General features: G+C 35.7%; 2 protein-coding genes across 2 annotated transcripts; both read left to right on the top strand.

Annotated features, from left to right (window-relative positions):
* Positions 1 to 22,722: 22,722 nt before the first annotated feature.
* On the top strand, positions 22,723 to 36,526 carry rad21a (RAD21 cohesin complex component a). The gene is made up of 14 exons (XM_067412391.1): positions 22,723 to 22,841; positions 23,530 to 23,716; positions 23,801 to 23,930; positions 24,012 to 24,111; positions 28,060 to 28,166; positions 28,249 to 28,446; positions 28,529 to 28,651; positions 32,680 to 32,811; positions 32,909 to 33,132; positions 33,214 to 33,367; positions 33,548 to 33,693; positions 33,770 to 33,952; positions 35,671 to 35,754; positions 35,834 to 36,526. Exons 2-14 carry the CDS (start codon positions 23,573 to 23,575, stop codon positions 36,023 to 36,025), a joined length of 1,917 nt encoding a protein of 638 aa, XP_067268492.1. The 5' UTR covers positions 22,723 to 22,841; positions 23,530 to 23,572; the 3' UTR covers positions 36,026 to 36,526.
* Positions 36,527 to 38,611: 2,085 nt separating this feature from the next.
* On the top strand, positions 38,612 to 104,265 carry eif3ha (eukaryotic translation initiation factor 3, subunit H, a). The gene is made up of 8 exons (XM_067398074.1): positions 38,612 to 38,740; positions 52,014 to 52,170; positions 79,496 to 79,663; positions 87,537 to 87,636; positions 90,843 to 90,992; positions 96,403 to 96,523; positions 102,207 to 102,339; positions 104,061 to 104,265. The coding sequence occupies exons 1-8, from the start codon at positions 38,660 to 38,662 to the stop codon at positions 104,156 to 104,158; spliced, it is 1,008 nt and encodes a 335-aa protein (XP_067254175.1). The 5' UTR covers positions 38,612 to 38,659; the 3' UTR covers positions 104,159 to 104,265.
* The last annotated feature ends 7,722 nt before the right edge of the window (positions 104,266 to 111,987 follow it).

The following is a 111,987-nucleotide window of genomic DNA, read 5'->3' as shown; positions in this document are numbered from 1 at the left end:
TTGCCAAAAACATTTATATTTGGCACAGTTTGATATGAACATAGCTGACAACTTTATAACATTAATTATGACAACATTCATTTTTGGGTGCAGTATTCCTTTAAAGACACTCTTTTATTGCATGGGAGAATTATGAGTTATTATAGTTCTTTTAAAAGCTGCATTCAGTCCCTTGCAATATAATAAATCACAGAGTGTATTTGGCAAACAAGGATGACAGTCCGTTTCAACAGCACAATGATGTCATTTTAAATAAGTTAGAGCACTCTGTATTATTTACTTATTTGTGAGAAACGATGCTTTATAATTGAATGCAATGGTTTTCTGTTAGTTATTTGTCCAGCTGTGAGGGTCTGAGAGGAGAGGACAGGAGCAAAGGAGGTATTCGAAACCACATTCCTCGGAAGTTGTGGAGCCGTGTCCGTATTCGGGAGCTGCTACGGGCCAGTGATCAAAGCGGAGGTCTTGCCTCCTCTCCTTTCTGTCTAGCATTCCTTCCATCCTCTCATTCTTTCCTTTGGAGCTAATATTGCAAGTCACATTTTTATTTACACGCCGTCTTTTTTCAGCTGCATGTGAATGTGTTTGATGGCCACAGGTGGAATCTTTGTTTTCTTTAATTTTGTGTGCTGATTTTTTATTGTGGTAAAATGTGTTTAAAGGGTTAGTTCACCCCCCCCCCCCCCCCCCCAAAAAAAAAAAAATTCTGCCAATAATTAGGCCTTCCTCATATCTAGAAGCTTGTTTCTGCCACTGAATAAAAAAAAAGGTAATTACAACTTTTTATCACACAATTCTAACTTTATAATTCGCAATTTTAACTTTATATCTCGCAAGTCTGACTTTATAACTTGCAATTCTGACTTTATATCATACAATTCCCACTTTATATCTCAGAATTCCGACTTTATATCTCACAATTCCAATTTTATAACTCGCAATTCCGACTTTATATCTTGCAATTCCAACTTTATAACTCGCAATTCCAACTTTATATCTCGCAATTCCGATTTTATAACTTGCAATTCCAACTTTATATCTCACAATTCCAACTTTATATCTCGCAATTCCGATTTTATAACTTGCAATTCCAACTTTATATCTCACAATTCCAACTTTATATCTCGCAATTCCGATTTTATAACTTGCAATTCCGACCTTATAACTTGCAATTCTGACTTTATAACTGGCAATTCCGACCTTATAACTCGCAATTCCGACTTTATATCTTGCAATTCCAACTTTATAACTCACAAATCCGACTTTATGTCTCGCAATTCCGATTTTATAACTTGCAATTCCAACTTTATATCTCGCAATTCCGATTTTATAACTTGCAATTCCGACCTTATAACTCGCAATTCTGACTTTATAACTGGCAATTCCGACCTTATAACTCACAATTCTGACTTTATAACTCACAAATCCGACTTTATATCTCGCAATTCCGATTTTATAACTTGCAATTCCAACTTTATATCTCACAATTCCGATTTTATAACTCACAATTCCGACTTTATAACTTGCAATTCTGACTTTATATCATGCAATTCCGACTTTATAACTCCCAATTCCGACTTTATATCTCGCAATTCCGATTTTATAACTCACAATTCCGACTTTATAACTTGCAATTCTGACTTTATATCATGCAATTCCGACTTTATAACTCCCAATTCCGACTTTATAACTCACAATTCTGACTTTATTACTCGCAATTCCGACTTTATAACTCGCAATTCCGACTTTGCATCTCGCAATTCTGAATATATAACTCGCAATTCCGACTTTATATCTCCCAATTTCGATTTTATAACTCCCAATTCCGACTTTATAACTCACAATTCTGACTTTATTACTCGCAATTCCAACTTTATAACTTGCAATTCCGACTTTGCATCTCGCAATTCTGAATATATAACTCCCAATTCCGACTTTATATCTCACAATTCCGATTTTATAACTCACAATTCCGACTTGATAACTTGCAATTCTGACTTTATATCATGCAATTCCGACTTTATAACTCCCAATTCCGACTTTATAACTCACAATTCTGACTTTATTACTTGCAATTCCGACTTTATAACTCGCAATTCTGACTTTATAATTTGTAATTTCAACTTTATATCTCGCACGTCTGACTTTATAACTTGCATTTCCAACTTTATATCATGCAATTCCGACTTTATATCTCGCAATTCCGATTTTATAACTCACAATTCCAACTTTATATCTCACAATTACGACTTTATAACTCGCAATTACGACTTTATAACTCGCAATTCTGACTTTATATCATGCAATTCCGACTTTATAACTCCCAATTCCGACTTTATATCTCGCAATTCCGATTTTATAACTCACAATTCTGACTTTATTACTCGCAATTCCAACTTTATAACTCGCAATTCCGACTTTGTATCTCGCAATTCTGAATATATAACTCGCAATTCCGACTTTATTACTCACAATTCCAACTTTATTACTTGCAATTCCGACTTTATAACTCGCAATTCTGACTTTATAATTTGCAATTTCAACTTTATGTCTCGCACATCTGACTTTATAACTTGCATTTCCAACTTTATAACTTGCAATTCTGACTTTATATCATGCAATTCCGACTTTATAACTCCCAATTCCGACTTTATAACTCACAATTCTGACTTTATTACTCGCAATTCCAACTTTATAACTCGCAATTCTGACTTTGCATCTCGCAATTCTGAATATATAACTCGCAATTCCGACTTTATATCTCCCAATTCCGATTTTATAACTCCCAATTCCGACTTTATAACTCCCAATTCCAACTTTATTACTTGCAATTCCGACTTTATAACTCGCAATTCTGACTTTATAATTTGCAATTTCAACTTTATATCTCGCACGTCTGACTTTATAACTTGCATTTCCAACTTTATATCATGCAATTCCGACTTTATATCTCGTAATTCCGATTTTATAACTCACAATTCCAACTTTATATCTCACAATTACGACTTTATAACTCGCAATTCCGACTTTATAACTTGCAATTCTGACTTTATATCATGCAATTCCGACTTTATAACTCGCAATTCTGACTTTATATCATGCAATTCCGACTTTATAACTCCCAATTCCGACTTTATATCTCGCAATTCCGATTTTATAACTCACAATTCTGACTTTATTACTCGCAATTCCAACTTTATAACTCGCAATTCCGACTTTGTATCTCGCAATTCTGAATATATAACTCGCAATTCCGACTTTATTACTCACAAGTCCAACTTTATTACTTGCAATTCCGACTTTATAACTCGCAATTCTGACTTTATAATTTGCAATTTCAACTTTATGTCTCGCACGTCTGACTTTATAACTTGCATTTCCAACTTTATAACTTGCAATTCTGACTTTATATCATGCAATTCCGACTTTATAACTCCCAATTCCGACTTTATAACTCACAATTCTGACTTTATTACTCGCAATTCCAACTTTATAACTCGCAATTCCGACTTTGCATCTCGCAATTCTGAATATATAACTCCCAATTCCGACTTTATATCTCCCAATTCCGATTTTATAACTCCCAATTCCGACTTTATAACTCCCAATTCTGACTTTATTACTCGCAATTCCAACTTTATAACTCGCAATTCCGACTTTGCATCTCGCAATTCTGAATATATAACTCGCAATTCCGACTTTATTAATCACAATTCCAACTTTATTACTTGCAATTCCGACTTTATAACTCGCAATTCTGACTTTATAATTTGCAATTTCAACTTTATATCTCGCACGTCTGACTTTATAACTTGCATTTCCAACTTTATATCATGCAATTCCGACTTTATATCTCGCAATTCCGATTTTATAACTCACAATTCCAACTTTATATTTCACAATTACGACTTTATAACTCGCAATTCCGACTTTATAACTTGCAATTCTGACTTTATATCATGCAATTCCGACTTTATAACTCGCAATTCTGACTTTATATCATGCAATTCCGACTTTATAACTCCCAATTCCGACTTTATATCTGGCAATTCCGATTTTATAACTCACAATTCTGACTTTATTACTCGCAATTCCAACTTTATAACTCGCAATTCCGACTTTGTATCTCGCAATTCTGAATATATAACTCGCAATTCCGACTTTATTACTCACAATTCCAACTTTATTACTTGCAATTCCGACTTTATAACTCGCAATTCTGACTTTATAATTTGCAATTTCAACTTTATGTCTCGCACGTCTGACTTTATAACTTGCATTTCCAACTTTATATCATGCAATTCTGACTTTATATCATGCAATTCCGACTTTATAACTCCCAATTCCGACTTTATATCTCGCAATTCCGATTTTATAACTCACAATTCTGACTTTATTACTCACAATTCCAACTTTATAACTCGCAATTCCGACTTTGTATCTCGCAATTCTGAATATATAACTCGCAATTCTGACTTTATTACTCACAATTTCAACTTTATTACTTGCAATTCCGACTTTATAACTCGCAATTCTGACTTTATAATTTGCAATTTCAACTTTATATCTCGCACATCTGACTTTATAACTTGCATTTCCAACTTTATATCATGCAATTCCGACGTTATATCTCGCAATTCCAATTTTATAACACGCAATTCTGACTTTATATCTCGCAATTCCAACTTTATAACTCGCAATTCCGACTTTATATCTTGCAATTTGGATTTTATAACTCGCAATTTCGACTTTATATCTCGCAATTCCGACTTTATATCTTACAAATCTGACTTTATATCTCACAAATCTGACTTTATATCTCACAATTCTGACTTTGTCTCATAATTCTGAGAAAAAAGTCAGAAGTGCTAGATACAAAGTCACAAAGACCTTTTTTATAATTTTTTTATTCAGTAGCAGAAACAAGCTTCCATACCCTGATGTCTTTCCAAAATCCGTAACACTTTCATTCATCTTCGGAACACAAATGAAGATCTTTTTGATGAAATCTGTCCCTCCAGAGGCACATAACTACCACTTTCAAGCATCAGAAAGGTAGTAAAGACATCATTAAAGTAATCCATGTGACTCAGACTGTCAATGGAGGGACAGAAAGCTCTCAGATTTCAATGAAAAGATCTTAGTTTGTGTTCTGAAGATGAACAAATGGAACGACATGAGGGAGAGTAATTAATGACAGAATTTTCATTTTTGGGTGAAATAACTCATTAAGTCTACTGATATGACATGTTTAATGAAATTATAATAACACCAGACTTGTGAACTCGATAATGTCAATCCATATATATATATATATATATATATATATATATATATATATATATATATATATATATATATATATTTAAGATAAACGTGCCCCTACCAATGCGTTTCTGCTGATAAAAATCTTTATCTTTTTCAGATAAAAATGCAGGTCAGTGTAACAAAGCAAACGCAAGGTCTAGAGACGCATTTTTAAAAAACTGAAAGTATTAAAGTGCAGTTTTTTTATAACATTGATTAATGAGTGAGACGCGAGATGCAGGACGCAACGGTCAAATGAGTCCATCTAGTTTGTGTTTAAATAGAAAAACTATGGAAAAATATAGCACCTTGGACAAAGGCACCGCATGCCAGTTTTCAAGTCAATCACACTGAGTGTTGCGTAGCTGTAGCTGTTTTCATTGTTTGTTTTTTTCATTTTAAGCGCCACCAAGTGGCCAGTCGCTGCATCCTGTTTCACACAAACACAGACTGAGGCTGTACATACATGTACCAATTTTGGTGAAATTATCTCATTCTGTTTTAGTAAAAGTGGCCATGCCCACTTCAAACAGTTTGGACTCCCGTCATGGACGTGAATCAAAATTTTACTTTTTTTTTTGATAATTATTGTCAATCAGACTCCAGAGAATGTTTTTGCACTGGTTTGGTTCCGATTGGACAAAAAAACCTAGAACTTTGGTTTTTCAAAAAATCCCAAATACCCAGAAAATTTCACCAGGGCGACAATCAAATCTGAGACACTTTTAGAGCAGAATGCTGATCTTTGAAAATCCTAACGATTACGATAGGGATTCAGCGCTTGAACCCATAATTATCTAGAGGAACCGTGAGTGGAACGGCCCATAATGAGACAATTCTAGAAAAATTAGAAATAATTAGAAATAAGACTTTATTCAGATAGTCAAAACTGTCTTCATGTAACTAATTTTAGCTCCACATTTTAAATAGTCTGATTATGTGATGATGACAAGCCTAGAAGCAGCTAAATGATATCTCTGCTATCTATACAAACACAAACACAAGAAAATCTTGCTCAAGTTGAAACGCTTTCACACAGTTTCCCCTCTGGGAATATTAAGCAGTTCATTGAGTTAATTTCCATTTGCTAACTGAGAACAGTCAATTGGCATAGAGTTTATGGTAAATTGAGTATTAATGTGAACCATAAAAGTTTCATGTCAGCTTTACTTTAATTTATACTTTCCTGGATCAATTATCAAGCCGAAACATGCAGCGCTCTGATCTCCAGCAGATATATGGAGAAACCGCAGGAGCAATGAAACAAACAGCTCATCGGTTGACAAGTTGCTTAAGGTCTGATAATATCGCTGGAGGAGCACAGCTGACAACTACTTCATCAAATATTCTTTGACTTGCAGTGAAAGAAAATGTTATTAATAATACAACAAATGAGCCAGAACAAAAATAAATGTCAGATTCATGGGATGGTTGCTATGATTCAACATGAGTAAACATTACATCATGTACTACACCTGATTGTTCAGACAAGGAGTGAAACAGGCTACTGGAATATATAATAAAAGTTGATGCAACCTACATCTTTTATTCTCCCACGAATCTCCAATGAAGTTTTTTATGCTTAATTTTTTCATCTATTAGGGGTGTAGTACATGTTTTTGTCCCGAACCATCACAGGTACGGACGTCACAGTTCGGTGCATGCAGTCAGATGACGAATACAGTCAGTCACAGTCGATCCATACTCCAATCCAGAAGGGGGCGCATGCGGTAATGCAATGTTGTTTGCTAACCGCCACAACAGTGAAAAGCACAGAAGAAGAAGAACAGATGATTTATGCATAGATATGTTTACATGTAATCTCACAAACCAGCGTTTCAACCATGGAAAGACATCAATAAAACAGCTTGAGAATAATATAGCATTACACATTACACTCACGTAGCATTACATTTACCTCAGGTCAGTCATTTAGTGTCCACAGCATGTTAGTTCTCTAGAGAAATGAACTCTAGAGGGGAATATATGCACTATATTAGTTTATATATTCATTATATTTACTTTACCTGTTAGTAATGTCTTAATTATTTAATATATGCTTAAATAAATGTCTCATGAAAACAAGTTATGACAGTAACAGTATGCATATTTGTTATGTAAAATATTTGATTTGAACTTGATTGAACTCACTGCATGCAATTCATTCTGGGATTGCATTTAATGCTTTAAAATGCTGTTTACATAGTCAGCTCACTCAGTTTGGTGACAGGACAAAAAGGAAATACATCAACATTGAAGAAAATGGGCTTGTGAAAGCGTGAAACAGTTACTGATATTTATGGAGTGATGAAGAGTTTGCATTGATGTTCCAACTGCTTGATAAAGACAAATCTGATGTGAAAATCTGCCAAAACACTTCGCTTGAGTTGACGTTCATATTCAGCGGTTGTTGAACTAGGGATGTTTACATTTCGTTTTCAACCCAATGTTCAACCCATTGCGAAAGTGCATTACATGCTGCCATGAGCACATCAAAACACTGAAACGAGATACAATTAACAAGCAACCACCTGCAACGATATATACTGCGCTGTGTGAACAGTCCGGCCTAGATATGAACGACTACATAAGCATATGGACAGATGTAAAGACAACGTGCCTTTGTGTTATAATCCTCGGAGATCTGGTATGGTGTAGATCTTTCTGTAGATAAAATCTGTGGCAGATTCATTTGCGAAGCCATCCGTCAGTACGGAGGTTTAATTGATGCAGAAATAATCTGACTGTCAAAGGCATGTTAATACCATCTTATATGACAGTGTTGGGAGAATAGCATCATATCAACAGTGCTGGATTCCTAAAGGCTTCGTCTAATCTCTCTGTACTGAGGTCGCAGAATGAACAGGCTGATACACGTACGACTCCATCTGATAGGATCTGAATTTATTGTCTGTTAGACGTGGTAAAAACTGTCAGCTTTGAAGCATGGGAGAAACCCTTTTCAATTGTTGCCTATAAACATTAGCTCTATAAAGGCATTTCTAGGGCTCTGAAAAACCCGTCTCACACAATCTACTATCCATCGCCTGATTGATAGTTTAGACTTTTTAGTAAGCTTTAATAGCCTTTTTGTATAATTGTACAAACAGCTTGTGTCTTTTTGCTATGAAATCTTGATTATTATAAAGTAAGAATGTAAGAATAACTTTTGTATATTGTTAGTTATACACATTTGTTTTTGTTTAGATTTTGGCTAAAGGTTCAATGAACAGTAAATAAAGGTTCAAAATGATGTAAAATCATGTAAAATTTTGTGGGCCTGAAAAAGCAAACTTTTGAAAACAATACCGTTATCATTTCCATGTAAACTACAAAAATGCGCACTCATATTATATGTTAAATCTACAGGTGTGTAGTGTTTCTTTACAAAGTGACATCGCCATCTACTGGCTTGGCAGTAGAATACAGCATTTTTACCCGTTTTCGAGGATCTGTGTAAATGGGGATCGTTTTGACAATGTTGTCGTCTGTACACGAAAAGCCTTTCCATGTTTATTACATTGTTGCCGTGTAAAAGTACCCGTTTATTTACAAAAACAAAGGCCTGTTCACACCGATAACAAAAACTATAAAGATAACTATAAAGATATAGTTCTAAAAAGCGTTGTAAAGTGTCCACACAACAGCTATAAAGATAATGGTATAGATAAAGGGCCAGATTTACTAAATGGTGCAAATTAGCGTGAGAGCGCAATTCCACAAATGCGCCGATGGGAGTGGTAAGTTTTGTGCGTGATCTATTGCTGACGCGCAAATTAAAGAACACAGACGCAGTCAAATCATTTACATAATGACCTAATATCATTTGCCAAGCCATGTTGGCCTGTATATATATAGGCTAACATGGCTTGGCAAATGATATGTTCAGATAACGTCTTCCTCTGGCATTCCAACGAAATTAATATGAGTGGAAAATATTTTCTCCCTTCTGCCACATGCTCTCTGTGCCATGCAGCCATGTCGCAAAATTAGTTAAGACATGCTTTTGCAAGTAAATTGACGAGCGCAAAGATTAGTAAATCACGTTGTGTGATTCATTTAAATACTCTCCTCCCATAAATTTTGCATCTGAAAGGGAAACGCCTACAAATGCATATGCAATAAGGTCAGCCGCAAAAACAACTCAGACCAGCGCTAATTTTGCACTGCGTGTCTTTAGTACATCCCAGTAGTAGTTTTTTAACGCCAAAAGAGGGCTTGTGTCGGCGCAAGCTGTTAGTAAATCTGACCCATAGTTGGAATCACTTTCAGAATGATTTTTTCCATCTGTTGAACAATGAAACACAGACAGCCAATCAGAATCCATTCTAATTGAAGTGTTCGCGCATTTAAAATGGCGGACGACTTTGCAGAGAAGTTAATCTGAGGTCCAGAAAAAGGCATCACTTTTTGACAAGTCAAACCCCCTTTTCAAGGATATTTTAAAGAAAATGGATATATGGAAAACAATCGGTCATACCCTCGGAATAAATGGTGAGAAGTTTTAACGATGAGATCATTAAGCCAGGCTAGCAAACAGTGTAAAATAAAATGACCTCAGATATCCAACGTTAGTTTCGACAACATTGTCTAACTTCCTTTGAAGTTGCAGTGAAGAAGACTAAGCATTGTTTCTATTCCACTATATTGACTTCGTTAGCTAAATTCACTGATAGATTAGATTGATTACATGCAAAACAGACCGTTATCGTTTGTTGGTGTGGACACAGATATAGTTATCGTTATAGTTATCTTTATAGTTATCGTTCTTGGTGTGAACGGGTCTTAAGAAGGCAATCCAGAATGCAGGAATCAACATAACAGCTTCATTAAAGCAAAGACAACACAAAACAGTGAGGAGAACTAAAGCGAGGGCTTAAATACACAGGTGAAAACAAACTGAACAAGAAACAGGTGCACAAAACAATGAGTAACCATAGCAACAAACAAGGGCATAATCAGTAGGGCTGCGTTTAACTCCACAATCCCCGCCGCGTTTTTGAAGTGTGTTCAACTTCGTCAAGTGGGCGAGGGAAGTGCTTCTGGACAAAAGCTCAACCCCTCAATTTTGACTGAGGGAGCGAGTCGACTTAATATCAAGCATGCGTAGACCACAATGCAACATGATTGTGACGTCACAACAGATCGCTCTTAATTCCATTGTGGATTCCAGTGATAAAGGGTTCAGTGCGTAACAATCAAACACATTTTTTTTTAAATGTTCCATCCCTAAAAATAGAAAAGAACTGTTTTCAGGCCTGTGGTCTGATGGCAGGCCATGGAGACCATTTATATGCAAATACATCTGCCAGTTTCAATGTGTTCACATAATAAAAGACCGACGTTTGATCAAGGCGGATTTCAGATCAGAGTGTTGAGGTCTTTTCATCTGACACTCACCTATAAATGCTCAGAACCTCCTTTCTGCATTTTGGTCGGGTTTCTTACGCTTTGAGCTTCATTTTGAGCTTGCTGAGATTCACACATTTATCTGCATCTGCGAGGCGTGCGGCTGCATCTTTACACATGGAAATACATCATGTTGATGCATGATGTTTACAAGGTTTAATGAGCTCTCTTTAATCTCTCAGTGTTTCTCATGGAGCAAATGGACTTTTGCTTAAGTTTCCTACATCTTATATTTCTCCTCATCAGAGGTCTCCTCAAATTCTCCTGTGACCAAATGATCTGAGCTGCAATCCACATTTATCACATGCTCTCTGAAATACGGTCAGATATTTACAGATATCCTAATATTCATTCCTGGCAACACAGTACGGGCAAAGAAAACAAATTATAATCCACAATTCCACAAGAACTCCATCAAATGTCTTGCAATGGCCATTTGTGGAGAAATGTGATTCTTAGCAAAAACCTTGCATGTTTATTGTCAGTTTTGATAATGTGACGTTTCAGGTTATAAATCATGTCAGTTTTATTCAAACATTAAATGTTGCTTTGATGATATTTAATGTGGTGTATCAGATCACTGAATCATGGAAGCAAGAATCTATGGAAGCACATTTACACCACAAAAAAAAAAAAAAAAAATCTCTGATAAGTCATAATTACATCATAATAACTGAGGTGAAAATTCAAAATTGTGAGAGTAAAAAGTCAAAATTATGACTTTAAAAGTCACTTATGAGATAAAAAGTCGAAATACCAAGATTAAAAATCAAAATTGTGATTTAAAAAGTCAAAAAGTAGAAATTATGACATACTAAGTCATAAATAAGAGATGAAAAGTCGAAATTGTGACTTTAAAAGTCAGTTATGAGATAAGTCAAAATGCCGAAATTATGGCAAAAATTTAAAACCAAGACTTAAAAGTTGTAATTATGAGATAAAAAGTGAAAATGATTGGATTAAAAAGTCAAAATATTGACTGAAAAAGTCGAAATTATGACATACTAAGTCATAATTATGGAATAAAAAGTCAAAATTCTGAGATTAAAAAATCAAAATCATGGTTTAAAAGTCATAATCATAGGATAAAAAGTCAAAATATTGACTTATAAACTCAAAGATGAAAAGTCTTTAAAAGTATGAGATAAATCAAAATTCTGAGATTAAAAAGAGATTCGAAATTATGACTTAAAAAGTTGAAATTATGACATAAAAAGTTTAAATGATTGGATTAAAACCTCTTTGATAAAAAAAGAAGATTGTTAAATATATGAACTAAATAATAAATGCATTATATTTTTTTTCTTAACCTAATTTAATTTATTTTTAATAGATCTCATAAATAAAATTTTTATATATTATTTGTTTGTTTTTGTTTTTGTTACAGCCACCATTTAAATAATTTGCTTAAACACACACACACACACACACACACACACACACACACACACACACACACACACACACACACACACACACACACACACACACTAATAATAATAATAATAATAATAAAAAAAAACAGATAATTAAAAAGTAAGAGGCCTTCATTTATTATTCATAAAAGTCAAAATGTGTTTCTGATTCAGATGATTCAGAATCATGGATCAGTTCACAAACAGATTCAGGCCGTTTGAAAAATGTTCAACAGAGATTTTACATGTAAGTGCTGGAAAGGCAGGCCGCATGTCACGGTGATATCTTCCACCTTTTTAAATATGAGATTGTGAACCCTAGGTGGCTCGCACATTTTTCAATTGAACCTGAGCATGTGTGGAATATCAATTGGATAAAAGGAATCAATTCACTGGGAGGTTTAATTTGCACATTTTGATTAGTCCCATTTCTCAGAGCTGCTCCCAATGAATACAAACTGTGTCTGATATGCTATGCAATGCCATCACCTTTTCTCATTACCATGCCAAACAGACATTAGAGAAGGGCAAGTGGATCGTACATGCAGAGCTGAGGGTTTTGTTAATGCTGAGACACGCCAAAGGCCCTTTTGGGCAGGCCACTTCACACTGTGGCCATCTTGGTCCGACTCAGCTGTGTCCCAAAAACACTCATTTCTTAAAGCATGTTTCTAAGCTCACATACACTGTCTCAAGGCATGTAAATTTACGTTTACGACTATGCCATGTCACATTTACAGTATTATTTCAATAAAGCATTGCATTTCTAATGTGACACAGTGCCTTCCATGGTGAAATCTAAAAATGTTTCCATCATGCCTCAGCGAGATCTAAATTCATTTAGTCTCTGTATCAAAGGCGCAATAGATCAATGGCAGAGAATAGCTTCAGGTCTGTGCGGCAAACGCCCCTTAATCACCTCTCGCAGTTTAAATCAACTTGCCACTATGAAAGAGTCTCAGGCCTTTAATGACTAGCCTTTGGTAACTGAGTCAACTCCTTCTTAATAGAAACCAATCAAAGCCTGCGGCAAAATACAGGCAAGGAGTGAAATCAATTATTCTTGACTGCACATCGATCAGGTGAAATATAGTTTGAGGGTCATGTTTATATGTTGATGATGAGAATAGACTAATGATACTCCGCCAGACGCATTAAAAAGCATAATATTTCAATTTGATCCATCCAACAACAGTGTAAAGTCTTAAATTATTTAATAATGGTGATCAGTATAGGAGCTAAGTGAACATTTTTCTTTCTTGGGTTATTATGAATAGTCAAATTCCTAAATTCCTTAATTCTCTACCCTCCTTTTTAATATTAAACATATATAACCAATGTGATTAGGTAAATCAGACATGATATCATGTATTTCAGTTGATGCTTTAATATTTTAACACAATGAACTGAAAAAAGAATAAGACATTTCTTTCAAAATCAACAAAAACCTTCACCTTATGGTGTTAAATACTGATGGAGTTGACAAATAGTGACGGAGCTGACAAATACTGACAGAATTGACACATAATGATGGAGTTGACAAATACTGACACATACTGATGGAATTGACACATATATAATGACGGAGTTGACAAATACTGTCGAAGCTGACAAATACTGACAGAGTTAACACATAATGATGGAGTTGACGAATACTGACAGAATTGACAAATACTGACGGAGTTGACAAAAACTGATGGAGTTGACAAATACTGACGGAGTTGACAAATACTGACGGAGTTGACAAAAACTGACGGAGTTGACAAATATTGACGGTTTTGACAAATACTGACACATACTGACGGAGTTGACACATATATAATGATGGAGTTGACAAATACTGACGGAGTTGACAAAAACTGACAGAGTTGACAAAAACTGACGGAGTTGACACATAATGATGGAGTTGACAAATACTGACAGAATTGACAAATACTGATAGAGTTGACAAAAACTGACAGTGTTGACAAAAACTGACGGAGTTGACAAAAACTGACAGTGTTGACAAAAACTGACGGAGTTGACAAAAACTGACGGAGTTGACAAATACTGACGGAGTTGACAAATATTGATGGTGTTGACAAATACTGATAGAGTTGACAAATACTGACGGAGTTGACAAATACTGACGGAGTTGACAAAAACTGACGGAGTTGACAAATACTGACGGAGTTGACAAAAACTGACGGAGTTGACAAATACTGATAGAGTTGACAAAAACTGACAGTGTTGACACATACTGACAGTGTTGACAAAAACTGACGGAGTTGACAAAAACTGACAGTGTTGACACATACTGACAGTGTTGACAAAAACTGACGGAGTTGACAAATACTGACGGAGTTGACAAAAACTGACGGAGTTGACAAATACTGATAGAGTTGACAAAAACTGACAGTGTTGACACATACTGACAGTGTTGACAAAAACTGACGGAGTTGACAAAAACTGACAGTGTTGACACATACTGACAGTGTTGACAAAAACTGACGGAGTTGACAAAAACTGACAGTGTTGACACATACTGACAGTGTTGACACATACTGACAGTGTTGACAAAAACTGACGGAGTTGACAAAAACTGACAGTGTTGACACATACTGACAGTGTTGACAAAAACTGATGGAGTTGACAAAAACTGATGGAGTTGACAAATATTGACGGTGTTGACAAAAACTGACGGAGTTGACAAAAACTGACGGAGTTGACAAAAACTGACGGAGTTGACAAATACTGACGGAGCTGACAAAAACTGACGGAGTTGACAAATACTGACGGAGTTGACAAAAACTGATGGAGTTGACAAATATTGACGGTGTTGACAAATACTGATAGAGTTGACAAATACTGACGGAGTTGACAAAAACTGACGGAGTTGACAAATACTGACAGAGTTGACACATAATGATGGAGTTGACAAATACTGACAGAATTGACACATAATGATGGAGTTGACAAATACTGACAGAATTGACAAATACTGATAGAGTTGACAAATACTGACGGAGTTGACAAAAACTGACGGAGTTGACAAATACTGACGGAGTTGACAAAAACTGATGGAGTTGACAAATATTGACGGTGTTGACAAATACTGACACATACTGATGGAGTTGACACATATATAATGAAGAAGTTGACAAATACTGACAGAGTTGACACATAATGATGGAGTTGACGAATACTGACAGAATTGACAAATACTGACAGAGTTGACAAAAACTGACGGAGTTGACAAATACTGACGGAGTTGACACATAATGATGGAGTTGACACATAATGATGGAGTTGACAAATACTGACAGAATTGACAAATACTGATAGAGTTGACAAATACTGACTGAGTTGACAAAAACTGACGGAGTTGACAAATATTGATGGTGTTGACAAATACTGACACATACTGATGGAGTTGACACATATATAATGAAGAAGTTGACAAATACTGACAGAGTTGACACATAATGATGGAGTTGACGAATACTGACAGAATTGACAAATACTGACAGAGTTGACAAAAACTGACGGAGTTGACAAATACTGACAGTGTTGACAAAAACTGATGGAGTTGACACATAATGATGGAGTTGACAAATACTGACAGAATTGACAAATACTGATAGAGTTGACAAATACTGACGGAGTTGACAAAAACTGACGGAGTTGACAAATACTGACGGAGTTGACACATAATAATGGAGTTGACAAATACTGACGGAGTTGACAAAAACTGACGGAGTTGACAAATACTGACGGAGTTGACAAAAACTGATGGAGTTGACAAATATTGACGGTGTTGACAAATACTGACACATACTGATGGAGTTGACACATATATAATGAAGAAGTTGACAAATACTGACAGGGTTGACAAATACTGACAGTGTTGACAAAAACTGATGGAGTTGACACATAATGATGGAGTTGACAAATACTGACAGAATTGACAAATACTGATAGAGTTGACAAATACTGACACATACTGATGGAGTTGACACATATATAAAGAAGAAGTTGACAAATACTGACAGAGTTGACACATAATGATGGAGTTGACGAATACTGACAGAATTGACAAATACTGACAGTTGACAAAAACTGACGGAGTTGACAAATACTGACAGTGTTGACAAAAACTGATGGAGTTGACACATAATGATGGAGTTGACAAATACTGATAGAGTTGACAAATACTGACGGAGTTGACAAAAACTGACGGAGTTGACAAAAACTGACGGAGTTGACAAATACTGACGGAGTTGACACATAATGATGGAGTTGACAAATACTGACAGAATTGACAAATACTGATAGAGTTGACAAAAACTGACAGTGTTGACACATACTGACAGTGTTGACAAAAACTGACGGAGTTGACAAAAACTGACAGTGTTGACAAAAACTGACGGAGTTGACAAAAACTGACGGAGTTGACAAAAACTGACGGAGTTGACAAATACTGACGGAGTTGACAAAAACTGACGGAGTTGACAAATATTGATGGTGTTGACAAATACTGATAGAGTTGACAAATACTGACGGAGTTGACAAATACTGACGGAGTTGACAAATATTGACGGTGTTGACAAAAACTGACGGAGTTGACAAAAACTGACGGAGTTGACAAAAACTGACGGAGTTGACAAATACTGACGGAGCTGACAAAAACTGACGGAGTTGACAAATACTGACGGAGTTGACAAAAACTGATGGAGTTGACAAATATTGATGGTGTTGACAAATACTGATAGAGTTGACAAATACTGACGGAGTTGACAAAAACTGATGGAGTTGACAAATATTGACGGTGTTGACAAAAACTGACGGAGTTGACAAAAACTGACGGAGTTGACAAAAACTGACGGAGTTGACAAAAACTGACGGAGTTGACAAAAACTGACGGAGTTGACAAATACTGACGGAGCTGACAAAAACTGACGGAGTTGACAAATACTGACGGAGTTGACAAAAACTGACGGAGTTGACAAATATTGATGGTGTTGACAAATACTGATAGAGTTGACAAATACTGACGGAGTTGACAAAAACTGATGGAGTTGACAAATATTGACGGTGTTGACAAAAACTGACGGAGTTGACAAATAATGACGGAGTTGACAAAAACTGACGGAGTTGACAAATACTGACGGAGCTGACAAAAACTGACGGAGTTGACAAATACTGACGGAGTTGACAAAAACTGATGGAGTTGACAAATATTGACGGTGTTGACAAATACTGATAGAGTTGACAAATACTGACGGAGTTGACAAAAACTGACGGAGTTGACAAATACTGACAGAGTTGACACATAATGATGGAGTTGACAAATACTGACAGAATTGACACATAATGATGGAGTTGACAAATACTGACAGAATTGACAAATACTGATAGAGTTGACAAATACTGACGGAGTTGACAAAAACTGACGGAGTTGACAAATACTGACGGAGTTGACAAAAACTGATGGAGTTGACAAATATTGACGGTGTTGACAAATACTGACACATACTGATGGAGTTGACACATATATAATGAAGAAGTTGACAAATACTGACAGAGTTGACACATAATGATGGAGTTGACGAATACTGACAGAATTGACAAATACTGACAGAGTTGACAAAAACTGACGGAGTTGACAAATACTGACGGAGTTGACACATAATGATGGAGTTGACACATAATGATGGAGTTGACAAATACTGACAGAATTGACAAATACTGATAGAGTTGACAAATACTGACTGAGTTGACAAAAACTGACGGAGTTGACAAATATTGATGGTGTTGACAAATACTGACACATACTGATGGAGTTGACACATATATAATGAAGAAGTTGACAAATACTGACAGAGTTGACACATAATGATGGAGTTGACGAATACTGACAGAATTGACAAATACTGACAGAGTTGACAAAAACTGACGGAGTTGACAAATACTGACAGTGTTGACAAAAACTGATGGAGTTGACACATAATGATGGAGTTGACAAATACTGACAGAATTGACAAATACTGATAGAGTTGACAAATACTGACGGAGTTGACAAAAACTGACGGAGTTGACAAATACTGACGGAGTTGACACATAATAATGGAGTTGACAAAAACTGACGGATTTGACAAAAACTGATGGATTTGACAAAAACTGATGGAGTTGACAAATATTGATGGTGTTGACAAATACTGATAGAGTTGACAAATACTGACGGAGTTGACAAATACTGACGGAGTTGACAAAAACTGACAGAGTTGACAAATACTGACGGAGTTGACACATAATGATGGAGTTGACAAATACTGACAGAATTGACAAATACTGATAGAGTTGACAAAAACTGACAGTGTTGACACATACTGACAGTGTTGACAAAAACTGACGGAGTTGACAAAAACTGACAGTGTTGACAAAAACTGACGGAGTTGACAAAAACTGACGGAGTTGACAAAAACTGACGGAGTTGACAAATACTGACGGAGTTGACAAAAACTGACGGAGTTGACAAATATTGATGGTGTTGACAAATACTGATAGAGTTGACAAATACTGACGGAGTTGACAAATACTGACGGAGTTGACAAAAACTGACGGAGTTGACAAATACTGACGGAGTTGACAAAAACTGACGGAGTTGACAAACACTGATAGAGTTGACAAAAACTGACGGAGTTGACAAAAACTGACAGAGTTGACAAATACTGACGGAGTTGACAAAAACTGACGGAGTTGACAAATACTGATAGAGTTGACAAAAACTGACGGAGTTGACAAATACTGACGGAGTTGACAAAAACTGACGGAGTTGACAAATACTGACGGAGTTGACAAAAACTGATGGAGTTGACAAATATTGACGGTGTTGACAAATACTGACGGAGTTGACAAAAACTGACGGAGTTGACAAATACTGACAGAATTGACAAATACTGATAGAGTTGACAAAAACTGACGGAGTTGACAAAAACTGACGGAGTTGACAAATACTGACGGAGTTGACAAATACTGACGGAGTTGACAAATACTGACGGAGTTGACAAAAACTGACGGAGTTGACAAATACTGACGGAGTTGACAAAAACTGATGGAGTTGACAAATATTGACGGTGTTGACAAATACTGACACATACTGATGGAGTTGACACATATATAATGAAGAAGTTGACAAATACTGACAGAGTTGACACATAATGATGGAGTTGACGAATACTGACAGAATTGACAAATACTGACAGAGTTGACAAAAACTGACGGAGTTGACAAATACTGACGGAGTTGACACATAATGATGGAGTTGACGAATACTGACAGAATTGACAAATACTGACAGAATTGACAAATACTGACAGAGTTGACAAAAACTGACGGAGTTGACAAATACTGACGGAGTTGACACATAATGATGGAGTTGACGAATACTGACAGAATTGACAAATACTGACAGAGTTGACAAATACTGACGGAGTTGACAAATACTGACAGAGTTGACACATAATGACGGAGTTGACAAATACTGACGGAGTTGACAAATACTGACAGTGTTGACAAAAACTGATGGAGTTGACACATAATGATGGAGTTGACAAATACTGATAGAGTTGACAAATACTGACGGAGTTGACAAAAACTGACGGAGTTGACAAAAACTGACGGAGTTGACAAATACTGACGGAGTTGACACATAATGATGGAGTTGACAAATACTGACAGAATTGACAAATACTGATAGAGTTGACAAAAACTGACAGTGTTGACACATACTGACAGTGTTGACAAAAACTGACGGAGTTGACAAAAACTGACAGTGTTGACAAAAACTGACGGAGTTGACAAAAACTGACGGAGTTGACAAAAACTGACGGAGTTGACAAATACTGACGGAGTTGACAAAAACTGACGGAGTTGACAAATATTGATGGTGTTGACAAATACTGATAGAGTTGACAAATACTGACGGAGTTGACAAATACTGACGGAGTTGACAAAAACTGACGGAGTTGACAAATACTGACGGAGTTGACAAAAACTGACGGAGTTGACAAATACTGATAGAGTTGACAAAAACTGACGGAGTTGACAAATACTGATAGAGTTGACAAATACTGACGGAGTTGACAAAAACTGACGGAGTTGACAAATACTGATAGAGTTGACAAAAACTGACGGAGTTGACAAATACTGATAGAGTTGACAAAAACTGACGGAGTTGACAAATACTGACGGAGTTGACAAAAACTGACGGAGTTGACAAATACTGACGGAGTTGACAAAAACTGATGGAGTTGACAAATATTGACGGTGTTGACAAATACTGATAGAGTTGACAAAAACTGACAGTGTTGACACATACTGACAGTGTTGACAAAAACTGACGGAGTTGACAAAAACTGACAGTGTTGACACATACTGATGGAGTTGACAAAAACTGACAGTGTTGACACATACTGACAGTGTTGACAAAAACTGATGGATTTGACAAAAACTGATGGAGTTGACAAAAACTGATGGAGTTGACAAATATTGATGGTGTTGACAAATACTGATAGAGTTGACAAATACTGACGGAGTTGACAAATACTGACGGAGTTGACAAATACTGACGGAGTTGACAAAAACTGACGGAGTTGACAAATACTGATAGAGTTGACAAAAACTGACGGAGTTGACAAATACTGACGGAGTTGACAAAAACTGACTGAGTTGACAAATACTGACGGAGTTGACAAAAACTGATGGAGTTGACAAATATTGACGGTGTTGACAAATACTGACGGAGTTGACAAAAACTGACGGAGTTGACAAATACTGACAGAGTTGACACATAATGATGGAGTTGACAAATACTGACAGAATTGACAAATACTGATAGAGTTGACAAAAACTGACGGAGTTGACAAAAACTGACGGAGTTGACAAATACTGACGGAGTTGACAAATACTGACGGAGTTGACAAATACTGACGGAGTTGACAAAAACTGACGGAGTTGACAAATACTGACGGAGTTGACAAAAACTGATGGAGTTGACAAATATTGACGGTGTTGACAAATACTGACACATACTGATGGAGTTGACACATATATAATGAAGAAGTTGACAAATACTGACAGAGTTGACACATAATGATGGAGTTGACGAATACTGACAGAATTGACAAATACTGACAGAGTTGACAAAAACTGACGGAGTTGACAAATACTGACGGAGTTGACACATAATGATGGAGTTGACGAATACTGACAGAATTGACAAATACTGACAGAGTTGACAAATACTGACGGAGTTGACAAATACTGACAGAGTTGACACATAATGACGGAGTTGACAAATACTGACGGAGTTGACAAATACTGACAGAGTTGACACATAATGACGGAGTTGACAAATACTGACGGAGTTGACAAATACTGACGGAGTTGACAAAAACTGACGGAGTTGACAAATACTGACGGTGTTGACAAATATTGACGGTGTTGACAAATACTGACACATACTGATGGAGTTGACAAATACTGAGGGAGTTGACACATAATGATGGAGTTGACAAATACTGAGGGAGTTGACAAATATTGACGGTGTTGACACAATGATGGAGTGGACAAATACTGATGGAGGTGACACATATATAATGAAGGAGTTGTGAGTACAGTGGTTCAATATTAATATTATAAAGCCACGAGAATATTTTTGGTGTGCCAAAAAAACAAAATAACAACTTATTTAGTGATGGCCGATTTCAAAACACTGCTTCAGGAAGCTTCGGAGCGTTATGAATCTTTTATGTCGAATCATGATTCGGATCGCGTGTCAAACTACTGAAATCATGTGACTTTGGCGATCCGAACCGCTGATTCGACACAAAAGATTCATAACGCTCCGAAGCTTCCTGAAGCAGTGTTTTGAAATCGGCCATCACTAAATAAGTCGTTATTTTGTTTTTTTGGAGCACCAAAAATATTCTTGTTGCTTTATAATATTAATATTGAACCACTGTACTCACATGAACTGATTTAAATATGTTTTTAGTACATTAATGAATCTTGAGAGAGGAAATGTCATTGCTGGCTATGTCTCACTGAGCCATCGGATTTCATCAAAAATATCTTAATTTGTGTTCTGAAGATGAACGAAGGTCTTACGGGTGAGTAATAAATAACAGAATTTTCATTTTTGGGTGAACTAACCCTTTAAAACGAATGTCCTGAGTATCTTTAGATGTAACTTTTTAAGTATTTTATTTTGATTAATTTATTTATTTTTAACATTTGTGTGTAGGACATGTTTTGTCCCTTATCTCATCCTCTGTTCATTCACATTTAAGTATTTTGCAGACGCTCCAAAGCATTCAACTGCAGTGCACTCACATTCACACAAAGAGAGACTGACTTCCTGCAGCTCATTGTCATTTAGTAACACAACACCGCCCCCTGCCAACCGCACAGCGCGCTGTCATTGGGCTCCACGACAGCCTCTTCCTGCCAATCACCACCCAATCCCCTCCCACCGGCATCCTCCCCGCAGCCCCTTCCTGTCAATCACCAGCCAAGCCCCTCCCACCTCCAAATTTTGACTGTAAACATCCCGCCGAGAGCGCGCGCCATCTTTGTCGGATTCAATGAGAGGAAACGGTTGCTAACTTCTCTCCGCAGGAGGGAGAGAACAGCGTAGCCGCGATCAACACGGATAAAATATTTTGAATGGTAACGTTATGTTCTTAAAAACGTGTATTATCGCGGATTAATGTGCGTGTGGAGTCTAATATACGAGCGGGAGAATTTAATTTGACGCTTGCGCGCTGTTGCTAATCAACAGTTGGCTAATGCTAATGGCTAACGATAGCTTGAGAATAACTAGGCTTTGCAAGCTTTATGAAATTATAAATACAGTCGATTTGTAACGTCTAATCATTGTATGTGAGCAAGAAAAATACGATGTATCATTTGGAATTTAAAATCGATTTATGTATGGGTTATTTTAAAGCTAAGTAGCTCAGCTTGCTAATCAACAACTTAGCCGAACGCTTGTGTGGAAATTTGCGCAACTTTTGCATCGTAAATAAACGCATTTTTCTGTGTTTTTCGTGTATTAGAGCTTTTTTGAATACTTGAATGGGATTATGCGGCGTTTTGGTGTTGTGTTTTAGCTAGCTTTCTTCATGTTTTAATGTTGGTGTAAAGGCGGGCAATGCTTCAAATGCTATTTATTCAATAACTCAGACTAAGTGTGCAATACTTACAGCAAATATAAAGCTCTGTTATGTTATCTTGCCTAAGATTGGCTGGTTGTAGATTAATCTGCATAAGAAATCATTCTGGTTACCTTTTAGATGTTCACTTACATGACTTTATCATAGTCTGGTTTTGAATGAATATTCTTGTCTCCTTCCAGGTGTAGCAGAAAGCTCTCAGAGCTTTGACCAGACACCAGGGCAATGTTTTACGCCCACTTCGTCCTCAGTAAACGTGGGCCGCTGGCCAAGATCTGGCTGGCGGCCCATTGGGACAAAAAACTGACCAAAGCGCATGTCTTTGAATGCAACCTGGAAAGCAGCGTGGAAAGCATCATTTCACCAAAGGTTCGTCTTTAGCCCTGCGTGTTGTTTGCTTTTGAATGGTGTGTGTTCGTGCATATGGTAATTCTGTTTTTGTTACTCTGTTAGGTGAAAATGGCTCTGCGTACGTCTGGCCATCTTCTCCTGGGCGTGGTGAGGATCTACCACAGAAAAGCCAAATATCTCCTGGCTGATTGTAATGAAGCCTTCATCAAGATCAAAATGGCTTTCCGCCCAGGTATTGAATCTGGAATCATTCGTTTCGAAGCCACCTTGGTTTGCCTGTCTGTATTTACCATAATGCACTGTGTGTTTGCAGGTGTCGTTGATCTGCCAGAAGACAACCGTGAGGCGGCGTACAACGCCATCACTTTACCAGAGGAGTTCCATGATTTTGACCAGCCTCTTCCTGATCTGGAGTAAGAGACACTTGTTGTTATCTTGTTGTGCACATTAATCTATCGCTCCATTGCATTATCAACATACAGTGAATTACTCAAAACACTTATTACAACTAAGTTAACAAATACATACGGATCTTATGCCTTTTCGGGGGATGCTTAATGAATGGACAGACTTTAAATCTGCAGAATAACTCTGAAGAACTGCGTGCTCTCATTACCTGTATTAACGCTCCATAGACTAGAACACCCGTCAAAATAAGAGTCCCACCTAGAGATCTCATACATATTTAAGTTTGCAAAAAACATCAAAATGTATACAAAGACAAATTAGAAGTATAATGTCTATTACAATAAAGGATTAATATGCATGTAATTTATACAGTGAAGAATATGCGGTGCTATTTTACATGTTTACTTTATTTCTGTACCTGAAAACCTTTAAATCAACCTATAAATCACTGTTTCATAGGTATCTTTGTTTTGTTGTCTTTATGTAGGCCTGCTGAATGCTAAATGGATCCAATCCATGTTCATTAAAAATTATTTGATGATGCAGCAATAAACCTGCTAGTATATTTTAATGCAGGTGTTTTGAACTTTGCTTATTTAAAACATGATCAAAATACTATCTATTTTGATGACAACATTTCAAATAAGAGAGGAAAGTGACATATCTGTATAGGCCAATAAATGTTTAATACAGGGGTGATAGCGTTCCGGCACCACGCCGGATTTCCGGCGTAGGCTACTGTGGCTGCGGGAAAGAAAAAAAAAAATGATCTGGTTATATTGGTCTACTGCGGCGTTTTAGTGCCATGTTAAAAAAATAATAAAAATAATAATAATAATAAAAAAGATTGTCTAATGTTTATTTGATGTCTGTTTTTAAAAGCACGGAAGAGAATATGTGCTGTTCTGTTAGACATCGTTTCAGCTATTAAAATAGTTCCGTTTTGTATGTATGGCAGTGATTTCGTTTCTGTTTTTATTAATTAAGTTGTAATGGGAAGATTTTTTATTCGTCAGATATAAATAAGGTATAGGCGCATATCCATTGGTTTGTGCGGAGAGTGGAAGCTTGCACAATGCAATACAGAGGCGCCAGAGCCGTCACTTGCACTTTTTTTATCCAGTGGAAACGAATTATCCTCAAAACAATACATGCCTTACCGACATCAAATAGATGGAGAGATTTAAATTATTGCTTAACGAAATAAAACAAATCAAACCAAAAACTCTTTCATTATATCTGTAAAGATGCATTTCTCGCGTCAAAGTGGAGATTTCTATTAAGGATCTTGCGTCACTGATTTAGAATACACTAGTTTATTCATAAATAATTCAAATATCCCCTTACCCTCCGACACATTCATTATGTACAAGGAATACAAGTTGATGTAGAGTAATATAAATTTAAAATACATCGTTTTAATAAATACAAATCAGCAAAACTGTTTCAAGTGATAGGCATTATTCAATTAAAAGTATCAATGAATAAAACATTATGTTGACCAGGTGGATTATTCATTGAAATCATGGAGAATGACATTTAGTTTTATTTTCATCATGAATGACAGCGCACCGTGTATTTACAGACAAACGAAATCTGCAGAAGTCTCTTTACTGCGGAACTGAACTTAATAAAACAGAAACGAAATCAATGTGTCATACATACAAAACGGAACTGTTTTAATAGCTGAAACGATATCTAAACGTTTTGCTATGTTCTGTCTATGCAAACAGAACAGCAGTAGGCTACATAGGCTAATAAATCAAGCGCGTCATCGTCACAACCATAGCCTTGTTTCCACACGGAATAAAGTATTTTATTCTCGGAACATTTCGACTTTATTCTCCGACTTAATTTTTATTAATATTATTATTATTTTTTGCAGAGGTTAGATATTTCGACTTTATTCTCTGAATATTCCGACTTTAATCTCGGAGTTTCGACTTTAATCTCGGAAACTTAGATTTTTTTTTATTAATTTTTTTTTTTTTAACATGGCACTATATGTCGTCGTATTGATCTGTCATTTAGATCTGAGATGCGCAGGTCAGAGAGCAGCTTTAACGCTCAACGACTCATGAGCCAATCAGAAGTAGTTAAGGGGCGAGCCTCGTGTCTTTGTCAAATAGATTGATACAGGTTAAGGCAATGCTCCATGCGCGAAGGTGTTTACAATTGTGTCTCATATTTCTCAACTCAAAACGTAAGTCATGGCTATGTTTATGAAGCCAGGGGAAGACATTAAAGACATTGATAAAAGCATAAAGAATAAATGGCGCTGGGCTTGGATTGAGGATGTGGGTAGCGACGGAAAGCCCTATTATTGCCACTTACTGACCTGTCTTGGTATGACTGTAGCATCTGCAGCATTTACTTCCAGTGATTGTACTAAGATGGGCTAATAAGGTCAATGTAGGCACTGAACATATTGAGAAGAAAATGCTGTGTTTTCTTGAATAATACCGAGGGCATAATGCAAATATGAAAATATCTAAAAAAGAGCCACTTGTCAATAATGATGATCAGGGTTATACATACTTAGGCTGTTTATATATTTGGGCCCAGGGGCCAACAAGTTGTGTTAAAAGTGCGTCGCATACATAGTACCCTCTCGGGGGGCAAGGAAAAAAAGTTCAGGCTCAGGAATTTTTTTCACTATCAGCCCTGTTAATATCAGCCCCCAAAAATCATATTGGTACATCTTTAATTGTTAGTTATATTTAGTGCTGTCAAAAATCGCATGCGATAAATGTTTTTTTAGTTTAACACAGTATCCGTTTTTTCCATCATAATTTGGCTAGCGTTACCTTATATGATTACTCTTATTCACGCAAATGCTTTTAAACCATTCAAGCGCCACAAGACTGTCTGTGAATGTCGTGTCATGAAAGACACGCCCCAGTGTCGAGTTCTCTTTCGCACTTGAACAAACAATAACACACAGAATTATGCAAAAATGCCCGTTTTGTTGAGTATCCTCATACAAGCGGTCTTAAATTAGTTAAATAACATCTTAAATGAACTTGTGAGAAAATGAGACGCGCATCAATGTAATGTTCATTGAAGCACAAAGGAAATCTGTAGCTTTTATAAGGATGCATCTATATTAAATGTATCATTTATGCAGTGAAGACTGTTTGAAAACTGTATTCAGTTTCTGTATATTTCCTACATGTTAGACAGGTAAATGTCATTTATTATAATGGGTTTATGTGAAGATTTTTATAATATTTTTTATAAGCCTAATTGTAAATTGGTAGCTTTTAGTTATACTGTAATATTTAATGTAGATTATTAATTATAATTATATAATAAATATAATTAATGCAGACGTCAATATCGGTGATACTGACCTTCATTCATAAAAAGATGCCATTAACAAATATTTAAGATATACTGTCTTTAAGTTGTTTCTACGTTAATTTGGAGAGTAACTGTGAAATTATTACAATGTAAAAATATTAACTTATGATGTTTTCAATCACAATTACAGAAAAAATGTGCACTTAATTAGTTAATTTTTTAAAAATCGATTGACAGCACTTGTTCTATTAAATAATATCCTGGCTCTTCCAAGCTTTTTAATGGGATTGACCCCCTGGAGCCGTATGGATTACTTTTATTATGGATGGATGCACTTTTTAGAGCTTCAAAAACTCGGGCACTATTCACTCCCATTATAAACCTGGGAAGAACCAGACTATTATTTAATAACTCCATATTGTGTTCGGCTGAAAGAAGAAAGTCATATACACCTATGATGGCTTGAGGGAGAGTAATAATGATGGGATCATTTTCATGTTTGTGTGAACTGTCCATCAATGTGATAATTTTGCTTGATATAAAACTACACAACTCTTCTGGATTTTTAGTTAAGCTTCAGCGATAAATTACTCCTCCTGGATGTGACTTTTTGCATTTGTGATTTATAAACTTAATTTTTTTTCCCTCAGTGATATAGATGTAGCGCAGCAGTTCACCCTGAACCAGAGTCGTGTTGAGGAGATCACCATGAGGGAGGAAGTAGGAAACATCAGCCTCATGACCGACAATGACTTTGGTAAAAACTCATATGCTGTTGTTCACATTTGAGTCACGAGTTCTATGTACTCCATAACTTAATGCTCGCAATGTCATACCAGGTGACTTTGGCATGGATGATCGTGAGATGATGAGGGAGGAGAATGCTTTTGAGGTGGACATCATCCATGGATCCTCTACCACCACCCTGCTTCTGGAACCTGAGCCTGGTCCCGCTCACCTCCCGGACAAACCCACTAACCTCGACTACGACGACTTTGGGGACACCAACCTGGAGAACAGCGATGGAGGAATTCTGAGTGAGCTCTAGTTGATTTGACCTGTGTGATGGTCATGTGATGATACCGTGATGCTGAACTCTGTGTTTGTGCTCAATTTCAGTGGATAAGATTCTGAGCAATGAAGATGGTGGTGGTATATTTGATGATCCTCCAGCTATCACTGACAGCGTGATGATGCCTCAAGACCATGGCGACGATGAAGACGACTTTGATAATTTTTCTCGTGAGTAAATCCTAGAAAAATTGCCTCGATTAACCTTATTTTGCAACTCAGAAGATGTTTTCTGTGAATGTGTGTGAATTTCTGATTCATTATTTGCTATAGTAAATAACAAAATGCAGTAAATGTTTAAATAATGCAGCATTAGCATAACGGACAGTTTTTGTACAGATAAAATGACTGGAAGCGGATGAGACGCATTCAAGTCACAAATGAGCACGTTGCTATATTTAAAAATAAGGTGAATAAAATAACTATAACAAATGTGGAAAATTGAGACCTATTTGAATTTTCCCAGAAATGTATAAATTTATAATTTTTGTTTTACCCAGGGCATAAAAATGGTCTATACATGTGACAAACAACAAATGTGTGATTTTCAAGTAATTTTTATTTATTGAAATTCATTGTAATTACAAAGGCTACCATAAAATTTAATTACATAATAATATTATGCATTATTATGCATTGTAAATTATGCACAATTACAGCGTTTAAATGGTAAAATTCTCTTTGTTTTGTCATATAGTGTTTCTCAGTGAATGGGACACAAATTTTACTGATACTAGTAAAATCTATATATTGAATAATGTCAAATAATTTTCCTGTGGGAGTATCCCAGCCATAGACTACAATAATTTACTATGAATTATAGGGCCCTATGAAATACGTTTTATTTTTTCCCAAATTCTGTTTTTTTTTCCGTTTTAATTTTTCTTGATTTTTGTTTTTCCTTTTTTTTTTTTTTTTTTCATTTTAATGGTTAAATTAAATTTTAGTAATCAAAAAGCATGTCTAATTAATTGAAATAATGAATATTGTCCAATTTACCAACAATTTATTAAATGTTTAACAAACAAATTCAAACATTTTTTAGGGCCCTATATGTTTTATTTTTTTCCCCTCAAATTGTATTTTCTGGATTCCATTTTAATGGTTTAAGTACATTTTAAAAATTAAAAAGCATGTCTAATCAATGTAGTTCTTAAAAACAACAATATTTATGAATTACAAATATATTTTTATGAAATGTTTTTTTTTTTTTTTTTCATAAATTCTGGAATCAAATGAACTGCTTTTAATTCATTCAAAATTTGACAAATTCCGTGACATTCTGCATTATATACTAAATTCTATTTTTATTACTGGTTTCCGCGATTCCGTCCTTAGAATTAAATAGAAATCAAATTACAAACAATTTGTGTAACCAAAATACCAATAATGCCCAGAAGGAAAGAAATAACTTGGCGTGCAACTTTTTTTTTTTAATAATTTTATAATTATTACAGTTTTTTCCAATTGCTAACACACAATTTTTCAAACTAGTCTGGTTTTATCAAAACACTTAACACAATTCACAAAACCACACACCCAAACTGCAAAATACCTCATATATCCTGCAAAATGAAGCACTGCAACCGAAACTACACATAACATTATCAAAATCAAACTTTTGCATGAAATGGCACACACTTCATTCATATTACCAGATTTTTGCCTAACCACCTACACACTGTTGGGCAGAATGAAAAGCACCCCCATCTTTAGTATGCTTTGCCATAATACTAAAATATGTATCAGATTGTTCACATGCACAGAAATATTTGCAGATACACACACATGCTGTTGCAACATTTTTATTTTTTTTCCTTCACTACAGTAAACAAGTCAGTACAACATAAGCACAGCATATATATTTATATATAATATATATATATATTTATCCCTCATGTAAATGGGACTGAACAAAAATATTCTTACAAAAAAAGTAAACTGAAAAAGAAAATTTCTGGAAAAAAAAATATTACAGTAAAAAAAACAAAAAACAAAAAAAGGCAAGAAAAATAATTAGGCAGCATCTTGCCGCACAGCCGGGTCTGGCCACAACGCCTCGTCAACATCACAGGCAATATCTTCCCTTGCCAGACATCGAGGGAAGAAGCGCCTTGTGTGCCTTATCCATCCCTGAATTGCACCCACATCAATCTCATCACATGCCTCTTCCATGGCCTGCACAAGAGGCATGCGCACAAAGGGCTGCCGGTCGTATACCTTCCACCGCCATGCCGAAAAGAATTCTTCTATGGGGTTCAGAAATGGTGAGTATGGTGGGAGGTATTGCACGAGAAATGTTGGGTGGTCAGCAAACCAGTTTTGGACTGGGGCTGCACGATGAAAGCTCACGTTGTCCCATACTACAACGTACCGGTTTCTTTGATGGTCTGCATCATTCATACGCTCTGGTGGTATGAGAATGTTGTGAAGTCTGTCCAGAAATGTGAGAATATGGGCTGTGTTGTATGGTCCAAGTTTGGCATGACGGTGGAGGACACCATGCATATTGGAGATGGCAGCGCATATTGTGATGTTCCCACCACGTTGGCCAGGAACATCTATAATGGCTCTGTGGCCAATGAGGTTTCTCCCTCTTCTTCTGGTCTTTGCTAGGTTGAACCCAGCCTCATCTATAAAGATGAACTCATGTGGGATTGCATGAGCATCCATTTCCAGTACTCCCTGAAAACAAAGAACAAAAATCACTCAATATGGTGTTATCCAGTACACTGGGAAACAATGTTGTGTGTAGTGTACTGCAGTCAATATAGTACTTACATCCACATATGCTCGTCTGAACTCTTTGTTTCTTTGAGAGTTTCTCTCAAACGGCACCTTATAAAGTTGTTTCATTCTGATTTGGTTTCGCTTGAGAATGCGAGCCAATGTGGACAGACTAACTCGTTGAATGTTGTTGAATAAGGTGTTGTCTTGGATGATGTGGCTTTGAATTTCTCGTAATCTGATTCATTATTTTCCAAAACCAAGTTTACAATGACAGCTTCCTGTACCCCGGTGAACATTTGGCACCTTCCTCCACCATGGTGTCGTCTCTCAGTCCTTTAGAAAAAATAAAATAAAAATATATATAGGGCTTGGACAATGCAGCCTAAATATTTTCCCCCACAGTAGAGTACATTGTACAGGAAACTTGTACAGTTCATGAATGGCTGATGTCATACACTAAGTAAACAGGTGTCACCCAACTGATACACTATGACATGGGGTATACTACATGTGTACTACATGAAATTTTGGTTACATACCTGTTCTCCAGTCTAAAGGTCCGGATGACAGAGGCGACAGTAAAACGGCTCAAGTTTGGCTGCACTCTCTGTCCAGCCTCATGCATTGTCAACCCATGGTTGATGACATGATCTACTAAGGTTGCTCTGATTTCATTTGAAAGTGTTTGTCTTCTTTGGCCATGAACTCCTCTACCTGCTCTACCCCTACCTCTCACTCTTCCTCCCCCTCTTATTCTCAACCTCCCTCTTCCTCTTCCTCTTCCTCTCTCTGCAATGTCTTCCATTGTTGTTGTAAAAAAAAAAAGGTTCTCACCTGTGGTCTTTTCATAGTGCTTACATCCTGATTGAAGTGTTAACAATTAACCACTGAGGTGTTTGGCCAGGTGGCACATGTAATTGGCCAATTAGCTCATGTAGTGTCATTTTGAATGGCAGTGTTTTGAAATGGCAAACATGTGACTTTATGTCAGATTGTTGTGTCTTATGCAGAGAACTGTATTTAGTGAATTTAAAAAGTGCTATTTTGAAATGCAAAATGTGTGTAAAACAGAAAAGGTGTTTAGACTTTTGGAGACTTGAGAAGAAGTTTTGCTCTCTGTGTGTCAGTTTAAATAATTGTGCTGTGCATGTCATTTTAGTGTGTTAGCAATTGGAAAAAACTGTAACAAGCCCAAAACGAAATGTCTATACTATTGTGGGCCGAGGCTTCAGATGAGAGGGAGAGAATATGCATTCCTTCAACCGTCTCTAAAACATTATATGAAGGCCATACAGTAGACATTATCATAATTAATCAACTCTAGTTAATTAGCAATGTAAAACTTGATCTTTTCTATGATGTGATATTTCTTGTTTCAAATGTCAAGTCAAAATCGGTAGGAATTGCATTTTTAAACAATGTATGAGCACAAAGCCATTGACCCTCATGACACTTCTGCATTATTTCAGCTCCTGGCGGTCCTGACAGTCCAGAATCTGGCCCAGTGGAGCCTCTTCCCAACACCACAGACCAGACAGAGCAGACCACTCTGGTGCCCAATGAAGACGAAGCTTTCGCTCTCGAGCCCATCGACATTACTGGTACAAGATGAACGATAAATTCACACTTAAATCTCAGCCTCATGGCTTGTTTACACAATCAATATTAATTGTGAATGTTGTGCCTGAATGTCCTCAGTGAAAGAAACCAAGGCTAAGAGAAAGAGGAAGCTCATCGTCGACAGCCTGAAGGAGTTGGACAGCAAGACTATCCGTGCCCAGTTGAGCGATTACTCCGATATCGTCACCACACTGGATTTGGCTCCTCCTACTAAGAAGCTGATGATGTGGAAGGAGACTGGAGGCGTGGAGAAGCTGTTCTCATTGCCTGCTCAGCCCCTCTGGAATGGACGTCTGCTGAAGGTGATGGCTTGATCTTGTGTCGCTTTAACATCAGTATGCTAAAGCCCAGGGCTGAAATCATAGGAAATGTGTCTGTTGTAGATGTTTACTCGCTGCTTGACTCCACTGGTGCCTGATGAGCTGAGGAAAAGGAGGAAGGGCGGAGAGGCTGACAGCCTGGAGGACTTCCTGAAGGAGCTGGAGAACCCAGAAGTGCCCAGAGAGGAGGCGCTGGGTCACAGGAGTGATGTGATTGGTAAGCATGGCTACAAAAACACAACTACTGTAAAAAAGAACTGGAAATTAAAATATATAGCTTCCTTTTAAATTTTATGATGGGGTGCTCTCGCACCAGCACGATCGTATTTGGGAGGCGGTGGCATCTGAAAGGATAGGTGTAATAGTCATTTAAAAGCATTGAATTTGTGCCCTACAGATCAGACCATCATGGAGGAGCCCAGTATGCTGCAGGCGTCCTCTGTGGAGGGCAGCAGAACCGCTCTTGACGAGTCCATGATGCCGCCTCCGTCTCGCCAGCGTGGAATGAAGCGCAAATCGCTCGAGAAAGATGCAGTGCTGCCTGTAAGTCAACCAGATAATCATGTCTGCTGGTAAAGGTTTTGAAAGTGAGTGTAAATGTGCACAATTGTCATTCCAGCAAATGGGAGTGTTGGATCAGACGCTTCAGCCCGTGGATCAGTCGGTCCTTTCCCATCAGCTCGACATGCCCCAGGTGGATCTTCCTCCTGAGGACATCACCAACCTCTCTAGACTGGTGCCAGAGTTTGACCTGTTAGATGACAAGAACAAGGAGAAGGACAAGGACGACAGTGACGAAGAGGTGAGGCATTCGCCATTTATTTTGACTGCGATTAGAGCTGTATGATTCTGGGTAAATTAAGAATTAGGATTTTTTTTGTTTGTTTAAAATAGAGATCACGATTCTGAACTAAACAAAATAACATCTAAATATGATTTTTTTTATTTTAAGTGAATGATTCAATGACTCACTCATAAAGACTTCCCTTGAATCAGCATTTTTGAACAAATCTTTTGAATAAATGATTCAATGACTCTCATTAAAGGCTTGTTCGAAATGCAACAGCGCTGCGCAGACCGATCATCATATGACATCAAAGTACCGTGAGAGTGATTGGAGAGCATATGACTCTTTATGCTTTTGAATCGCTCTCGCGGTACTTTGATGTCATATGATGATCGGTCTTGCGCAGCGCTGATGCATCTTGAACAAGCCTATTGAAACAAGTGAGGTCTTTACGAGTGAGTCATTGAATCATTCATTCAAGAGATTTGTTCAAAAACGCTGATTCATCCAGTAATGAAACAAGTGAGGTCTTTATGAGTGAGTCATTGAATCATTCATTCAAGAGATTTGTTCAAAAACGCTGATTCATCCAGTAATGAAACAAGTGAAGTCTTTGAGTGAGTCATTGAATCATTCATTCAAGAGATTTGTTCAAAAACGCTAATTCATCCAGTAATGAAACAAGTGAAGTCTTTACGAGAGAGTCATTGAATCATTCATTCAAGAGATTTGTTCAAAAACACTGATTCATCCAGTAATGAAACTAGTGAAGTCTTTAAGAGTGAGTCATTGAATCATTCATTCAAGAGATTTGTTCAAAAATGCTGATTCATCCAGTAATGAAACAAGTGAAGTCTTTATGAGTGAGTCATTGAATCATTCATTCAAGAGATTCGTTCAAAAACATTGATTCACCCAGTAATGAAACAAGTGAAGTCTTTACGAGTGAGTCATTGAATCATTCATTCAAGAGATTTGTTCAAAAACACTGATTCATCCAGTAATGAAACAAGTGAGGTCTTTATGAGTGAGTCATTGAATCATTCATTCAAGAGATTTGTTCAAAAATGCTGATTCATCCAGTAATGAAACAAGTATTTATGAGTGAGTCATTGAATCATTCTTTCAAGTGATTTGTTCAAAAACGCTGATTCATACAGAAATGAAATGAGTCTTTGAGTGAATCATTGAATCATTCTTTCAAGTGATTTGTTCAAAAACGCTGATTCATCCAGAAATGAAACAAGTCTTTACGAGTGAGTCATTGAATCATTAATTCAAAAGATTTGTTCAAAAATGCTGATTCATCCTGTAATGAAACAAGTGAAGTCTTTATGAGTGAGTCATTGAATCATTCATTCAAGAGATTTGTTCATAAACACTGATTCATCCAGTAATGAAACAAGTGAAGTCTTTACAAGTGAGTCATTGAATCATTCATTCAAGAGATTTGTTCAAAAATGCTGATTCATCCAGTAATGAAACAAGTGAAGTCTTTACAAGTGAGTCATTGAATCATTCATTCAAGAGATTTGTTCAAAAATGCTGATTCATCCAGTAATGAAACAAGTGAAGTCTTTACAAGTGAGTCATTGAATCATTCATTCAAGAGATTTGTTCATAAACACTGATTCATCCAGTAATGAAACAAGTCTTTATGAGTGATCGCCATCTTTAACCGATGCACCACCAATGTTCATTTTACTGATAATTGTTCAATTTGTTTTAAACAGGGTGAAGAGGGACAAGGAGGAGACCAGGATCAAGAGGAGAGAAGGTGGAACAAGAGAACTCAGCAGATGCTTCATGGCCTTCAGGTTTGTATTTGCACCATATATGTTCACACCTGACCTGAGAAAGACGTTCAAAACATAATTTTGTTCTGTGCTTTGACAGCGTGTGGTGGCTAAAACCGGAGCCCAGTCCATCAGCCTGCTCGAGCTGTGCAGAAACAACAACAAGAAACAGGCTGCGGCCAAGTTTTACAGCTTCCTGGTGCTGAAGAAACAGCAGGCCATCGAGCTGACGCAGACAGAGCCGTACAGTGACATCGTCGCCACACCCGGACCGCGGTTCCACATTGTATAGAAGCATACCCTCTATTTTTTTTTTTTTTTTTTTTTAGTAGTTGTATTTAACAGTTTTGTTTTGCTACTGTTGCTTTTGTATCTGTTTGTGTCCTTTGGGGCCAATTTAAAGGTTTCGAGTCAAACCCAATAGATCATGAAGACATTGTACCCTCATAGTAAGGTGTTATATGCTAGTGCATGTTGGACCTCCATCTTGTCAAACCATTGGGATCTTTCAGTTTCACTACTTGTTTTCCCATCGTTCTGTTTTAATTTTCCTCCATAAGCTTTATCTCAGTAAGTTTTACATTTGTAGTAGAGTTAGTTAAGTGTACATTTTAACTTTTTAATAATGTCACAATTGAGAGACAAAGGTTTATTTTTGGAAACCCAAGTGGATTTAATGACACAACAGTTCAATGTTTTGTATCTCTCTTTTAATGGCAATTATGATTATTAAAGGTTTCTTAAACTCCTACATACAATTGGAATTTTTATGCACTTGTGATTAAATTTTGATATGGATTGAAAAAAAAATTCTCCTAAGTTCCTCTCATTTTACCTGGTTATTTAATTAATGGATGTGTGGTGCCATTATTATATATTTTATATATATACACTAAAATTATGTATTATATTTTTAGTTTATCTTTTATATATATATATATATATATATATATATATATATATATATATATATATATATATATATATATATATATATATATATATATATATATATACACACACGTATATCTACATATATACTCATACACACTACCAGTCAAAAGTTTGGAAACATAACCATTTTTAATGTTTTGAAAGAAATCTCTTCTGCTTATCAAAAATACAGACAAAAAAACTAAATATTGTGAAATATTATTATAATTTAAAATTATGGTTTTCTATTTTAATATACTTTTAAAATATAATTTATTTCTGTGATCAAAGCTGAATTTTCAGCATCATTACTCCAGTCTTCAGTGTCACATGATCCTTCAGAAATCATTCTGATATGCTGATTTGATGCTCAATTATTATCAAAGTTGGAAACAGTTGTGCTGCTGAATATTTTTTTGGAAACTGATACTGTTTTTCAGGATTCATTGATGAATAAAGGGTTAAAAAGAACAGCATTTATTCAAAATGGAAATATTTTCCAACAAAAATCACTTCTTTTTTAAATTTTCTATCACTTTTTATCAATTTTACACATCCTTGCTGAAAAAAATTATTAATTTCTTCCAAAAAAACAAACAAAAAACAAACTTTTGAACGGTAGTGTATGTTGTTACAAAATATTTAATTTAAATGCTGCTCTTTTTTTAAACTTTTTTTATTCATCAAAGAATCCTGAAAAAAAGTATCAAGCTATAAAAAAATATTAAGCAGCACAACATTTGTAATAAATCATATCAGAATGATTTCTGAAGGATCATGTGACACTGAAGACTGGAGTATCGATGCTGAAAATTCAGCTTTGATCACAGGAATAAATTACATTTTAAAGTATATTAAAATAGAAATCGATTATTTTCAATTGTAATAATATTTCACAATATAACTGTTTTTATTTTCAGTATTTTTGATCAAATAAATGCAGCCTTGGTGAGCAGAAGAGACTTCTTTCCAAAACATTAAAAATAGTAATGCTTTCAAACTCCATATATATATATATATATATATATATATATATATATATATATATATATATATATATATATATATATATACACACATTTTCATGTAATATATTTAAGTAAAAAATATTTATATATTATATAAATATTTATTTATTTATACATACATGAATATATTTATTAAATATATAAAAAATATATACATGTATGTGTGTGTATATCTATCTATCTATCTATATTATCATATATATATATATATATATATATATATATATATATATATATATATATATATATATATATATATATATATATATATATATATATATATATATATATATATATAATACCAGTACAAGACTCATAAGATCGAATTTGCGTCATGGGTAAAATAATGTCAGTGATTTTGCCATTTTAGCATTTTTAAAGGGACAGTAACCTTTTAATTTTGAAAAACAGTATGCTAATTTTGTATGAATTTAGAGTACCAGGACAACCTCCAGACATTCTGCATACAGCAGATCATACTGTGTGGAATAATACTATATCCCATAATGCAATGTTCTACTAAAATAATTATTTGACCAGACTTTTCTTACACATGCAAAAAACAAACAAACAAACAAACAAACAAACAAACAAAAACACTAAAAACATTTTTAATTTTTAATGATGATAACTGGTTTGACATCAATGTAACATACTACCATTTCAAACGTGTATTGTTGCGTAGTGTAGTGTTTCACATACTAATAAAAATAGTAGTATGCCTAGTACTCGTTAACATTGTGAACAGAGCCATTGCGCTGTGTGTGTTCAGTCAACTTCTTGCTTAAAATAATCACAATGCAGTATTTTTGAGAATGAAATGATGAGAATCGTACATATAGGCCGATAAATCGCGACTCTTATTTTGACGAGGCTTTTGTTGTGAAGTCTTCGCACAGGAAGTGGTCGGATCTTTCCGGAAGAACCTTCTTACACGTGTGCGCCCGCTTCCTCTTCATCTGAAAATGGCCAGCCGCAAAGAATCAGTCGTTTCGGCGTCCAGTCCGCTGGATTCCCCCGTGAAACAGATCCAGATCGACGGACTGGTGAGTGAACTGAGCCGCGGAGAGATTCCTGTGTGTGTGTGTGTGTGTGTGTGTGTGTGTGTGTGTGTGTGTGTGTGTGTGTGTGTGTGTGTGTGTGTGTGTGTGTGTGTGTGTGTGTGTGTGTAGCTCAGCTTCATCAGGAGGAAGTACCATAGTAAAACTGTGTTATTAGTTTTGTACACATGCACTATGGCACACCAGGGTTTTCAACATGATATTACCCGAAATAGTGGTTGTTCCTGTTACCGTCACTATACCATGGTAGTTTGAGATATACTATGGTACTGAAGTTAATATGGTCTCTCTGGCCTTATAAAGACTACTATGGGTGCTTTACAGTAAATTAATATAAGTAAGTTACCATGGTATATTTCAAAGTATACATCTCTTATGTAGTTTGATGTTTTTGTCTTTGTAAATCATGACAATACTACTGTTGAAAAGTTTTGGGTTTGTAAGATATGTTATATAATAGCCTATGTAATATTTTATTATAATTCTCTTTTATATACAACAACCCAAAATACAATTAAAGGGTTAGTTCACCCAAAAATGAAAATTTCTGTCATCAATTACTTACTCTCATGCCGTTCCACATCCTAGTTCATCGTCAGAACACAAATTAAGATATTTTTGATGAAATCCGATGGCTCAGTGAGGCCTGCATAGCCAGCAATGACTTTTCCTTTCTTAAGATCCATTAATGTACTAAAACATATTTAAATCAGGTCATGTGAGTACAGTGGTTCAATATTAATATTATAAAGCCACGAGAATATTTTTGGTGCGCCAAAAAAACAAAATAACGACTTATTTAGTGATGGCCGATTTCAAAACACTGCTTCAGGAAGCTTCGGAGCGTTATGAATCAGTGTGTCGAATCCGTAGTTCGGAGCGCCAAAGTCACGTGATTTCAGCCGTTTGACACGCGATCTGAATCATGATTCGACACACTGATTCATAACGCTCCGAAGCTTCCTGAAGCAGTGTTTTGAAATCGGCCATCACTATATAAGTCGTTATTTTGTTTTTTTGGCGCACCAAAAATATTCTCATCGCTTTATAATATTAATATTGAACCACTGTACTCACATGAACTGATTTAAATATGTTTTTAGTGCATTAATGGATCTTGAGAGAGGAAATGTCATTGCTGGCTATGCAGAGCCATCGGATTTCATAAAAAACATCTTAATTTGTGTTCTGAAGATGAATGAAGGTCTTACGGGTGTAGAACGACATGAGGGAGAGTAATAAATGACATTATTTTCATTTTTGGGTGAACTAACCCTTTAAAACTAAAATAAATAAATAAATAAACATCGGTAATAAATTAATAATCATAATGAATAATTTTTTAAAAATTTAAAAGAATATTTTTCTTTTATGTAATACGTATACTAAGATTGTTTTAAAAAATAATTTCTATTTTTATTAACAACACAAAATACAGCGTTCCCTTCCCAACACACAATAAAGGGGAATATATATTTTTTAATTTATCTTATTAATTTTTATATATATCATACTATCATTCAAAAGTTTGGGGTCAATAAGATATATTTATTTTAAGTCTCTTCTGCTCATCAAGGCTGCATTTATTTGATCCAGAAGACAGTAAAAATTGTGAAATATTATTATAATGTAAATCAGCTGTTTTCTATGTGAATATATAGTAAAGTGTAATTTATTCCTGTGATCAAAACTGAATTTTCAGCATCATTACTCCAGTCTTCAGTGTCACATGATCCTTCAGAAATCATTCTAATATGATTTGATGCTCAAGAAACATTTATGATTATTATCAATGTTAAAAACAGTTTATATTTTTGTGAAAACCGTGATATATTTTATTTTTCAGGATTCTTTGATGAATAGAAAGTTCAAAATAACAGCATTTATTTAAAATAGAAATGTTTTGACTTATAATTGCTTGAAATGTTCTGATGATGAATATGATCAGCTCTAATGTGAATGAAAACTAACATGAGTCAGAACCGCTGAAGCTTCTTTACAGTGCGAAGGTTGTTTAATGCACTTTTCCAGCGTCCTTCATCGGTTTTCTCTTGTTATTTCTGCCACTGCTGGTCTCGTTTTCTTCATCTTTAGGTGTTGTTCAGTATTTCCTGCAGTGTTTTTCCGAATCATTCAGCACTATTAGCTTGCGTTTCTTTATACGGACCAGTGATTTCTGTCAGATAAGAGCTGGAGTTTGTAGTTCAGCATTTGTTCGTCTGAAGAGCTCGTCTGTGTCTGTGGATGATGCAGTGCATTCTACATCGCTGCCAAAAGAGGGCGAAGTCGTCTCAAGAAAAAGCGCTTTCTGTCATTATATGGTTGCTGTTACTGCATTTCGGACATTGGTTGACCTTCATAGGACAGTACTTTCATCTTTCCAATTAGCATTTATCTAATGTTACAGTTGTGTCTCAGTATTGTTCTTCCATGAGCACAAACAAAGATATTAGGAAGACGGTTAGAGCTGCTCTTTTACATTTAATAAGCATAAGCATGTTCTCCAAAAAAGCATGTATTTGATCTGATCTGCTGTATTTGAAGTCTTCTGAAGACATGAATTCCCTCTGTGAGGGAACGGACTGAAATTCATTATCCAAATTGCTCTTTTTCAATCTCAACCGGAGTTCTTAAATCTAATATTTGCACTTGTTAAATTAAAAAAAAACAATATGACTGTGTTATCGACACCCTGTGCCATTGGTTCTTGTGTCACATGACATGCAAATGAGATCATCTGCACATAATGTCAGGGAGTTTTGGTAGTAATAAAACGTTATTTGTAATGCACCTTTCTCATACTCAGTCAATATTGATGATAATTTTAATTTTGAGTGAACTTTTCCTTTAATGTTTGCTCAGAATTATGGTCATGTCTTTATCCTATTTTAATCTAAATTTAGCAGTTTTGATAATGTTATATTAACATTTCAGTTGTTGTTTTTGGGTTAAGGTTTTTATTAACAACGACACAAAATACAATTAGCCTACAACTTTCCCTCCCCAACATATTTATTTATTTATTTATTTATTTATTTACATGTTGGTAGGCTAATTGTATTTGTTTATATTATTAATTATTTTTTATATTTTTTTTTTATATTTTATTGTTTTATTATATTATGATAATTATTAATAAGTTATTTTTTATTAAATATTTGTAATGTATTACTTATTTTTGTTATAATGTTGACATTGTCATCCTGGAGAAAAATAAAAAAGAGAAATATATATAATATATATATATATATATATATATATATATATATATATATATATATATATATATATATATAAAACATATTAATTAATAATAATTATGATTAATAAATGTTATTTTTAGTGTATGTATATATATGTATATATATATATATGTGTAAATAAATAATAATAACATATATAATAACATATTAATTAATAATTGTTAATGTTATTTTTAGTGTGTATATATATATATATATATATATATAAATTAATAATAATTATTATATAATAAAATAACATAAAAATAAGTTAGTTTATTTATTTATTACTACTTTTTATGTTATTTTATTATTTTTATTATTATATAATAATAATAATAATAATAATTATTAATTAATGTTATTTTTAGTATATATATATATATATATATATATATATATATATATATATATATATATATATATATTAATTTTTGTTTTTTAAACAAAAATAATACATAATTAAAAAAAACAGAATAAATGTTTGAAATCTAATTGTTTGACTTTTTTTTTAAATCAAAACTGGGACTTGATAGGAATGGGAATCGATAAGCAGAATCTGAATTGGAATCGCTAAAAGTGAAATGATACCCATCTCTAGGGGGCGGGGCACTTGAGATTCTAGAGAGCATTTGATTGGATAGAAAATCTGATGAGAAGATGAAGTGAGAGTCTATATGTTTTTGAACACTTCTATCTTCTGAATGTGAATTGTCATTGTTTTGGATCGCAATATTCACACTAAAAGCCACAATTTTGATTTCACCGGGACTTTATTTAATTGAACTATTTAGCCTTATTTTTGCAGCCTCGCGTAGAGATTCCTTGAAGTCACGAGCTGTGCAGTTACGACGCTGTCGAACGCTGTTCATTTTGAGAGCAGGCTGTTAGAGATCTTGTTTCGTCATTGTTTTATTAAGATGAATCACGGGCCTCGGCGTACCAGAGCGATAGTCATCAGGCTACGGCTGCGTGTCCTTCCTCCGCTAACTGAGAGGGACAGACGTTCACGTCGGCGTGATCCGCGGGGAGCGTGTTAGCGCCTTTACCTGATTGCCTCCGGCGTGCGGATTGTGTCACCCCTCAGCTGAGGCAAGTTTGAAAGCTAGAAAGCCCAGGATCGTTCGCAGTACGCCGCAGAGAGAGTGCTAGTCATTGCAAAACGAAAGCGCCTATCAAAAATAGAACTGGCAAGCGTGCAATTCTCCCGAGTTCACGGGGGATCATTAGATGGAGTGTTGAGGCTGTGTTGAGCTGCTTTGATGGGTCTGTGTAGTCTGAGTCGAAGCGTGCCGCATGCCCTCATCAAGTATTCTGTTATTGTCACCCAGCTGATGGAGGAGAACGGGAGGGTGTGGGCGGCACTTTGAACCTGCGGTAAAAAAATCCAGCCCCCTTCGGCCCGCGCTGACAGCTCGTCTGACGGATGGGCTTCGGGGGAAGTCAGTGGTGGATCTGAGCGATTGAGCGTCGCTGATGCTTGTTTTCAGACGGTTTTGCATAAAACTGACATGGACTTTTAACCTGCATCAAAATGTAACGACTAACTCCACCTTAAAGAACTTCCATGTATTAATCGGCTTGTAATGAAACTTAAACAAGACCTTCCCTGACTTCGTTTATGAAAGCCTGTAGACTGATTTTTATGTGAAGGACTCGGAAAAATCAAATGAAGTGACGTTTACGCTCCTGAGAGACTCTCTTCCGTTCAGTGACACATTAAACGAACAAATGCTTATACAATGTTCAGGATAAAAGCTGAAAGAGCCGTTCTGTACTGTAATGTCAATGTGTCATGCAAAGAAAAGGGATTAATTCAAACTATATAGCCTAGTTTTGATTATACTATATATTCAAACTATTAGGGCTGGATAAAAAAAATATTGATTTCTCGATTTTTAATCGATTCTTATTTTTATGAACCGATATTGACTGTTAAATCCCAAGAATCGATTAGCCTAGTCTGTTTTCAGTTGAGCAGAATATGTAGCTCCTCCCATCCAATAAATCACAATAATCTTTGTTTCTTTTGAATATGAAGCAAAGTCTCAGATTTGAAATGACGTCCATCTTATTATGAGATTTAAAAATTAAATACCGTTTTGGCGCTGTTTAATGTGGCGTGACGGATCACTTTAGCGCCTCAGTTAAAGAGAAGCATGTGATCATCCTCTCCTCCGCTTTAATACCAGTTACAGCGAAATAAACATGAACATCTGAAGGTATGTTAAAATATACAGTACAACTTACTGAGATCCGTATCATGTCGTAAACTCATTAGTCAGCTAGAAAAGTGCTCTAGAAAGCAGCATTCTGATAAATATAGCTATGCACCGTTACATATTCATTACAATTTATGTTCTTCAATATTTAATGCATGTTTGAATAAATCAGCTGTGATTTAAATGTTTATATTTCCAAAAAAAAATGAATTGGAGTAGAAATATGATGTAATTCTAAACTTTATTCATAATAAAAACATCATTGAGAGTAATTTAAGTGTTTGTATATAAATAAGTTAATTTAATCTTCAATATTATTATAGTAATACCAGCTGACTCTCATGTGTAGTTTACAGCATTAGTTGAGAGATTTTTTTTTTCCTCTAGAAAAATTGCCATGTACTGTAACTGAAATACTACATCCAAAATAATCGATATCGAATCAAATTGAATCATAATCAAATCGAAAGCATGTGAATCGTAATCGAATCAAATTGTACCTATCATAACTGTGTAATTTTGATGACCTCATCTGTTGACATGATGTCGGTGAATCTCAGAGCTGGAAACATCCACATCACTACGATTAGATGATTTCTGAACTGCTGTTTTCTCATTTTAGTTTATTTTATTGAGAGGAAAGCGTGCAGCACATTTACATATTCATCGAAACGTCACGATCAGCAGCGTCTCGATGTTAAATATAATCGTTGCAAAGATATTTCTAACATCTTTTTACTTCTAAGTGAAGAACGAAAAAACTTCGCCAGGCATTGAATCACGTTCAGTCTCTTGTACGTTACGTGTGCACGAGCAATAAGTCGCTTGATGCAGTTCACTTAACAGCCACCGGTGTCGCTAATAACAAGGGTTTCTGAAATCTACATGCAGCCTTTTAAACGACTTTTTCAGCTGATGTCAGCAAGGTCGCACACGCAATTTAATGTTAACTAATAGCTATTTAGCCATTGCTTCCTTTTTAATAATGATCCCTTTATTATTAGCTCATTTTTAACTTGGTTTTGGCTCACGTGACTGAAATTGTGTATTTACTATTTAATATGCACTGGATATTCAGGAACTTTAACCAACATAACCATTTGTGGTAATAGCTTAGTTTAATATTTTTAAATATTAAATATTTTTTATTTATATTTTTAAATTTAAAATAAAATTAATCATATTTTAACGGAAATTGTATATTTAAATAAATTGGAGATTCAGGGACTTTGACTTTAGTTAATAAGTAATAGTTTAGCTGTGATAGTATAGTATTTAGTTCACTTATAAATTTATTAGATTTTTTTAATATAAAATAATTTCAAATCAAACTGTACAGTTAATATATTAATTATAGATATTTGTGAATTTAGAGTAACTGTTAGCATTGTCATGTACTTAAAAAAATATACACACATATAATACATATGCATTTATGCTTCTATCAGATTTAAAATGTATTTTTATTAATATATAATTTTGTTTTGTTTTTAACTCAAATGTTTCATAATGTGATGCTGTTTTTGCACAGCCAAATTTTTTAATTTATAATGAAAAATCATTTGGTTTGTGTCCAAGTTGTATAAAAAAAATAATAAATTTGATAGATGCATTTTAATTAAATAAAAAATGATCATTTAATTTCCATTAATTTTAATTAAAACAACTATGTTTTAATTTTATGCTCTATATAATTCCTTCTCTGTTTTTGGTCATGCCGCTCAACATGTAATATAAAATGTCATTACAGAAGTAAAATGGGTCTCTTTAAATTGAAAAGTCTTTTTGTTTTGAAATGTAAAGCATTTTTCTTTCTTCTTGAGCGCTGCATTGACAGAGAGAGGTGAAGAACTGCAAGACACAAACACTACTAAAACAATTAACATCAATGAGGAGTGGAGCCGTTTAAAACAGCATGCTTATTCGTTTAATCAGCCATTAATTGCTTTGAATCGAATGAGTGATGATTCAAACCCTGTGTTTGGAGCAACAGGAAATTGGATGCTGCTGTTTCCTGTTCTTTTATACGTTACAACTGCTCAGGCAATTAGTGTCATTCGCATTTCCTCACGACTCTCCGCCGCATCGAGCGTTTCACCGTGCTTCTGTTTGCGCCGTTGGCTTTGTGGTGTTTTGTCGCGGCGGGCGCTGACTGTATTGCCCAACCAAGCACAGCTCCATTCATTGGAGGAAGCAGGTGTGTGACTTCCCTTCTGAATGATTTAGGGGAACGGGCTTTTTCACAATTCTTCCAGCACGACACACCGACTTGAAATGATCAGATTGGCAGCACTCAGCTCAGAGAATATTGACTTTACTTCTTTTTTTTCATTCTGACCTTAAAGCCCATTACAGTCCCTCAAAGAGGCAACAATAAGCTTTGGAAAACAACATATAGAGCCTCTAGCTCATGTGGAAATAAGGTGCCATGGACGCCCACCATATGTCTGACCACCATCTGTGTGGAGTTTTTAAAGCGAGATGAAGGTTGTAACTTTGTTTACTGGGAGTCCATCCATAATTAATTCAACACGCCTCTGTGAAATGCTTCATATATCTTTACAGCTGGGTTGTGGTGAGCTCTGTCAGGTCATTTGGGCTTGACATGTTACGTGCGCCCAGAGAATTGTGTGTAATATTGCCTCCAGCACACTGTTTTATGAATGTTGTGGTAAATGATGGCAGATTTGTTCCGTGTGGCTTCAGGCTACAGGAGGGTAGCGATGGGAATCGTAAGGAATTTAATGATTCAGATTTCGCTTAATGGTTTCGGTGGCTTTGCGATTCCTTTAATGGCTCCTAGTGCAAGAAATAATTGATCTAAACTATATTACAGTTTATTATAAGGCTCTCTGGAATACTCACTTTAAGATTTATTTTTGCCGATTTTTGCCTTTTTATTGTGATAGGATAGTATAGAGTGGACAGGAAGCGAGGCGAGGGAGAGAGGGGGATGGGTTTGTGAAAGATCGACCCAGCGGTTGGGGTTTGTTGGTTTTGACCCAGCGATTGGGTTGGGATTTGGTTGGATTTCACCCAGCGGTTGGGTTGGGATTTGGTTGGATTTCACCCAGCGGTTGGGTTGGGATTGGTTGGTTTTGACCCAGCGATTGGGTTGGAATTGGTTGGTTTTGACCCAGCGATTGGGTTGGGATTTGGCTGGTTTTGACCCAGTGATTGGGTTGGGTTTTGTTGGGTTTTGACCCAGCGATAGGGTTGGAATTGGTTGGTTTTGACCCAGCGATTGGGTTGGGATTTGGTTGGTTTTGACCCAGTGATTGGGTTGGGTTTTGTTGGGTTTTGTCCCAGTGATTGGGTTGGGTTTTGTTGGGTTTTGTCGAGCGATTGGGTTGGGATTTGGTTGGATTTCACCCATCGGTTGGGTTGGGATTTGGTTGGTTTTGACCCAGCGTTAGGGTTGGGATTGGTTGGTTTTGACCCAGCGATTGGGTTGGGATTTGGTTGGTTTTGTCCCAGCGATTGGGTTGGGATTTGAAAAACCCCAGTGGATTGGCATTCAGAGAGGCTGTTCAGACAGCGTAATTAGACAGTGAGTGTATTTGTTCTTCCATTAACCCCAGGTCTTTCTCCATGTTTACCGCTCTGAGTGGTCGCAAAGTACCATGTTAAGATGGAGGAGCAATCTTGCTTTTACCCAACCCAATCACTGGGTCAAAACCAACCAAAACCCAACCCAATCACTGGGTCAAAACCAACCAAATCCCAACTGCTGGGACAAAACCCAACCCAATCGCTTGAGCAAAACCAACAAACCCCAACCCAACCGCTGGGTCAAAACCAACCAAATCCCAACCCAATCACTGGGTTAAAACCAACCAAATCCCAACCCAATCACTGGGTCAAAACCAACCAAATCCCAACCCAACCGCTGGGCCAAAACCAAACAAACCCCAACCCAACCGCTGGGTCGATCTTTCACAAACCCATCCCCCTCTCTCCCTCGCCTTGCTTCCTGTCCGATTGGGTTGGGTTTCATTTTGTCGGATTTTGACCCAGTGATTTCGTTTCATTTCGTTGGGTTTTGACCCAGTGATTGGTTTGGGATTTTTGGTTTTTGACCCAGCGATTTGGGTTGTTTTATTTTACTCCTTATTGAATTGCTTGCTTAAAATGAAGCCAAAATATGTTGGAAATTAACATTTAAGTTTAATGAATTAAACAATTAACATTTATTAAATTGCTTATTAATAAATGTTCAACTTTTTATTATTATTGTTGCCTCTAGTAATTGTATGATTTTTAATTTCCAACCTATTTTGGGTTCATTTTAAGCCAGACATATAGTCATTTTTAAACAATAGTTGGTCAAACATTTAACCCAAACACTGGGTTGGTCCATTTTCAACCCAACTTGGGTTGTTTTTAACCCAGAATTGTTTAGTGTATGAACACAATTTTCATGACATTTGAGTTAAGGATCTAGGCGTTATATTCCATACTGTTAATCACCATAAAGATGTCGTATTTGTAAATTATTGGTTGTTTTAATATCTTTTGAGGCTCACATTTTATTGTCGTTCAACATGAGACATTTACACAGCAGACATAAGTGTGTAATCAGCTGTTGAATTAACGAATCCTTCTTATTGTGAACTTTTTTTTTTCTTATGAGGAAGTGTTTATTAATCTACTGGACTGGACACTTTCTCAGTGTCACCAGTCAACGTCTACGTGACAGAAATTAAACTTTAATGTCAGGTGGTACATGAAACAGGGTTCTTGAAGCGCATTTAAAAGATTCAGCTGAATAATTTTCCACATTTGCATGCCGTTATTTTCACTTTCTAATACAAGAGTGATATTTTGGTACAGGTTGTCCATTTTCAGAGGTTCAAGAACCGTTAATGGAACGAAATCCTTCGCAGAACCCTGTAGGAGTGATTTGAGGTTGGAATTGTATTGGCCGCTCTTATCTGCTGAAGTAACAGTAAATATGTGACTTCCGTCTCGCCTGTGCAGCATCCGAACGCTCTAAATGCTGCTTCTCCGTATGAAATTACAGATGTACTGATGCACTTTAGTTCCCCATCAGATATTGGCGATACGAAATGCTGTGTCCCTTCTGAGAAACACGACCGTATCCCATCATGCCTTGGGCGAGTGTGCTGGCTCTCTCAACGGGATTGAAGATGTGTTCTTGCTTCTGTAGAAATGAAAAACCCCAGTGGATTGGCATTCAGAGAGGCTGTTCAGACAGCGTAATTAGACAGTGAGTGTATTTGTTCTTCCATTAACCCCAGGTCTTTCTCCATGTTTACCGCTCTGAGTGGTCGCAAAGTACCATGTTAAGATGGAGGAGCAATCTTGCTTTTAGCCTTCAAACTTGTGTTTTAAAGCACTGGGAATGCAGACAGATTGATATTTTCCATCTCTGCCAATCTGGAGATTGAAGTTTGCACATATAATGTTCTCCTGAGACTCGTCTAAAGCACATGGGTGAATGTAAGCCTGCTATTAACGTCCGATAGAGATGGATCACTGTTTACTGCATCTTAATTATGTGCAAAAGTCTGAATATTGTTTTTAGGAATATGTCTGGTCAGGACACTACAGCTTTTTTTGATTTCACGCACAGACCAGTTGAGATTTTGCTCTTTTTTTACTTTCATAACATGTCGTCTTTCAGACAGTTTTAAGTAAACATCCAAAACACGCTGTATTACATTTGATCTGTTTGCGTCTGTAGATTTCAATTGCAAGGCAAGGCCGTTTCTCAAAATGAGTTTGAGGAATTTGTTTATTCTTGTCAATATTCTGAAGGTTTGTTCATTCTCCTGTTTTATTGAACATTTATTCCTTAAAACATGCAGTTTTTGCCCTGCTGTTGACAGTATTTTCTGATTTCCCTCTGTAAAATCCTTTAACTCTAATATGTAGGGATGCACTGATGCATCAGCCAGTAATTCGTATCGGCAGATAAGTCATTATTTTCACTATTGGCCGGTTGTTTAAAAACATGTGGTGATCAGGCACAATTATATTTTGTCTATCCAAAGAGGGCAGAAAAACAGCAACTCATACTGTGTGTGAAGAAAATGTCTTGTTGAATTTTAGGGCTGTCAAAGTTAACTCGACTATAACGCATTATTGTCACACATGTGGGTGTTTGTGGTCAAAAGTGACCGAACACCTGAAATGTAATTTTTTTTTTTTCCTCAGTAAAATCAATGTGTGTATTATACTTTTGTATTTTATTTTTATTTTTTTATTATTATTTTGTATTTTGAGAATTTCATGGTACTAATTAATATTTATGCAGTATTTATGATACATTTTTTCCCCCATTTTTTTGTATACTTTTTTTTTTAATGTTACTTTGGTATTTTTCTTAAAGCTGTATTTCATGTTAAAATTGAGACATTTGTGGTTCTGGATATATATTTAGACATTCTCAAAGACTACTTTTTTTGGGTCAAGGTTTAGATTTTTATTTATTATTTTTTTTAATTGAAGTGTCAGTTTTTGCATTAATTTTACTACAGTCAAACCCAGAGAAAGACATTTTGTTACACAGAACATCAAAATTCAACAAAAATGTAACGAAACTGCCATATTGTTCTATTCTAATTTTTTAAAATATTTTTTTATTCAAATTTATATATAATATAATATAATATAATATAATATAATATAATATAATATAATATAATATAATATAATATAATATAATATAATATAATATAATATAATATAATATAATATAATGAATATAATAATAATATAATATATATTTTAACAATATAACCAGAGCTTTTCAAATTGGGGCTTCAAGTGTTACTTGGGGGTTTGAGGTTTTTATATTTTATTTTTTATTTTATTTTACTTTGTTTCAAATGTATTTTATATTTTATATATATTTTTTCAATAATATTCATTATTTATTATTAAGCATTTTATTTAATGTCATTTTATTTTATTCAATATTATTTTTATTCAATATTAAATATCTATTATAGATACATGTATTTACAATATCTATCACAATATATACCATATATTTTTCTATCTAATCATCTATTTTTAAATAATATTATTCATATTCAATATTCAATATTTTATTCAGTATGTTTTCATTTTATTCAATATTTTTTAATTCAACATTAAATATTTATTATAGATTAATGTATTTATTTACAATAATTATCACAATATATACAATAAATATTTACAATAATATTTAACAATATATCAACCAGATTTCAACCTTTTATTTGAGTCTTCTGGTTCAATTTTGCCATATTGTTACAGCCACACCAATTAATTTGTGTTTATAATAGTGTGTTTTTCCCAACTTTATTTTATTTCTGGTCTAAAATGACTAAACAACACCAGAGGGTTAAACACAAAAAATAGTGACATTAAAGCCGGCTCTATTTGACTCTATGAATCACCATACAGTATGTGAAACATGTTTTTGAACATTAAAGCATGTAAATCTATTCTGCTACACCCAATAAACTAAATAATGAACTTTTAAAATTGCATCATATGACTAGTCGTCCATTAGATTTTGAAATGTGCTGTTTGACGCGCCTAGTTGAATGCTAACCACTTTACGCAGGTGTGTGTGCATGTGTATCTAATCTTTCTGCAATAAATGTATATAAATGTTATTTCTCCTCGCTGTCGCTCCTGCAAAGGTGACACAAAGACACTTCAAATGCCTTTAGGGGAAAAAAATTGCATCAGATATTATTCAATTTGCTTCACCAGGCCCAAACTTGGTTTCGCAAGAAATGTTTCCTGACAGGCGGTGTGTTTGTGCGTCTGCAGGTGGTGTTGAAGATCATTAAGCACTACCAGGAGGAGGGCCAGGGCAGTGAGGTGGTTCAGGGTGTTCTGCTCGGCCTGGTGGTTGAAGACCGGCTGGAGATCACCAACTGCTTCCCCTTCCCCCAGCACACCGAAGATGATGTCGACTTCGATGAAGGTGAGGTGCGCCGCAATCTCCAGAGCTCCATTCTCTGGACGGTTAATCATTGATGATTGTGCTCTGCGCTCTGGGAAGCGGCGAGAGAGGGATTATTTGGGTTTCAGGGCGAGAGCTGTGCAAAGGGGGATTGCTTTTCGCTTGTGTTTTATTATTATAACCACGATTCATTTTGATTAATAGAATTTGCATTAAAATACCTACTTTGTTTGGGGCGACTGTATTTTATGTCGCCACGCATCCGAAACAAGCCGCGAATGGGGTTCCTGAATTAATCAATTGCTGTTTTATACATCATTACATCAAGACAGTGACTAAACGGTCAACTCTGAGCTTCTCAGCAGCATGAAGAACAAAACTCTTCTTGTTTTGGAGAAATTATAAAGAAAGCAATCCACACAGCATTACGAGAGCACTGTTGTAATCAGTGAAGCTGTCACTGCACATGTACTGTTTGATTCTCTCCAACACTCCCGTTGTAATACATGAAGCTGTCTAAAACCTGGGCTTCTCAAACCGGAGTGGGTGCTTGGGTTTGAGTAATATTTATTTGTAATAAATTTATTTTATTTTTCAGTATTTTATTCAATACTACTTTTTTTTTTATTCAATATTAAATATTTATTATAGATAAGTGTATTTATTTACAATATTTATCACAATATATACAATTTATATTTACAATAATATTTAACAATAACTGTATTTATAATAAATGAAGCTGCATAAACCAGGGCTTCTCAAACTGGGGCTACAACTGGTGCTTAGGGGTTTGAGTAATTTTATTTTATTTTATTTTCCATATTTTATTCAATTTAATACAATATTATAATATTTATTAGATTAACATATTTATTTATAATAATATTTATCAGAATATATACAATAAATATTTATAATAACATTTAACAATAAATGTATTTATATTAAATGAAGCTGCATAAACCAAGGCTTCTCAAACTGGGGCTACAACTGGTGCTTAGGGGTTTGAGTATTTTATTTTATTATTTTATTTTATTTTATTTATTTTTTTTTTTTATATATTTTTTTATTTTATTTTATTATTTTATTTTATTTTTTTCATATTTTTATTCCATTTGTTTCACACATCATATTCAGTATTTTTTTTTTATTCAATATTTATTTTATTCAATTTAATAAAATGTTAAATATTTATTATAGCTGAATGTATTTATTTACAATTTATCACAATATATATACAATAAATATTTACAATAATATTTAACAAATGTATTTATAATAAATGAAGCTGTCTAAACCAGGGCTTCTCAAACTGGGGTCAATTTTTTTTTTTTTTTTATTAATTTTATTTTATTCAGTATTTATTTTATTTATTATGATTTGACATTCAATATTAAATATTATAGATAAATGTAATATTTACAATAATATTTATCACAGTATATACAATAAATATGTATGTTTTATTAAAACACAATTACTTATTTCTAAATGTATAAAAGATAAAAAAAATTATAAAAAATTAAGTCTTTTTATTTTGCTTTTTGGTTATCAATCATGATTGCAATCATTTTATTCAGTCGACAGTCCTAGTTTTCATCAGTAAGTGCATGAAGAAAATATATGCTAAATAAATCTTTCTCAGAGAATGTTTTAATAATTTTCTTTGGCTTTAATAATACAAGAACATCAAACCCATTTATTTAATTCTGGAGTAATTTGGATTTTTAGGAAGAGGGGATATTTGATCCCTTGCAAAGAGAATCCTTAGGATAAAAATGTTTGAAAACCCATTGTCAATATACATACTGTCTACTTCATGCTCAGTATAATGTGCATTCTAGTTTCGTTTCATTGCTTTCATTACATACTATGTTGCATTTGGCACAACAAATCGGTAAACTAAAATCAAATCTATGCATATATATCGAATCGAAATTTGGTTCAAAATCGAGAATTAATCAAATCCTGACCAAGAATTGATTCACACCTCTATTAGTTAATCACAGCTGCTGCAGCATTGTAATTAATTGCGCATCTGCCTTTACTGTGATTTTGGTTTCATACAATAAGGCGGAGGGAAACTTGCAATTATTTCCGGCTCGACTTGCACTTAGCCATAGCGTTGCGCCATTGTGTCCATCCACGAGAGGAAGTGTTTATTAGTTTTCCGCGCTGGCCTGGTCCAGTGGTGGTTGTGTAATTATCTCCTGGACCTTTAACGGCTTGGCGTCAGGCGTCATGGAGAGGTCAGCCCCCATCCTTGCCACAATGACTGAGTGGATGACCTTGCTATTAGATGCTGCTTGTTAGTGCAGTTGAACCGTTTGTCTGAGCTGAGCACTAACAAGCTGCAGGACCAGAGACCAGACCGGTGCTGGTGTCCAAGGACGGCTGCTTCAACTCTCCAGCCGGAGCACGAAATATCGCTCCCTAATGCTGCCAAGGCTTCAATCAATACAGCACTGCCTGTTATGTGGAGACGGAGATACACTTGCCATGATAAGAGCAGGCCTGAACTCAGGTACTGTATATTTACCGCAGGGATGCGCTCTGTTATTTCAAAGCGGAGAACAGATCAAGAGGATGGGCTCTCACTGCTAACTCTCAGCAGTGCATGAAAGTACATCAGTATTTTAAGTAGCCACCACCAGTGAAACTTCACTCTTATGCACACTAATTATGATATTGCAACAAATTTTGCTAGTAAGCCCACTCATTTAACAATTAAATTAAAGCTGTTGCGTAGCCTGAAGGAACTTAACAGGCTGAAATCATTTAATACACGAGTTCAAAAGTTTGGGGTCGGTATGATTTATTAATGTTTTTGAAAGAAGTCTCTTCTGCTCACCAGAATCAAAAATACAGTAAAAATTGTGAAATATTTTTACTATTTAAAATAACTTTTTACTATGTGAATATATTGTAAAAAATAATTTATTTCTGTGATCAAAGCTGGATTTTCAGCATCATTACTCCAGTCTTCAGTGTCACATGATCCTTCAGAAATCATTCTGATATGATGATTTGATGCTCAAGAAACATTTATCAATTAAACAAAACAGTTTCATATTTTTGTGGAAATAAAGTACAACAAAATATAAACAAATACATTTAATAAATTCTATTTATTTGTTCTGAATTTTTGTTTTTCTTTTGATTTCATGATATATTGATTTACTTTGTCCACTGTTGTATTTCAAGGTGTTTTATTTTGTATTTTTTTTAGGCTCATTTAATTTTAAGAAGTATTTCAAATCCTTTTTTTAACTTTGCATGAAAAATAATGTATTTCACACATTGTTTATAATTGCATTTCATTGCACGTTTATATAATATTGCAGCATTCATGACGTATTTAAAAATGTTTATATTTAAATGATTTAATCTGCTAAATCCCTAGTTAATCCCAAGTTTTTTCAATAAAAATAAACATTACGTGAAGTTTTTATTCAAGCAAACAGTCAACAAACTAAAATCAAGTCCAAAGAACAGATGACAAGCATGATCAGATGTTTGGAACCGTTCGACTACAACTCGTTGCGTTTATCATCATACGCTGTCATTCAAAAGTTCACAAATTATACATTTTGCATTTCCGGGCATAAATGCATCAAAGTAACTTGCAATTGTCGTTTGTTTTGCTTACATCATGGCAGTAAATACACTGCTGTCAGACATGCTTGTTTTGCAGCTGTGATGCTTGATTACCAGATTAAATTTCTGTTTTGATTGCTGATTCAGAGCTTTACTGCTTGATTGCCAATTAAGATTAGTACATATTAAATCATGCCAATTACTAACAGACCAATTAAAACACACTTTAGAGATGATTTATTAATAGCTCTAGTATTTTTCTGTTCTCAATTGTTTTCATAATTTTTTTTGTCATAAATCAATCACAAAATCAAATGTTGTCCTTCGCTTGGACTGCTTCTAAACTTTACTTACACTGAGATAACCTCAAAAGGTAAAGGTTGTTAGAAGAGGTGCAACTCCACACCTCCATAAATGGTTTTTGGGTTGGATTTAGAGCTGCACGATTCTGGATAAATTGAAAGTCACAAATTGTTTTTTTTTTTTTTTTGGTTTGTTTCAAACCGAGATCACGATTCTAAACGGATAACTAAACAAAATAATAGTTTACTATTGGTTCTGACGAAATATGAATTGCTGCAGTCTATTTAAAAATGTTTAATGAATCTGAATGAATTATTTAAAAAAACAAACAACAAAAAAAAAAACTATTGGATTGAGTGAATGATTCAATGACTCACTCATAAAGACTTCATTTGTTTCTTTACTGGATGAATCAACATTATTTTTGAACGAATCTTTTGAATTAATGATTCAATGACAAATAAATTTTTTAACTTCGCCACCTACTGGTGTAATGATGTAATTGATACAAATGTCATTTGCTGCTTTCAAAAGGTGATTTGCTCTATTTTGATTGCTACCGTAGACATCAGTGTTTATATCTGAACTATAAACATTTATGCCAGTACTCATGTGATAATCTGAATTATCGTAAGGCAGAAATAATGTGTTTAAAAACAGTGTTTGTGAAGCTGTTTCATACCTGTACATGACAACTGTTCTCTCTGGTCAGCTGTTTGGAATATCGTTCTTCTGATTTGACCCATATTTCAGTTATATATCAGGGCTCAACGCTAAGGATTTTTTCCCGGTCGGGCCCCACAACAAAACATTTATAAAAATAAAAGACAAGAAAATGGGCATATAAAATAAGTATAATTATTGTTTTTGATGTCTTTGTTATATTTAACCTCAATAAATAGGGTTATGACACCAAAAGCTACTAGATTAACTCGCTTATATTTTAAATATTGCTAGACAAATAAACAGTAAGTAATAAAATATAAACAAATAATCAAATTACGAGTAATAGCACAAATAAATACAACAGAACAAACATATACATGAAATAAATGGTGCTTTTCAAGTTTTTCATGTAGGTTTAAACAGGAGATTTTCAGGTACAGAAATTGAGTACAGAAACTATAGAGTAGATTAAACTTTATTAAAGTTAATCAGTCAAGAGCAGTTAATAAAAATGTTGAAAATAAAAAATGTTAAATACTGTTATTTGAAATTATTTAAAAAATGAAGACTTTAAATGTAAAATTAAACCTGCCAGTAGGTGGCAGCGAATCACTGTTAATCAGCGAGTCATTGAGATTCAACCGATTCATTCAAACGGCTGATTCATTCAGGAAGTGTTGCTTAGAGACGCAAAACAATTCTGTGGACTTTGGAACTATTTTCATTGACGAAATACAGTGAAACTGATGATTTGGTGTCTTAAATGTAAGTCACTTGATGTTCTTGTTCATTAAACTGTACGCTGAATAAAATCAGTATCACATTTGTACTTATGCTGATATTTGGAGAAAAACAGCACTCCTTGTGTAATATTGATTAACTACTATATTAAATGATATAAATATTTACAGGGGCATTTTTGCCCCTTACCTTGAATTCTGGGTCATTCTAAATGCATTTTAATTGACTAAATCACGCAGTGAAAGCATGCAATCTAAATATACACACATACTAGTCTAACCTACTAGATGTGTAGTGCCGACTGCATGCTGGGATTTTACAGCAGCTCTCCGTCATTCAGGACTCAGTGCTTTGTTGTAGTGATGCTGTAGAAAGACTAGTGGCTTTGCATTGTTTTTGTTGTTGTCATTTTAGTATTGATCCTGAAGTACAGGTCCTTTTTGACTTCTCTACATGAAAGAGAAATGTTGCCTGCGTTATGTAGTGTGGTTCAAAGTGAGCTGCCTGTTAAGGTGTTCTTCATGGACCACACTTGCAGCTCATCAGTCATTCAATCCTATCAAGCACACGGTGTGTTTTTCCTGTCTGTCCGTGCATGATGAGTAATGGGATGTGGATAAGCGAAGCTCAAATCGCAGAGGTTGCCCGTCTATAGGACGCCGGAGGAAAGTTTCTTATGTCTCCTCCTGATCTTCTGTTGGTTATTCCCTGAAGTTTAATAGATGACATTTATTTGGTTTCCCTCACTCTAAAAAAAAAAATTGCTGGGTTAAAAACAACCCAAGTTGGGTTGAAAACAGACAAACCATTGATTGGGGTTTTAACCCAGTTTTATTTAACTCAGCTATTAAGTACTGCTTGCTTAAAATGGACCCAAAATATATTGGAAATTAACATGTATTAATGTTTTAATTAATGAACATTAATAAGTTTAATGAATAATAAACAAACATTTTATGAAATTGCCCATACATAAATGTTTACCTTTTGATTTATTGTTGCCTTTAGTAATTATGTGTGATTTTTAATTTCCAACCTATTTTGGGTTCGTTTTAAGTCAGTAGTTGAGTTAAATAAAACTACCCAGCAAACATTTAACCCAACCGCTGAGTTTGTTTTTAACCCAACATTTTTTAGTGTTGTGTTGTGGTCGTCTTAATATAAGGTGAACGGCTGAGGGGTTTTTGGAAATATTTACCTTTCTACAGCATGGTGTGCCGTTATCTACCAAAAAATATGTATTTTTGTATTCCACTTTTTCTCCAGCGAATCTAGTTTTCTAGCATTTGTCATCTGGATAAATGAATAGCTGTGATGTAAATGTAAACAAGAAAAAGTTTTCTGCGGTTTTCCACATCGTCGTGTTGACGTTATTTGTCAAGCTCAAACATTCAACCATTTTACCAAGTTATTTCAAGCAAAAATGATCAGATCTTTTTCTTAAATTTATTTGCCATAAGTTTATCAAGTACAAATCAAACATTTTGACTCAAACCCCTACTGAGTGACCGCTTCATTTGAATTTGCAACCATTTTGACAGATAATTTTGACATTTACTTAATTGAAAATGAGTTTTTAAACTTTTAGACCCACATTTTGATTACAGGCTTTTAAACATCAGAATAAAGAGAATTCAACCACTTGTACATTAACATTCAAAAAATTGTTTTTGAAACATACCAAGGCTGCATTCATGGGATCAAAAATACAGTAATATTGTGAAAATTATTACAATTTAAAGTAACTTTTTCTATTTAACTGTTTGTGTGTATGTATATATTTTTCATATTCTTAGGGTTCTTTCATTAATAAAATGTTCAGAAGAACAGCATCCATTTGAAAAACATTTAAGTGGCAGTGTTTCCACAAAAATAATCAAATGTTTCTCGAGCATCAAATCATCATATTAGAATGATTTCTGAAGGATCATGTGACACTGAAGACTGGTGCTGAAAATTCAGCTTTGATCACAGGAATAAATTACTTTACTATATATTCACATAGAAAACATATATTATAAATTGCAATAATATTTCCCAATTTTTACTGTATTTTCAATCAAATAAATGGTGAGCAGGACCCCAGACTTTTCAGCCGTAGTGTATATGATTTAGTTTGACTTCCTGAGGTGGATGAGCAGCTTTTTTCTGAAGGTATAGCTTCACATTTCACTGACTTAATTTTCCAGAGTTTTACACCCTGTTTTGTACCCCGTTCGTCTGGTGGGCTGACGTGGAAACAGTCAGAGAGCAGATTGATTATGGTGGAGCTCATCCCAGCACCAGCGTGAGTGCTGGGAAGAAAAGATGCATTATCGGCTGAATATCTGCACGCATCAATGAAAGCGGCGACCCTGAACTCGATTCAAGTTTCCAGGGCTCTTCTGACATCTGCTGATTCATTGAGCTCATGCGAAGGGAGGTGAGAGATGACAGAGGGGCGTCACGACGAGGGAGCCGGGCGAGACGTAGACGCTTCAGGTGTGCGGCGGTTATCGATTAAGCGGACCCTACAGGGACAGGCACTGCCAGCCATGTGCGCTGCTCTAAGATTAGACCCACATTGTGGCCCTTAGATAAGCTTATCTAGCCCTCTGCATTGAATCAAACAAACTTTCCATTTGGCTTGTGCTGTTCACATGTACGGCGGGGCAGGCGGGTGTTTTCACCCCTTTGTAATCAACTTGACCAACTAAAGTCCAACTCGTGATGAGCTGTTCTGTCAGGTCACCTGAACTCCTCTGATGCTGAATTATTTGCTTGAAGCATCTCCTGAGATTTCAAATAGTGGTTACCATATTCTAAGACACCTTTTTTTTTAAATCTCAAGGCTAGTGCTGTCAAAAATATCTATTTCGATATGTAACCGTTCCAATACTACTCCTTTTTCTGCAGTATTGATACACCAATACCTCTCAAACAGACTGCAAGTACCAAACTGAGTTCTTTTTCATGGCATATTGCGCTTAAATGGTCAAATGCATACACAATTGTTTAAATGCCCCTTTTGCTGAGTATTCAGGTAAACGTAGTCAGTTTTGGAATGTAAATAGTTGAGAAAATGCATGTTGTGTATCAGTATATTGGATCCGTGCATTCGCTCTTAAAGTGACAGCAGCCTAATAAACCTGCTGTCGTTTGTCATGTTAATCAAAGAAAAAATGACAATCACTTGCTTTTCTTGACTGAGTAACTTTAATTGTAAGCATTAATCTGTATTTAATTTTTATAATGTAAACTATTCAGTGTTATTTTACTTAACTTTAATACTAAGGTTAGACCCACCTGAAAAACTTAACTTAAACTGTCTCTTCATATCCTTTGCAATTTGTTTTATTTGTTCTTTTATTACTGACTGTTTACTTGCATTTTTTTGTAAATGTAGTTAAACGACTCAAAGCCTCCCTGTGCTGTGTAAGCTATTATAACAATATTACCCAAATTATCAAAAAATTATGAGATAACAAATGATATGTATGCCGGTTAGGGCTGGGCGATGTATCGAATGCTTTTGTCACGGGCATTTCTTCAGTAAAGCCGGTTCCCTGATTGCCGCTAAATCGCCATCACCTGCTTTCAAATGAAGCGGCATTTAATAGACAGAGCCGTAGATCACTGATAAGACACGCAATATCGCGTTCAATATCGATATGTATCGCCGTCGATACATCGCCCAGCCCTAATGCCGGTGTATATATGGCAGTTTTCCCCGTGCTAATATCGAATATTGATATTTTTCAAGGTATCGTATCGAAGTTGGAAATTCCGGTATCATGTCAACACTAAAGACATTTTCTTAATTCTCTTTCTTTCTTCAAGGGGTTTAAACTGTCATTCCTATTTCAGAAGAGTCACTCAAGTATCTGTTAAGAAATAAATGTTGTACAATTTGTTCCAACCAGGGTTATTTTAGAATTATTTATTTTCAGGTCACACTCCTAGTCCTTCATATTGAGCCATGAAATAAAAAAAAAACACATTTCTTAATGCTTTCTTGCGTAGAAACCGCCCAAAACTGTAATTTGTCATTCAAAAGAGTCGCTCAAGCTTCTTTTACCAATTCTAATGATTTGCTGCTGGAATATTTTAAACTTAATATATATTTATATAACTGTATAACTCAAGTTAAATGTAGCAAAACACTAGTTGCTGTTTATCTATTTGGCATTTAAATGAAACAGTCGGTTGTGAAATTAAGTTTCACTCCTAGTCCACCATATTAAGTCATGTCTCTCACATTATGACTTTTTTATTAAATTCCATCACATTTTACTAATTGCATCGAATTTGACTTTGGTCAAATTCCGTGATCTGAAGAAACTCCTGCAGTTTCATTGTAAACCCCTAGAGGTTTCACGAACCAGCGTCTAGGAAACCTTGAGATCCGTCAGACACCTGAACCCCGACTCTAATGTGCACCTTAAGGGTAAGTTAATCAGTGAGGAATCACGATCCATTTCCCGTTTGGATTCTCAGGGGACGTGGCCCGCCATCATGACCCTGGCAGTGTTCCCATCTTCTACTTAAATGGCCTGATTTATTAATGGTCCCTGATGCCACCACTGAATGTGTCCTGTCCAGGGTTTTAGTAGATTGCTCTGCACCTCTCTCAAGGCATAATTAATCACAAGTGCTGGAAGATCAGCCACAGTGACTAGCACGTATCTTCTGGGAATCACGCCACCGTGACTCCTGAGTCAGATGAAGAGAAGCGTTTGAAGGTATGAAGTCACGTCCCAGGTGCCACTGATGTCTATGTTTTTCAATCACCCTTAAGTCGCTCTGCACAGACAGCAGTTGTAGCAGTTTATTTGGGGGCCTGGAAGAGTCCTGGAAACTTCTGTGAATCCATATATATATAGTTTTGCTCCGGTCTAAACTTGTCAGGTAGAAACTGCTTTTGTAAGGACGTATAATACTAGAGGAATCGTTCACCCTAAATTAAAATTTATCTCATGATTTACTCACCCTCAAGCCACCCTAGGTGTATCTGACTTTCTTCTTTCAGCCAAACACAATCTGAATTATATTAAATAATATCCTGGCCAAGTTTTATAATGGCATTGAATAGTGCCCAAGTTTTCCATACGACTCCAATGGGCTAATAAATGCCTTCTAAAGAGAAGCGATGGGTTTTTGTAAGAAAAATATCCCTGTTTAAAACTTTATAATCATTGCCTTCTGGTAACATGCTTTTCTTGATCCAATCAATTCCCAGAGAGGGAAAAACGAGCCACACCCTCTCTTTTTCTTATTCAATATTTTGTTTTACTCAGAATATACTGAAGTCGGTCGCAACTTCCGGTTCACGCAGACTAGACATGTGGCGATATTCGGTAATGCGATACATCACGATAATGAATATGCACAATATTGTTATCGTGGGCACTTCAAAATATCGTAAATAATTTTAATAATTGGTAATTATTTTTATAATGCATTTAAGAATACTTTCTAAATCAACGTATAAAATGCACAACACCGCTGTATTCTGCATCAAAGAGACACACACTCAGATATAAACAAGCCTAACGTGCACAAGAAGCACTTGACGGAACGAGAAGGAGACGCGTTGAATGAAAGTGCACGTTCAATCTCTGACAGCAGAGGGTGCTGATGGAACAGCAGAAATGCAGCGGTTACCCCGGAAACCCCGCAAACAATGCAACTGCGCAAAGTTTTTAAAATGCTTCAAACAGCCATTCATTTTTTTTTTTTTTTTTTTTGTAATCTCAATGTTGTTCATCACCAAATACTGAATACTTAAAGACTTAATAGGCTATTTATTTTCAAACTTAAATATTTTAATATTTTAATCTGGACTACAACATGCCCTAATGATTATAAATGTTCTGATTATTTGTTATTGTTCAGTAAAACTTTGAGACACATGGCTTCCTTAGTTAACATGTTAATTCATTATCACTAAACTGAAAATTAAAAATACTTATAAAGCATGAATTATTCTTGGTTAATATTAATTTCTTAGTTACTGTTTAATAACATTACTAAAATCAAAAGAACTTATTTAATGGAGCTGAGATAAAACTAACAATGATCAGCTGTATTTCTTAACTAACATTAACAAAAAATAATACTTACTGTAATAAATGTTGCTCAATCTTAGTTAATGCATTAAATAATGAGATCTTATTGTAAAGTGTTTCCTGTTGTTCTTTATAGCCTAATTCTTTTGCACTTTAATCTGTTAGCAAATTTTACTCTGTATTGTTTGTGTATTGTATTATTGTATTTAAACATTTATTACAAAAAGTTCTTAAACCTGTCATACTATGACAACTTTTTTTGCAACTTCTTTCAATATCGTGATAATACCATATACCGTGATAAAAGCTTCAGCAATTAATCGCAGCATGAAAATGTAATGGTCACATGCATAACGCAGATTTATGCTCATCTAGTCATCCCAAATGACTGTATAAGCATTTTGAACTTTATCATGAGTTTGAGAAGATGTAGCAAAATACATTCGTTTTGATACGAATTCAGATACATGCAATAAAGCTTAAGGTTATGTTTCCTCTTCATGCTCAATGATTATTTATAAACAAATAAATTTACTCTAGTATTCATTTCACTCAACTGACAAGGATCTCTTAGAAGGTATAAATCAAATGACGACTAATGAACAATTTAATTGCATTTTTGCAAGAAGCTTGATAGTTAAAATTTGACTGGAAATCCAGTCATTTAAACCAAAGAACCAATTGCTCTCGTCTCCACATTGAGAAGTTGCATTGAACAGTTGTGATTGAGAGATGCAAACGAGCATTTCAATGCTTTCTTCAATTGGATCATTGCAGACTGAAAGATTGATTGTAAATGGTGGACGAGAAAGTGGTGACGGGCAGAGTAGTTTCCAAATTAGCCTTGCAGCTGAACATCAGCAGAGCACTTGAAGTTGCACTTTTGGCAGCACGTCGACAGAATTAAGCACCATCTGTCAGATTATGAAAGGCTGTGAAGACACGTCACAATCGTATCACATTGGATAATTAATCTACAAACAAGATTTGCATTTCCAGAATGATGAGGCAGTGCTTGCAAGACAGCAGAAGAGCAGTGTTAATGATTAGGTCAATTTGGGTTTTAGACTTTAGTTCTGACCTAAATAATTGCTGCTGGTCATTGGGAGAAGAGAACTTAAATTTCTAAATTAATATGGTTAAATTAGGGCTGGACGATATGGCCAAAATTTATATCACGATATAATTCTAAATTTCGGTCGATACGATATAATTCCGATATCGATATGAACTATATAATAGCCTCAGAAAAACTGCCAAGAACGGCCACAATGGATGTCTGTACCGCACCGAAACCGTGACCCTAAAAATAGGACTACTGTCAAATAAAAATAAAGAAAATAAGAACAAACAATCAAACTACAAGCAACATCACAAATAAGTACAATAAAGCAAATATTCAAATAAAATAAACAGTGCTTTTCAGGTTTTTCAGGTATGTAACAGTAGTTTTCAGGTACAGAAAATGGATAAAGTAATCAAATATAAAATAACACTGCATATTATCTTTACTGTATATAAGATGAATCATTATTGAAGTTACAAAAACTATTCAGTCAAGAGCAGTGAGTGATTTCTTTGTTATTTGATTTAACATTAAAAACAGGCAGCAGGAATAGTTTTTTTTCCCTTTAAGACAACCAGTACATATACTGTTACACATGCGCTGTCTTTCTCGACTGTTATACATTCACTTAAGACATAACTGACTATGTTTGCTAGGATACTCGACAAGACGGGCATGTTGACATCATTTTTTGTATGAATGTGGCCGTCGAAGCGCAAGACTTGAAAGAGAACTCAGTATTTGCGCGCTGTCTGAAATAAGCGTGTGCGCGCTTCGGATGAGCGCACACAAATCTTCTCATAGCGCGTGCGAGTTCTCTCTCTTTCGTGACTTGTTCTTGAAGGTTTAAATCAGCAAGGCTTAAATGAGTTTAGTTTAAACACAGATAGCAATGTGTGCTGTTCAGGTCTCACCTGCGCTCGCGCGCTATCAACACCCGGGTGATGACGGCGTAAATGACTGGACATTACAGCATACGGCACTAACGTTAGCTGTTAACAGTTTACAAAGAGTTACTGTTTTGTCCACGCTTTTTGATTATCATTGTTGTAACGTTTTGCGCATCCATCGACTGAAACATACATTATCTGAACTCTGTCTGTTTTCCACGTTGCTATTTTAAACAAACCATATTAACCAATAGATACGCTGATGGCAGCGTGTCTCTGTGGTGTACGTCATCACGCAAATAGCCAATCGTGTTCTGCTCTTTCTAACCGCTGCGCCTCAAGTCAGTGAGAAATGCTGTAATGTATATCGAAATACCGGAAATGTGTTTAAAAATCATATCACCGTTATCGAAAAGAATTATATCGCGATATATATTGATATTAAATTATTGTCCAGCCCTAGGTTAAATGGAAGATTACACTTTATTTCGATAGTCCACTTTAGACATTCTACTGTAAGTAACTTTGCACCTACATGTCAACTAACTCTCATTAGAGTATTGGTAGACTGTTAGGGTTATAATATACATGAAGTTACAAAAAAATGGTATGAATAACCTTTTAAATGTGTTGTTCATTGATACCTAATGCATGTTAATGAATAGAACCTTGTTAATTGTTTGAAACATCCAAGCTGCCAATCATCCAAGTCAGATTATCTGGTTAAATCCAGTCTTTGTTTTGCATGTTGTTATTTTTATGTTTGGCTTCTTCAACAAAAGAAAAACAATGACAGTAGCTCTTGTGTTTGGCTGTTGGGTAATGCTTGTTATGATCTGCTTCTCCGGAGGGACATATTTCATCCAGCGGGCTGCCGTAAGGCACTACTGCGTAAAATAGTTGTTTTTCCTCCCTAGAGGGTTCCCCCCTAATTGACTGCTTGAAATATGAAGTTCATGGTGAACCATGTGGTTCATTGTTGCATTTGTCCTCTTATAGAGATAAGATATAGTCCTGATGCACATGTGAGAAGACCTTGTTGTGCCTGTTGGTGCATCATACAGTGAGGGATGAGCAAATCCCTTTCCATTCTGGCGAGCCATCCAGGCTCCGAGCGCTCTCGCCTCTTATGTCCTTGTTATTCTGATGTTGTTCCAGTGTAAGTCATATTGAATGTTCCTACAGGTAATTAGAGGCTCGCCAGGCATGCTTTCTGCAGAACAAGTGTGAAATATGAAATCATCTGCCGTTTGCAGATGTGCACAAGGGCAGCTTTTGGAGGGAGGAAACAAGCATTTCCTTCTGTTCTCTTTTCTCGGCCAGCCAGCAATGGGGATTGTGTGAAATGCAGAGGGAGTGTCATTGTGACACGCTGGCGCACGTGTTTTCTCGCCGTCTTATTGACAGATGCATGTGTGACTGGAAGCGAACAACATATCGAGCTCCCCCGTCTCGTCCGTCGTCAGCAAGGCAAGCTAGCTAATTTTCTCCTCGCAAGCAGCTGCATAATAGGATCTGAGGCTCGCTTTGTTCTGTGTTCCACCGGGCATCACAGATTAGCTGCAATTAATCTTAGTTAAGAGAGCCCTGTGTGTGCCTGACACCCTTTTACGCCGGGAGGGATGCAGCGCTGCCACTGCTGCAGAAAAGCAGAGGGGAAAATAAACATCAGGCTGCTTTATACGAGTCAATATCTTGTGCCTCTAATGGGACAAGATTCGACCAAAGCAACCCTTCATTTGACAAATACATCCCATCATTCAAGCTGTTGTTTCACCCCTCCTTTTACTTCTCTTCCTTTGCCGTGCTTCTCGTCAGTCCCATGGGATTCTCCTCACAGACTGTCTTCATGCTCAGGCACCGGCCCTTTCTTTCAGAGATGCCTTCTTGCTGGCGTCTCATTGAAGAATGTGCTTTTAAATCTTTCCCACCGAATGTTGAATCCGTGCCACAACTATTGGGGTGGACACCAAATTCCTCAAATCTTGGTTATGGACACGTAAAATTACTTTTCAAATTCTACTAATTGGTTTTTAGGCTGATTGCGGGTTAATCTGATCCCGAGCGGACAACCGTTTTTTTTTTTTTTTTTGACTATATGCAAAAAATAAATGGAATGGAACCAAGTGTCTTAAATGAATAGTTCACACAAAAATGAAAATTATCCAATGATTTACTCACCCTCATGGCTCCAGGGGTTAATAAAAGCCTTCTGAAGTGAAACGATGGGTTTTTGTAAGAAAAATATCCATATTTAAAATTTTATAAACTATAATACTTAGTTTCCGGCAAACGGCCATACATATCTAGTAGGGGTGTAACGATACGCTCAGGTCACTATACGGTACGTATCTCGATACGGAGTCCACGATACGATACGCATCACGATATTTTGAACAAAATGAAACTGAAATTCAAACAAGATTTTATTAAAAAAACATTAACAAATTTCAATAATTTTCCTTGTTGTACATACAAGATCACATTTCAAGGTTTAATAAAAACCTTCTGTATTCAAATTAACAGTTGAATAGGGCTGTCTGTCACTGAAAAAAAATGTTAAATTTAACATGAACTTAGAATTATGAATAGGGGCCGTTCACGTATCGCGTCTAAACGCGTGGAAGGCGCGGCCGCACCGCTTCTCCTTCTTTCCAAAGCGCTTGCGCTCCCGTGGCGTCGGTCGTTGCTATGCAACCATGAACTGAGCTCTCCAAGAGGATCAGGATGTTTCTGCAAAGGATAAATGATTTCTAGCCCTTGCATTAGTTTTACTACGAGATATATTGATGGAGATAAAATATAAAAACCACCATGTACAGCTATGATCAGCTGTTCGGCTGAGCTTTTGATGTTTTGTTAGGGAAAGGCCATAGCTGATCGGTTGATTCTTGTCACACGACCTGCGGTGCGCTTGCGGCATTCTGAGAAGTTGAGAATTGCATGCACGTCGATCCCAATATGAGCGCGCCTGCCGCTTCATATCGCATATCGTTACAGCCCTAATATCTAGTTAGGGCGAAAGAGTGACCTCTGACCTGATGCATGACGTAGGATAGATGGCTCTCGCGGTTCATACAAATAGGGCTGGGCAACAAACTCAAGCTCCTCTTCTCTATATCGAAATTCTCTGACATTTCTCTTTAAAAATGTTAGTTTTATACTTCTAATTTGTGACCGGTGCTCTATCCTCTGTGCTTCCGCATTCGTTAATTCATCATTTGTCACGTCAGAGGTAAATCTTCCAGTTCGTAACTCGATGCGTATGGCTGTTTGATGGAAGCTAAATAATATTATAGCTTATATATGGATATTTTTCTTACAAAAACCCATCGCTTCGCTTCAGAAGGCCTTTAATAACCCCCTGGAGCTGTATGGATTGCTTTTATGATGGATGGATGCATTTTTTTTGGGCTTCACAATCTGTAGTCCCATTCACTCCCATTATAAAGCTTGGAAGAGCCAGGATATTTTTTAATGTAACTCTAAAGAAGATAGTCACACACCTAGGATGGCTTGAGGGGGAGTAAATCATGGGATAATTTTCATTTTTGGGTGAACTTTACCTTTTAAGATTCGTATTCATACTTTATTGACTCAAATGCTTGTGGTGTGGAATTTAAAAACTGAGGAATGGCACAGGATTGTGTGTAGGGCTTATTTTCGACCCCCTAATAGTCGACCTAACCATTGGTCGACTAGAGGCTTAGTTGACCAAAATTGTATTAGTTGGTTAGTCGCAGAAAAAAACAACCTTGTTGGAAAGTCATACAGTCAATGAGGAACAGATCGTTAACGGTGGTAATTACAGTATGCTGGAAAGCCAAAAGTTCGCCTATCCATCGACCTCAAATATGGCTTATCATTTGAAACATGTAACATGTAAGTTCTTGCTCTAACATTAACCTAGACAAAAGTGTGCTGCTATTAGGTGCATATCCAAGTGTTTGTGTGGAAGCTGATGTATAGCGTACTTTACTGCATGGAGGCGCCGGTGTGATCACTTGCACAGCGGAAACAACTTTAAAATTAAAAATTTGTCTTTCAGATAAGAGTAATACATCATTCGAAGCTGGGTCTACTTTTGTGTAAACTTGCAATAATAAGAAAATGTTGTGCTTTTCTAAAATAAACAAACAGGATGCGCTTTCTGCCGTATCGGTCTCTTTGGACTGGAGCATGTCACAAAAATGAGCTGAAACTCAGCATATAATTGCCTCACAAACATGAGAAAAATATCTATAGAAAGCGTGAAATGCATACAAACCAATGCAAATCGAAAATAAATATTCTCTGCATCTGTAATCCGTATGAAAGTTACGTTCACTAAACTGCGGCGAAGGCGAGTGAGCATTGTCAACTTCATCTTTGCAGCCGACAGACTCAGAAAACACTAGTTTATTAATAATGTCTCCTTTTATGTTTTTTTCTCAATGCATTCATATCATTACTTTTGCCTGTGCTTTGTGGTGAGTTTTACGTGTGCGCATTATAGTTCAGTATTTTCCTCCGTATATAAGAAATTAAATTAATATAAATGAGCAATTAGTCAACTAAAGGTTTAAATGAACAACTAATAGTCAACTAGAACAAGCTTTAGTTGGGGGCAGCCCTAGTTGTGCATTCATGTTTTACAAATGTTCATTTTAATTCTATTTTATGACATTTAAACTAAATTCAAATACACGCTGCTAACTCAACACAAAAATTCATGGATTGAAACAGAATTTAAATGTCAATCAGAATAAAGCAGAATTAAAATGAACATTTGTAACCCTGTTTTGAACTAGAAAAGCCAAGACTTTGAATGTCATCTTTAAAAGTTTTGAAAGACGTTTGAAAAGTCTTGACGGTTTATAGGCCATTTCTTGTTCAATTCTGAATCGTGCACAATCCTGAATACAACACTTTTTTTTTTTTTTGGTCATCTGAATAGTTGACACCAAAGCCTGTCCCTCACAGCCTTTTCATTTGCGTTAAATTAAACATGGCGTTTACCCTGACTAATGCCCACAATGCTCTAGAGTGAGGTAATGCTGTTGGCCTGCTGTCTCTGTATTAATTCTCGCCATGGTTTGTGCTTAATGAACCAGGATCCCGTTCTCCGTACTGCAGCTTCATCCGGTATTGGCAGACCTTGCCGGGTGGAAGCAGTGGCGCAGTAGATTGCCACGACGGGAGGCATCTTGTTATTCCAAATGGAAGACTGGTGGGTGTCAGAGGGCCCAGTGTTGACCTTTGTTGGTTGAACGTGCACAGTGGTGGTTTCAAATCATCTGATTTAATCTTTTTTTTGGGATTAAGCTGCCGTTTTGGATTGGCCATTTTGCAGTACCATCACGCAGGCTGCACAGCCGTATCAAATTAGAGAATTGCAGCTTTGGAAGGCTGAGACGCATGCATAATGCAGATCTCTATCCGTTTGATTGTCACTGCTGCGGCCTGAAGGAGCCGTGGCATTGTCTTTCGGTATGGCTGTGGCTCTCTTTCAGGGTTCATTGGGAGGAAAAATGAAGCTGGAATCCATGATGATTATCCTTAGAGGTTCTGGTTTGGCTTGTCGAGGTGAATATGGTTGTAATTTGTCTAATCGTTGCTGTGGCCCATGGTTATTTGAGGCATGAATCTTAAGCTATGTCATTCAGAGGCGTAGATGAAGCTATTCGTAGTGGTTGTTAGTCTTGTGTGCACCATCATGAATGGATAACTTTCTTGCATTACAATTTGCAGCAACGTCAGACTTTCTTACAATGCGACACCATTTTAAAGGGGACCTATAATACAAGATACAATAGACACGTTCTGGGGAGACCTGAGACTTATGGGAAGTTTCAGCTCAAAATCCCCCACAGATCCTTTATTAGAGCTTGTCAAATTTGCCTCTATTTGGGTGTGAGCAAAGACACGCCTTTTTGTGTGTGTCCCTTTAAATGCAAATGAGCTGCTTCTCCCCGCCCCCTTTCCAGAAAAGGGCGGAGCTTTAACAACTCAACAACAACAAAGCTGGAGAATCTCACGCAGCCAAAATGAGGAAAGTGTTCAGCCTTACATTGTTCAAACCGGAGTCGACACTGATGGAGAGACTCAGGAAGAAGTTACAACTTTTAGACGTTTCTGAATGGTTAGTGGATAAATTGATGTAGTTGCTGTGGAGTTGATTCAACTCATCCACTAGCATGTGCCGTCATGTTCATCTTTTGTGTTGAATTGACCCTCGTTTGTGAAGCAGTCCGGCGTAAAATGACGGCATGACAACAACACTCTACTACAACAACTCTTCCTCTTCTCTAAAGCAGCCCAACATGGCCCCGCCCCCTTTGTTGTGTGTTCTCAGGGGCGGGGTTTATGTAAATTTTAGCGTTAGTGATGTCATTAACCCGGGAAAAAGCTTGTTGTAGTTCCTACCAGCCATTTAAACAGCGATTTCTGTAAAAGAAAATACCTCTCTTTGCATTGAACTTTGAGCGTCATAACTTTGCAGATGTTGTTTATGATCAAACAGCAACATTACACACTAACTGAAGTTAAAAAAGTGAAATAATCACCCCTTTAAATGATTTATCATAATCTCTGCATTTTATTTCTTTCTCGATTAGAACTAAATTTCTGAAGCCGTTTGATTTAAAAGAAAATCTGATGTACTCAAAATGCATTGATATGTAAAAGAAAATTAAATCCCCCAGAAGTGGTTTTGATGAAGCCATTTATTTTATTCACTTTTCTTAAGTCATATATTTTCCATTTAAGCCAACCTTGGATCAATATTATTGAACACAAACGGGTTAGTGCCTGCAATCGATAATCTATGCAAATTCTCCAAGGATTCGAAAGTTCTCCTATCTGACATGATCAGGAGCATCTTTCCTCGCTGTGGCTCCTCGGCTGGTTCTTGCACTACGGTGAATTGGTTGTAAATCAGATGCATGTCGTGAGCATTTGGAAGCGTGAAAGAACACATTACAGATGGACCTGCAGTGCAAAACATGCCCTTGATGTTTGATTTCGTATGCTGCTTCTGTTTGGTAGCACCATGCTGTTAATGGACGTGCGGAAAAGAGAGTCGAATGAAATTGCGCTGGCATTATACTTCATGTCTTCTAGCCTGTGGCTCAAGTCTATCAGCCCTGGCCAATAATAAGCAATCCATTTGCAACTCCAAGCCTTGATGAATTACAATGTGTGCCTGAGCGGTACATGACCCGAGAAGTGGTGGATGTGAAAGCGTGCAATTCCAGACGCCAGTTATTGCTCTCATGTTTGACGGGCCTGTTTGCCAAACGGATTCATGGTTGCCCTGACACTAAGAAATCAGGCCCCACGAAAGGCAATAAATTATTCTCCCGTCTGACACGAGCTCTTATTACCTGTGTCACTCTACATAGAAGGGACGTGTTGGCCTAATGGCGGATTTCGTCGGGGAGGAATTTTCCAGCACAGTCACTGACAAATCAAATGTCACTGCTCGTCCAGGTAATGACGTCTTTGCCTCCCACTCGGCTTGTGTTTCACACTCGAGGCTTGACAGCAGAACCCAGTGTTTCATGAAATTAATGCTCCTTTCTTTGGTGGAGTAACACAGTCTAAGTAATTCGGGTCGGGTGGGGTTTGACCCACAAGTGCCAGTTGCACACAAAAGCCTTTGAATTATACAGAACCCTTAGTCGTCACAACAATAGGGCGCAATGCTCTGCAATCCCAGCTTTCCGCGCTTGCCCAGCTTAAATGAGACTTCAGCTTTCTGTGAAGATCAAGGGAGCGAGTTATCGCCCTGAAATACCCGTGTTCAAAAGCCATTTATGCAAAAGGAGCACCTTTGCTTCGTTTTGTTTTGTAACCGACGTCTGATATTCAGGTTTTGACATGAGCTTTTTTTTGCTCACCAGCCACTGTGGCTAGTGGTTTTCCAAAGTTACTAGTCACTCGGCATTTTCACTGGCCATCATTTTGACATCGAAACCATGGGGAAAAACTGCAATACAGATATTTTTAAAGACCCGTGTGGTGAAAATCAGGTTTTTAATGTTGTTTATATGTCTGTGGTGTTTTTAATATGCTTTAAGACCAACTTAACTGCTGTGAAAAAAGACACACAAAATCGCTGGTGTCTGTGATGTCACAAACTACCTTGTAACCAATCATGTCAATGTGCTGGCGGGTTTTAGCATATCATTAACAGCGAACTAGCAGGGCAGTCTTGAGAATTATCCTGGTATATTTTTCTGTTGATATGAAAAATTGTTGATTTTAGCAGTATATGGCGGGTGTATGATGTACATTACGATATTATGATTAACTTTATAACTATTATAACTTTATATTTTTACGGGAACATGGTTTGTGTAACATTTATTAGCTGTTTGATAACGTGGTCAAGCAAAAGGCTAATTATCGTATGTGTCCGATGTTGTAAAAAGTGATTGTGCAGCATTTACCTCAGTAAGTAAAGCGAGTTCATCTCTGAGCTGGCGTGGGTGGAGGCGGGGCTAATTTGCATATTCTTTGATCCGCGTATACTAAAAATTTAAATGTCATTTTGGTGATTTAAAGATGAGTTTTAAGGGATAAAATGATTGACTACAGGGGGATTTTAATATTGTCTCAAAATTTGGCAGCAGGTTTATTAGGCTGCTGTCACTTTAAGACCTGACGCACAGATTAAATATACTGTTACACATGCGTTTTCTTTCTCAACTGTTTACGTTCACTTCAAACATAACCGACTGTGTTTACGTGAATACTCGCCAAGACCGGCATTTTGTGTATATTTGACTAAGCGCGATGAGCAGCGAAAAAGAACTCAATTTAGTACTGAGAGGCGGATTTATGCTTGTGCACTTTGGTGTACGAGAACAAAATATGCGGGAATAAGTGAAATTATGCGCAATACACACAATCCCACTGAAATCCAAGCCCTGTAACACCAACAACATTCATCCGGATCAAACGAAACGAGGCGGATTTGTGTGTCGACTCACAGTTGGAGAGAGAAAGCGCAGCTGGTATCGTGTATCTATTCTGCGGAAAATGACTATTGGAAACGTATTATTATTGACTATTGAAAGATATTTCAGTATCTATGCATTGAAAAATCGATCTTTTTGACAACACTACATTGTGCTTAGTTAATTATTTCAGAGGCCTTTTTAAAAGATTACAATAAAAAAAAATGCATGCATATACATGTTCAACTCACCAAAGTGGCTATTATGAGTGACTACGTTTCACTCCACCGTTGAAATCCACCAGCATTTGGCATGTTAATGTCAATCCCTGCTGATTTTTAGCATTTGCATTCCAAGTTATATGATGGATTTCTCCCAAAAAAGCAACATTGTTTATTCTGCTGTAGGCGCAAAAAAGCCATTTTGCGATGTTTCACCCTTTCAATTGGTGACTATTGTAAAAGTTGCGTAAACGCCCTTGCCTCATTTAGCATGGGTATTTTTAGAGGGTTTCATATCAAGGAAGTGTCATTGTGAGGCTTCCATGGGAATGCAAATTGCATCTCTGGCTGAATGTATTGCCTCATACCCATCAGCTTTTACAGCACTGTAGGGATTGTTTACTATGGCAGAGCCGTCTTTCCTCTAGAAGCGGGCCTTGAGAGTGTTTATTTTGGGGCTTGAAGATTTGAATCGCTTGTTTGGCTTCAATTTAGTTCTTTAAAACGTCGCCCCCCTCGTGCATTCGCTTGGAGGAAGCCAACCAAGAGTTTCGGAACAAATTACATCTCGCTGTCTCATTCATATTCACCGTCGCCTGTCAGGTCCTAGCGGTGATGAATTTAGTTGTTAGGCCTGGTGGGCACGCTCGAATTTGCCAAAGCAAACGCTTGTGCTGAATTCATTCCACGCACGCAGCTCGGGGACCGATCGCTGGATACGTAGGATGCCAGTCACCTGCCATCAGACTAGTCGATTGGGATGGGCGTGGAATAGCAAAAGGAAAGGTTTCGCCAGTGCTACGCTCCTCACGATTGGTGGAAGTGCTCTTCTCGGAGGAATATCATCATCTGTAGAGCGCTGAGAGTGCTGCTTGCAGCATGTAACAGAAATGAAGAATAGTTCTTCCACTTTATTATGCTTTCATCTAGCGGTCTCTACAGCGGCTGTGCTTTTAAGGCAAGCCAATATTTTGCTTTATGTTTGGGTTTTGTATATTACAGCTGTGTTTTTTTGAGATGGAGATGTGCACGTCAACTGTTCCAGTCTCCTCTGGGAAATATTATGGTTAAGGGATCTGATGGGTTTTTTTTTTCCCCCTTAAGCCAACACCAATTTTAGACTTGAGTTTGTCCTTTGTACATGCACACACTCTGATAGATGCCTAATCCTCTTGATATTTGATGAGATTTTCTTTGTTTGAGGAAATATTGTGTCTGTGGAGGTGCTGTCTGATTTGCAGCGTCTTGGGACGGTCAAGAGGGCCTCAGATACACCTGTTGAGTGTTTGCCAGTACACAAACCGGTCCTGAGTAATAGTTGTGTGTCTTTTGGATTATTTTATTTTGTGTTTCCAAAGACTTTTCTTCCACCTTGAGACTGCAATAATACTAGAAAGGCAGGAAACATACTCTGTGCAAGTTGTAGGAAATGCTTTTAGCTTTATGGAAGCATGTTCTTGTTTGTTGTTGCATTATGAAATGTCTGTTATGCAAGTACATATTGCTTTTCAAGTTTGTATTACAGATATATTTACCCAACATTTTTATTCGTTTTTTTAATATTGTCGATAAGATGAGGTTCCAAAACAATAGTTCCTAAAAACATTATTCACAGTAAAATTATTATTATTATTATTATTATTATTATAAATAATAATTATAAGATAAGTAGTATACATTATATTACTGATGATGATAATTAGTAGTAGTAATGATGATGATGATGATGATGATGATGATGATGATGATGATAACTCAACAAATATAAAAGCACATTATTTAATAATAATAATTCCTATAATAAATTTTGATGGCATATATTATTCAATAGTTGTAGTAGTAATAATAATAATAATAATAATAATAATAATAATAATAATAATATGTATATATTATTATTATTATTATTATTATTATCATTATTATGTATAATAATATGTATATTATTATTATTATTTATAATAATAATATGTATAATAATAATATTAATAATAATAATAATAATAATAATAATAATAATAATAATAATAATAATAATAATAATAATATTAATAATAATAATATTAATAATAATAGTATACATTATATTAATGACGATAATTGTGGTAGTAGTAATAATTCCTAAAATATAAATTGCATTTACTATTCAATAATGATGGTGATGATGATACTAATAACATGAAATATCAATGGCATATGTTTTGCAATAATAATAATAATAATAATAATAATAATAATAATAATAATAATAATAATAATAATAATAATAATAATAATAATAATAATAATAATAATAATAATAATAATAATAATAAAATTATTATTATTTATTATTGACAACAATAATAATAATTAACAGTAATAACAATAATTAATAATACTAATAATAATAATAATAATAATAATAATAATAATAATAATAATAATAATAATAATAATAATAATAATAATTAGTAGTAATAATATTCATAATCATAATAAAATAAATGGTATACATTATATTAATGACGATAATTGTAGTAGTAGTAGTAGTAATGATGATTCCTAAAATATAAATAGCATTTATGATGATGATGATGATGATGATGATGATGATGATGATGATGATGATGATGATACTAATAACGTGAAATATTAATGACATATGTTTTATAATATTATTATTATTATTATTATTATTATTATTATTAAATAATAAATATTATTATTATTATTATTATTATTATTATTATTATTATTATTATTATTATTATTATTATTATTTCTTAAGTATAAATGGCATTTATTTAATAATGATAATAATGAAAATAATACCTAACATAAATATAAATATAGTATTTATTCAGTAATACTAATATCTCCTAAAATAAATATTAATGGCATATATTCAATACTACTACTACTACTACTACTACTACTACTACTACTACTACTACTACTAAATAAATAAATAAATAAATAAATAAAAAAATAAATAAATAAATAAATAAATAAATAAATAAATAAATAAATAAATAAATAAATAAATAAATAAATAAATAAATAAATAAATAAATAAATAATAATAATAATAATAATAATAATAATAATAATAATTTCCTTTAATTTACCCAGACTTTCGAACTTAACTCTATCGCCCCCTTGAGTACTAAGGTTAGTTACCACCACAAACACACAATGACTTACATAATGTTCAACAAGTCTTGTTTTAGGAAGTGTTGTTGAAGTGTGTTTCAGTCCCATCCTCACTCTGGAAGAAAACTCGACGCTCCAACGACTTTTGGCCGGCGTTCCTTTTTCAAAGCAAATTCCGTGACGATTCTTTCTTTTTGCTTTCATCCAGTAAGTCATGGAGTAGTGACAGCATGTCAGGCTCCTGCTCTTCAACAGGAGGAGACCGTTCCTCATCCCACGCTTCTCTGTCCTACTCCTCCAACTGCCTGGAAAAGCTTGGCACAGGCAATTAAACTTTCCCCAGTGCACGGATTTGAATCGGCTTCATCCGAAAGATATCCAGTCTCTTTAACACAGTCTCTTGGAGTGTGCACTACACATTTGCTTGCCTCCCAGTAGGGTTTATTTATAAGCAGGCACATCTGAGTCGAGGTGTGGAGTCTGTCTCTCGTTTGTTCAGACGATTCATCTGCTTCTCTCCTCTCCTGCAGATGTGACGCTCACGCTGCTCCAGCTGAAAGTGAGCTGTCCCTGTGTAAATCCTTGTTAAAGTTCACTGCTGTCCCCTCTTCACCCGGCATTCTGAAGAGCTGACATCTCTCCCCATAATCTGCTGCCCTTCTCTTCTCTTTTCTCCTGTCTGGCTGTGCCAGATCACTCGAGCAAACTTACAGAGGCTTGAGTTTTTACAGACCGTGCACCTAAAATTTGTATTGAGACTTATCGGATTAGGATGCAGTATTTGTAGGGTCTGTGCTGTGCTTTATTAGAGCTGTTTTCCAAGGCAAGACATCTGCATTACTAACGTTGATCAGCATAGAAATGTAGTTCCATTACTGAATGCATGATTTTGACAATTTTACAGTTCAAGTAACACTTTTTTTTTTTTTTTTTATATGGAAGTATTAGTATAAGCACCTTAAAGGGGACCTAATGCCCCTTTCACAAGATGTAATATCAGTCTCTGGTGTCTCCAGAATGTGTCTGAAGTTTCAGCTCAAAATCCCCCAAAGATCATTTAATAGCAGCTTATTAAATTTGCCCCTATTTGAAGGTGAGCAAAAACAAGTCGTTTTTGTGTGTCCCTTTAAATGCAAATGAGCTGCTGCTCCCGCCCCCTTTCCAGAAGAGGGCGGAGCTTTAACAGCTCAACAACAACAAAGCTGGAGAATCTCACGCGGCCAAAATGACGAATGTTTTACATTGTAGCCTTACATTGTTCAAACCGGACACTGATGGAGAGACTCAGAAGATTTTTTAGACGTTTCTGAATGGTTAGTGGATAAATTTATGATCAATTCCTTCGCTATAATCAGAATAAACAATAATTCTGCCTTTCTAAATGGTAGGTTGTCTATGGTTTATACATGCATCATCAAATAATGATTTAAACTCTAATATCTGTGCTAGTATCTCGATATAGGTGCGTTATAATGATATGGAGCTCTGTAATCCATCATCACACCCCGTTATTATTGTGCTTTTGGTCAAATGAATGCGCTCTGGGGAAATTTGATATTGGGAATCCTCCCAGCCATTGTTCTTCCAGCACCTCACTCTTACGCTCTCCCATGATGCACCGGTATGAAGCCTTTCGCTTTGACTAATGAACGGCCCTGGAAATGTCAAACTTTTCTTTACCCAGCACAATCATTTCTCATAAACTCATTTATTTCTCTCTCTTTATCTCTTCCAGTTCAATACCAGATGGAGATGATGAGGAGTCTCCGGCATGTGAACATCGACCATCTCCACGTCGGTTGGTATCAGTCCACGTACTACGGCTCTTTTGTCAGCCGAGCCCTGCTGGACTCGCAGTTCAGCTACCAGCATGCAATCGAAGAGTCTGTGGTGCTTATTTATGGTGAGTCTCATTAGACACAGTAAGAGCGTATTACTCGCATTTCAACTGTAAAATATATTGTATTGTGCAAATTAAAAAGTAGGTCTCATGTCAGTTTATATAAAATTTAAGGTTATAAAAAATGTCTCTTCACCCAAAAATGAAAATTCTCTCATTTTCTCACCCTCAAGTTCTTCTAAACCTATGAGTTTTTGTTCTGTTGAAGTTATTTTGAAGAATGTTGGTAATCAAACAGTTTCTGGTTCCCATTGACTTTCCATAGTATTTTTTATTTTTTTTCATATTATGGAAGTCAGTGGGGACCAGAAACTTGTTGGTCACCAACATTCTTCAAAAATATCTTCTTTTTTTGTTCAATAGAACAAAGAAAACTCACCATTTACAGCAATACAGACAATTTACTATGAAAATACATTGTTTTAAAGCTTTTTAACAGTTATAGCACCACCTATGGTCCGATTTTCGTAAAATTGCACATACCTGTTTAGAATTATGTCACATGTTCTCACTGATTTTAGTGAGGTTCTGAATTTTTGTTTAGGAGTTATAGGCTTTTGCCTGCATTTTCTAAATGCTATAGCTATCCAAAGGGATATTTTGCTAATTATTGATCTAGAGAGTCGAGAGAATTGTACTGCGCTTGTTTGGTTCCAAAAACCTAGGACTAGTTTGCAAAAGTAATTTTTTTTTACATAATCACAAATATTTAATGAACGATTCGATTGACAGCAGTGCTTCTTGAGGCAAAGTGGTTCAGTATGAGATCTATCAAATAATATGAATATTGTGTGTATGTGTGAAACACCACCTGATTACAGAGTTGTAAAACTCGTTTTTCATATTCTCATATTCTAATAGGTGCTTCAACTTCATTGACATGCAATTAGACCAGGGCAAGGGTCTATCACAAAAATTACTTCAATTAAACATCTACAAAGTGAAAAAATGATAATTTGGCTTTTTGATTGTTTTATTCCCATTATGCCCAAGAACACCTTTTGCAGTGGTTTTTTTTTTTTTTTTAATCAGTTGCATTCTTGTTGGTTTTAGTTAAAGTATGCGATGCAGAAATGCTGAGGAATGTGGTTGTTGATCAAGGTCTTCCTGTTGCTCAGTCAAGGGTTCGATACACAAACTTGCAGAATGAATGCCTTGAATGCGATGCAAGTCTCTTGAGATGAAAGCATCTGTGTGTTGCATGATTGTAAAGTGCATTGGTACAATGGTGTGTGAAGTGTGTCCTCAGGACTGGAGTATCTTACTGCCCTGTATTCCACACTCGGTTCACGGCCGCCGTGCTTTATATTTAATCATGCCCCCTTTAAACCCATCAATAATGCAGGCTGATATATTAAAGGCTAAATAAAAATCTGCTCACATCTCTCTGCATACCGTGGAAAGACGTCTTGCAGTTTTCGACCGTGTTAGAAAGCTGTGTTTTTAGTGGAATTTCATCCAATGCATTTCAAGATAAATCACACATGACTTAATGCACTTTTTTTTTTTTACAATAATGCATTTAGCAGACTTGTTTATCTTAATATTAAATTATGATAAAGTTTTGCAACCCTTGTCTCACAACTTGAGACGTCTGATACATAAATGCATTTCTAATGTTACAAATGAGTATTTGTATTTCAAACAATTCACATTAAGATGTGAAATAGTCTTGTATAATAGTCTAAATGCTATAGTTTTTTCCCCTTTATTTGATATGACTCATTTAAATGGTTAAAAATATAAATAAAAAAACATATAATTATAATAAATAATGCAATGGTTTGAACCCATGACCTTGCCAATGCAAGCGCAATGCTCTATAGTTTAAGATCCAAACATTAGACTGGGGTGATTTAAAAATAGCACTTAAAATCCAAAATCTTCGCAGTTGTTTTTGGACTGGACAATAATAGAAAAGTACAAAAAGTACATTTATTTTTGTTTTTCTGCGATATATTGCGATATGAAAACAACTGGAACTTGAATAGCTCTATTTGAAAAGAATTAATTATTCTAGAATGATTGGGATGATTTGTCTCCGTGGAAAATAAAATAAAGTAATTAAAAAAAAAAAAAGATACTTTTAAAAAAAAAAAAAAGAAAGAAAGAAAGAAAGAAAAAGTACTTTTTAAGCCCTCAGGTGAAGTGAATGTACTATATTTTAGTTTTATTTATTTATTTATTTATTTATTTATTTTTCTATTTAATATTTTACATTTTATGGTACTAATTTATATTAATTATAAATTAGTATAATTAAAGTGTAGACCTGAATTAAATTTCCAACTTTAAACTGTTATAAATCTTTAATGCTTTGGATCACAGACCGAAGTTTGGTCTCTTTTTAAAGAAAATATGTATTGCTGAAGTGAAAAAAGTTGAAAAAAAATATATAGAAGTTAACATTGTTTTGAATTATTATGAAAAATGCACAAAATATTTTCAATTTTAATACAAATATATATTTTCCAAAACATTTTTTACTGTAACTGAGAAAATCAAAGGCGTAAATCTAAACAAGATGTTCCAAATTTGGGGTTGATATTTCAAAAAATGAGCTTTCAGTAAGAGATTGTTTGAGCGCAGTACTAAACGCCTCCACTAGATGAAATTCGCTTCCGATTCATTCTCCAGTGTGCTCATTTTTGACCACGAGGAGCACAAGTGTGACTGCTTTTCAGGACAATTTAGCCTTTTTGAATCATATCCATGATTTTTTTTTGTGCTCATATAACAAATGGCAAAACCTTTACCAAGTTACGTACACTTCCGAAAAAGTAAAAAAAAAAAGAAAAAAGCCACACCTTTTTAAATACAAAAAGACCAAACACTTGCAGAAGGTTTAAGCTGCATGATTGACAAACGTAATTGTCGATTAGATATTGTATATGTAATTGCAATTATTAAAGGCATAGTTCACCTAAAAATGAAAATGGTCATTTACTCACTCTTTAAAAAGAATGTTGGTAACCAATCACTTGACAGTATACATTGACTTCCATTGTATTGTTTTTTCCTACTATGACAGTCAGTGTCTACCATCAACTGATACCAGCATTCTTCAAAATATCATCATCTGTGTTCAGCAGAAGAAAAACATACAGGTTTGGAACAGCTTGAGTAAATGATGACAGAAGTTTTATTTCATTTTCACACACAACTGCATTTAAACGCAGTTGTCACTCCTGAAATGAATTGTCATGTCAAACAGACTCCTCTTATAAATCAGTCATGGAAAATGAGAACTGTGCGAGTTTTGCTTTTGTATCAAACAGCAAAACGTTGTAGCATGACGCATTCATGACATCTCACATCCTGCTGATGCTGAAATATATTGTGCATTTTATTATTATTATATAAAATGGGCACTGTGACTCTAGATGGACGTTCCTTTGGCAAAGCAAGGACATTTTTAAAGTCCGCCGGACCCTCTGCAGGGTGTGTGTGAGTGGCAGCTCAGATAAGGCCAGTGCGAACACTTCAAAGGCTTTGACAACTCTCTGACAAGCACGTTAATTCAATACAACTCGCTTACTAAAAGCAGTGGCGAGCTTTTGTGGTCGGCGCAGCTTGATTATGAAAACTGACAGCACCTGCAGTCGATGATTTCTTTATGAAAGAGGGGGAAAAGGCTTCTCTGCGTGACCTCCTGCCCCTCGCGCCTCAGATTGGTTATCCGTCGGTGAATATAAATGTCTTGTAGGCATGGGATGGAAGTGGTTGTTTTATGGCGCTTAACTCTGTGACCTTTGTTATTGTCATACGCCTTGTTCCCATTTCAAATGGAACATTGTATTGCTTATCTAAGCTTTTTCCTCTACTATCTGTTTATATCTGATAATCTGTGATGATGATGATGATAATAATAATCTCTAAATGTAATCTGTATCTGTTTTAATTACCTGATTACTCTTGAACGGATTTGGTTCATTCAGGCTCATCCATACCCTGTAGTAGGGCTGCACGATTAATCGCATGCTATTCTCACGCGCATTTCGTCAGTAAAGCCGGTTCCCTGATTACCGCTAAATCACCATCACCTGCTTTCAAATGAAGCGGTATTTAATAGACAGAGCCGTGGATCACGGACAAGCCACGCAATATCGCGTTCATTATCGCAGGCGATTCATCTGCGATATGAACGCGATATTGCGTGGCTTTTCAGTGATCTACGGCTCTGTCTATTAAATACCGCTTCATTTGAAAGCAGGTGATGGTGATTTAGCGGCAATCAGGGAACCGGCTTTACTGACGAAATGCGCGTGAGAATAGCATGCGATTAATCGTGCAGCCCTACCCTGTAGTGTATTTAAAGAGATGTTGCTATTGCTTCTAGAGAAAATGCAAGCGCAAATGTCGTATTTCACACATTGTGTGTGATGTTTCTCACATCCTTCTAGCAAGATGGCAGCGTCGGCCAGTATTTACATTAAATATGATTAAACCTGGATCATTGTATGTGCATGCTGTTTTTTTTTGCAGCAAATGGCACTTTTGGCAGAAAATGTTGGTGCATCACTAATATCCATGTGACGTTTTTTTATCTCATGCTTTCTGCAGCTCTTCCAGTAGGTGTGATTAGCTTGTGCTTCTTACAAACCTTAAAGTCAAACTGTTTTCAACACCTTTAAGATTCATCCATCCATAAAACCCTTTTTACTTGTTTGCTAGAGCTGCACAATTATTCATTAAAAGATGGCGATCTCGATTCAAACACACATACGATCTCATTCCTGAATGACAACGATTCGTTGCCACACAGTATCATTATTTCTGTCTTACGAATATTCATATCACAGAAGTACTGGGATAAAAGTTTATAGTTCAGATATAAACGCTGATGTCTACATTAGTGATCAAAAAAGAGCAAATCCTTTTGAAAGTAACTTGGTTCTTCACATAACGATTGTATCAATTACATCATTACACCAGTAGGTGGTGACAAGTGACTTAAAATGTATGTCGTTGAATCATTCATTCAAGAGATTCGTTCAAAAATGCTGATTGATCCAGTAATGAAACAAGTGAAGTCTTTATGAGCGAGAGAGTCGTTGAATCATTCATTCAAGAGATTCGTTCAAAAATGTTGATTCATCCAGTAATGAAACAAGTGAAGTCTTTATGAGCGAGTGAGTCGTTGAATCTTTCATTCAAGAGATTCGTTCAAAAATGTTGATTCATCCAGTAATAAAGCAAGTGAAGTCTTTACGAGTGAGTCATTGAATCATTCATTCAAGAGATTCGTTCAAAAATGTTGATTCATCCAGTAATGAAACAAGTGAAGTCTTTATGAGCGAGAGAGTCGTTGAATCATTCATTCAAGAGATTCGTTCAAAAATGTTGATTCATCCAGTAATGAAACAAGTGAAGTCTTTATGAGCGAGAGAGTCGTTGAATCATTCATTCAAGAGATTCGTTCAAAAATGTTGATTCATCCAGTAATGAAACAAGTGAAGTCTTTACGAGTGAGTCATTGAATCATTCATTCAAGAGATTCGTTCAAAAATGTTGATTCATCCAGTAATGAAACAAGTGAAGTCTTTATGAGCGAGTGAGTCGTTGAATCATTCATTCAAGAGATTCGTTCAAAAATGTTGATTCATCCAGTAATGAAACAAGTGACAACTTTGAGTCAGTCATTGAATCATTCATTCAAAGCATTTTAAAAAAAAATAAATTTTATAATAGACTGCAACAATTAACATTTTATCAGAATCAAGATCTTTATTTGAAACAACAAAACGTTCATCAGAATTGTGCAGCTCTATTGTTTTCCAATCTAGTCTGTTCTTTAGCATATTTGAACCTTGTTGGTGTAGCTTTTCCAGTGAACGTCCAGCAGTCTTCTTCACATTTGCAGACAAACCTGATGTTTAGTCCCAAAATGCATCTGCTTCTCAAAATACAAACTGATCTACGTTGTCTTTTAAATCCAGTTGTCTTTCTTCTTCAGTGACAGCAGTTGCACGCTTTCATATGCAGACAACAATAGATTGCCGAGTTTCTATGGAAAGCACTTTCTTTTTGAAACCAAAATTGGGCTTGAGGAAAAGTGTACTCAATACTTCAACAACTGAAAAAGACATTGTAATACCATTTCCACACTTCATTAAGTAGCAGGACAATTTCAAACAGTACTACGGTAATAAGAAATGTTTCTGTAGTACTGCATTAACAGTCATTTTGTAAGGATGAGGTATCACGGCGGTTGCTGAGAGGACTGGAGTGATGCCGCGGCTTTGCTTTGTGCAGGTGAAGACTGAATAAAAACCATCATTTCAAACAGTAATTATAATTCTCAGCATTAGTGTTGTTTTTCATCAATTCAATGCTTCCTCGGTGAGCAAAAGTATCGGTTCAAAAGCCTATTCCAAACTTTTGAATTGTAGTGTGTATCAAATATCATCAAGGATATAATGAAATATAATTAATTATAGCTAAATCGCTCAGCCCTAAAATCTGCCATTCATGGAGTTTTTAGTCTGCATTGCCAGAGAGAATGAGCAGTTCCTTCCTTTGTCCTTTTGAACCATGAAAAAATTATATTTGCGATTTAATGCCACAGAAAAAAAACTGTTTCTAATAATCTGGAGTTACTGCTGCTGTACAGTGTAAACCAAATAAGTTGGCAAAACGGTTACATCAATTTTTTTAACTTAAGAAATTCAAAGTTTAAATGAGCAGAACTGTCAGATTTCAATTTTGTATTCATACTTTTTAATTAATTGCTCTTAACTTGAAATGGTAAATTAGAATAGCGAACTATTAAATCTCCCACTTAACATTAATCTTGCACAAAATAACTTAATTTTAGCATTTTTAGTCTCCCTTACAAGTGTCATGTCTAAGCATGCTGGGAAATAGGAATCCCAGCCCAGTTTCAGGTAAATTTAAAGGATTAGTTCAGTTCAGAATTAACATTTCCTGATATTTTGCTCACTCCCATGTCATCCAAGATGTCTGTCTTTCTTTCTTCAGTGGAAAAGAAATGAAGGTTTTTGTGGAAAACATTCCAGGATTTTTCCCAAATATTCATAAAAGTTCTTTTGAATGAACTAATTTGAGTTTGCCCTACTCAAACCAATTAAATATTTTGAGCATTAGGGTTTAGTGAGTTCAGATCCACTGTAGATCTGAAACTGTTCATTCAACATTGATTTTAATCATGTCTTCAATCACATGCAGCACATACTTCACGCTAAATCGAAGAACGAACTGGTGTGATGTCATTATGAACAAGTTAAGGCAAAAACGAAGTTCTTTTTGGGATTTTGAAGCAGTTTGCCAAAGCCAACTTTTTTGGAAAAATTCACTGCTAATTCACTGCTAGTGGCTGGTAAACGCCTTCGAACTCCCATTGGTCCGTGGCGATGATGTAATAGGTAGGTGTTGCTCTGAGGCTCCGCCTTCTTTGAGGTGGAAATCTTTTCCAGTTCATTTCGTCTTTCCAGTCCATCGGGGACAGACATGCATAAGCGAAGAATGAAAAAAAACTTCATCGTGAACACATCGCACCCTTTAATGTCTTAAGAAAAGCATGCGTGTTGCATCATGACCCTTAACTGATCGGACAATTAGCAAGTGTTCCTTGATTTATAAAATACCTCCTTTTTTTCATGCAAACCAGAATGCATTGGAAAAAAATCAATTCAAGATGGCAGATGAAGCAAAATAAATGTTGTGCTTTTCATTTAACACCAAAACACTTGGCTGTCTAATTATTCATTTAGACTAATTAAAAATTGACTATTTTACCCAGTATTTGTCTGTGTGTTCCTTTTTTTCTTCTTATTGGAGTATTGCTTTATCAACTGACTTTAACTCAAACTCTGTGTGAATCTAGCTTACGTTTTTGGTGTGTTTTGCTTCATAGATCCCATAAAGACTGCGCAGGGCTCTCTCTGTCTGAAGGCCTACAGGTTGACCCCCAAATTAATGGAGATCTGCAAGGAGAAAGACTTCTCTCCGGAGGGGTAAGACACTGTTTCTACTCGTACCAAATTGAAACACTTCATTCCATTTCCATTTACTTCGGTCACTTCCTTCTCCATTTACTATTAGTCTGTTGCTAATGAGAAGCGTCTTCAGCGCACACAAACAGAAGTGCATCCCGGCTCAGAACGAGCCATCAGTGAGGGGCTTTTATTTGTCACGATGGGGCGTCTTTGAAGGAGTAGTCAGCACTGTCTGCCAAACAAACAAATGCACAAAGTTTACAACCTCACTGGCTTCTCGGCAGATGGTAATTGGTTTTAAATTGCTGCTAGACATAAGCCTAATGGGGGAATGTATCAACGAAGCAGTGATGTCTGAGCGATCGGGAGAAAAATACCAACATAAAGACTTTCGCTCGGGGACTCGAGCGCTGAAGGGTTAGCTGTGGGTAAAGAGGGTTCACAGATGCATTAGAGTCAACATGACTTTATATTGTTGTATTAATGCATGTTACAGATTAGGGGTGTCGCGATATCCCGGTGTTGATGATAACCATGATATTCAAAACATTAAAAAAAATCAATGTCATGTTAATTAAGGGTGTGACAATATATCGTGATAACTGAAATATTTCAAATGAATAATACAATGGCACATAAATAATCCAGCGCCAGTACCTGGTTGACATCTCAAAGTACTACATGTGTCGGTATTTCACCGCAACGCTGCTATCTGACAAAACAGGAGATGCAGCGCGCGCAGCTGCTACTGCCATGCAAAATCATGTCGTCTGATAAAACAGGAGATTCTCTTCACAGCAGAGCATGTGAGCGAAAACGTTTTTAGTTTCATATTTATCTTTAAATATTGTTTTTTTTTTTTATTTCATCTATGTTGATTATGAAAGTGAACAGCACGAGTAAGAAAGGATAGCTACATGAAAATGTATCTTAATTTTAATCAATGTTTCATCAACCTATTGCCTGGATTTAACACATAAGAAGCAAATATAGCAGACGATATAACGGAGGCGCCGGCGCGATCACTTGCACGTGAACTGGAGCGCGTCTCATAAATGAACCGACACTCAGCTTATAGGCTACTTGCCTCACAGACATGAGAACTATATCTATAGAAAGCTTGAAATGTCTACTTTTAAATGAAACAGTTCAAAATGAAAAGAAATAGGCTGCTCTCTGATTATGTAATCCGCATGAAATGTGCATTTAAAATGCAGATAGAGACGTTTTGAACATGTAGAGAATGAACACACCATTTTGACAGTATGTGGTTTTCAGTGTTCAAGCCATCTTGGTTATTTACACAAGGATAGTGTATATTTATAATGCGATGCTAATCTACATTGCCTTTATCACTGTATAGAATATAATTTCTGCCTCTAAATAAAATCACACAGCATGGTTTTCCAAAATGTGCATCAGAAAATCTTTTCAGTTCTTCGGGATACATTCAGGCAGTGTTTTTTACTCCAGCTTGAAATAAGATAAATGCTAAAATGCTTGTCTTCATAAAAATTTGCTAAAGACAGAATGCAAAAAGTAAAAATGATTGTTCCTTGTGTTTATCAGTTGTTTATCAGTATCTGATTACCCTTTAGTGTATTGTTGTATGCAGTGGTGTGATTCATTGGCTTAAAGGTTTCTATAGATATCACGATATATTGATATTGTGAATTCTTTTGGCCACGATAACCATGGTGTGAAAATCTGATCTGTGACAGCCCTATTACAATCTTACTGTGCATAATTAATCTATGAGCCTATTTTCCAAAAATGATTTATTCTATAATCTTTCATCAAAACAACCGCCTGGGCGATATATTGATACTCTTGGTATTTTCAAATATTTTTCTGGTAAAATATGATTTTTGCATTTCAATGTTAATTTGAACTGTAATCCACCAGAAAAAAAAAGTTAATTCCATATGTGTATATATGTTAATATATAAATACATAATAATGTAATGTTTTGATTATTATTATTAGTAGTAGCAGTAGTATTTTATTTTTTAATATCTATTATTGTTGTTATAAGTTAAAATGTATAAATAAATGAATATATTTCAAAAAATAAATTACATATAGAAAATATATATACTAATTATATGTAATATATAAATATGTAATATTTTATTATATATTTTATGTATGCAATTGGATTTATTCATTATAAATGAATGTTTATATATTATTTCCATGCTCCTGTGTGTGTGTGTGTATATATATATATATATATATAAGCATCTCTTTGAATTATTCTATTATATGGGAGAGATTAAATAGATAATGTAAATGTCAATTATTATTCATTGATTTATTGATTTATGAATTAATATTTATATAATTTTATATTTTTCTGTATGCTCTTGGTTTAAAAAAAAATGATTGAACAGTCCTTTTTTCAGCTGACGTCTCAAATGTCTGATTTCACTCAGAAACATGTCATATTACAGATTTAAGCGCTGTGTTTCATGTTGACATCAAGCATATAATGTGGCCTGTTCTGACCTTGTCATCTGCCAGCGCCCCCGGGTTGACACTCGTCATTCGTCGGCGCTTCTTGAATATTCATCTAGTTAAGGAGAGCAATGCTATTGATTATGAAAATAAGCCTCTATTTGTGTAGTGCACGTAGCTGGGTGGGTCATCGTGAATGATGCATACAGATCGCTTGTCAGGTTCATACGGAATATCAATCTGAAATCTGTGCTCCGGGTTTGTGAGGCGGTGCTATATTGATATTCCTCAAACATTCTCCTGCTCCTCCATAATTTTCTGCAATTCAGCTCAAATCGCAGAACATACCGACTCGTTCAAATGATGGATTGTGGACAGTGGGTCCCGTGACCCTCTGACTGCTCTCAAAATGAGACGGATTGAATTACATGTGCTTCTCAATATATAATTTTCAAACCCTTTTTTAAGTTCAGTAGATGATTGACATGTATGCATGCAGTCTTTTGGTGGTGTTTGTGATGCATCAAGATGCATTAACATTTAAAAAGAAATTAAAAGTACTTCAACTATGCTTAGTTTTTACATGATGTTCTTTGAGTTTTCAGACTCTGAGTAATAATGAGAAAATTAGTGTTTTTTTCTGACTTGCATGTACATTTATTGTGGGAGAATCCTCCAAAATGAAAGTATATATTGTATATTTTCCTAATTATTGGTTTGCTATCAATACAGACCGCATTTTTGTAACTGAATTTCTGTTTTCCCAGGCTGAAGAAGGCGTGCGTCGGCTTCGAGCACATGTTCGAGGAAGTCCCCATCGTCATCAAGAACTCTCATCTCATAAACGTGCTCATGTGGGAACTGCAGGAGAAGAGTACGGTGGCTGACAAGCACGAGCTGCTCAATCTGTCAAGCAGGTCAGAATCACACCGACCTCGCGCCCCCGTTGTGAATTTTGGGGAAAACATTTGTCGTTTGCTGATTCATCTGGTCAGTTTGTGTCTTTTAAGCCTCTCTGCCAGGGGTCTGTTTTGCTCAGGAAGTTGACCGAGGAAATGCAATACATGCTGACATGCCCTGACGGCACAGTTTAATCTTGACACTCGAAATAGGGCTTGCGTGTTGTGTTCCCTGGCCTGAAGTAGTACAAAACCAGCCTTCTGGGAGCAGAGAAATACTGCAAATGCAAAGCAGTGATTTTATTCCTGCAGTTTTGATGCTTTTAGACAAATAAAAACACAAGCATGCATCCTTCAAATCTAGTATATCATATTATAATCTAAAGCTGTGTCATTTTACGCCGGGTCAATTCAACACAAAAGATGAACATGACGGCACATGCTAGTGGATGAGTTGAATCAACTCCACAGCAACTACATCAATTTATCCACTAACCATTCAGAAACGTCTAAAAGTTGTAACTTCTTCCTGAGTCTCTCCATCAGTGTCGACTCCGGTTTGAACAATGTAAGTCTGAACACTTTCCTCATTTTGGCTGCGTGAGATTCTCCAGTTTTGTTGTTGTTGAGCTGTTAAAGCTCCGCCCTCTTCTGGAAAGTGGAGCTCATTTGCATTTAAAGGGACGCACACAAAAATGGCGTGTTTTTGCTCACACCCAAATAATAATTTATTTTAAATAATTTTCTATAATAAATGATCTGTGGGGGATTTTGAGACCCGATTAAATGGTTATTTGCATTTAACATCGTTTGTTATTCCTGATAACAGACCTACGGCCCACCAGATGAGAGCCACTGACCTAAAATTACGTTTTCGGGGGTCCATCAGTAATGCTGCTAGCCGGAGCTGGACGTTTTATTCTCCTGCAAATAGTCCTCTCTTCTAAATTAATTTGGCTAATCCAGTTAGATTCCACTGAATTTTATTACAGATTGAGTCGAGTCTGTTTCCAGGAGAGCAGTTCCCAGAAATGAGCCTCATTACTTTCAGAATAATTTTTTTCTTTTTCTTTTACTAATATGAGCTTCAAGGACAGCATATTAAATGTGTTGAATTTAGAGGAATGATTATAGAGTCTATAAAAGAGACGACAACAAAAAAAAAATGTTGTTTAGCTTTTTTGCTTTTTCTTCTTTTTTGACTTTGTGAATTATATCCATTTTGCCAGCTGGTTGAATATTAAACAGGCATTGAAATGTTTTTTTGAGCTTTAAATAATCATATCAGAATGATTTCTGAAGGATCATGTGACACTGAAGACTGGAGTAATGATGCTGAAAATTCAGCGGAATAAACTACACTTTACTATATATTCACATAGAAAACAGCTGTTTTAAATATTAATAATATTTCAATTTTTTATGTATTTTTCAAGACTCAACGACCCTAAACTTTTGAACGGTAGTGTAAGGATTGAAAAATGGTGTGGAAAGCCTTGATTATTTTTAAACTAGACCTTTAGTTTGTATATTAGACATATTGAGGCTGCACAGACTGAAAACGATGGTTCCTCTGATTGAAAAGAAACCTTTTCAGAGCATAAAGATAAATCCTGAGATATATTTAGTTTCATCAAAAGGGTGGAAAATATCAAGGTTTTTTTTTTTTAGCTATATCACCCATCTCTGATCTACATTGATCTCTTTTATTTCAAAATAGCAAGAAATATCCCTTTTTTTTTCCACAATGTGTCCTCTTTAATGAACATGTGAAGTAAAAATGTAATTCTGACTCCCCAGCAGCCACAGCTGTTCAGGACCCTCTTCTGAATCAGACTAATTGATAGACTAAATACTTGGGATGTGAGCAGGTGTTTTGGTCTTTTAAAGTTAATTCTTTATGAGTCGGCACAATCTTTGCCATTTTGAGTAAGTCTTTCATTTGTAATTCAGAACATCCCAGGAGTTGGTGTGTGTTTAATAGGCCCTGCTGGTGAAATCATTCAGCCTTCCCATCAGCACGCAGATAATGATAATGTATTCAGCATGTAATTTCGGTCTTCCTGTGTACAGACATGCCCTTTCCTTTCTTGGCAAATACCAATAGGTCTATAGAGCAGATGTGTCAATCTAAAAACACAGAGGCTTGAAAGCATGTAATGTTGAATGTTAAAGGAATGAAAATTGTCTTCATTTGCTTACCCATCATGTCGTTCCATAGCTATTCTTTTCAAAAAGACAGTGCTGGTCACTTGTTTCCCCATGCAGTTACAATGAATGTGGGCTAAAGGGTGCAAAAGTGCTGCTTCTCTTCTTTCTGAAGCAGCACTTTTGTAAAATTTTCTGTAAAAATAAAGTTTTTACATTTACAATTACAATACGACACACTCTTAGAAGGAAAAGTTCTATATAGAACCTTAAAGGGTTCCGTCAGGCATTAAACAGCTCATAAACATACTTTATACCTATAAAAAAAAAAATGAAATAACCTATTGAACATGAAAGTATTAAGCAATATTTCTCCTTTTTGGCATAAAGGGCTCTTTAAAGGGCACTATGCCATTTTCACAAGTTGTAATAAAGTCTCTGGTGTCTGAAGTTTCAGCTCAAAATCCCCCACAGATCATTTATTATAGCTTGTCAATTTTGCCCCTATTTGGGTGTGAGCAAAAACACGCTGTTTTTGTGTGTGTCCCTTTAAATGCAAATGAGCTGCTGCTCCCGCCCCCTTTCCAGAAGAGGGCGGAGCTTTAACAGCTCAACAACAACAAAGCTGGAGAATCTCACGCAGCCAAGAAGCTCGTTGTAGTCCATACCAGACTAAAAGAAAATATCTCTCTTTGCATTGAACTTTGAGTGTCGTAACTTTGCAGATGTTGTTTATGCTCAAACCGCAACATTACACACTAACTAAAGTTAAAGTCAAATCGTAATCAACCACCCCTTTAAAATTGTGTCTAGAACCCTAAAGTTCGATATAGGACCTTTGAACACTCTGAAAATTAAGTTGAAGTCCTTTGGATGTTTAATGAAAGTAGATATTTCTCTTTCGTGAACCAAAGATTCTTTGTTTGATAGATCTTTTCATTAAATTGGTTTACTCAGTTCATCAACTCAAACCAGTGATTAATGGTTTAATTTTTGGTCAAGTTATATCATATGACTTCAGAAGACTATGAATATTGCGCACAAGTCATATAAACCATTATTGTATCATTAAACGATGATGGATTGTGTCTAAAACATGCATTGATTGATTAACTAGATTAACTAGATCTTAACTAGTGCAATCATTTAAACATTTTAAATCCAATCTTCAAGGTGTTTTCTGTGGACGGATGTCATCTTTTTTTTTTCTTCTTCCCCAAACGCTCCAGAATGTTCTCGGGAATCCACGTTATCCCCAGATAAAAATGGAAATGACATTTGTCTTCGAAAGCCTGATCTTGATTATTAAAGCGATTCACCCGGCCTTTAGGGAATAACTGTATGAGGTGAAATGGCTCCGTTCCAAACCCTGCTGAGCTGCCTTGCTCTTTATAACAGTTTTTTATTAGTGTTGATGGTTCCATAAAGAACCTGGAACATCCATGGAATCTTTCCGTTTCACAAAAGTGAAAAAAGGCTTTAAAATGTTCTTCAGACTAAGAAAATTAAGAACTGTGGTTCTATGGCATCTTTTGGAGCCTTTATGTTTAAGTGTACTGGCAATATAGACAGCATCCTAACCTCATAAGGGACCTATTTGGAACACCCCACATAGGCAGTAACTTTTGTGACAGTTTGTAGGGATGTGAATGTTTTGGTTCCTCACAATTGGATTCAAAGTGTTTTCTTGAGGTCAGGATTCGATTAAAAAAAATGTTTAATCAAATTTCGATTCGATATATGCATAGATTTGATTCTAGTTTACTGTTTTGTTACTTTTCCGTATTTGACTGCGGTAGACAGTTTAATAGAACTATAAGAAAAAAATCCCTCTGAATTAAATGTGAAGTTTTTTCTTATTTTACTCAACCAAATATTATAAAACAAATGCCATTTCAGCTGACTGCGATCATTACGTACATGACGGAGTCTTATGTAATAAAGCATGGCAGGCAATTTTATTTTATTTTTTATATTAAAAACAGGAACAAAGCAAATTAGAAACAATAAGACATTAATTTGTATAATTTTATTCTATTTTATTTGTTTTTTTATACTCTTAAAAAAAAGATGTAAAAAAACAAAACAGTTTACACAGTAAAATACAGTTTTCCATTGAAACAGTAATATAGCATAAAAACAATGCTTTCTGGGTAATATTTGTCTTTTTGAGATGGTATCCTATAGGATACTTTCTCGAAAATGACATAATATAACCCAGAGTGCATTGTCATGTACAGAATGGAATATTTTAGTAATATAACGTAAAAACAATGCATTCTGAGTAATTGTCATTTTCGAGAAAGTAGCCTATATGTTACATTCTTGAAAACGACAAATAAAATGACCCAGAATGCATTTTTTATGGTATATTACGGTTTTAATGGAAAACGGTATTTTACTGTATATTAAAGATACAAAAGTGATTGTCAAAAGCAGTGTTTTTTTTTTTTTAATTAACATTAATGAAACAGACGGCAACAATTTATGAGGCTGCTGTCCCTTTAAGAAGGAATGCACTGATCTAATATACTGTTACACATCCGATTTTCTCCTGTTTATATTCGCATAAGACATAACTGACTGTGTTTGCATAAATAATCCACATGATGTGCATTTTGACACAATTGTGTGTGTATTTGACCATGCAAGCGCAATAAGCTTTGAAAGAGAACTGAATTCGGGATCGCATGAAACTGAGAGGCGGCATCTGTGTTTGCGCTTCGGCTGTGTGTCCATCAGCGCCAGCACCACATTGAGTTCTTTTTCACGGCTTATTATCATTAATAACACACTAACATGTCAACTAAGTAATACAGCAAAGATAAAATATAACACTTTAGAAAATCGATATCGATGTGAATCGATATATTTTTTTATTATTATTATTATTTTTTTTTTTTCCTCCCTTCCTCCACCACCCGTTTAGAAAGCAGGTATCTGGTAAAACATGCATACTTAGTTTTTGGAACTTGTGTCTGCACAGCCCTTTAATATGCTGCCTACATAGGCCGCTTAATAGGTTTTGAAACAGAGCCCATATATCAGGCGATCCCTGAAGGTTTCCCTCATAAATCGGCACATGCTACGATTAGACGTCTCCCTGAACCATGTAAATTCATAGCAGATAGCCGTCCTTATCAGGCACATCATGCTTCTGTCATCTTGGGTTTTTAATTGACTAGAAGATCATTGTGGAGCAATTACGCTTTGATGTGCAGTCAGCCGTGTATTACGCAAACTTTGTTTGACTAAACTATCTGTCAATCTGTTGCCATAGTAACCACCTGGAAAAGAGCCTTCAGCTGCTGATGGACCGCGTGGACGACATGAGCCAAGATATCGTCAAGTACAATACGTACTGCCGCAACCTCAGCAAACAGCAGCAGCAGAAGCAGCAGGTACAGTCGCCTCTTCTCATCCTCCTTTACACGCTTTCTTCCTCCTCAGTGGCGTTTCAGCCCGAGTTCTCGTTTAGAGTGGCTGAAACATCTGATTACATGCCTGAGAACAAGAGCGCAGGTCAGGAGGAGTTTGATTGGATGCACGTGTCCTCTTGAAAGAAATGCAGAGGTTTTGATATTAATACATTCATTCTTTGCAATATGCTTTGTGATCAATACATTTCAAAGAAAAAACAACATTTGTTATGCAGTACCTATTAAACCAGGTTTATATAAAAGCATATAATGGACTTTCAGAAATATGATCTGGTCAAGCTCAGACGCAGATGCTTTATTATTTATAATGAATAGTTACAATTTACAAGCATCAGTAAATGGTTATAATCATTTTCCTTTCCAGAATTGTCACTTTCTGAAGGATGATGTCATGTACATTGGCTTTTTAATCAAACAGGCTAGAATTGGATATGGAGGATGAATGAAAACCCATAAATCACTGCTGTCTATAACTTAAACATGTTAAAACCATTTTTAAGAAATAAAGCTGAAATAATATGCTTATTAAAAAAAAGAGGTAAAATAGAAAAAAAAAACTTGAATTTTGCATGTACTACTGACTGAAATAAAATAAGTTTGTTGAAGTACTAAAATTAATAAACCTAAAACTGAAATTAAAAAAATAAAATAGAATTATAAAAAACTAGTAAAAATGACAAAAGCACATAATAAAATTACTAAAACTTAAATTAAAATGAAAATTGAAAATATGAAAAATATAAAAGCTAATTTAAAATATTAATACTGTAATGGTAAATAAATGATACAAAACTGAAATAAATTAAGTTCAATTTGAAGTGCTACAATTATTAAACCTAAAACTGAAATAAAAAAAATGACAAACACACAATAAAATTACAAGAACTTAAATTAAGAACGGAAAATATGAAAAATATAAAAGCTAATTAAAAATATAACACAGACATATAAAAAAATAGTAAAAAAATGATAAAAGCACATAATAAAATTATTAAAACTTAAATTAAAATGAGAACTGAAAATATGAATTTGAAAATATGCATTATATGTAAAATATTTGATATGAATAGGAAAATATGCATGAGCTCATTCAAAATATTAATAAATAATAGTTTATAAATAATACAAAATAACACTGCTATAAATCGATCCATTAAAACAATCTTTCAATGAAACTTTTGTTTGAAACTGTTATTGAAATAAGAAACACTTAATATTGACAAATGACATGTAGTCAAATGAAATTTATTTCAAAAGTCTCCCTTAATTTTCCTTAATTGTTATATAACTAATGAGATTTCCATATATAATATAATATAATATAATATAATATAATATAATATAATATAATATATAATATAATATAATATATAATATAATATAATATAATATAATATAATATAATATAATATAATATAATATAATATAATATAATATAATATAATATAAATATAGGGGATGTGATGGGGACGTGAAAATATACTGCATACTAGTAATGACCTGTACCATAAATGGCTGATGTCGCTCTCTTCCTGAGATAAAACCGGTCAATATATGTTATTTAGGGTTCTGGAGGGCCATCTAATTTACAATCCTAACTCGCTTCAGATTCATAATTTTATCCATTTCGCTGTGCTGACAAATTGGCCAAAATGCCCTTGACATTTCAGGCTTTTGCATTGCTGGCATTTTGTAAACACGAGTTCTGAGCAGCACCTGGAAATCCAGAAAGAGGAGCGTGAATTACTACGGGACACTTCTGGGTTAATTTTGTTTGGTGGTGGTTTATATCTGACCTTATGCAAGTACAACAGGATCATTTGAAGAGAGGCCAGCCTTGAAATCAGAAAACACCCAACACTATTTTTCAAGTCGCTCCATAAGATGTTGTCACGCTATGAATGTGACTGAAACGGCTGGGGTGGTCGATCATTTGTCAAAGTCTGTTTCTGTTTTTGTTCTCTACCCTGGAGAGTTTGCTTTTCCCAGCCAAAAGATCAGCGACGGTCCTCAGTAGAGAACGGAGACTACAGATGTTCATTAAAGAGAGAGTAGCTCAGTGGAGAGTTGTGTTAATTACTAAGAAATGTCTGGATAAAATGCAAAAGGCCTTAAAGGAACACTTCATCTGAAATGACACATCTAGTTTGACTTTCTTCTGTGGAAAGGAGACTCTTACATCTCTTTAACACTGGTAAGAGTCTCTTTCTAACCAGTGTGAAAGAGACTCAAAATACTCCGTCAATGTTGCACATACAATTAAGAGTTATACACCATTTTAATCTGTGGAATATCTTTTTATTTATATACACTCAGAGTAAAAATGAAATGTTGTGCTTTTTATAAAACAAAGGAAACGAACATGATACGTGATCTCTCGTCTCCCTCTGAACGAAGTCCAATCTGATAGTTCTCAGAAAATTAACTGTAACTTATGAATACTAATCACAAAAAAATTAGACTTATGTCTAAAGAAATGTTGAAATGTCAGGTTTTAAATCGTGTAAGTCAAATTGAAAACAAACCTTCTGTGTTTATGTAATCCGTATGAAAAGAGAGCCATGTCAGACGCCCGTAATTCAGCTCATCATCTGCTCATGCGCCCACGCCCACGGAGCCAGCGCTATTCAGACGCAGATTCTGAGGCAATACCTGCATTCATCGTCTCAATCGTGTATTTATTGTCTTCAAAAGTCTTGTTATAGCCATGGTTAGCGATCTCTGGAAGCCTCTGTTAGTTCCTGGAATGTCACATGATATGCCTGTTCTTCTTTAGAGTAATTTATGGACTAAAGGTGCACAGAGCGCCCTCCGGCTGCAAGTATGAATTGAAAACACAGTACCTAGCGTTCACAGTGACGACAATAAATAATGAATAAATACTCCTCTGTATAGAAAATTGACATAAACATATGAGAATCCATCAATATTTCTCCAAATGTGCCTGCTTTTAAGCTAAAAGCCTATATGAAATACCATAGAGGTTACATAATTGTTCAGACACTTTGCATCACAGAAATACATTATATTTTAAAGAATATAATAGAATACCATTATTTTAAATTGTAATAATATTTCACAGTATTGCTGTTTTTCTGTATGTTTGATTTACACCATGAGCTTGAGACATGATCACAGAGGTTTTTCACAGCCTACCTGACTGAAAGAGCTCATTATTATGCAGGTCATTAGAGGTCATTATGCAAATCTTTTGTCTTCTCAGGTGTGAATCGCAGCATTATTCATGAAGATTCACGCCTCCACACATACTGTTTCTTGACAAAAAGTGTCTTACAAAATGTAAATCAATATTGTTTTATATGAACGAGTAGGCAGGATAATTTTTACATATTTTTTGTTTTCAATCACCTCGCATAAACGTTATTCCTTCAAACAAACAAATAGTACATACATGTTCCTCACATATTATGGTAGCCTAGTTTGTGCTGAATACAGTGTAATGACACTTTTGCCATTTAATATGTTTATGAACAACTGAAAAAAGCACAAATGTCAGGGCATCTTAAAACTTCTCCAGGGCTCAAAAAACCTCAGACCCCTGAGGGCTAAATAGTGTTTTTGCTTGTTTCGACTCTGATTGGTGGAATTTCCTACACGGCATCATGGGTAATGTAGTTTGGACCACGAATTCCGCTGATAAACACTATTATTTTAAAACTAAGCTGAAATAATGCGGGCTGATGGCTTCAACAGATGCAAATACAACCTCGTCGCTCGCAGTAGGGCTGACTTTAATGGTTTAGAAGTAATTGTTAAAAAATATTTTTCCTATGAAGAAAATGAATTGCGCTCGAATGTTGCACTCCATATAGACGAGAGCACCTGAGGCTGAACTTCTCATTTTGGATTCCATGAATTCATAAGGTTTTTAAATGACTTTTAAATGTATTTTTTAGATGAAATGTTCCTCCACGCCCTTCGCCTGTTGCTCTCGCCTCATTGGCACTTTGAAAAACATTGCTTTCTTCCAGAACTGAACACACTCTGCAATCAGGGAGATGTTTGTCCAGTGAGACTTCAGTGTTTATTACACCATTAGCACTTCCTGTTTGACAGGATGGTTGAGCCTTTCAAAGAAATTTAAAGGGTGCCCTCAAACAGCGGCGTAATCGAGGCCGGACCCCGGCGACTTGGTCACGAGCCGGTCATCTCAACGCCTCCTATATCAACCATGCTGAAATCCGCCGTAATTACTGTTGTCATCGATCATATCCTTCCCGTCTCCGCCTCCACACAGCCGCGCTCGCGCCGGGCCCCGGGTGAACCATATAAACCAAATGACCCGCATCAATCACCATTTAATATCAAAGAGAATTGCCGCTGTGTTGGCAGTTTGCATTCCTAAATCATATGCCTAATTTCAGCAGAAACGGCCGGTATCCTCAGCGGTGACATGAGTCGCTCCGGCCCAAACATGAATTCCTCATCTTTCTTCTCCAGACCACGTTCAAATTTGATTTAGTACACCTTAAAAAAGCCGGATGGTCGAGCGTGACAAAACTAGGGCAGTAAAGAAGCTGTGTTCTGTTTGAGATGTGTAGAGACAGCACTGGGTAGTGTACACTAGTGTCGCCTGAACAGTGTCACACGCCTCCGTTAGTGTGTGATCAGAATTATCAATGAATGAACAAAGCTGCAGCCTTCCTTCCTTCCTTTCACTTCCTTCATTTTCTTTCTCTTCCTTCCTTCCTTTCACTTCCTTCATTTCCTTTCATTTTCTTTCTCACTTCCTTCCTTCCTTCCTTTCACTTCCTTCATTTCCTTTCATTTTCTTTCTCACTTCCTTCCTTCCTTCCTTCCTTCCTTCCTTCCTTCCTTCCTTCCTTCCTTCCTTCCTTCCTTCCTTCCTTCCTTCCTTCCTTCCTTCCTTCCTTCCTTCCTTCCTTCTTTTTCTATTTTTCCCAATTGAATTGTTTATATATAATTTTTATTTATATTTCTCCTTTTTTTAATTTTGTTTCTTTTTATTCTTAATTCTGTTTTTTTGTGTGTGTAGTTTTCTGTTTTTTGTTCTTTTCTCTTTATTTCTTTTTTTCTCCGGTTTCTTCTTTGTTCTTTAGTTCTCTTATTTAATTATATTTATTTATGCCTCCTGTGTGGATAACCTTATATTTTAACAAATGTAATTCATATCAATTTTAATACATTTATACCTCTTTATACTTAATTTATTTGTAATTTATTTTACTTTTTATTTGATTTGCTTTTTTATAAGTCTGACTCTATTCTGATTGGATAAGTCACATTCTATAAGTTCTTTCATTGGTCTAGATTATGTATTAATGTAATGAAATAATCTCAATCATCTGGAGAAGTCATTGGGAATATTGTGGGATCTCTGTATATCCCTTCATCTGTTCTGACACCTGTGTTGATCCTCAGAAATGCATCTGTATTCTAGCAGACATCTGACTGACACCCTGAACTCATGGATACTTTATTCCATGGTGTTGTTGGGAAATGGAATATTTCTTTCCATCTTTCCATTCAGATTATATTTGTTTCACCCTTTTGAAAACCTTTCGTCTTGCTGATGCTGCTTGGGTCGCTCCAAGTTCCTCCATGGAAAGTTTCTTGTTTCTACAGTTCCAGCTCATTTTCTCTTGTTTTCTGCGTCCTCTAGTATCTCCAAAGGAGGCAGCAGGAAAACGCCCAGCGGCAGAGTCGCGGAGAGCCGCCGTTACCGGAGGAAGACATCACTAAGATGTTCAAACCTCCGCAGGCGCCTCCTCGCATGGACACGCTCCTCATCGCAGGTACCCGGGGCTCAACGCCCGCTCTTCTTCTCCCTCAGTTAAACTGCTTTTTTCTTCCAGCACATTCTGCAGGGTATTGGGAATTTATAGTACTCTGTCTAGAAGAATTGATCCACGAATTGATCAATTCAGCAATAAACGGATCAGTTTAAATGGGAATGGGAATAACCGCGGGTCTTAAATCTTCACACTGTTCTCATCCTGATGGAGTCACAGTTAGTTTGCCCTCTTGTATCAGACAGCCATCATCTCTGAAGAGGATGATGAAGGGCTAAAGTGGTCAATAGATTCCATTAACATGATTAATCTTCTTTAATTAAATGTATCTTTTTTTTGAGCCAGTAAAAAAATAAAATAAAAATCCTTTCCTCCATATATATATATATATATATATATATATATATATATATATATATATATATATATATATATATATATATATTATTAAAATGAGGAAAGGAAAGTATTAATCATGAATGTAATCATTATATTTATAGTATTTGTTTAAACCCAGTGATCTGGAAACTATACACTGGGATCTGTGCATCCTTAAAAAGTGTCATTGTCTTGAATTCTTTAATGTAAAAATAAGGCCTAAATTAACATTAAAATGTCTTCAATATTAATGCATCCACACTGACTTGGCATGATGGTAAAGATTTAGATTTAATTTTAGATTTAGTTTGTTCACATCGAATCCAATGGAAGTGATGTGAAGGTCTTAATTTTTTTGAAAGGTCTTGAAATATTAAGGTAATAATATATTAAATTGGAAGTTGGGAAGACTGCAGATACCCTGTATACAGTTATGAAACTCTATAATAACTCCATCACCGAATTTAACTTGAATGCAAAATTAAATTATCGCATAAAATGTTTGCAAATAAAGCAGTGTTTCCATCCCATGTGTTCAAGAGAACAAAATTGTCACCTCCTGGGAAATTGGCATAAAATATCAGTAATAAAAATGGAATCATAAATGAGTTGTTTTCAGAGCATCAGACGAAACACAGTAAACGCTGTCATGTGATCTTGTGTTCGGATGCTGGTGTTTGTGAGACGCTTCTGGAGGGAATTAAACCAAATCATTCTGATGACAGACTTTGACTCAAACCAACATTTGAGATGCTGCGATGCAATTGGTTCACTGGTTAGTCCAGTTATCCAATCACAGCCTCTGCTTAGCCAAAGTCACATGACTTTGAGGGATTTATTCAGTCAATCACAGTTTATGCTCTTGTCTTATCGAATAAAACATTTATCCGCCTCAATTGAGCGCATGGTTTTTTTTAAAATTTGCATTTTTAGAATGTATGCATATTTTAATGCATATTTTTAATGCATAATCCCAAAATGCGCGCATAAATAGGTTGGTTTGTTTACAATTTTCAGTCCCTTCAGTCATTCTCATCGTTTAGCCAATTAAATCCCATTATCTTGACACGTCAAATAAGCAGAATTCACAAAAACAATGTGTAAATACAGAAACCTTGGATGTCTCCTTTACTTCACATCTGATTTAAATCAAGAGCTCATTTTTCAGACTCATCATTCAGAATGTGTCATGCTCTCTTCCTTCGGGATTCAGATGGAGAACCACGGCTTCAAACTTGTTTTGTAGGGCTTCTCCAGGCTGTTGCTGCTAATATCAGTGCAATATCTGAATAATCAATATCGCTCGGTCTTGTATATAATTTATTCGTTTGCTTCTTTTTCACAAGGACAAATCAACAACTACTGTCAGAACATCAAGGAGTTCACCTCGCAGAACCTCGGGAAGCTGTTCATGGCGGAGGCACTGCAGGGACACAACAGCTAGAGAGAGACGAGCCACTGCCTCTTCCATCTCTGAACGGCAACAGAAACCATTATGAGGAGTTTAAGGGGAGATCATGTACACAATTTTTGTAATTTGTACAATAAAAATGAATGCATCTCTCATTACGCTCCTTTTTTCTTTGTGATGTTTATTCATTATCCAAGAATCCTGCTGTCTGGATGAAACAGAGCTGGAAATAACCTGGTGAAGTTTTTCTTAAACTCCACACACAGATTTGTGTTTGTGCACTAAATGACTCTGGTTTGGGGTGTCTTCTTTAATGAGGCCGTCGGATGGTGAAAATGTGCACTATGAAGGGAGGTTAGGTTATCCACTCGGGAGCCGCGCTGCAGAATGTTTAAATGCTGTCTTTGGCACATAAAGATTTCCATGTCACTTCAAACAAAGGAAGAGCGATTGCATGTGATCAAAGGGTTACTGAAAGAAGACGCATCTGCTGACGATTAAACTGTAATTGTAAAAACACTTTCAGTAGGTTGCCAAGCAGTCAACAGTGTTTCTGTGCATTTTAAAGCATCATAGGTGGGCTCTCGACGTCAAAACCGTTCTGGAAGCTATTCAGCAACATTATGCTGAATTATCAGGGTTTCTGTGTGTAATTTGATATTACACACTTAAATCAGAGCAAAAAGTCTGTTATGCCATTACATATTGCATTTATTTTTCCATTTCAAATATCTAAACATCTTTGGTATGTTTACTTCAGATGCAAATACAAAACAAAGTCTTGAAAAAACAACAAAATGAAGTGAGTTTATGCTTAAAACGAGGGGGTGTGGAGTTTGCACACCTACTGATGCTTATGGTTTGTACAGTATAAAAATCATAAAGTCCCTATAAAACACACGGCGTGTGTGTGTTTGATGTATTCGTAATTATTTTAAGGAATACTAAATATGAATGCACTTAATGTCCAATAAAGGTTGGTTTAAAGCACTTAATGACATTTTCCTATTTTCTGAACCAATCTATAGTGAGAAATATTGTTAACAAAGCATAAAAACATGATCTAACTACATATGAGCTAATTAAACAGTCACACTTTATTACAGTGACAGAATGAACTCAATATTTGTATCTGGTCTATTTTTTTTGGATCTCCAGTAAATATATCTTGATTTAAGAATGTTTTGATAATTTGCATTTGGAAACGAGACAAAAATAGTGAATGTCACTTTTGTAAAAGTTATATTCTAGTGGTTGGGAGCAGAGCGATTCAAGCTTCTTTGTTTTTCTAAGATGAATTTGTTGTTTTTCCAAACTCTGAAATGTTGCTAAAACAGCCCTAGACATTTACATTTAGAGAACATTTAGATGTGTTGTGTTCTCTTTAATTTACTCCTTAAAATGTATTTACTTGGTCTTAAAAAGGTCTTCAAAAGTCTTACATTTGCCTTCATAAAACCTGCAGAAACCCTGAAGATCGCTCAATATAAAACAGCATGTATACTTCCCAGAATGCATTGCAATGAACTTGAGAAGTCAAGAGAAATGTTGACACTTGATTCAAAATGCACTCTTTTACCGTAGCAGCTTTATTTTAGCAGCATGTCAATGTAAAACTAGTTGTTTGTTGCAGAGCGTCCCGAACTAAAGAGTTAAAGCAGCAGTCTGTAACTTGTTTTGGTCTATTTTTGAGCATGTACGGGTTCGGGTGGTACTGGTGGGTTTCAAGCATGCAGCTTTAACAATTTGAGAACAAAGAATAATAATATATTATAAGCCGTGCGACCTGATCTGAGCAAAGCGATCGCTAGATTTAATCACCGCTGGCAGCGCAATTTGTAATGCTTTTTTTCTCAGTTGGTCAGAACAAAAGTGGCAGATTGTTACTTTTTCACAACATTTTCCGATAAATTCTTATTTTGGTCATACTTCCAAGACGTACAATCTGTGACTCCGAAGTACAGTATCCACACCGGTGCGGTGACTGACAGAAAACATTATTCGTCTGCGCTGAGCAGCCGTGTTGATGCACAACCCACATAAAGATGATATTTCTGCAAATAATTGCAATTGCAGGTTTCAAACAGAGATGGCGACAAAGAGGCAAACTTACGGACTGCAGCTTTAAAGTTCATCTACTAACTTTCTCAATTGATGCCCATTTAAAAGAAGCCATGCATTGATTCAATTCAAAATATTAGATAGTCCACCTTATTTTTCAATGCGGAAGTAAGCGGCGAGACTTTCCGCTGCAGGGAAATAAAGTGCAGAAAACTGTAAAACTGTGCTACAAACCACACTGTAAAAATTGACAGTGATTTTAACAGTAAAAGACTGTAAAAATGCTACGGTGAAAAACTGTCAATTGGTTTACAGAAAGTTTCCGTACTATACACGAATAACTGTAATAGATCTAATGGTACATTTAATGTAATTTTCAATTAAAATTTTTTGGAAGTGAAAAATAACAATTCATTGTAAAAATTTGCAGTGAAAAAAACGTAAATTGACATTCCCACAATTCCCTGCGTGACACGTCACATTTGATATATTTTCGTTGAAATAACTGCTTCTTAGTTTTTCTCATTTTTTTCTAATCAGTTATGTACATTAGGGTTTTATGTTACATCTAATGTTGTTAAATTAATGTTTATTGCATTTTTTAAATGTCATGCTTGTTACCATGATGGTGTTTAGTGTGTGCAAATGACACTGTGTGCACCTTCTATATGTTAGTGTTGTCCTCCTCAGCTTGTGATGAACTTTGATTCATCATGTGACTCATCACCACTGTGATTGGTGACTGTCAGTGTATTATAAAGGTACAAAACAGATATTAGTACTTCATTAGGTTGGTAAATTAACATTATATCAGTTAATGAAATGTTATTTTACCGTAAATTTAACAGAATTTTTTACGTTGCTACTGTATTTTTTACAGTAAAGTTCTGGCAACCACAGCTGCCGGTTTTTTACCGTAAATTTTACTGGGATTTTTTTTACAGTGCAGTGTTTATAATTAAGACGATACTGTTAAATAAGAAATACCAGTTTGCAACAAGTTGAACAGCTAAAAATAGCGAAGCGAATGACACCGGAAGCCATTTTACAAATGGCCGTGCCGCTCTTGCGTTAAAAATAAACTATTATAGTAGTTTTTGGGCTGCACAATTAATCAAAATCATTTTCAGTCAAAATAAATCTTGAGTTTTTAATATATTAACATGATTAATAATGCATTGCTATTTTAATTGTACCAATGTAGTATAAATGTAACATTTTTGTTACTATTATTAATGTAAACTTTATGCGCCAGAGAAACGCGCGCGCAGGCATCTTTAGAATTTTTTAGGCCTAGCAGGTGTAGTGAAATTTACTTATTGTAGAGTTTACGAAAGTTATCATGAGCATTGTAGCGTTTAAAGCAGATGTCTTAAATGACGGGACAGGAATATTTTAAAACGAGAAATTCATTCATAAATACGTAAGATCGCTGTGCAAATACTTACTGGAAGTCAAAAGACAACGAGCGCAGTCTATACAACGTTAATTTCTTTTTAGATAATTTTATCACATTTGAGTTTCAAAACAAAACACTTTGAGTGTTCTTTGGACTAAGACACCATCACATCAAAATTAAGTGAACTAAAGAGATTTGTCACTTTAAAGAAGACAAATTTGCTTTTATTTTTTTATTTTATTTTTTGTAGGCAGAGTTCATTGGTAGCTGAAATAAGTCTGAGCTGCTTCTTTTTAAGATTAAAAGTGTTAATAATATCCGTCGGCAGCAGAGTGTGGGGCAAAACATTAATTTAGAGATGAAAGTATTGCTTGTTTCTCTGTTGTTTTTCAATATTATTTTTTTAGGTCATTGTCTTTTTCTTTTTTTTTTTTTCCTGGATATAAGAAGCAGCAGCAATACGAGGTGATTTAACATGGTTCAATATAATAATAAAAAATGCTATCAGTCTTTCTATCTATCTTTGGCCAAATGCACTGTAGTGGCTCATAAATATAAATTAGTTTTTCGTTTGTTTTTGAAGGGCTCTTTAAAGTGTGAAACGTTTCTTGATTGGGTTTCTCTCGAGCTCTAATAAATGCTTGATAATCTTGAAGACTTTTTTTTCTTTTTCGTCAAGCCAACTTTTTGAGTGTCGGACGGTACACTGGGGGAAAACTCTAACAATTAAAATGAAACCGCAAGTAACACTGACTTTCAAAGTAGAAAGACTGGATTTTGTTGTAAAACCTATTCCAATAATCCTTGTTTCATTTACAACTTCGAGAAATCATTTCAAGGGTGCTCCGTCCAGCATCTCCATTGAAGACTGTGATGTCCTTTGCTCCTGAAACGAGCGTTGTGCAAGCAGAACTCTGTGTTCTGAGTCTGTCATTCATGCTGAAGATGTTTGCGTAGGTCTGCGTTGCTCTGAGAGCTCCATGGCGTCTGCGTTTCGCACGTTCTTTCTGTGAGGAAACTCGAGGCGCGTGTTCTCGCCAAATATGTCGCGTTGATTACAAACAGCAGCTGCGCTGTTCAAATCAGCCTGTCAGTAATGATGGACACTGCCTCGGCTTAATAAAATGAAACGAGTTATCTTGCTGTTAAGTCATGACTCTTACTTTTTTCTTTTTTTTTTTTCTTCCTTTCTGAAATTGCCATGGCAACTGCAGATTCCCTATGCACATGCGATAGAGGAGGAGAAGAGTCTCTCCCCAACCCTTCTAAAAGTAATCTTGTAAATCCTCAAAACCTAAAGAAAATATTGATTTAGCAAAGGTGTGGGCGGGAAAGATGAATGAAGGATTTGCGTTATGAGGAAAAATACGGAAGATTGCAGATCAAGACAAGAAGTGTGTGTGTGTGTGTGAGATTCATAAAGATACTGACACCTCCCGTAATGTCGCTTAAATCCGCCTCACGGTTTATCGTAAACAGCTGTCATCCTGCTCTGACGGTCTGCAGCCTGTCAGGATCCTTGGGAGAATTTATGCCAGTCGGAAAGGAAGGATGTTTGGTCATAAAGCACAAGCCGCTTAATGCAGACTGACCTAAACTGTCTCTGGGATAATGATGACGAGTGGCTCGTCCTGAGAGATGAGTTCTGTCAGCGGCTGATGGAGAGGACGAACCAATGATTGACTTGGCTTTATATCTGACCGCACTCACAACACCTGTGTTTACTTTATAGACGCCAACATGACAGAGCGAAACACCTACCTGCAGGGCCTCCGACTCCGCTTTCATTCTAAAAGTTGTAACTTCTTCCTGAGTCTCTCCATCAGTGTCGACTCCGGTTTGAACAATGTAAGGCTGAACACTTTCCTCATTTTGGCTGCGTGAGATTCTCCAGCTTTGTTGTTGTTGAGCTGTTAAAGCTCCGCCCTCTTCTGGAAAGCGGAGCTCATTTGCATTTAAAGGGACAAAAAATGGTGTGTTTTTGCTCACACCCAAATAGGGGCAAATTTGACAAGCTATAATAAATGATCTGTGGGGGATTTTGAGCTGAAACTTCACACACAGATTCTGGAGACGCCAGAGACTTATATTACATCTTGTGAAAAGGGGTGTTATAGGTGCCCTTAAAAACACGGACAGCAGCAGGAATATTAGGCTGCTGTCACTTTAATAGTGAATGCACAGATCCAATACACTGATACTGATACATCTTTCTCTACTGTTTACATTCACTTAATTCACCTACATTTACTAGGATACTTGGAGAACATCTTTTTTTTTTTTTTTTTTTTGTGAATTTGTCCATGAAAGAGAGCTCAATTCAGTATTTGCTCACTGTCAGAGACGCCACTTTCTGGGTAACAATGCAGCACTGGCCTGTCGACTGTCCCGAGCGTCATTCACGCTTGTTCACATTCCAACGCGATCTCACAACCATTTCGTACTTATTTTGCGAGGTGGCTAATTTGTTTGAATTCGTACAACCTGACTCGTACGAATTCATATGATTTGTCATAGTGACTGGTATTGGTGTAGGTCAGTTCGTATATATGGGAAGGAGGAGGCGGGAACCGGCAAACATTCAACAAAACTTTAATATAAAATAAACAAAGAACAAAATGAAAGTAATGCCGGCAGACCCTCGCGGACGTCTGCCGGCCACACAAACATAATAAAACATAAAATAATATCCAGGCCTGGTCCTCTCTCGTCCTTCACGGTCGTCGCTCCTCCTTTTATGCTCCCGGAGCTCCTCCGTGAGAGACTCAAGGCCGGTGCGCCTCCCAGGTGAAGCTCATTAACACTCGCGCCACCGGCCTCATGCCGTTCCCTCATGGCTCTTGCCCGCCCTGGTCGCCACAATGATTTAGCAAAAAACGCACAAATTCACATGAATTGGCTACCTCATAAAATACGTAAAAATTCCCTTGAGATTGGGTTTTCACGTTCATATAACATAAAATTCATACAAATATTACTGGCCAACTGGTAATTGACACGGTTTCAAATTCTCGCCAACACTATACCTTCACACTATTCAAAAGTTTAGGGTCAGTGATATTTTTTTTTTTTTTTTTTTTTTTTTTTTTTTTTTTTTGAGAAAGAAATTAATACTTTTATTCAGCAAGAATCAAAAGTGACAGTAAAGACATTTTACATGTTAAAAAAGATTTTATTTGAAATAAATACTCTTCTTTTGAACTTTCTATTCATCAAAGAATCCTGAAAAAAAACTGTACAGTTGCCTTAGAACATTAAAATATGCGAACATCACAAACGTAACAAATTTGTGTGTCAAAACACATGATTGTGTTGAAATTTTGCATGCATGCTCAGAACCCTAAATGAGAAAAAGTCTAAATTTCAAGAAGAAAAACGTAGGTTAACTGATGTTTCCAACAACTCAAAAATCAAAATGGGTCATAATTACCCGCAACAGTACACAAGGTTACCCAAAAGTTTTATTATTATATATTTTTTGTACATTTTCCAGCCCTGGATTTAGGTTAAAAAAATTTATTTAATGTGATTTTTTTTTTTAATCTTTGTGCTTAACTGCTTCTTGAAAGGGTAGAAATGTGGGCGGGCCTTGATTTTACCCATCAGGGATTGATTGGATGGTTGTGGTTTGCTGATTGCAGTGATGTCATGTGAGTGACAGGTCGGGTTATTGTCAGATGTTGCTTGGAGGGGAAGGGAAAGCTAATGTTTTTGATTAAAGATTGCAAAGATTTAAAAAAAAATGTACATGGGTAAATTGGTTAGAATAAGCCATATTCCATTTTCCATAAAAAAATAAGGATTGTCATTTTTGATTTCATGGTGACTTTAATTTTCTCTCCCTGAGGCTCCCAGTGGACTTGATTACCGCTGGCACTGGTGTCACGCTGCATTTCAAGCGGCCACTGTTAATAAATCTGCCAATAATGATGTCCAGGAAGCCCCCGAATGAGCTGTGACACTAAAAGCTTGATGTTTTTTTACATTTTGAGCAGATAATCCGAGACCACTTACGGTCTGTTGCTGTCAGGAGTGTCAGCGGATGACCCAGACCGGCTTCTGCAGACGCCTGCAGGTGATTTAAACAAACGCTTTCTGTGCGGGTTAACCTTGAATTTGAGAAACTCGCTCAAGGTTTGGAGGCCGGTAAATTCTCCCGAAGTGTCAGCGTTTTCACATTGCTTACCTCAGGAACTGAGGAATAAATTCTCACCCAATTTTCAGAGCTGAAATCACTTCTTTTTCCCCCCTTTATGGCCTTCAGTAAGAGCTCTGAGCTGTTCTTCATGAACTGACTTTGCAAATGTGAAATCTCCAGTGCAAGTTGCATTTAGATGGCCTTTTACATACTGTATTTGTTTGTCATTGCATTTCATGAATAAGTTGTTTACTCCAAAACCTT

This window comes from Chanodichthys erythropterus, chromosome 2 (assembly GCF_024489055.1).
Source record: "Chanodichthys erythropterus isolate Z2021 chromosome 2, ASM2448905v1, whole genome shotgun sequence".
In the NCBI taxonomy this organism is placed as follows: domain Eukaryota; kingdom Metazoa; phylum Chordata; class Actinopteri; order Cypriniformes; family Xenocyprididae; genus Chanodichthys; species Chanodichthys erythropterus.
Note: the sequence above shows the minus strand (reverse complement) of the source record. Positions and strands in the feature narration are given on the sequence as shown.

What these genes read in the sequence shown, in the direction of transcription:
- rad21a (XM_067412391.1), top strand. Translation starts at nt 23,573, where the DNA reads ATGTTTTACGCCCACTTCGTCCTCAGTAAACGTGGGCCGCTGGCCAAG. An exon ending in AGAAAGATGCAGTGCTGCCT is followed by an intron (nt 33,694 to 33,769) that starts GTAAGTCAACCA and finishes TTGTCATTCCAG; the next exon opens with CAAATGGGAGTGTTGGATCA. An exon ending in AGATGCTTCATGGCCTTCAG is followed by an intron (nt 35,755 to 35,833) that starts GTTTGTATTTGC and finishes GTGCTTTGACAG; the next exon opens with CGTGTGGTGGCTAAAACCGG.
- eif3ha (XM_067398074.1), top strand. Translation starts at nt 38,660, where the DNA reads ATGGCCAGCCGCAAAGAATCAGTCGTTTCGGCGTCCAGTCCGCTGGAT. An exon ending in AAAGACTTCTCTCCGGAGGG is followed by an intron (nt 87,637 to 90,842) that starts GTAAGACACTGT and finishes CTGTTTTCCCAG; the next exon opens with GCTGAAGAAGGCGTGCGTCG. An exon ending in GGACACGCTCCTCATCGCAG is followed by an intron (nt 102,340 to 104,060) that starts GTACCCGGGGCT and finishes CTTTTTCACAAG; the next exon opens with GACAAATCAACAACTACTGT.